The sequence below is a fragment of the Chiloscyllium plagiosum genome, unplaced genomic scaffold (genome assembly GCF_037043375.1).
Source record: "Chiloscyllium plagiosum isolate Xiang-an unplaced genomic scaffold, Cpla_swu_hap1 HiC_scaffold_15, whole genome shotgun sequence".
NCBI lineage: Eukaryota > Metazoa > Chordata > Chondrichthyes > Orectolobiformes > Hemiscylliidae > Chiloscyllium > Chiloscyllium plagiosum.
In genome coordinates this window covers 41,159,122-41,303,300 of record NW_028270153.1, presented here as the reverse complement: position 1 = coordinate 41,303,300, position 144,179 = coordinate 41,159,122, and the positions used below count along the sequence as shown (strand labels likewise).

The 144,179-nt window shown below is 42.1% G+C and overlaps 1 protein-coding gene across 1 annotated transcript; it reads left to right on the top strand.

The window, feature by feature from the left end:
* Nucleotides 1-77,339: 77,339 nt before the first annotated feature.
* Nucleotides 77,340-135,404, top strand: bpnt2 (3'(2'), 5'-bisphosphate nucleotidase 2). Its single transcript, XM_043710294.2, has 5 exons — nt 77,340-77,719; nt 95,732-95,894; nt 108,145-108,240; nt 122,759-122,920; nt 132,476-135,404. Exons 1-5 carry the CDS (start codon nt 77,387-77,389, stop codon nt 132,751-132,753), a joined length of 1,032 nt encoding a protein of 343 aa, XP_043566229.1. The 5' UTR covers nt 77,340-77,386; the 3' UTR covers nt 132,754-135,404.
* The last annotated feature ends 8,775 nt before the right edge of the window (nt 135,405-144,179 follow it).

Genomic DNA, 144,179 nt, shown 5'->3' with positions numbered 1-144,179 from the left:
AGTCATGGCTGGATTTCAAATTGGTTAATTGTTGGACTGCTGTATCCTATGAATGTCCATAAAGCACCTTTCATGTGTTTGTTTTTATTGTACTATTTGTCTTTATGCATGAATGTCTGCTTGCACAGTAATTATATTTCTTTTAATGTTCCTCATATTCTAAAATTTACCATGGCAACAGAAGCTATCTCCTGCTGATGCTCAAATGTTGAGGATATTGTTGCACAGAGGATGAAGGCATGCCGATGGAAACATTTTGACCTTTAAATTGGAGGAAGCTTGCAGGAGTGTTATTCCTTTTGATAAGTGCATCTAAGTGGTATCACTTTTCCTCACCCGTTCCCAATAGTAATGCCCTGTAAATTTTTAATTATTTTGCAAAATAGATCTTTTGAAAATGTATCCTATGTGAGGTTCACCAAGATCTTCTGCAAAACAAGTAGGATGAAATAGGAGCAAATGACTGTAGATGCTGGAGTCTGTACTGAAAACAAAAAAAAAATCTCGGAATCACAGCAGGTCAGGCAGCATTCATGGAGAGAAAGTAAGCTAACATTTCAAGTCTAGATGACTCTTCATCAGAGCTGAAGTGAATTGTATAGGGAGCAGCATTAGTTGGGGGGAGGAGGTGTGGTAGGACATTGTGGTTGGAGTGCTGTGGGAGAAAGGATGCTGATAATTCAGATTATGTGATGAAAATGTGAGAATAGCAGAACAATGCTGTGTCTAACTGCCAGGCTGGAAAGAACAGACAATCCCACCAGAATGGGGGGAGGGGAGAGGGGACTTGGTCACAGAGAATGTAATAAGCAAGCTAAAAGAAAGGGAAGGAATGTGTTCACAATTCGAAGGTGTTGAATTCAGTATTGATCTCAGAGGGTTGTAAACTGCCTAATTTGAAGATGAGATGATGCTCTCCAGTTTATGCGGTGATTCACTGCAGCATTGCAGCATGATACGTGGATATGCGAGCAGGACCTGTGTAAAATGACCAGCTACAGGAAGGTCGGGGTCATGCTTGTGCACAAACCAGAGGTGTTCTGTTAAGTGATCACCCAATCTACATTTGGTTTCTCCAATGTAGAATAGGCCACATTGGGTACAGTGAATACAATACACAAGATTGGAGGAGGTACAGATGAAATGCTGCTTCACCTGGAAAGACTGTTTAGGCCCTTGGATGGTGGGCAGGGAGGAGGTGAAGGAGCAGGCTTTGCACCTTCTGCAGTTACATGGCAAGATGCTGTGGGGAAGGGGTTTGGTGTTGGTTGTCGAGGAATGGACTAGGGTGTCCCAGATGGAACGATTCCTGTGAAATGCAGACGGGGGATTGAGAGGAAGATGTGTTTGGTGGTATTCTGCTGGAGTTGTCTGAAATGGCAAAGAATGTTCCTTTGAATGTGGTGGCTGGTGGGATGAAAGGTGAGAACAAGGGGGGCCCGATCACACTGTTGTGAGTAATGGAAGGAGCAAGGGCGGAAGCACGATGGATAGGTTGGATGCAGTTGAGGGCCCTGTCAACCACAATGGGTGGGAAGCCACAGATATGGAAGAATCAAACCACATCAGCAGCACTGTTTTAGAAGGTGGCATCATCCAAACTGGTACAGTGTAGATGAAGGAACTGGGAGAAGGGATGGAATCCTTGCAGGACGGGGTTGGGAAGAATTGGAGTGAAGGTAGCTATGGGAGTCAGTGGCTTTGTAGTGGCTGACAGTGGACAGTTTATTCCCTGAAATTGAGACAGAAAAGTAGAGGAAAGAAAGGGAAGTGTTGAAAATGGAAAATGTAAAAGTTATACAGGGGTGGAAATTGGAGGCAAAATGAGCATATTTTTCAAGGGCCAGCACTTGAAGCAGCACTGAAACAGTTACTGATGTAGCTAAAAAAGAGTTGTGGGAGGGGGCCAGTGTAGGACTGGAACAAGGATTGTTCCATATACGTAATAAAGAGACAGGGCATATCTGGGACCCTCGCGGGGCCCCATGCCACTCCTTTGACTTGGCAGATGTAAAATGGATTAAAAGAGAAATTATTCAGTGAGAGAATACGTTTCACCAAGCGAAGGTGATTGGTGGTGTTTGGAAATTGTACAGGGCTCTGGTCAAGAAAGAAGCCCTGACCTTCCCATAGCCAGTCATTTTAACACAGGTCCTGCTGACATGCCCACTTGTCTGTCTTTGACATACTGCAATGTTCCAGCAAATCACAGTGAAAATTGGGAGAGCAACATCTCATCTTCAAACTAGGCAAGCTATAACCCTCTGGGCTCAATATTGAACTCAACACCTTCAGATTGTGAACCCATTCCTTCTCTATCTTTTAGCTTTGCTTATTCCATTTCCTGTCACCATGTCCTCTCTCGCCCCTACTCCAGTGGGACTGTCTGTCCTTTTCAGTCTGACAGTTAGACACACCATTGTTGTGCACTATCTGAGCTATCAACATCCATTTTCCCCCAACCTGCACCCCCCAACCCACAGTTGCATATTGCTACCCTCTCCATTCTTCACTTCAGCTTTGATCAAGAGTCATCTAGAATCGATACATTTGCTTGCTCTCTCTCTATGGATGCTGCCTGACCCGTTGCCTGATCTCCAGCACTTTTTTGTTTTCAAGTAAAATGAGATGCCTGTCTTTTTCCTTATCTCAACTCCAACATGGCATTTCCTTCTTATCTTCGAACAAATTTACTTCTCACAACAACTGTCAAAGTATTAAAAGGATTCCTGTAATTATTTCTCCGTTCTTTGCTTCTGTCTCCATGCGGATAGAATAATGCAATAACCAAGGGCATCCCACGTAATCTAGCTGAAAAAGATCAAATTTCTTATAGTGGAGATGAATGATTCAGATATGGTCTGATTTTCTAGTCAATGGGCAGAAAATCTAGTTCACTATCTTGCTTACCCTATGGATCATGATAGAAAATCACTCCTAACAATATTATTGCATCATTTTTGGTTCACCATACTGCCTAAAAAGCTCTAACTGAAATAATGCAATTTTGTAGCTGTGCAGCTATCGGCATCAAATGGTTATGAAAAATGGTTGAATATTGTAACAAGAAATGTCTTAAGTGTTTTGCATGATAGTTTTAACAGACGCTTGTGAGATACATAAGAATCTATCAAGAACCAGAAGGTACTTAAAAAGAGTATCTCTGAATTTCATTTGTTTGTTTTATAATTTTCGTTTTAGAGCATCCATTTGGACAACTGCTGTTGTGCATTGAAAGTATAATATCTGTTTAAATGGGTTTCTTCAGATCTTGTCCCACAGTGGATTGAGACCAAAATGAATCAGCAGATGTTAATAACAGTGATGAATGACATTATTGTGTAGTACACTACAGTCAATAAAGTAGCTGGTCATGGATCAATACTTCAATATTGTACATTGAGTTCCATGCTGAATCAGGAACATGGCATTTGTGCCTTTGTTCAATTCCCTTCATTAGAAACAAGTTCAATGTGAACTCAATGAGATATGAATTAAAATAATATCATTAAGTTTTCCTTGTTAATTATGTGCTGAGTGGCATAAACATTTCTTGCTTTCTTTACTTACAAACACCACGAAGCTGGGAATTTCGGTGGGTGGCACGGTGGCACAGTGGTTAGCACTGCTGCCTCACAGCGCCAGAGACCTGGGTTCAATTCCCGCCTCAGGTGACTAACTGTGTGGAGTTTGCACGTTCTCCCGTCTTTGTGTGGGTTTCCTCCAGGTGCTCCGGTTTCCTCCCACAGTCCCAAGATGTGCAGGTCAGGTGAATTGGTCATGCTAAATTGTCCGTAGTGTTAGGTAAGGGGTAAACGTAAGGGTAGGGGTGGGTTGCGCTTCGGAGGGGCGGTGTGGAATTGTTGGGCCGAAGGGCCTGTTTCCACACTGTAAGTAATCTAATCTAATCTAATCTCGCAAACAATGAGTGGAATTTACCAACAACACTGGAAAAGGGAAAGATGGCAAGCAGTGTGAGTTAATCAGGCTGGAGCTGAAATGTTGAAATCACAATTGATGTCATCCTCAAAGCCCTGGAACCACAAATGACATAAGGTAAAATCATTGCAGAAATGGGGCAGCACAATCACCACCCAGCCTCCATTTACACTGCTTTATGAAGACTGCATCATGACGGTGGTTTCAGAATGAAAAATTAAGTGCAGTGCACTGTGGCTGTGGTGGGAACCCATGATGCATTCCTATTTGTATTATGTTTGCATGTTACATATCCTCATGACATTAGAACTTCTTGAAAATTAAGTGCTATCTTCAAAATTAAGTCACTCAGATACAGAAACCTTGTCACACACAGTTCACACTCATTCAAAGGTGGTATGCACCAGGTGAATTCATGCATTTGTATCCAAAGTGAGCAGTTGACTTTATTGAACTCTCCAGCATAAGAGAGGGGAGCAAGAGAATAGTAGTTTACATAAAGGAGCAACTTGAAAGGCAGGTCAGAGTGGTGGAGGCTGTGGGTTGGATTGGTGGACCATGTATTTAGTGCAGTGCAATGGAAGAATGGAAGAGGATTCTGAGGGAAGGCAAAGTGAATTTTGTAAATGCACTAATGTCATCTTTGTGTTCTCATAAATTTTGTTTTTGCTGTAGCCCATCATGAAGCAGTCTTCATTAAGCAATGTAAATGGAGGTTGACTGGTGATCGCGATGTCCCATTTCGGCAATGACTTTGGTTCTGGGGCTTTGAGGGCTACATCAAACTGAGGTGCAGGGCCAGCACTACTGCAGGAGGCAATGGGATCAATAAAAGAATAAAAGATGAGAGGTCACTCCACATTGATGAGAGAAAGGCCCCAGGGCAGCAAAACACATTTCTTCTCCATCTGGGTGTGCAATACACCTCTTTAACTGCCAGTGAAAGGAAAACTTTGTTGGGCAAAGTTCTACCTACCAACATCTGGAGACTAATTCCATAGTTAGAGTGATGGAGTGGAGGTCAGAGCACATATTCAACCAGGTTACCCATAGCAGGGGCAATCTCTAGATGAAGCTCACTAGCCTGAGTCAAGGTCGAGGTCATGGTGTGTGGACTCCTTCAAAACTAGACTTATCCTTCTGTCATTTCTTCCATGGGTTACCTGAACCTCTGTTACATTTTGAGCAGATTAGTAAGTTGAATTCAAATGTCACCATTTTCTGTGGTGGGATTCATAATCACTTCCAGAAAGTATCTCCAAAATGTTACCCTAATTCTAAATTTGACCCCATCAAGACCTGGATGTGTGTAGCTGAGCCAGCAGAGGGTGCAGGATAGGACAGGGATCAGTGCAGCCTTTGGGTCACTGGAATCATTGTTCTGAAAAGTGGAGTCTTCAGTCAGCAGTGGCTGAGGACTGGGACCTGGATTATGAGCAGCTCTAAAGGAGAACAAAATGAAAGTTATTAAGGCTCCACAGAAACAATGAGCACAGGATAGGTAATAATGTAATGATAGCTTCACTGAATTAGTAATCCAGAGAAAAAGGTTGATACTTTCTGGAATTGATTATGAATCCCACCACAGCAGACAGTAAAATTTGAATTCAATTTACTGATCTGCAATAGTAATGGTTGATTCTGAACTGCCACCTGAAATGGCCTAACAACCCATTCAGCTGTATCAACTACCAAAATGCCTCGACAAAGGAAGAAAATAGAATGGACCATCTGGCATCGACTAAGGTATTGGAAGTGAGAATGGAAAACTCATCCTGGTTGACCCTGCAAAGTTCTACCTACTGACATCTGGAGACTAATGCCATCGTTGGGAGAACAGTCATTGTACGAGTCAACAGCTTGACATAGTCATTCTGAGAAATTCATACCTTACAAACAATGTCGTGGACAACACCATCACTGTCCCTGGGTATGGCCGGAACCACCAGCATGATGGACAAAGTAGAAGTGATAACACAGTGCATAGACATGAAGGAAATCCTTAACATTGACTCTGGACCCCAAGACGACTAATGGCATTTTATCAAACATAACCTCAATAAACCTCCTCTTGATTACTATGTACTGCCTCACCCCTCAAATGATGAATCAATACTCCTCCATGTTGAACACCACTTGGAGGAAGCACTCAGAGTAACAATGGCGAAGATCATACCTTTCGTGGATGGCTTCAAGCTGTCCAAGTCTTAAAGTAGTTAACTGCTAGACTAGCTCTGCAGTACTTGGTGAGGGAATCAATAAAAGGGAAAAACATATTTGACCTCATCTTCACCAGTTTGGCAGATGCAGAAAGGTGGACAACTTTGACAACAGATACCACACCATCTATCTTTGTCCTTTAATTTTATTTAAGGGTCTGATGGTCTTGCAGGAAAATGTGTAAATTTAGTAGCCTCAGGTGGCATGCAGTGCTAAGGTTGAAGACACCTTCATCCATCTGATCAGCCACCTTCATCATGATGGTGGAACAGGCTAGGAGAATCAAATGGTCTACTGCTGCTCCTATTTTCTATGTTTCTAGCTGTAATCCTGCTCAAATACATAGCCTGAAGCCTACATGACAGACAATCCAAAGCCATTGTGACATTTCCCTGGATGAATCAAAGGAGGTTATTGACCCTTTTCCAGCATTGCACACATAATCTTGGATGGACCCTATAGTTACTAACCTGGTTGGCCAGTAATCTTTGTCCATGCTGTTTTGGTCATGCAGTGTGCCTTCTGTTGTCATCACTTGGGAAGCACACCTCCCTCCATTCCTTAGTGGCCCAGAGAAGAATGTATCGAGAGGCATCACTGAGTTCAGGAGCCAGTCTATATCTTTGCTGTGGCATCCTGAATTACACATGCATGGGGGCTATGATCCCAGAGCAATAGCCTTTAATAGAGTGGGGGTTGTGATTGGGGGGTGGGGGGGGCGGTGGTCAGTTTGAAGGCACTGAGTGTTATGCAAATTGACCAAACTGCAGAACGAATGGAGGTGAATTTGGAACCACAGCATTAATGCAGAGTACTCTATTTGTCCAGGCATGAGCTTGCTGAACTGTCACCTGATATGGTATCTTCCAATGGATAACTCCCCACTGCCAGCTATTTACAGTTGTTTCCCAAGCCTGATGCTGACCCCTTAGGGTTTCATACATATTGTGTGGACAAAACTTGTAACACAAAAGCTGCAGTGTCACCCACTTCATTCATTAAATTCTTAATCTCACAAGGAATTAAAGGATACAGGGAGAGTGCAGGTAGGTGGCGTTGAAATGCCAAACAGACATGTTTGAATGGCAGAGCGGACTCGATGGGCCGAATGGCCATACTTCCACTCCTATGTCTTATGGTCACTTCTGTCTCTGCCATTGAGAACACTGCCCCACTGATTGAGTTAGATTAGATTCCCTACAGTGTGGAAACAGACCCTTTGACCCAACAAGTCCACATTGACCCTTTGAAGAGTAACCCACCCAGACTCATTTTCCTTACATTTTGCAACCTAACACTATGGGCAGTTTAGCATGGCCAATTTACCTAAGCTGCACATCTTTTGGAACGTGGGATACAGGGATAACAATACAAACTCCACACAGACACCCGGGGCAGGAATCGAACCTGGGTCCCTGGTGCTGTGAGGCAGCAGTGCTAACCACTGAGCCACCTTGCCACCCTTATTACTGCTAGCATCTTTAGTATATTAGATTGGGATGCTATTTAAATGTATAGAATTTCTTAGCTTTATTTAGGATGATACCAGTATAACTAACTTTTAATTCAAAAAGTTTATGTAAAGAGGAACGTGAAGCAATTCTGATAGATGCCTCTTTTCCTATTGTACTGTGCAATGATGCAATAAACAGGATTGCTTTGTTCCTGCACAATCTGCTTACAGACAATCAGCAGATTGGAATTTGTTGCCATGATACATGCACTCCATTCAAAAAGGTTAATGCCAACCATGGGTTCAAGATTTAAAATGTCATTGTTCTCCTTGGAAAATTGCACACTCGACTGTAAAGCTTCTGCAAAGAAAAGGAATACATTTTACAAATCAAAAAATGTGTGTGTGTAGTTTTGATCTATACTTTGCATCTTGATATTAACTGTGTATTTACTCAGGGAAAATTATTCTCACCTTTTAAAATTATCCTTGCCTAGCTATGTAACCGCCATTTTTTAAAAGTAATCTGTCAGACACATAAGTGGCTGTCAAATCTGTGTTCTGTAGTTTTAAACAAATTAGATGTCTGGCTGTTTAGTAGGCATTTTCTCTTTCCTTCTTCTTAGATTCACTTAAGGTAATTTTCAGGGACAATTTCTGAAAGAAATAGTTACTTACAGTCAGTATTTTGATGAATCAGAGATGGAGTTTGGAAGGAAATCATCTATTCCAGTACTTAATGGAAAAAATATGTTTGAGGTGAACTTTCTGGTTATCATCATTGAATTTCAGAAACTTGCAGTAAGGAGGAAGGTTAATTGATTCACTGTATCTATACTGGCTCTTTAAGAGAGCAGTCATATTGAATTTAGCCCAGCTTTTGTCTGTAATACTAAGTTCTGCATCCTCACATACCTGTCCAAACGTAACTTTGAAATTATCAATGGAGTCAGCATTCATCACGATTTCTCTTTGAGCATTTCAAATATCGACATCTATCTGAGTGGAAGAAAATTACCCCCAGCTCCCGCCCAATCCTACTTAACAACTTTAAATCCATAGCCACTTCTTACTAACCCACTTTGCAGAGATTTTAAAGTCTCTTGTTTATTGATTCATTTATAAGACATTTTGAGGTGCTGCACCATGTCTGAAAGAATGATGGAGGCACGCCAGAAAATCTAACATCAGCTAGCAACAAACTTTCAAATAAGTTTAGCAAAGAATTGGAGGTGGGAGGCTTCCCCTTGTAGTGCCATTAGATGAGAAGGTGCAGATGGCAGGAAATTATATTTTCCTTAATTTTCTCAGCAACATTGGATGCCATAGGACCTATCATAGTCAATTCCATGATGCAGAAAATGAGTCCCCTCCATCAGGCTCTGGAAATGCAAAAACCTATGTCAGTTCTACACTGTCCCCTTCCATAACATATGTCGGCCTGTCTTGCAAGAGAGTAGGAAATGTATGTGGTTTTGTTGAACTGTTTCTAAATAAGGCTATTAAAGATCATCTCAGGCTGGTTTTCCTTGTTATTGTGCGGTACTGGACCGCAGATGTGAGTTCTGAGTGCCAAAGAATGCTAACGACCAACTGACGGGGTATGGTGTGAATTGAACAGTGATAGAGGCTAGCATTCTGAGGGGTTGAAGATTTCGCAAAAAAACTTTGGAGATTTGCTGACATTGATCAATCATGTAAAGTTTTTAGACTTCTTGTAACACTTGAAGCCAGTTCCTTGTGTCCATCAGATGGATAGGATAGTGAAGAAGGCATTTGGTATGCTTGTCTTTATTTGTCAGAGCATCGAGTATAGGAGTTGAAAGGTCATGTTGCTGCTGTACAGGATATTGGTCAGTCTACATTTGGAATATTGTTTGCAATTCTGGTCTCCTTCCTGTCGGAAGGATGCTGTGAAACTTGAAAGGGTTCAGAAAAGATTTACAAAGATGTTGCCAGGGTTAGAAGATTTGAACAATAGGAAGAGGCTGAATAGGCTGGGCTGTTTTCCTTGGAGTGTCGGAAGCTAAGGGGTAACCTTATAGAGGTCATGAAGGGCACGGATAGAGAAATAGACAAGGTATTTTCCCTGGGTTGGAGGAGTCCAAAACTAGAGGGCATAGGTTTAGGGTGTGAGGGAAAAGTCTTAAAAGGGATGTAAGGGTCAACCTTTTCACGCAGTGGGTGGTGCATTTATGGAATGAGTTGCCAGAGGAAGTCTTGGAGGCTTAAACAGTTACAACATTTAAAAGGCATCTTGATGGGTATATGAATAGAAAGTGTTTAGAGAGATCTGGTCAAGTGCAGGAAAATGGAACTAGATTAGGTTAGGATAGCTGGTCTGTTTCCGTGTTGTACACCTCTATGACAGCATACTCTATTTGAGACTTGACATTACTGGCCATCTGCTCTGAGGGCCTCCTGATCCTCTCCCAGAGGCCACTTGAATGCCTCCAGTGCAATATCCTTTTCTATGGATTCCTCTGGCTGCTCTGATGTTTACTTCAATCATTTACATTGCAGCAAGAACATTGAGTGCAGCTTTTCTTGATAATTCAGCCTACCTTTAAGAAGTGTGAATTTGGCTACATCATGTGGGCTTCCAACAAAGCTGCCAGGTCTTCTAGCTGTGCATTAAGGTCATTGACGGGGTCCAGGAATGGATAGAGTTTTGCTTTAGCTGATGCCACAGTCTTTCAGATGAAATGGATAAACACATTTTACATATTTACCACTCTGATCTGGATAGGCAAGGGCAAGTTGTAAGTCATTATGTCCATGTCCAAATTATGAAGATCCATGTGGCTGGTTCAATTTATATTCAATCAACTGTAGGAGAATTGCCTCTCGTGTTTGACGTGTGTGTGTGTCCACGCACGCAGGACGGGGATGTGTAATCGTGAAATCTGTGAATCTACAATTTGTTTTTATGTTTCAGCTTTAGTGCAATTAATCAATATTAAACATAATCTGGGCCAGGTTGTTGCAGATCAATTGAAATGCTGTCATCTAGAGTGAAATCTTGTCAAGTCTGAGCTTGATCATGATCATCTCAGGCACCTCAGAAATCATAACATGGGCAACAACAATGTTACAACTGTGGTAATGGACAGAGACCTTGTTTGAGCAGCTGAGTTAGGAAACCATCTTTTCAGAATAGCACTGAAAACTCATAAATCAATAGACAAGTGAAGTTGAAGCCATTATTGGTTTTACAGACTGGGCTTCAGGGCTTTGGCATAAAAGAGTGAAAACAGATCCTGAGACCGCCCTTGCTGCCAACAGGACTGGCTTGTCCATTTTACTACAGGCAGATCCATACTTTGCTGCCTATAGGAAGAGAGGCAGGTTGCTGATTCTATCCCGTGTTTCCAATTCCTCCGCCTCTGCCGTATCTGCTCCCAGGAGGACCAGTTCCGCCACAGAACATACCAGATGGCCTCCTTCTTTAAAGATCGCAATTTCCCTTCCCACGTGGTTGAAGATGCCGTCCAACGCATCTCATCCACATCCCGCACCTCCGCCTTCAAACCCCACCCTTCCAACCACAACAAGGACATAAACCCCCTGGTCTTCACCTTCCACCCCACCAACCTTCGCATAAACCGCATAATCTGGAGACATTTCCACTACCTCCAAACAGACCCTACCACCAGGAATGTATTTCCCTCCCCACCTCTTTTCGCTTTCTTCAAAGACCATTCCCTCTGTGACTACCTGGTCAGGTCCACGCCCCCCATCAGCCCACTCTCCCTCCAACCTTCCAGCTCAGCAGCATCCTCATGACCTGTCCTACCTGCCAATCTTCCTTTCCACCTATCCGCTCCGCCCTCCTCTCTGACCTAACACCTTCATCCCCACCCCCATCCACCCATTGTACTCTTTGCTATCTTCTCCCCAGCCCCACCCCCCTCCCATTAATCTCGCCACTCTGGAGGCTCCCTGCCTTCAGTCCTAATGAAGGGCTTTTGCCCGAAACATCAATTTTCCTGCTCCTCGGATGCTGCCTGATCAGCTGTGCTTTTCCAGCACCACTCTGATCTAAACTCTGATTTCCAGCATCTGCAGTCCTCACTTTTGTTAATGTTCCTGATTCTACCAGTCAGCCAGCTCGGAGGCATCAGCAGGGCCTTTGGAAGAGGTGGGCACTGCTGAGGTAGAACAGAGACTTCAGGACACCTTCCTGTCAACAAATCAAAAAGAAGAAATTCAGAGAGACGAGAGTAGGAGATTAAATCCCTCAAGGGGTTGGGGGGTGCGGGGAAGGTTTGGGGAACCATAAGAGCTACAAAGGTTACTTTCCATGCTTGGTGCTCCCTTTAGTTTACCAGCTCCAACCCTCATTTCCATTCCTGCGATTAGTACTTTGGTGTTAAATTAATCCATTTTTTGCTTTAGTCAGTAATCTTTTCCTCTCTGGATGACCATATTGTGCAACAGGCAGCACTCTGCAATGAATTACAGCATTTTGGATAATGTTTATGAGCCTTAGACTTAATGCTTCAAGCATTCTGTAGCATCAATCTGATCCCACAACTCTGGTTTCACCAGAATTGGTCAGGAATAATAGAGTTGTAAATGGATTGTCATCAGCCATGTATGAAGGGGTAAATGATTTTTTCCCCCAAATAACCACCAGCGAACATCCCAGAAGGGGTAGAAATGTTGAGAGATGGCTGACTGTTATAGAATATAGCATTATGCCAGCTGCCTGTGAAACTGGCACAGATCTGCATGATCCTGGTGCAATGATTACAGACCAGCTGGACATTAATGGAGTGAGAATTCTTCCTATTGATAAAAACTAGTGGTTGGTCTTTTGATGCTTGGATTGTTACATGCATGCAGTCTAATATCCTCTGTTATTGAAGGAAGCCAACCATTGCTTCATCATTTGACTTATGGTGTCTACAGAATATTAGTTGGCTCTGACAAATAGGGAAATGGCTCTATGCTTGATAAATTTATGCATCGCATACCTTCTAATTGCACTAGCCTCTTTGCCAAAAAATATTCCAAATCCCATTGGGCATTGTGTGATGTCCCATGTGCTTTTAGGAGGAAAGAAAAGCTATGTTTTATGTGGAGTAAAGGCTGTTTTACATAGAAATATATGAATTAAGAGCATCTGGTATCCAGGAAATGACCACATAATCTGGTTGCCTGGGCAATAAATAATAGAGAAATTAGCAAAAGTTAATTGCAAGATTGAGTAAGGGTGTGATTCTGTTCAAACAATTTCGTTTTGATATTTTAATACAAATCTGTTGTAGAAGAAAAAAACATCACTCTAAGTTCTGTTGAAATTTTGAGCATTGGCTAAAGATATTTAAAACACTTGTTAACTGAAGGAATCCTAACAGTGAGTTAAACTTCTGGCATAGCCAAACTCAGCAGTGCAGAGAGAAAGAGACCGCTTTAGAGATAAAATTTCAGAATTAAGGATATTAGAATCAAGAGTGTTCTCACTCTATGCAAGCACATCTAAGATGTTAGGGGTGTATATGTTAACTGGAGATTTTTGCAAGTGTAGGATGGTTGGAGGAGATTTCAAAGGAAAACCCAATAAATCAAATTCCTTTTAAAAATCTTCAAAATAGCATTCAGACTGATGAGTACCTGATTTAGGTTTTGGGTTTTCAGTCAGATGGGGCTTAGAAGGAAAGTGGAATTAAGATATTCAGTTTAACTTTGTGCACTGCATTTTTTTTAACATTTTCAATTAACTATTTAAATAGAATACAGACTGTAGACAGCTGAAAAGGCTGGGTCTTAAAGTATATTTATGGCTGAGTTACATTGATTCTTAACGAGAAAGGGAATCAAACGTTATGAAGAAAAGGCAAGAAAGTGGAGTTTGGGATTATCAAATCAGCCATCATCTTATCGAATGGCAGAGCAGACTGAATGGCCTATTTCTGTTCCTATATCTTAGTTAATAAAATGTATGTTATTTCAGTTTTGTTTGCAAAGCAATTCAGCCTATAAACTTTGCAGGCTGGTTCAAGACAGAACAGTTATTATCTTCTAACAACCTATATGCTATATTTCCTGATTGTTCAGCCTGTTCCTGCTATTGTTGACATGCCTGATGTTTTCTCCCCATTCCTGTACTCTATCTTAAATATTAACCAATAATTACATTCACAATAAACAATGATCTGAGGAAATAGGAGCAGAAGTAATCATTCAACCCCTCAAGCCTGTTCCGCCATTCAAATAGATAATGGTTGATTTTTTTCTAATCTCAACAACATTTTCCTGAAATCTCCACATGTCCTTTGATATCTTTAAGTTTGTTTCACTCTGTCTTCAATATAAATAATTACACAGTCATTGAAGGTAAAGAAGTCCAAAGACTCACCACCTTCTGAGTGAAAATAAATTCCTCATCTCAGTCCTAAATGACCTCTCTCATACTCTGAGACTGCAACACCACATCCCCTCCCATCCCACTACCCCTGCGCCCTCACCACCACCACCACTACCTCAGGCAGGGGAAATATTTTCCCCACATTTGCCCTGTGTTGTGACAGGGAAGAGTGTACTGTTCATTATGTCCCACAGTTCCACAAGCCATTCCATAATATATAACTGTTTAAATCCCAATCAGACCATCAAAATGACCAACTTGCCTGACTGATTGCAGCTCAGAACAAAAGTAGATACCAGGTTTTATCAGTACAGCAAAGAGGCTCAATTTATTGCAACACAGTTAACTTTAACAAGAACAGTGAAATGAAAGGATTTCTAATACATGCAACTAAAACTATCCTCTTCAAAAATCAGAATATACTCACACACTCAACCACAAATAAGACAGATAAAAGACATATACACTATGGATGGAAAGTGAATGTAGACAACGTAAACAAATTTCTGACAATCTAAAATCTGGATCATAAAGTGGAAAGTTATTTTCTTCCAGGTTTTCATCTTTGCACTGATGACAAACTGTTCTCTGTACAATGATGGTTGATCAGATGGATGCAGATCTTTTGTAACATGAATAATTTCTTTTTCTCACATTGTGGGAATGAGAGTGAGGGAGAGGTGGTTAATTTCTGTTTTCAGGTTCTTAATATTTCTTATCCCTTGCTAATCTTGGCACTTACAGCTTTTACACACTCTGTAAGTCAACCAAAGGACTGTTGTCAAGCGAAGATTCCTTAACTCAAAACATTTTCAATGCTGCTTAGTCTCGAATTCTCCCCTCTCCTGCTTCAAAAAGCAACATTTTATTGCACAGCTCAAGACATGCAATACTTGATTTTGAAGATGTAATGCTTTTAGAGGTTGGTTAGCTCAGTTAACTGGATGTTGATTTGTTATACAGAGTGACGCCAACAATGTTGGCTCAATACCTCCACTGGCTGAGGTTACAATGAAGGACTCACCATCTCAATCTCTCTTCTCACCCAAGACATGGTGGCCCTCAGGTTAAACCACCAATAGTAATATCTATCCCAGTAATGGGAGAGCTGCCCTGTGGTCTGGTAAGGCTTTGATGACTTTTAAAGAAGACCAATTTCCAGTTCACAAAGTTTATTGTCACAGAGCAAAGAAAAGTGGCATCTTACACCTGTAATGTCTTATGAGAATTTTAATTGCTTCAATGCCATCATCTTTCATCTTCTAAACACTAGAGAATATAGGTCCAATTTCCTGTAACTCTCCTCATGGGATACTGCTGCCTTTCCAGGGATCAGTCTGGTGATCATTTGGTGCATTCCCTCTAAGATAAGAATACTCTTCTTTAGATGGAAAGATCAACATTATACACAATATTCCAGGTACAATCTCACCAAGATTGCATGCAATTGCAGAAAGTCTTCTTTACTCCTGTATTCAAATCCATTGAATTTGCCTTGCTATTGCTTTCTTCACCTGTACGTTAGCCTTCAATGACTCATGAACCAGGACACCCTGGTCCAACACATCCAAACTTCTCACCCTTGAAGGATAATGAATGAAAAATAGTAACTATTCAGAATAAGGAAAACAAAATAAAATTGAGTAGAACGAGCAATAGATCAGCTCAAGAATCCTTGGAAATTCAAAAAGAACAAAAGTAGAGCTGATTGACTGCCTGTATTCAAGAGTCCCTTTAAATACTGACCAATATCTCTCCAAATCAAATTTATATTTGTGGTACTTAGCACTTTTAACAATGGACAGGACTTCTGCTGTTTGACGTTCAATATTCATCAGGGTTGCGAATGATCTCAAAAGGCTGAAATTACTTGTATCCTTGGGATGTTCCCCAGAATTGGTTAACACACTGACCATGATGCTGATTGGAAATTCAGTTGGAATAGGGATACTCACAGCCTACGTTTGCTGCATGCTTACCCCATTGCCATCGACAGGATGAGTTAAAATTATATTTTGCAACATTATGTCAGCAAAGTCAAATTAAGTGGAAATGTCTACTAAAGGTAAATTCCCACTTTATAATATGACCTCAAAAATAACTCAAGATATTGTTGAAAATAACAACAAATATGATGCATGGCAAGAAATGTATGTACATTATTGTTTATATGTCTGTTCCTTGTACTTTTAGACCTTCAGCTTACTCCTATTTGCATATTCTGGGTGATTTTCCTTTTTTGAGTCTGTTTTGACAATATAATGAGGGGCAGTAATTGTGTTGTTACAAGATCAGAAGCAACCATGTTGAACACTGTTTAGCTGCATTTATACAGGGTTGAGTTGCTTAAAAAATGGGAACTATAATAATATATTTCATTAGGTAGCAGCACAAAACTGTAGTAACAAAGAGAAATCTTGTCTTTTTTTTTGGTCATTTGTTTCATTGCATGTGGGTAACAGAAATGAATAGATTTGCTTCCACCGTCAAAATCGTTTTCAGGTGTGCTGTGTGGGCTGGTCGGATCATTTTAACAATGTTACATTTTATATTGCCCCTGTGGGTGACTGAATCGAAAGTATTTAATAGTCTTATATTTCTGATCCAAAAGTTATATGAAATCAAGTTTTCGCCTTTGCATTTATGTGTCTTTTATTGCTCAGTATCAGTAGTGGTTAAAATTTATGTCCAATTATTCCCTGCCAGCAGCCAATCTGCAAACTCTTCCTGCTTGTTCCAAGTGGAAAGTCCAACTGTGACAAATAATGAGGCCTGGGAGTTAAAATACCTCTGGCCTGAAACTTAGCTTCAGTAAGTATGTTCCTCATGCTCTAGTCCCACGTCCAAGTAAAAACCACTCAAGGTTAAAATTGACCTCTTTGTTCTAAGTATAGAATACCCTGGTGGACTAGTTAGACATTGATCAGCATTTAATAATATCTAAGCATCTGGCATTCTGCAGAAACAGCAGAGTGGAAGTAATGGATTTTTTTCATCAGGACATAGTACAGAATCTCAGCAGAGTCTTTTCTGAAAACCCAGCATTGGCTTTTCTCAAACCATTGTCAGAATTCTGACTGGAATAAATGCTAAATGTAAAGTCAATGAAATCAAAATAATCTAAAAATTGCAATGAGTAATTTTTCCTCATCTGACAAAGCAGATTGCCCAGCCATGTAGAATCTGCCTGATTTCCATCCTGCTGATTTCAGATAAATGCATTGATACATTGTTACAAGATTGCTTGTATTTTAAGTAGATGCTTCCTCATTTAATAAAATTTGGTGAATGTTGTGTTAAAGTAGCAGCACGAAGTACTATAAAAATTAAATATTAAGCAGTTGTCTATTCAAATTATCAATAGTTATTCTGAAGCAAATAGGAGATATTTGAAAATAACGTTGACAAACAGATTTGTTGCTTTATCTAAAATATGACAGCTGCATTGTAGCTGAGAACATTTTTATTCCTGAAACATGAAACCCTTGTATTCTTTGTAATGGTGATTACGCTGCCCTGTGAATAGTAAGATGTTAATGTTGTCCTGGTAACGTTGCTATAATAAACTTCAATGACTAATTAACTAAACAGAAATATTTTTAGTTGAATTTTTCTACATTATTGGTCACTTCAAAAGATTATTAACAAATGTCTATTGATTTAAAAGCAACATTCAGGAACAGATCATGCAGCTAAGGATGACTGTCTGCCTACCAGGTTACAACCTGAGGGGAAATAATTTTCAGTTGAATGTCATAAAGTTCAAATACGATAAAAATAGATTTCCAGTTGATGATGTCAGTCAGTCACACTTATTCTCAGGTTTCATTGTTTAAAATAGTTTATCTACCCCTCTTGAGAAGATGAAACTTCTCTTTTACACAGAAGTCTATTACCAAACTAGCTCTCAAATGGAGTTGGAATACCATGTTATACTAAATGCTGAATTGAGAAAATATTTTAGAATTCTTGACAAAACTGATAAAAATTGAGATAATGTTCACCCCATCACAAAAATATTCTAATGCGAAATAGGCCACATCAGGTCTCTAAAATATGAACACAAATACAAACATACAAATGAGGAGGAGCAGGCCATTCAGCCTTCCCGATTTCTCTGTCATTCAGTGGGTTTCTGTCTGGGCAAATGGTGATCTCAGATCTGCTTCCTGCTTACTCCTGATCACTTTTGTTCCCTTGCTTAACAACAATCCATCTACCTTTCTCTTAAATGTATTTAAAAATGATACCTCCACTACTTTTTCAAGAAAGGAGTTCCAAAGATTCATGACCGTCAGAGGAAAAAAAAACTAACCTTTGATTTAAATGGGCAACCCCCCTTTTTAAATAAACTCCTGTTCTAAATTCTCACACTAAAGAAAACATCCTATCAAGACCCTTCAGGATTTTAATACGTTTTAAACAAGACACTTACGTTTCCAAACACCAGCCCAAATAAATCTAGCGTCCAATGTTTCCTCAAAAGACAACTCTCTCATTCCAGCTATTTGTCTCTCTCTGAACCCTCTCTGAACTGCCTTGAACACATTTACCTTCTTCTTTAAATAATACTCTGCGCAATATTCCAGTTGTGGCCTCACAAGTACCTTGTATGGGTGAAGTATAACCTCCCTACCTTGATGTTCAATTCCCGTTATGAAAATGATAACTTTTTTTTTAGATTACTTACAGTGTGGAAACAGGACCTTCGGCCCAACAAGTCCACACCGCCACGCCGAAGCGCAAGCCACCCATACCCCTACATTTACCCCTTACCTAACAGTACGGGCAATTTAGCATGGCCAATTCACCTGACCTGCACATCTTTGGACTGTGGGAGGAAACCGGAGCACCCGGAGGAAACCCACGCAGACACGGGGAGAATGTGCAAACTCCACACAGTCAGTCGCCTGAGGCGGGAATTGAACCTGGGTCTCTGGCGCTGTGAGGCAGCAGTGCTAACCACTGTGCCACCGTGCCGCCCACACCACTGTGCCACCGTGCCGCACACACCACTGTGCCACTGTGCCGCCCACTATTGGTTTATCTAAATACTTGCTGTACCTGCAGACAAATGTTTGCAAATCATGCAAAAGTTTACCATCTACACCTCATAGTTCTGCAATATTTCACCATCTAAATAATATGCTTCTTTTTAATGTTTCTTTCCAAATGTGAAAGTTCACATTTCCTCACATTATACTGCATTTGCCACATCTCTGCAAACTCACTCACCATATCCATATCTTTTTGTAGCTTCTTTATGTCCTCTCACAACTTAATTTCCTACCCATGTTTGTGTTGTCAATACATCTGACAATCATGTCTTTCATCCCTGCATCTAAGTCATTTATATAAATTGTAAACAGTTGAGGTCAAAGCACTGATCTCCGTGGCACACCACTTAATGCATCTTGCCAATCTGGAAATACCTATTTACTGCTATTCTCTGCTTCCAATTAGCCAGCCATTCTCCTATCCATGTCAATGTGTTACTTTCTCACTATTTGCTTTTACTTTTCAACATAATCTTTAAAAGTGGCACCCAATCAAATAGCTTCTTGAAATCTCAGTGCATACATTCATTAAATAGAAATGTAAAGAACCGCAGATGTTGGAAATCAGAAACACAAATGGAAATTGCTGGCAAAACTCAGCAAGTCAGGCAGCATGTGTGGAGAGAAATTGGAGTTAACACTTCGGGTCCAGTGACCCTTCTTCAGTACATTCACTAGTATTCCTTCATTTACAACTCTTGTGCCCTCCACAAGAACTTCAAATATGATTTTCCTTTCACAAAGTACATTGACACTTAATGGTAAGGTCCTAGGGAGTGTTGCTGAACAAAGAGACCTTGGAGTGCACGTTTATAGCTCCTTGAAAGTGGAGTCGCAGGTAGATAGGATAGTGAAGAAGGTGTTTGGTATGCTTTCCTTTATTGGTCAGAGTACTGAGTATAGGAGTTGGGAGGTCATGTTGCGGCTGTACAGGACATTGGTTAGGCCACTGTTGGAATATTGAGTGCAACTCTGGTCTCCTTCCAATCGGAAAGATGTTGTGAAACTTGAAAGGGTTCAGAAAAGATTTACAATGATGTTGCCAGGGTTGGAGGATTTGAGCTGGAGGGAGAGGTTGAACAGGCTAGGGCTTTTTTCCCTGGAGTGTTGGAGGCTGAAGGTGACCTTATAGAGGTTTATAAAATCATGAGGAGTATGGATAGATAAATAAAGAAAGTCTTTTCCCTGGGGTGGGGGTGTCCAGAACTAGAGGGCATAGATTTAGGGTGAGAGGGGCAACTTTTTCATGCAGAGGGTCATATGTTTATGGAAAAGGAGCTGCCAGAGGAAGTGGTGGAGACAAGTACAATTGCAACATTTAAAAGGCACCTGGATGGGTATATGAATAGGAAGGGTTTGGAGGGATATGGGCCGGATTGGATGCTGGCAGAGGGGACTAGATTGGGTTGGGATATCAGGTTGGCGTGAACAAGTTGGACCGAAGGATCTGTTTCCATGCTGTACATTTCGATGACTCTATAACTCTGCTTTGAACTTATGGAAGTGCACTACTATTGCTACTTTAAAAATAGTTTCTAACTTTTTTTGCTATGATTTATGTAAAACTATCAGGCCTATAGTTTTCTGCTTTCTGTCCTCCCTCCTTTTTGAATTAATTCCAATCTAGTCACACCATTCTAAATAATGGGAGTTTTATAAAATTAAGAATTGCATCTCAATTTCAACCTGTGGACACTGCAGCCTCTAAAACTCAGCATTGAGTTCAATAACTTCACAGTCTGATTCCATCCTTCCATGATTTTTAACCAACTCACTCCCAATCCTGTTATGACTTGGGTTGCTTTTAGCACAGTCACCATCCTCACTATTCGTTGGTCCACTATCACATTAAATGGGTTGCTTTCAGTACAGCTCACCCATTTTCTCGAACGCTTTGTTCTTATTATCATTTATGCAGCTTTTCTTCTATCCTTGCTTGCCATCTATCATCTTCTTGTTTACCTACCCCTTGCATATCTGTTTCTGTCTGGGCTCATCTCCATGCATCCACTTACCTCTCCCTCTTCTCTCCCCAATTTCAGCTTCAGCATAAATACCACTTTTTCCTCATGCTTATAATTCTGATGAAGAGTCACCAGACTCAAAATGTTAACTCTGCTTTCCCCCCACAGATGCTGCCAGACCTGCTGAGATTCTCCAGCAACTTCTGTTTTTGTTCCATTATTACTCAGCCAGTTTCATTTTCTGCAGGGTCAGCATTCATTTTGCTAATTTATTTCTTCTTTAAATAGTTACAGAAGCTCTTACTATTTATTTTTATACTGGCTAGCTCTTTCTCATGTTCTAATTTTTTCCTCCTTAGTAATTTTTGGTCATTCTTAGCTGGCTTTTTTGCATTCTGTCAGTCTTCTGACCTGTCACTGGTCTTTGTACAATTTTGTGCATTTTCTTTAAACCTGACGCTATCCGATAAACACGGATATTAGGTCAATCTCTTACAACTGTTCTTGAAAATATCTCCTCAAATGTCTGCCAAGCATCTCCATTGACCTATCCTTTAACCTAATTTTCCAGAAGACTATAAGACATAAGTGCAGAAGTAGCCCATTCAGTCCATCCATCTGCTATGCCATTCAATGAGTTCATGGCTGATCTGATAATCCTGAACTCCACTTTCCTGCCTTTTCCCCATAACCTTGATTCTCTGGTTTTATCATAACCTTGGATTTACTTAATGACCAACCCTCAACAGTCCTTTATGGTAAAGAATTCCATAGACACATTACACTCAAAGATAAAACTACTCCTCATCTCCATTTAAATATGCAACACCTTGTTTTGAGATTATGCCCTCTGGCCCTGGATTTTCTCTCAATACCTGGTATCAAACCATGCAAACTCCTCTGGACTGCTTCCAGTGCCAGTACACCTTTCCTTAGATAAGGGGACCAAAACTGTTCACAGCATTCCAGCTCTGGTCTGACTAGTGCTTGTATAGTTTTAGCAAAACCTCCCAACTTTTATATTCCATTCCCTTTGATATAAAAATCAACCTTCCTTTTGCCTTCCCTAATATCCATTGAATTTGGATGCTACCTTTTTGGGACTCATGGACAGGGACTCTGTTCTGTTACTTCATGCATTTTTTTCCCTCCATTTAAAAAATATTCAGATTCTCTATGCTTCCTGCCAAAGTGCATAATCTCATATTTCCCCACACTATATTCCATCTGTCATGATTTTGCCTATTCATTTCACCTGTCAGCATTATCTTTGTGTCATCCTGATTATTTGCCTTCTCACCTATTTCTGTGTCATCTACAAGCCGAGCTACAGTATATTCACTTTCCTGATCTGAAATTTAAAAATGTTTTAAATAATGATGCCCCAGCACTGATTCCTGTGATAGTCCACTTGTTACAGTTTACCATTCAGAAAATGTCCCCCTTATCCTAACACTCAGTCTTTTATCAGTTAAGCAATTCTCTAGCCATTAAATATACTAACTTCACCACCATTGGTGTTTAAGCAGCCTATTGAGTGGCACCTCATCAAACGCCTTCTGAAAATCTAAAAACATTACAACCACTGCTTTATTTTGTCTGTCCTGCTTGCTACATTCTTAAAAGAATTCAAGTGAATGTGTCAGGCATAACTTCCCCTTCATGAAGATATGCTTAATTTACTCGATCATTTTATACATTTCTAAATGCTCTGCTATTACATCCTTTCTAATAGATTTATTTTTCCAATAACAGACATTACGTTGATTGGCCCATAACTGTCTATGTTTTGTCTCATTCCTTTTCTTAAAAGAAATATAATTTCGTCACTGCAGTTCAGCCTCTCAATCCACAACTTTTATCCTCTCCCACTCATATCATGATCTGGAAAGTTTACTTCTTGATGTAAATCCTAATTAAAGTACCACTGCCCCATTTTGGGCTTAATTTCCACTTTGAATCAAATTTCCAATAGTAGTCAGTCAATATTCACTCAGACTTTGTTTCACTCTGCTGAGGTCCCACACTACAGCAGTGCCACACTAACCATGCTCCTTACATTTCATTTGAGCCAACTCTGCTTTTGTCTTATTTAAATTTTATAAAAGTTTTAGACCCTCTCCTCTCTCCCTCAAACTGAATATAAAATTCAATCACATTATGATCATTGCTATCGAGGGACACCTTCACTATGAGATCTTTAATTAATCCTGTTTCATTGCACAGTACAGGTCTAGTATAACCTGCTCACTGGTTAACTCAAGAGCATGTTATTCTCAGAAACGATTGCAACAATATTCTATGAACATTTTAGCTGAACCAACTTAATGGATTTGACTTTTTCAGTCTATACATAGATTAAAATCTCCCTTGATTACTGGCACACATTTTTGATAAACTTCCATTATGTCTTCCTCTATGTACCATCTTATCATGTGGTAACTGTTAGTGAACTTGTGCACCACTTCCACAAGCAATTATTTTATTTTATAATGTCTCTCTTCCCAAACTGTTTCTACATCTTGGCTCCATGAATTTGGTTCATCCCTAGCTATTGTGCCAATATGATCATTAACTAATCGTGACCTCTTCACCTTTTCTAGTTTCTTGACATTGTTAAATGTCCTGTATCCTTCAAGTTTGAAGTCCTGATGCATATCATCATGAAGGCAAAAGTGAGGACTGCAGATGCTGGAAATCAGAGTCTAGATTAGTGTTGCTGGAAAAGCACAGCCGGTCAGGCAGCATCCGAGGAGCAGGAAAATCGACATTTCAGGCAAAAGCCTTCATTTTTCTGCTCGTCGGATGCTGCCTGACCGGCTGTGCTTTTCCAGCACCACTCTAATCTAGCATGTCATCATGAAGCTATGTCTCAAAGATGGCTACCAGATTGCATTTACTCATTTCTATTGGCACTCTCAAATCATTTACCTTGTTTTGAATGCTACATGAACATTCAGATTTATTCTTTTACTCTCATGTAAATTTTGGTATCATCTATTGGTTGATTCTCAGACTTATTCTATCCCTTCCACCTATGGTATTTTTATCATTTTCCATAATAAGTATTTTCTCTTTGACCTTGACTTTACACTTTGATTCAACACAGCTAGGAATGAGTGCATTCAGTTGTTGGATACAAAATTCTACATTTTTATTTTGTACAAACCTAATTAGTTTTTAGTTGGCATTAAATTTAAAACTACAGTTTAAATTCTGTAGTTGGCAGCTTAAACAGGGTTTTAATAAGACTCCTGATGCAGGAGAAGCTTAATTCCGAAATTTAATTGTAATATGGCACCATGCTATGAAATGGAAAATCAATGCTAGCTGCATGTTTCAGAAATAGTTACTCAAGATCATAGAATCATAGAAGGTTATAGCATAGAAGGAGTCCATTCGATCTAACTTGATCATGCCAGCTCCTTGCAAGAGCAACTCAATCTCAGTCCTGTATATTTTTCCCAGGAATTAAGCAAACTTTATCTTTCCAGGTACTTATCAAAGCTGTGCTTCATGGCACCAATGCATGCACTCTATGTGCTGCTTTACATCTCACATGCAGATTCTGGGGAGCATGCAGCTGGAGTAGGGGAAAGAGATCAGGATGGTGATGGGGGAGGAGAATGAAATTGAATGGGTGAAGGGATAAGAGATCAGGAGACCTCTTGAAGAGAATTAGGGTAAGTGTAGAGGGAGACAAGAGGGGAAGAGGGACTCTCTGGTCCTGGGCTATCCTTGTCACATCCTAACCCTCTTGGCTTCTCAGCCTTCTTCCCTCCTCACTCTGGGGGATTCCCCTCACCCCCATGTCCAGTATCCTCTCTCTCTTCACCACTGGAGCCCAGGTCAAAATTGCATATGCTTCCCAGCACATTTTAGTCCACTGTTTTAAAAATTGTCTGTCCTTAATCTTTTCCACAATGTATCATGTCAAACATCTCTGCGTTAAATTTCATCCACCAGCTGCCCACCAATTCTATCTGCCTGTTTATATACCATTGAAATTCATCACTATTCTCCTCACGGTTAAATATACTTTCAAGTTTTGTATCAACTTCTAATTCTTAAATCGTCCCCTACCTAGTCTACCTAGGTGTACTATTTCTGACCTCCCCATCCGAACTGTACTATATATATCTATTCCGCTAATCGACAAAACAACCTTTCACCACTCTGATTTCCTGTTACTAAAGCCAACTCCAGATCAATGCTGTCATTGTCCCATTTGTCTGATGGACTTCAGTTTTGTTGTCAAGGCCATTATGTGGCACTTAATCAAATGCCTCTCAGAAGTCCACATCAAATGCATTATCTCATGGAGCGAAAGCCCACATCAAGTTGTCCAACGTGGGACTAGGATATCATAGCAATTACAGAAATGTGGCTCAGGGATAGACAAGACTGGCAGCTTAAACTTCCAAAGTACAAATGCTATAGGAAGGATAGAAAAAGAAGCAAGAGAGGAGGAGGAGTGGCATTTTTGATAAGGGATAGCATTACATCTGTACTGAGGGAGGATAATCCTGGAAGTACATCAAGGGAGGTTATTTGGGTGAAACTGAGAAATAAGAAAAGGAAGATCACCTTATTGGGATTGTGTTATAGACTCCCTAATAGTCAGCAGGAAATTGAGAAACAAATTTGTAATGAGATCTCAATTATCCACAAAAATAATAGGGTGGTTATGGTAGTGGATTTTAACTATACAAACATAGACTGGGAATGCTATACTGTGAAGGTTTAGATGGAGAGGAATATGTTAAGTGTGTACAAGAAAATTTTCTGATTCAGTATGTGGATGTACTTATTGGAGAAGGTGCAAATCTTGACCTACCCTTGGGAAATAAGGCAGAGGGCAGGTGACTGAAGTGACAATGGGGGAGCACTTTGGGGCCAGCAACCACAATTCTATTAGTTTTAAAGTTGCGACGGAAAAGGATAGACCAGATCTAAAAGTTGTAGGTCAAAATTGGAGAAAGGCCAATTTTGACGGTATTAGTCAAGAACTTTCAAAAGCTGATTGGGGGCAGATGTTCGCACATAAAGGGATAGCTGGAAAAGGGGAAGCCTTCAGAAATGAAATAGCGAGAGTCCAGAGAAAGTATATTCCTGTTCGGGTGAAATTAAAAGCTGGTAGGCATAGGGGATGCTGGATGACGAAAGAAATTGAGGGTTTGGTTAAGAAAAAGAAGGAAGAATTTGTCCAGTATACACAGGATAGATTGGGTGAATCCTGAGAAGAGTATAAAGGTGGTAGGAGTATACTTAAGAGGGAAATCAGGATGGAAAAAAGGGGATTCGATTATTTACAGTGTGAAAACAGGCCCTTCGGCCCAACAAGTCCACACCGACCCTCCAAAGAGCAACCCACCCAGACCCATTCCCCTGCGTTTACCCCATTCACCTAACACCACGGGCAACTTAGCATGGCCAATTCACCTAACCTGCACATATTTCTTTTTGGATTGTGGGAGGAAACTGGAGCACCTGGAGGAAACCCACGCAGACAATGTGCAAACTCCACACAGACGGTTGCCTGCGGCGGGAATTGAACCCAGGTCTCTGGCGCTGTGAGGCAGCAGTGCTAACTACTGTGCCACCATGCCACCACACATGTGAGATAGCTTTGACAAATAGAGTTAAGGAGAATCCAAAGAGTTTTTACAAATACGTTAAGGACAGAAGGGTAACTAGGGAGAGAATAAGGCCTCTCAAAGAACAGCAATGCTGCCTTTGTGTGGAGCCACAGGACATGGGGGAGATACTAAACAAAAATTTTGCATCAGCGTTTACTTTGGAAAAGGACATGGAAGATATAGAAAGTAGGGAAATAGATGGTGACATCTTGAAAAATGTCCATATTACAGAGGAGGAAGTGCTGGATGTCTTGATACACATAAAAGTGGATAAATCCCCAAGACCTGATCTGGTGTACCTTAGAACTCTTTGGGAAGCTTGAGAAGTGATTCTTAGGCCTCTTACTGAGATATTTATATCATTGATAGTCACATGTGAGGTGCCGGAAGACTGGAGATTGGCTAACGTGGTGCCACTATTTAAGGAGGGTGGTAAGGACAAGCCAGGGAACTATTGACCAGTGAGCCTGACGTTGGAGGCGGGCAAGTTGTTGAAGGGAATCCTGAGGGACAGGATGTACATTTATTTGGAAAAGCAAGGATTGATTAAGGTTAGTCAACATGGGTTTGTGCATGGGAAATCATGTCTCACAAACCTGATTGAGTTTTTTGAAGAAGTAATAAAGAGGGTTGATGAGGGCAGAGTGGTAGACATGATCTATATAGACTTCAGTATGGCGTTCGATAATGTTCCTCATGGGAGACTGGTTAGCAAGGATAGATCTCATGGAATACAGGAAGAATTAACCATTTGGATACAGAACTGGCTCAAAGTAGAAGACAGAGGGTAGTGATGGAGGTTTGTTTTTCAGACTGGAGTCTTGTTACCAGTGGAGTGCCACAAGGATCAGTGCTGGGTCCACTACTTTTTGTCTTTTATTTAATTATTTGTATGTGAGTATAGGAGGTATAGTTAATAGATTTGCAGGTGACACCAAAATTGGAGGTGCAGTGAACATCAGAGAAGATTACAACGGGATCTCGATCAGATGGGCCAATTGACTGAGGAGTGGCAGATGGAAGTTTAATTTAGATAAATGCGAGGTGCTGCATTTAGGGAAAGCAAATCTCAGCAGGACGTATACACTTAATGGTAAGGTCCTAGGGAGAGCTGTTGAACGAAGAGACCGTGGAGTGCAGGTTTAAAGCTCCTTGAAAGTAGAGATGCAGGTGAATTGGATATTGAAGAAAGTGTTTGGTATGCTTTCCTTTATTGGTCAGCGTATTGAGTACTGGAATTGGGAGGTCATGTTACGGCTGTATAGGACATTGGTTAGGCCACTTTTAGAATATTGTGTTCAATTCTGGTCTCCTTCCTATTGGAAGGATGTTGTGAAACTTGAAAGGTTTCAGAAAAGATTGACAAGGATGTTTCCAGGGTTGGAGGTTTTGAGCTATAAGGAGTGATTGAATAGGCTGGGGCTGTTTTTCCTGGAGTGTCAGAGGCTGAGGGGTGACCTAATAGAGGTTTATAAAATCATGAGGGGCATGGATAGCATAAATAGACAAGGCCTTTTCCCTGTGGTGGGGGAATCCAGAATTAGAGGGCATAAATTTAGGGTGAGGGGGGAAAGATATAAACGGTACCTAACTGGCAACTTTTTCATGCAGTGAGTGATACATGTATGGAATGAGATGCCAGAGGAAGTGGTGGAGGTTAGTATAATTGTAACAGATAAAAGGCATCTGGATAGGTATATGATTAGGAAGAATTTGGAGGGAATATGGACTAGGTGCTGGCAGGTGGGACTAAATTGGGTTGGGATATCTGGTCGTCATGGACGAGTTGGACTGAAGGGTCTGTTTCTGTGCTGTACATCTCTATGACTCTATGACTCTAACTATTAATAAAAAACACAGTTCGCTTTCCACATCTAACCCAAAGTTAACAGTTGATATGAATTTTGTTCCAGTGTTTTATTTTTAAATGCTTCTCCACTACCACAGTTAAACTGTTTTGACTTGTGATTGCTGGCTTTATCATTTTGCCCTTTATTGAACAAGGCACAATCATGCAATTCTCCAGTCACCTGGCATAACCCATAACTAAGCGGAGTTTAAAGATTAGGACCAATATGTCCACAATTTCCATTCTTACTTCTCTCAGTATCCTTGGATGAATGTCACCTGGTCCTGGAGACATATCACATTGAATTGCAGCTAGCTTTTGGAGTAACTTTTCTTTATCAATATTAAGCACATCCAGTATCTTAGTTCCTCCTTCTTCACTATGATTTTGATAGCATCTTCTTCTTTTGAGATTGATATTAAGTACTCAGTAGTGCCAGAGCCTTGCCTTCTGCCTCTGCATAAATCTATCTTTTGGTTTCTAATCATCCTTATCTGTCCTGTTATCATATTTTTATATTTAGATGCTTCTAGAAGATTTTTCAGTTCCCTTATATTTTAGTTACTTGCCTTTTCTCATACATTTTCTTTGCTTCCCTGATATCTATTCTCACATCCCACCCAAAACACCCCATTTTCAACCTGGCTCTCACTAGCATTACTAAGCATTGTTTCTTTGTTTATGAGAGGAGGCAATTGCTGACAAAGTCAAAATTTATTGCCCAGTCTTAATTGTTCTCGAACAGGTAATGGTAAGATAGCTTTTTGGACTGTTGCAGTATACCAACAGTGCTTCTGGGCGGGAAGTTCCAGAATTTTGATCCAGTGACAGTGAAAAACTCACAATATAATTTCAATCTGGATAATGTTGAGACTTACAAGCAAAACTGGTAGGTGGTGGCATTACAATGTGTCTGCTGCCTTTGTTCTTATGGTGGTTAGAGGCTGAGGATTGGGAAGATGCTGTCAAAGGAGTCATGGCACATTGTTATATTTTATCTTGTAGATGGTATAATTTTTTGTCATCGTGCATTGATTTTGGTTGGATTGAAAGTTTGAGATGGTGGATGGGAGGCCAATCAACAAACAGAAACTAGATTATGGCAATGCCTGACATGAAATTCAAAGCAGGTACCTGGTGGTACCGCCTCACAGCTAACTTCTCCAAGGCCCCACCTTGTTATCTCAGGGCACATCCCATTGGTGACAACTGCCTCCAACTCATCCAGGGAGATTGGCATCGGACATGCAACAACCTCCCACATCATCATCTGACTTATTTAGAATACAGTGCATTGGATGCTAATATCTCAGAATCCTTTGCTTATTTTCTTAGTGATTACTTGGATGTTAACAGTATCTCTGCTTTGCCTTGTTTTCCCTTTTTTATATTTTGCTTCCAAATTCAGATATTGCGCAGGCTCTCAATATTTCTACTTTGTGTTGCACAGATCCAAAGCTAAACAGTTTTTCATAACTTTCAGTAGTTTTCAGGAAAGAGAATGGACATCAAGATAACAGCAACAGTAATTTTTTAATGCAACTCGCTGCATCCAAGGAACCACTGGTGATCTCCGTGGGTTCTCTCAATCCTTGACCCACACACATAATAAGGCGGTTGGTGATACAAGTTATGACAGATCACACTGCTTCATCTCCTTCTCCCCAGGACCAGGCCAGCGCTGTAGTCCAGACTATAGTTTCTATAAGGTCACCCCTCAGCCTCCAAAGCGCCAGGGAAAACAGCCCCAGCCTATTCAGCCTCTCCCTATAGCTCAAATTCTCCTGGGTGCAGGGTGCTATAGACCATATACATGTTGCTTTGAGTATATCACATCATATCGTGGATGACTTCATCAACAGGAAAAGTATTTCTTTCCATCAATCTTAGTAGGATTTATGCACTTAATGGTAAGGTCCTAGGGAGTGTTGCTGAACAAAGAGACCTTGGAGTGCAGATTCATAGCTCTTTGAAAATGGAGTCGCAGGTAGATAGGATAATGAAGAAGGCGTTTGGTATGTTTTCCTTTATTGGTCAGAGCATTGAGTATGGGAGTTGGGAGGTCATGTTGCAGCTGTACAGGACATTAGTTAGGCCACTATTGGAATATTGCGTGCAATTCTGGTCTCCTTCCTATTGCAAAGATGTTGTGAAACTTGAAAGGGTTCAGAAAAGATTTATAAGGATGTTGCCAGAGTTGGAGAATTTGAGCTATACGGAGAGGCTGAATAGGCTGGGGCTGTTTTCCCTGGCGCGTTGGAGGCTGAGGGGTGACCTTATAGAGACTTACAAAATTATGAGGGGCATGGATAGGATAAATAGACAAAGTCTTTTCCCTGGCGTCGGGGAGTCCAGAAACAGAGGGCATAGGTTTAGGGTGAGAGGGGAAAGATATAAAAGAGACCTAAAGGGCAACCTTTTCACACAGAGGGTGGTACATGTATGGAATGAGCTACCAGAGGAAGTGATGGAGGCTGGTACAATTGCAACAATTAAAAGGCATTTGGATGGGTATACAAATAGGAAGGGTTTGGAGGGATATGGGCCGGGTGCTGGCAGGTGGGACTAGATTGGGTTAGGATATCTGGTCGGCATGGATGGGTTGGACTGAAGGGTCTGTTTACACACTGTACATTTCTGTGACTCTGTGACAGTGCACAGGTATTTTTTATGACCATAACTGCCACATATTAGAAATCTGTCGCAGTGACCCTGAAGTTTGCCATAATGACTATATTTGACAACCCCAAATGCCAAAGATCTATCTCAGTCTTGAATATATTCAATTGTGGAACATTCATCGCCCTCTGAAATAGAGAATTCCAAAGATTCAAACCCTGTTTGCAAAGAATTTTCTTATCATCTCAATCCTGAATAATCAGTCGTTTATCCTGAGTCAGTGCTCACTCTTCCTGCATTCCATACATTGCGTTGATATTCAGAGGCTGTTTTCCCTAGCAAGTCCCTTCAGAAGGTTAGATATTTCATTAAGGTTACTTCTTAATATTGTAAATGCTACTTTGTGTTCATAAACATATAACTGTAAACCTAAACAAATACCTTTAGATGTTTTGTAACCTTTCTTAGGGTGACAGTTATCTATCTCTTCCAATCCTTTTATCACCTTGTTTCTCATTTTTAATGCAACATCCTACTTCCCCTCTCCTTATCAAGCTAATTTAAAACCTCTGTCACATTGTTAGTGAACTGTCCTATAACCATACTGACTCTCTATCAGTATGTGATCAGACCTGTATAGATCCCACCTCTCCCAGAAACAAACAGCTCCACTGTTTCAGCTGTTGTATTTTCCAGGTGTCACCATTGACAACATGTGGTTTTCTCCTTTCGATTGTTCATTGTCACCAGTCCTTATGCTGAGTATTGGGCTGTTTTTATTAAAGGATAGAACATTGCTGAATCTAAACAGAAGAGACACTTGTCTTACATAACAAGGTGGTCAATTGTATATTAGCAACAGGTACAGATTACATCAACTTGTGAGCCAAAATTACTAAAGAATCTTGGAAACTTTACAGAATGCGGTGGAACTCAAACATCTTCATCCAAAGTTGGTGTGATATCATCAGATTGACTAGTGCTCAATGTAACATGAATCATAACCTCTCCAGAACCATTACAATGTCAAGAATCTAAAGCCTGACTTGGTACCTTTTCTGACTTCAACCCACTTGCATATTCCATTGGTGGAAATTAGACCTCATTTTGCCTCTTCAAACCCAAGGGTTCTCTCAGGCTCATTTACAACAGATCTGCCAATCTCCCTGAGATTTTCTAGCTAATTATTGGATGAAGATTGACGATGGGACCATCCCATCACTGTGGCTCTAAAGTGCATTGGCTAAACCACTGTCCACATCATGAATAATTTTATGAGGCAGAATCTTCACAGCTCCTAAATACTGTGGGCTATAGCAAAAACATTGGGAAAAGCACATGAGATGACCCAACTAGGAGCTTCTCAATATCAACAACAGAAAGTCCCAGATTTCCAAACACCTGATGAATGGCAAGAGGAAATTCTCACAAGCGAGTGGTGAGATACTAATTTGCATGCAGTTTCATCTTATTGGTAGTTCAGCTTGCCTCAGTAATATGCAATTTTCTATTCTCCCACTTGCTAGATGGAAATTGGATGGTGACAACTCCCAAAATGGAAGTCAGGGTGGTTACTTGGTGACTTTAACACACTGCTTGTTCCTCTGAGCCATCATCTTGGACACCTGACACCACCATCTCAGGGCATGCTTTTTTTAGGTATCAGTCCCATGCACCCCTCATCCATGGATGCTGGCATCTGACACATACAAGCCTCATCACATCATGATGACATTTCTCCTCCAATCCATAACACGATGAATATGATGACTGGGCACCACTGGGTCATGGTGTACATTAATGAGGTAAATTTAGGATGATAGCTCAAACCAACCCACTAAGTCTTGCAGAGAGAACCTCTCCATGAGACCCACCAAAAATGACACAATAAGATTCAACCCATTGATTTGTAATCATTGTCAGCGTGGCAAAGATTTCTACATTTCAACACTTCTGCAATAGTTTTTGCACTGGGGTTGTGAAAGTAGCAGTTTTTTAACTTGGATTTTATTGTAACGAACACAATAAACACATTCAGCTTATTTTGGGACTTACTGATGTTTTCCAATATTTTCTATATAGAAAATGATCCTTCTCAAGTGCATTCTGTAGGATTAATTAGTTGATTGGATACAATGCTAAAATTCAAAGCACGTTACCTTGAGGATTAATTGTATGTTATATGAAGGATAATCATTACCATATGATTCACTGTCTGAAGGAACTTACAATCTGTAAAGCACTGCTTGATATTGATTCACTCAAAAGAACAGAAAAATAATTTTTGGACCTTTGTTACTTAAACATGCCGATTTGTGGAGGCATGTGTTCAAAATCCAGTGCCCTCAGGATGAGACTATACCAAATTTCAGATTTTCTTGAATTTTTAATATGAACCTGGCATGTTATTCAAATTAAACAAATTTTATTATCATATAATAGGTTCAGTCATGGAGAGTTCAGTATGACAGATTTACATCCAATTCTCATGTAATATCTTCAATTAGCTGTTTAATACTACCCAACATTTTACATTCTGAAGGCAAGTTGCCAATCACAGTCAGATAACGCATGTAAATAAATGATAAGCTCTTCATGTTTGACACAAGAACCAATCTGGAGAGGAGCCCAACCTTTACAGTGCCTTCCCAGTATGCCTTTTCAAACATGTCTGGTTATTCACATTGATTTATTGTTTTCATTGTGGACAGTCATGGTTGAATACACCATCCAGATAACTGAATGTATGACAGTATGTCGATTATCAACCTATTAGCATGACTGCTCATGTTCAAGTCTGGGCAAGAATTTTTCAAGCAGACAAAAATCAGTACACAATGGCTCAAACATTAATATCCTCTACGAGGAAAATGTCCAATGTTTGCACAGTTCTGGTTTTTGGACAACCAGAATTTGGTAATTTACACATATGAATATGTAACATACCAGCAATGTTAGAACAGTGGATCATTGTGAGGAAGATACAATGATTCTCAGATTGTGTGCAGTTCATTCTTCTGATTTATGATATCATAGAAACCACTTGATTGCATTACTACTGTTGAATTCACTTGTCCTGACCCAGCTCTTCACATATTTCTATTTACAAATTCTCATGATATGAAATTTATTCTCACGTCAAAATAAAGAGATTACTTCTGCAGATCTTTCAGCCTTGCAATCACTAAAACCAAAAGGACAAAAGCAGCAAAGTCACACTCACATTCTGCTCCAAATCATACATTATCCTGACTCGGACATATATCATTGTTTCTTCAATGTCAATGCAGCAAAAGTTTGGAATTCTCTATATTACACAATTGTGAGAGAACTATCAGCGTATGGACTTCTGTTCAAGGCAAAGGTTTTGCATTAACTTCTCAAGGTAACTAGAAATTGACATTAAATATAGTTTTATCTGGGTTGCCCAATTGTGGGAGAGAGCTAAAATACAATGCAGTAGAAGCTAAAATGTTGTCATTTTTTCAAATTCCATCTCAAAATTGAATAATTAAATGATATTGAAAGTGTCACTTAACATTTTAGTTTTAATAACTTTACTCGACAAATTTAATTTCATATATACAATATTTCCACCACTTTATATTTATATAATTACAATTAATCAACTTGGAAATGTTACAAAACATGTCTGGATCTCTGGTTCATTGGAAGGATCACTACCTTTGTGCCACATGATCATCTTTAATAGCTGAAAATCAAAATTAAGTCAACTGTTTAGAGGCAGCTATACTCATCATTATGCCTTCATTATTAAAGTTATTTTTAGCAACCTGTTTGGACATGTTAAGACAAATATTGTGGCCATCACATTCTGATGTAGGATTTGAACATTGGCCTTCTAATGTAGAGGTATGAACACTGTCATTTCACTATAAAACCCTCTGTTATATTTATATTGTACATTAACAACAATTTTCTACCATGTAATGATCTATTTGGGGTATTTTCATCATTTATTCCCTCTAGTTTGAAGTAGTGGTTTCTAACAATAATATATTTTTAAACATGAAATGAAGCACATATAAATGTATAGATTTTGTTTTGGCATAAAGTTAAAGTTGCAAGTATTGGTTCAGTCACTGACAATATTAGTTTATTTTGTCTCCAGGCTAAAGAACGACAGGGATTTGTCAAATTGACTAATTTTGGATTCTGCAGTATAATAAAGGTCACATATGCCCTCTAGTGGCTCAGCACTAAAGGATACGTAAAAAAAAATTAAGTTGGTTCTTCATTTGTCAAAAAAAATGGCTGCCATTTATTTTGCACATTTTACAAACTCAGGATATTTCAAAACGCTTTGCAATCAATTTAATATTTTTCAATGCAGCATCATATTTGTAATGTAGAATATGTGGCAGTTAATCTGTGCCTTGCAAACTCATAAAAACACTGTGATAATGACCAGCAAATTTGTTTTTGTAATGTTGAATTAGGGATTGACATAGATCAGGACATGAGAATAACTTCTCTTCTTTGAAGCATCATAAGAATATAAGATATAGGAGCAGAAATTAGGCCATTCAGCCTATCGAGTCTGCTCCGCCATTCAATCATGGCTGATAAGTTTCTCAACCCTATTGTCCTACTTTCTCCCCGTAACCTTTAATCCCCCTGATACTCAAGAACCTTTCTATCTCAGTATTAAATATACTCAATGACCTGGGCTCCACAGCCTTCTGTGACAATGAATTCCATAGATTCACCATTCTTCGGATGAAGAAGTTTCTCCTTATTTCTGTTCTAAAAGGCTTTCCCATTACTCTAAGACTATGCTCTGGGGTCCTAGTCTCTCCTACCAACGGTAACATCTTCCCAACATCCACTCTGTCCAGGCCATTCAGTATTCTGTAAGTTTCAAATAGATCCCCCCTCATCCTTCTAAACTCCATTGAGTATAGACCCAGATACCTCAAACATTCCTCATATGTTAAACTTTTTATTCTTTGGACCATTCTTGTGAACCTCCTTTGAACATGTTTCAGGGCCAGTGCATCCTTCCTGAGACATGGGACCCAAAACTGCATGCAATACTCCAAATGTGGTCCGACCAGGGCCTTATAAAGCCTGCTTTTATATTCAAGTCCTCTCAAAATAAATGTCATCTTTGCATTTGCCTTCCTAACCACTGACTCAGTCTGCAAGTTTACTTTGAGAGAATCCTGGACAACAACTCCCAAGTTTCTTTGCATTTCAGACTTCTGAATTTTCTCCCCATTTAGAAAATAGTCTATGCCTCCATTCTTCCTACCAAAGTGCATGACCCTCACATTTTTTCACATTATACTCCATCTGCCACATCTCTACCCACTCTCCAAACCTGTCCAAATTCTTCTGCAGCCTCCCTACCTCCTCAATGCTACCTGTCCCTCTACCTATCTTTGTATCATCAGCAAACACAGACAAAATGCCCTCAGTTCCTTCATCTAGTTAATGCAAAAAGTGAAAAGTTGTGGTCCCAGCACTGGTCACCGGTTACCATCCTGAGAAGGTTAACATTCACACAACACCAATAGTTATAGTGCCAATAGGCACTAGTTTTTGAAGCGCTGCTTTTTCATCAAGATCCAAAAGCTAGTGTCTCCAAATAAACCTGTTGGTCTATAACCTGGTGTTGTGTGGTTTTTAACTTTGACCATCCCAGTTCAACACCAGCTCCACCAAATCATCCTGAGAAGGACCCTTTTTACCCCACTCTCTGCTTTCTGTCAGACAGCCAAGCTTCTATCCATGCTAGCACCTCGCCTCTGACACCATGGCCCTGTATCTTACAGAGTAGCCTCCTGTGCAATACCTCATCAAAGGCTTTCTTTAAGTCCAGGTAGGTAACATCCATAGGCTCTCCTTGGTCTAACCTGCTCATTACTTCCTCAAAGAATTCTAGCAGATTTGACACGCATGACCTCCCCTTGATAAAACTATGGTGACTTTGTCCTATTTTACCATACACTTCCAGGTATTCAAAACTCTTATCCTTCACATTGGATTCCAAGATCGTACCCCCGACCGAGGTTAAACTAATGAATTTGTAATTTACCATCTTTTGCTTTACACCCTTTTTAAACAGGCGTGTCACATTAATGATTTTCCAATTCTCTAGGACCCTTCCTGAATCTAGCATTTCCTGAAAGATCACTGCTAACACCTCCACTATCTCTTCAGCTGTCTCCCTTAGAACTTTTGGGTGTAATCCATCTCATTCAGGTGATTTATCCACTATCAGGTCATTCTATGTTTCTAGCATCTCCTTGGAAATGGTCACCATACTCAGCTCTGCCCCCTCACTCTCTTGAATTTTTGGGATATTACTCATGTCTTCCAACGTGAAGACAGACGTGAAGAAATTATTCAGTTCCTCAGCCATTTCCTTGTTCCCCACTACCATCTCTCCAGCATCATTTTCCAGCAGCCCAATGTCCACTTCTGCCTCTCTTTTGCTGTTTATTTTAGAAATAAACTCTTCCAGTCTTCCTTTATATTACTGGCTAGTTTACCCTTATATTTAATCTTCTTACCTCTTTTTTTGTTGATCTCTGTTGGTCTTTGTAAACTTCCCAATCCTCTGGTTTCCCACTGCCCTTCACCACTTTATATATTCTCTGTTTTGCTTTTATGCTATCCCTGGCTTCCCTGGTCAGCTATGGTTGCCTCATCCTCCCTGTACCATGCTTCTTTTTCCTTGGGATGAATCTCTGCTGTGTCTCCTGAATTACTCCAGAAACTCCTGCCGTTGCTGTTCCACTATCTTTCCTGCTTGTCACCTCTCCCCCAGCTCCTCCCTCGTGCCTCTGTTATTGCCTTTATTCAGCTGTAATACCGTTACCCTTGATTCTATTTTCTCCCTCTCAAATTGCAGAGTAAATTCAATCATATTATGATCACTGCCTCCTAAGGGTTCCTTCATCTTAAGCTCCCTTATCAAGTCTGCTTCATTGCTCAACACTAAATATAGTACTGCCTGTTCCCTCGTGGCTCCACCATAAGTTGCTCCAAAAAGCCATCTTGTAGAAATTCCACAAATTCCTTTTCTTGAAATCCACCACCAACCTGATTTTCCCAGTCCACTTCATATTGAAATCCCCCATAATCTCTGTAACTTTGCCTTTCCTACATATCTTTTCTATCTCCTGGTGTATTTTCCACCCCAGCTCCTGACTGCTTGGAGGCCTGTATATAACTCCAACTATGGCTTTTTTACCTTTGTGATTCCTCAGTTCTATGCACACTGATTCCACCCCATTTGATCCGAATGCGTTTTTTACTGTTAATTTAATTTCATTTCTTACAAATAAGGCAACCCCACCCCGTCTGCCCACCTGCCTATCTTTTTGGTGGGATGTATATTCTTGAATATTCAGCTCCCAATCCTGATCCCCTTGCAGCCACGTCTCCGTGGTGCCCTCCACATCATACCTGCCAATTTTGATCTGCGCCACAAGCTCATTTACTTTATTCCTTATACTGTGTGCATTCAGATATAATACCTACAGTCCTGTATTAACCGTTCCACTTCTCATTGTCATTTGTTTGTCCAGTGTGCTTGAAGTTTGACTGCTAACCCTTTCCATACACCCTGTCCTATTTGTGTTTATGTTGGAGATTTTAAGAAACTCTCCTGAGTTCTGCATTCCTACCTCTTCTTTTAATTTGGGTTTTCTAATGTCCCATATAACTGAACCCCCCCCCCCCCCCAAACCCCCAGCTATTTAGTTTAAAGCCTTGTCTACAGCCCTGGTTATGCGATTCGCTATCACTCTAGTCTCAGCATGGCTCGGATGAAGCTTGTCCCATGAGAACAGGTCCCCTCTTCCCCAGTACTGGTGCCAATGTCCCATGAATTCAAACCCATTTCTTCCACACTAGCACTGTGAGATCTGCAGAAAGCAAAGATTTTTTGAAGGCCAGCATTTCCAGTAGTGTGGCATGACCATAGTACTCCACTGGAGTGTCAGCCTAGATTTTTATACTCAGTTCTCTGGAGTAGAACTTGAACCTACAACTTCATGATTGACAGGTGACATTATTATCAACTGAGCCACACTGGGTGTGTCTAACGAGGATGGAATAGTGGAACAGAAAAATGTCACCGATGGTCAAATAACTTTAGTGACATGATTGTGACCTGATCACGCATATCTTCTGACCTGATAAAATGTATGTTAACTGAGTAAATTAAATTCATTCAGTGCTCTATTATATATACGGCAAGCAGATTAGAAACAGAAAACTACTTAGCCTAAAAATGAGCCCAGCTAAAAGAGAGATCAGCAAATTCTGTACTCTCTCAGTTTACCAATTGTTGCAGACGCTGCAATGCCAGACTTAGGCTCCTGAGCTCTTTGTCAAAGAGTTGACCACCACAGCAACATCTCATGAGAAAATGATACTAAGACAAGGCGATTGGGCAAAGTTACAATTTCCAGTTGTTTTATGGTTAAACCAAAATGAAACTCAGAAACATAATATTGTCTATAGTAAATCTATATTTTCTGTAAGTAGTTATGCAATGAATATAGTGGACGCATATTTATATGTATTTGTATAATTTCTATTTATTTTAATTTTAATGTTGGACACATTTTATTTGACAAAGGAAGAAAAGATTCTGTCCATTCTTAAAACCAAAAAGGCAGCATTGGCACCAAATGTTTTCCAACTCTCCATGCCTCTGGGTTCCATGAGTGGTAGTGACTTCTAGAACATTTCTGGTACTGACATCAACCGTGGATGTTTGGAATGCAGCCATGAAGTTTAGAGGGAACACTGCCAAAAGACTAACAACATCCAAGCTAAGAACTAAGAGCAATATTGTGAGAGATCTGGCAAAAAACCTGGACGTACTGGAGAAATTTCTGAGTTTTTCTAACACGTTTCTGTTATGAGAGTTTATGTTGGTTTTTTTTTAGTTAACTTTCAGTTCACTTAAAACAGAAATATCATGTTGTGGTAGAGTTATATGACAATGATAGCAGAAGGAACCATGGGTCCATCAGTGGAAATGTTTTTGTTTCAATAATTTGCCTTACAAGATCATTGATATATATTATTCTGATGAAAATCTGGCACTAAAAGATTTTGAAAACATCTCTGAGTGATATTTGAATGACTTAAGACTTAGATTTGAATTCCAGAAGGAAAACAAATTAGGCTTGAAGGTGACTTATATGGTTTCTTATGTTTGCTTATGTTTGCCCTATTCGTCTTCTTGTTGTGTACAAATTAGCTCTGAACCCAATCGACTCTCAGGGATATTTAATGGTTAGGACGAGTATCTGAGGCTCTTTACCAGTATTCAGTAATTGTAAATGTCAACTTATTAACTGCATAAACCTTTGTTAAATTTTAAATATTAAGAAAATATGTCTGTTTGCACTTTACTCATTTCACTGTATCATTTATTGTACTGTACTATATTGTATCAACAAGAAGCTATATATAACCAAAAGGATAAAATATGAGCAAACCATTTATAGAACTGAAAATTCTGACTCTAGCATTTCTGTACAATGCATGCCTCGTGATTAATAGATACCACATGGAACAGCTGGATATACATTTTCAAACTGCCTGGAGACATGCAAGGTTAAATCTTTTCCTTCTCCACAATTACAAGGTATACCAGCAACTACTAGAGCTGTGACGGAATTGCAAGCATTTTAAATATATAAACTGTGCTTGTTTAATGTTAATCATCGGTTTGATTTCTACCACAAAAAAGGCAGGTTTACAAGGTAGAATGGATCATGGGACTAAACTTTCTGAGAGAGGGATTGATCCCTGTCCTACAGTATAAATATTGAAAAAGGGCCTAACTGTGTTCGCCCACGCCCATTTCATTTAATCTGAGTCTTGCTGGCCATTCAAATGGCTGATAGCTCTCTTACCTAAGCAAGGTCACTGAGAGTGGTGGCCACATCTGGGTTTACAATCAGTCTCCTGGAAATAAGAAGCTAGATGCTCAAAACAAGGAGGGTCAAGGGTCTCACCAGAGTCGGGTGAGTGGAACTCAAGACAGGGGAAAGATGGAGTGGGCAAGGCAGGGGTAGAGTGGAAGAATGAGGAGTGGGGGGCTGGTTTCTCTGATGCATTTAGGCTAACCAGTCAGGACATAATGCTCCAACCCGGCCACCAAATCACGAGGAGCGTTAATACTTGGAGTGGGCTTCTCCTGCTGCGTGAACTATCCCAATAGTGGTGTGAAAAGTGGTGTGATAGGAGACCACCCTTGCAGACAGTCAGAGGCACAGGTTGTTAAAATTAATCCATTTGTTGAGGTGAGCAAATGTTCTGTCCAAAATGGTTCCAGCTGTACTGGGACTGTGCAGTCAACTGATCAGAGTTGAATATTAATTCTTAGAACGAATTGGTTTTTACATTTACATCAGAGAGTTAAAATGGAATTTCTCTTGAAGATTTTATCTCTGGCTATTTATGTACTTTAAACATTAAGTAAGTTGAATCAAGTTATGAACCTGCAAATTGTGTCCAGTTCATAGTTATTTAGAGTCATAGAGTCATAGAGATGTACAGCATGGAAACAGACCCTTCAGTCCAATCATTCTAGTCCCACCTGCCAGCACCTGCCCAAATCCCTCCAAATCCTTCTTATTCATATACCCATCCAAATGCCTTTTAAATATTGCAATTGTACCAGCTTCCACCACTTCCTCTGGCAGCTCAGTCCATACAAGTACCACCCTCTGCATGAAAAAGCTGCCCCTTGGGTCTCTTTTATATCTTTTCCTCTCACACTAAACCTATGCCTCTCGATTTGGACACCCTGGCCCCAGGGAAAATACTTCATCTATTAATAATATCCATGCCCCTATTAATTTTGTAAACCTCTGTAAGGTCTCCCGTCAGCCTCCGACGCTCCAGAGAAAAAAGCCCCAGCCTGTTCAGCTTCTCCCTATAGCTCAAATCCTCCAACCCTGGCAACATCCTTGTACATCTTTTCTGAACCCTTTCAAGTTTCACAACATCTTTGCGATAGGAAGGAGACCAGAATTGAACACAATATTCCAATAGTGGCCTAACCAATGTCCTGTACAATCGCAACATAACCTCCCAACTCCTGTACGCAATACTCTGACCAATAAAGAAAATCATACCAAACACCTTCTTCACTATCCTATCTACCTGCGACTCCACTTTCAAGGAGCTATGAACCAGCTCCAAGGTCTCTTTCTTCAGCAACACTCTCTAGGATCTAACAATTAAGTGTATAAGTCCTGCTAAGATTTGCTTTCCCAAAATGCAGCACCTCGCATTTATCTGAATTAAACTCCATCTGCCACCTCTCAGCCCATTGGCCCATCTGATCAAGACCCAGTTGTAAGCTGAGGTAACCTTCTTCGCTGTCCAGAGTTATTTGTATCTGCTTTTGCTCCTGAAGAGGAATCTGACAAAATATCAGTCCAGAAGAAGATAGAGGAAGAAATAGATACCACGTAAATTGAAAGGGAGAAAATACCGGAAAGGGTAGATAAAGGGATATAGTTTGTTTCCAGACAACTCATGGAATCCGTAGCTAGGTATGGAATTCATTATCATTGGAAATCATTTTACAACCCACAACTCAATGGTGACATTGAACAATTCAACAGGCTGATGAAGTGACAGTTTGAGAGCTGGCATAGCAAAGGGGAAATTGTTTGAACAATGCATTCATATCATACTTCAATCCATCCCACATCCCAAATCTGTCAAGAAATCATTGTTCAAGCTTATGACTAGTTATATCTTTTTATGGTATTGACTATTCTTCAGTCATCACTGCTGTCTGGAGAGATTATCAAAAGGAAAGCAGAAGAGATTGTAAAGATATGAAGTAAAGCAAAAAGGTGCTTCATTAAGCCAGTACACATTAGGAAACCATGATTTGAAGTTAGTGACTGGGTTCGCATCAATTAGCTAAATTGCAACCACAATTTCACAGAATCTGTTTCTGGATCAAAGCAGATAAGTGGTAGTTCGGTACCAATGCTTATCTACTGGTGACAACACAAAGTGGAACACAAGACACTTGATCAAGAGCAGACCAGGATATTTTGAGGAAACATTTAATTTTCTGTTGAATAACGCTATGTAAGTTAACTCAAAATTACTCAGTAAGGTGGTCACGCAGAACTGTAACCACTTGTCAATAAATCTCAGTGCTGTCATCAATGTTGTTCATATCTCTAAGACTGCTTTGGTACTTGGAGAAAATAGACAGGCTGGACTCTGAGAAAAAAGTTGATGCTCATAGTTTGTTATCTAGGATGGTTTAACTGAATATTAATTCTCAGTTTTAGAAGGGAGATAAGGATATTGTATTGAATTGATCAGTTATTTGATGTTTCATTGTATGTGTTTTCTGATTGTTTTCTGTGCTATTAATCAAGTCTGTGACTGTGGATACAGAGAGATAGAAATAGATGAATTAAACTGGAACCATCTGGCTGAAGACATTTTTAAAAGCTTGTCATAGTAAAGTCCTGTTCACATACTGAGCATGGACAGAGACGTCACTGTACATCTCTGAGGCATAAAACACAATAGTCACTGCGCTTTAGAAAAAAAATGTAAAAAATTCGGAATAAGATATAGAGATGTATTATCAGAATGGTAAATAAGGCTTAGTAAGGTAAACAAAGAAAAAACTTTCACCATTAGCAGATGGGACTAGTCACCACAGACTTAAAGTTTTCTCCAAGAGATAGGGAGAGGAATACTAGATAGAACATTTCTTATGCAGAAAGTGGGAATGACCTGGTATTCATGGCCAGAAGAGCGGTGGAAAGGAAAACAATCAATGATTCCAAAGGAAATTGGTGAATACTTGAAGAAAATAAACTTGCAGAACTGCTTGGATTGAGTGGAGAGAGAATTGCTGTACAGCAAACTGGCATGGACTCAATGAGTTAGATGGTCTTCTTCTGTGCTATTATGCATCTGTGACAACTGATCTACAATGTTGTTTATTTAACATTGATTACATTCAATTAATTATATATGAAGAATTTGGATTCCATCAATATTTTATGTCATTTGTTGTAAAACATTTCAATGTTAACATGCAGTCTAGCTGTACAATGACTGGACCAACCCATCAGTAATATTATTATGGGCTTAGATCCAGGAAGCACAGTTATTACAGCTTCCACAATCACTAAAGAATGGACTAAAAATAATTCAGCTCATACTATCTCATGTAGAATTAGATTTGTATCAAAAGGCATTGCCTATTTTATGCTTGCCCTGAAGAAAATGAAGTCTCACACAATTTTATTTATTGCCCTAACATTTGTAAGGCACAAAAAAAAAGAAGACTGAAATAATGATTAGGCTGCTATTTTGAACTAATTGCTAAATGACATACAGAGGTGCCTCAAGAGTAAATCTCTCACAGTTTCTTGTAGTGTACAGCCTGACCATTTTGGGCTGATGCACATCAAATAGCCTGAGGTGAAATGATCAGTAGTGCATGGAAATTAAACCAGCATTCCACAGCTCTGGATAATTATAGCTTAAACTACTTTTTGTCTCACATCTGGAAGGTCATAAAGCTTATCTACTGTCAAAATGTTTGAGTGTCCAGTGAAAATTAAAATTCATCAAATTTGGTGAGCAATAGCTAAGTTGATTTGGTTGTTGCAAGTGTTCAGAATGTCATTCATCCTACTTTAAAAGAAATTCCAAAGAGCATGTGATATTGGTCGGTGTTGTAATTCACATTTATTGTTCTAAAAAATAGTGGAGTTATTACTTTCTTAGTGAAGTTTAAGGACAAGGTTGTAACTTGCCATTTAAAGTCCAAACAACAGAACTATTGGCATATATACAAAAATTGTTTGATTTATTTTATTGGAACAGAACATTTTCAAAGGATAATCTTTAAAGCAAAACTTCAAAATTAATTTTACAAATAACCTGACACATGAAGTGAACTGAAACTATTTGGAACTGAAAACACCAAAATATACAATAGATTACCAACCACAAATGCACAGATGTTTTCTGCAAAACTTTGACAGCTATATAATACTTGGAAATATTCAATAGATGTTTCCATTTCTGTGAAGTGATTTGCATAATGACTATCATTACAGTTAGATTGATTGTTTCCAAGTTGATTTGAAGATTACTTTACTTTCAGCAAAACAAAACTAGCTGAATTGTTCGAAAGAAAGTATTGTTAAATCAGTATCACTAGTCTCTATAATAGTCAAAGCATTGCAGAGTCATACAGCATAGAAACAGGTGTTTTGGTCCAACATGCCTGCACCTAGCCAGTAGCCTACTAGGCCCTGACATTTTAAGTGCTTGTCCAGATGTTCCTTAAACGTTTCCTGTCTCCACCACCCTCTCCGGCAGCACATTCTATATTTCCACCCCCTCTGGTTGAAAAGGTTTTCCTCAGATCTCCTCTAAACCAGGTACTCCTCATTTTAAATTGATGCCCTTTGGTCTTAAGCATGTTTGCCAGGGGAGAAAGTTTGTCATTATCTACCCTATCTATGTTAAAAATTACACAACACCAGGTTATAGTCCAACAGGTTTAATTGGAAGCACACTAGCTTTCGGAGCAACGTTCCTTCATCAGGTGATAGTGGAGGGCTCGATCATAACACAGAATTTATAGCAAAAATTTACAGTGTGATGTAACTGAAATTATACATTGAAAAACTGATTGTCTATTAAGCCTTTCATCTGTTAGAATACAGTGATAGTTTCACTTCTTTCATGTGTAAATCACAAAACTTTTTTTTAAAAAGTTGCATTCTTGGGTTAGCTGTTAACAATGGTGATAGCTAGACAATATGTTGAAGGTGTTGGCCCCCTGTGTTCTCTGTCTATGCCATGATGTTTAGATTGATTCTAATCTAAAAAGTGAGATAACAGAGTTTTACATAAATTCATGCAGTTTTTGAGCTCAGAGTTCTACATGAATGCATGCAGTTTTTGAGCAAAGTACAATGTAACTCTGCAAGTACAAATTCATCCCACAAAATATATGTGTGCATGTGGGTCTTTGTCTGTCTGTGTCTGTCTGTCTGTCTGGGGTGGGGGTTGTGAGTGTGAGAAAGTGTGTGTGTGTGTGTGTAGTGAGTGCAGAGTGTCTTAATTCTGTGAGGGGGTGCATGTGTGTGTGTGGGAGTGTGTGTGTGTCTATAAGGGTGTGTCTGGGTGTCTGTGTGTGCGTCTGTGTGTACCTGTGTCCGTGTGAATGTGAGAGTGTGTGTGTGTGTGTGTAGGAATATCTGTGTATGTGTGTAGTGCAATGGTGATCACCTGTAATGTGACATGAACCCAGCTTCTGTCGCGACACTACGGATTTCTTACAGAAACTCAGCACCCACGGACCAGTCGAAACGGGAACATTCCTCGTCACAATGGATGTTTCCTCACTCTACACCAACATCCCCCACAATGATGGCATCGCGGCAACAGCCTCAGTACTCAGCACCAACAACTGCCAGTCTCCAAACACCATCCTACAACTCTTCCGCTTTATCCTCGATCACAACGTCTTTGACAACTAGTTCTTCATCCAGACACACGGAACAGCCATGGGGACCAAATTTGCACCGCAATATGCCAACATTTTTATGCACATGTGCGAACAAGAATTCTTCTCTATGCAGGATCTCCAACCAACATTGTACACCAGGTACATTGACAACATTTTCTTCCTCTGGACCCATGGCGAGGAGTCACTGATAAAACTACACAGTGACATCAACAAGTTTCATCCCACCATCAAACTCACCATGGACTACTCGCGACTATCTGTCTCATTCTTGGACACTTGCGTCTCCATCAAGGATGGACACCTCAGCACCACATTCTACCGCAAACCCACAGACAACCTTACAATGCTACACTTCTCCAGCTTCCACCCAAAACATGTTAAAACAGCCATTCCCTATGGACAAGCCCTACACATACACCAGATCTGCTCAGATGAGGAGAAACGTGACGGACACCTGGAAGTACTCAAGGATGCCCTCACAAGAACGGGGTACGATGCTCAACTCATCGACCGCCTGTTCCGACGTGCCACAGCAAGGAACCGTAATGACCTCCTCAGGAGACAGACACGTGCTGCAACTGAGAGGGTACCCTTCGTTGTTCAGTACTTCCCAGGAGCTGAAAAATTACGCCATGTTCTTCGTGACCTGCAACACATTATCAATGAGGATGAGCACCTCATCAAGACCTTCCCCACACCTCCACTACTTGCCTTTAAACAACCACAAAACCTCAAACAGATCTTTGTTCGTAGAAAACTGCCCAGCTCTCCGGACAACGCCATACAACCCTGTCACGGTGGACGCTTCAAGACGTGTCAGATTGTGGACATAGATACCACTATTACGCATGGGAACACCTCCCACATGGCAGGTACTCATGTGACTCAGCCAACGTTGTCTATCTTATACGTTGCAGGCAAGGATGTCCGGAGGCATGGCACATTGGGGAAACCGAGCAAAGGCTACGACAACGGATGAATGGGCACCGCACAACAATCAACAGACAGGAGGGTTCCCTCCCAGTTGGGGAACACTTCAGTGGTCCAGGACATTCAGCCTCGGACATTCGGGTGACCATCCTCCAAGGTGGACTTCGGGACAGGCAGCAGAGGAAAGTGGCTGAGCAGAGGCTGATATTTGTGTATGTGCTTTCCTTACTACACCTCCCAAGCACATTACAAATTATTTGGATGCGAGCATAAGAGGTACAGTTAGTAAGTTTGCAGATGACACCAAAATTGGAGGTGTAGTGGACAGCGAAAAAAGTTACCTCAGATTAAAACAGGATCTTGATCAGATGGGCCAATGGGCTGAGAGATGGCAGATGGAGTTTAATTCAGATAAGTGCGAGGTGCTGCATTTTGGGAAAGCAAATCTTTGCAGGATTATACATTTAATGGTATAGGGAGTGTTGCTGAACAAAGAGACCTTGAAGTGCAGGTTCATAGCTCCTTGAAAGTGGAGTCGCAGGTAGATGATAGTGAAGAAGGCGTTTGGTATGCTTTCCTTTATTCGTCAGAGTATTGAATACAGGAGTTGGGAGGTCATGTTGTGGCTGTACAGGACATCAGTTAGGCCAGTGTTGGAATATTGCATGCAATTCTTGGCTCCTTCCTATCGCAAAGATGTTGTGAAACATGAAAGGGTTCAGAAAAGATTTACAAGAATATTGCCAGGGTTGGAGGATTTGAGCTATAGGAATAGGCTGAATAGGCTGGGGCTGTTTTCCCTGGAGTGTCGGAGGCTGACGGGTGACCTTATAGAGGTTTACAAAATTATGAGGGGCATGGATAGGATAAATAGACAAAGTCTTTTCCCTGGGGTGGAGGTGTCCAGAACTAGAGGGCATCGGTTTAGGGTGAGATAGATAAGATATAAAAGAGACCTAAGGGGCAAATTTTTAACAGAGGGTAGTACGTGGAATGAGCTGCTAGAGGAAGTGGTGGAGGATAGTACAATGACAACATTTAAAAGACATTTGGATGGGTATATGAATAGGAAGGGTTTGGGGGGATATGGGCCGGGTGCTGGCCGATGGGACTAGATTGGGTTGGGATATCTGGTCGGCATGGACAGGTTGGACCAAGGGGTCTGTTTCCATGCTGTACATCTCTATGACTCTATGACTCTACCTTGCACTTATCAAGATTAAATTCCACCTGTCATTGCTCTGCCTACTTTACCAGCTGTTCAGTATCAGATGTAGCTTAAGACCATCCTCCTCACTATGTACAATACCACCATTTTCATGCCATCTGCAAACTTATTAATTATACCTTCTACATTCAAATTTAAGTAGTTACTATACATACCAAACAGCAAGGGTCCCAGAACTGATCCCTGTGGTACACTATTGGTCATAAACTCATCAGGAAAGCACGATTCTAGTGGTATTACTATAGTGTTAATCCAGAGACACAAGTAATGTTCTGGGGGGTGGATGCTGGGGGTGGGGGAGGGGAACACTTGGGATTGAAGCCTGCCATGGAAAATCATGGAATTTGAATTCAATAAAAATCATGGAATTAAGAGTCTGATAATGACCATGAACCCATTACTGATTGTTGGAAATACCCAATTGGTTCACGAATGTCCATTGGCAAAGGAAACTCTCAGACCTACATGTGACTCCAGACTCACATGTAGCAATGTGATTAACTCTTAACTGCCCTTGGAATGGACAATATATGCCAGCATTGCCAGCGATGCCCTCATCCCTTGAATAATAAAAAGCTTCCATTTACAAAAACAACCCTCCACTATCACCCTTTGCCTCCTGTCTATAAGCTAATTTTGGATCCAGTTTTCCAACTTGCCTGGGATCCCATGGGCTCTTACCTTTTGGATCAACCTTCCATGAGGAATCTTGTCAAAACCTTTACTGAAGTCCATGTAAACCATATCAACTGCACTAATCTCATTAAAATGTTTGGTCACCTTTTCAAAAAATACAATTAAATTAGTCCGACAGGATCTCCCTCCAACAAATCCATGCAGACTATTTCTGATCATTGCCTGCCTTTACAAGTATTGATTAATTCTATCCCCTGGATTTTTTTTCAATAGTTTTCCACATCACTGATGTCAGACGAACTAGTCTGCAATTAGTCTGCAACTAGTCTGGCCTATCCTTGCTACCTTTCCTGAACAAAGGAACCACATTCCTTTGGGTGGCACAGTGACTCAGTGGTTAGCACTGCTGCCTCACAGCTCCAGGGACCCAGGTTCGATTCTTCGGACAACTGTCTGTGTGGAGTTCGCACATTCTCCCGTGTCTGTGTGGGTTTCCTCCGGGTGCCTCCCCCCAGTCCAAAGATGTGCAGGTTAGTAGAACTGGCCATGCGAAATGGCCCATAGTGTTCAGGGATATGTAGGTTAGGTGCATCAGTCAGGGGCAAATGTAGAGCAATAGAGTAGGGGAATGGGTCTGGGGGGTTACTTTTCAGAGGGTTGGTGTGGACCTTTAGGGCCAAATGGTCTGTTTCCACACTGTAGGGAATCTATAATTAGCTATCTAGTCATCAGACATTTCACCTGTGGCCAGTGAAGTATTAAATAACTCTGCTAGGGACTCACCAATCTCCTCCCTTGCCTCGCACACTAACCTGGGATACATCTCATCAGACCCTGGGGATTTATGCAACATTCCGGCTGCAAAAACATCTAATACCTCCTCCTTATTATTCTTAACATGTTCTGTAAACTCACCATCCAAACTGAAATTTCCAGCTACAATGTCTTTCTCATTTGTGAATACAGAAAATATTTGTTCATTTAAGACCTCATTCACATGTTTGGGCTGAAAATACAAATCATCCCTTTGGTCTGTAATAGGCCACATTCTTTTTCTGGTAATCCTCTTGCTCTAATATACTTATAGAAAGGCTTGGGGTTTTCCTTAATTCTACCTGCCAAAGATAATTCATGGCCCCTCATTGCCAACCTAATTTCTTTTTGAAGCACTCCCCTATACTCTCCATACTTCTGAAGAGCGTTCCATGTTTTTAATGTTCTGTACCTAACATATGGCTCCTTCTTCTTCTTTATCAAACTCTTGATATCCCTTGGAGAAAGTGAGGACTGCTAGAGTGTTAGAGTGAAAAGTGTGGTGCTGGAAAAGCACAGTGGGTCAGGCAGCATCCAAGGAGCAGGAGAAGTATTACATTCCTAATGAAGGACTTATGCCCGAAATGTCGAAACTCGTGCTCCTTGAATACTGCCTGACCTGCTGTGCTTTTTCCTTTACATCCACAGTTCCCTGGACTTGTTGCCCCTTGCTTTTGCTCTTAGAGGAAGATGCTGGCCCTGAACTTTTACTGTATTACTTTTAAAAGATATCCACTTTCCAAATATAGACTTACTTACAAGTAGCTGCTCCCTGCTTAATGATGATATTCAAAATGTTAATCTCATATTATGAAGCTAATATTAATCATTAGTTGCAAAGGAAGTTAGTTGTAGGAATTTCAGGGGAATGAAGATGAAATGCAATCAGAAAATATGTTGGATATCCAAGTCATTCTTTTCTGAAGGTTCTTATGACCTGCAAACCCAGGGTATGATTTACACATTACTGTGATCTACAATGTGATCAATATTGCTTCACTAGTCTAAGAGCTGTAGCTTTACACTGTATAATGATGCAATTTAAAAAATTGTAATTGCATGAGTGAAAGTGAATAAGAGTCCTGTGTGATTGAGTGTGCGATGGAGTGTATGATGGCAATATGCACTCAAACTCTTGCAGTGCAGAAGGTCTGAAGTCAAAGCATGAATAAATTCTAAAGGAATGAATGAATGACCATTTTATTTTAAAGTACTTCCCAATCAGTCTATACCCATTATAACTAGATGAACTGTTTCAGACTGAAATATGTATTTCAATCAGTTTAAGTAATCAATCCCAACTGCAGTACTATTGTTTTGGTGTCCTGTTTGACTCCATGCTGAGCTTCAAACCCCCATATCCAATCCATATCAAAACTATTTATACCTACCCTTTGTCTGCTTCTATTCTCCCATGTTGATTGATTTATTGATTTGATTTATTGTCATGTGTACCCAAGTACAGTGAAAAGCTTTATTTGTGAGCAGTACAGGTAGATCATAGTAAGCAAAGACATATAGATCATAGGGTGAAAGAAAACTCAAAGTAAGGCATACACTTTACATTGACAGAATGTGAGCTAGGCAAGATCAACATTAACAAGATGCAATGTATTTGAAGTTACGTGCATGTCTATATTTGATCATTTACAGGCATATGTCAGGTTCTTCAACACTTTCCCCACAAGCCTAATCAGCTTTACTGTTTACACTTCCAACAAATCCATTCCTGATGAAGGGGTTCTGCCTGAAACATCGACTCTCCTACTTCTCAGATGCTGCCTGACCCGTTGTGTTTTTTCCAGTGCCACACTTTTTGACTCTGACTCTCCAGCATCCACAGTCCTGACTTTCTCCCAGAAATCTGGTAGACATACTCTATTCCTGATAGATTGCCAGTCTCTTATCTTACTTGTTCATTTCTGATTCATTGATTTCAAGATCCTCAAAAGTCCTTACATGGCCCTAATTACTTCTACAACCCTGCCCTCCCTTGATCACAGCCTCAGTTAATTCTCAGGATTAAGCCTCAATACTATTTTGCAGGAAGCTCCAGCCAGTCATCGTTTTGCTTCCGCAAATCCTTCTTCTCTGCCTTTCTTCCTCACTTTGGATGAAATTTAATTTTTCTTTAAAGTAGTTGCTGTAAATAACTGAATGTACAGTTGCATCAGTAATTTGGGATTTACTGTAATTTTGTGTTCATGTGCCAGGTAAAAGATAGAAATAAACTGAGTGATTAAAACATTGTTATGTTAAATCGACTGTCTGTCTTATGGCTGCTTCCAGCACCATCTAATTACTTCTGGATGTTATCTAGCAACAGTAAATGGTTTCAGCTGCCTTTAGCACAGTGCATTATAGTACTGTTAACCTCCTCCACTGTATCACATCTATCATCCTGAAGGGAACCAAATTGTTCTTAAAACAGAACATGAAATATTAAATGAAGTCTGTGAAATTCAAAACGTCTGCAATTTGTTTTGTTCAATTGATTAACCAAGCTGGAGCAAAATTAGGAAAAGTAATTAAAACATTAGTGCAATAATCTAATTTAGCATTTTGCACAATTGGTTGCTTTCAAGTCTACCAACAGCTGTGTGCATCAAAATTGAGTCAAGCAAACATTAAGAGCATGTGTCATGATATTGTTTTTTTGCTACACAGATCTCCATTGCCAGGATATGCATTTAGACTTGAACAATATTCCTATAGCAACTATTTCAAAAGAAATTCATATTTATGTTCAACAGAAACTTGTTAATTAACAGACAAGCAAGACCATAAATTGAAAGGAATTATGGTTCAATTATAGTTATACTAACATGTTGCTGAATAGAGGAGTATTGCAGGAACAATACTGTAAATCATTTGGGTTATTTTTAGTTTTATATAAAATCCTTGTGTTTTATCGATGAGCATTTATCTGACCTTTTGGGCTGGGCTGGACTGGGTCAGCACTGGTAAACACAGAAAAAATATTAACATGGTGCATCACTCTGTTTGTTGATTATAGCATCTGTAGCAGTAACTGTAGCAGTGCTGTACCAGCACCAATGCTGCACTGAGAAAGGGAGTGATTGGAAAGGCTGACTATTGTGACTGCAATGAGTTCAGCCAAGTGGACCTCATAGAATATGAGTTCCCTGATTGGGGCTGTTAACCTGGTCCAATCAGGGAGCCCTGCTGACATATCTAAACCAGTGTGTCAGAGGTTCTGCTCATGCTGAGTGCTGGCTCTGAGGAAGCTGGACCAGCGTTGAGCATTATGCACATATAAATAAAGGGTGTCTTGATGACAGGATGCCAGGCTCTGTGGAGTTATTTCAGTGGTGGTCCTGAGGAAATTCATTTGCAACAATCATCTTTGAGTTGGGGTAAGCATTTCTGGCATCATTTGTAAAGCTGGACACATTTGATCTTGCCATTGAAACTGGGCCCAGTATATGGAAAGAAGATTTTTTTTTTCTCTGGGCAAAAGACATTAGGGCAGACGAAAAGCAACAAGCAATTCTCCTGACAGACTGTGGACCCACAGCTTTGTCGGTAATTAGGATCTCCATGTTTCCTGAGGCACCAGATACTAAAACATTTCAATATCAGACTGTGGACAAAAAAAGATCTGACCTGGCAATGCTAAAACACAAATCAGCCATCACAACCAGAATTGAAACCTTTCAGGAACTGGCAAGACCAGATCACTGCAGAGGATGGCATTTTATTGTGAGGAGGAAGAGTGATTGTCCCAAGCAAAGGTCACTGCCAGATACTGATTGAAATCCACCAGGGTCATCCAGAGGTATCCAAAATGAAGATGTTAATGACACGTTATATCGAGTGGCCAGGATTGGATGAGAACATAGCTGCATTGTTGGGGCAGTGTCCAGAGGACTAACAGGGATGAAAATTGCTGCCAGAAGCACAAAGTTTACCCAGCCATTTTGGGGAATGTTACAAGTTGACTATGTTGCCCGTTCATGGGCTCAATGTTCTTAGTTACTGTGAATACCCACTTAAAGTGGTTAGACATGCATAGAGTTCATTCAACAAACACAGGAATGATGATAGAAAAGCTTTGAGCACCTTTTGCAATGCATGGGCTCACAGAAGTATTGATCACAGACAATAAGCCATCATTTACCAGCAGGGAATTTGAGTATTTTCCAAAGTGAAATGGCATTCGGTATACAAGGAAAGCTCCATGCCATTCGTCATTCAATGGTCTGGTGGAAAGGGCAGCCCAAACCTTGAAGGCAGGCTTAAATAAATAGCTTACCACTTCACTTGATATCCAATGTTCCAGTTCCTATTTGATTATCAGATCATCCTTCATCCATCTACAAGGTTAGCTCCAGCAGAGATGCTAATCCAGAGAGGACTCCACATCAGGTTCAATCTAATCTTCCCGGAACCTAGGGGGGGTATGGTGAAATAACATCAGGGAAGCCAATGCCAGAAACAAGACTCCTCTAAACGAGACAATTTTCTTCAGGGAGCAATGTTCAATGTCGAAACCATGGAAATGGCCCTGCATCAGTCTGAGGCGAGGTCGATGCGAGGTTGGGTCCTGTGATGTACAAAGTTCAGGAAGCTGAGGCAGCCCTAAACAAGCTCGTGGACCTTATGCAAGCTGTGGCCTTGCAAACAGGGCATGTGCAAAACATACCCAGACCTCAGAATGGCTGGAAAGGATGTCATAACCCCTGTGTTGTTCCCTTCAATCTAGCTTTGCAGGATCTTCAGAGTCTGAGATGAATGCAGTGGATATGCAGTCTCGACACCTTTACTGCCTGAAGAAAAGGATGACTTTCTTATGAGATGCTCTGGGTCCAAGAGGTGAGCTACAATCCAGTACATGTCATCCATATCCGAGTCTGAGTTGGAAGAACCAGACCCAGTGCAAAAATGCCCCAATAAAATGAACAGGTCTGTGTCCTAGGGCATAGAGCAGAAGAGAGGTAGTGACATTGCCATTGTCAGCCAGGTGTCAGACCTTATAGAATATGAGTTGCCTGATTGGGGTGTAAATCTGGTCCAATCAGGGAGTCCAGGCTGACAGATAGAAACAGGAGTCTCAGTGGTTCTGTTTACTTTGAGAGCTGGCTGTAAGGAAGCTGAACCAGTATCAAGAACTATGCGTGGGTAACAGGATACAAGGCTCTGTGGAGTTATTTCACTGATTGTATTTGAAGTTGAAAATTTTCTCCAGCATCTAAGGATACTGAGTGAAAGATGGGAACTGCAGAGGTATTAGCCATTACTTAACCATAATTACTAGAGTAATCTTCCAGACTTGCTGAGAGACACTAGTGGTGCCCAAGGACTAAAGAACTGTTGAACCTATTCAAAAAGGGTGTGAGGATAAAGCCAGCAATTAAAGGCCAATCAGTTTGATCTCTGACATGGGGAAAGCTTTTCGAAATGATAATCTGGGACAAGTCATTTAGATAAATGTGGATTAATAAAGGAGAGTCAGCAAGAGTTTCTTAAAAAGAAATCGTGTTTAACTCATTGAATGCTTGGATGAGATAACAAAAAGAACAGATGAGGATAATGCGGCTGATGAGGTTTATATGGACCTCAATAAAGAGCCATTTAATATACTTGCTACCAAAGCTTAACGCCACTAAATAAAAGGGTCGTTACAATATGAATGCAAAGGTGACTGAGTGACAACAAATGTAGAATACTGATGAATGGTTGCTTTTCAAACTAGAGGGATAGAGCGGTTTGATACTAGATCGCCACTTTTCCTAATTTATTTTTTGTTGTGTTAGACTTGTGTGACACGTTTTGTGTACAGATTCAAAATTCTTACTTCACTAAAACCTTGAAAAATTGTGATCTCTGAGGATACTTGTGATGTCAAGGAACAGACGTAAAGTAGCTAGTAGAATGGGTGGACATGTGGTAAAAGATATTTAGTGAATAGAAGTTGCAGTGTTGCATTTTATGTGAAGAATGAGGAGAGAAAATGTAAAATCAAGACTTAAATTACAAAGGGCTGCAGGTCAGAGAGATCTGGGGATAGGTGTATGCAATCATTGAAGATAGGAAGGCAAATTGAGAAATTAGTTTAAAAGGCAAAAGGGATCCTGAACTTTATGAATGGAGGCATAGAGAATACAAACAAAATTACAAAAAAATTGTTGAAGGGGTAGGCTCTGCTGATGCAGAAATAATGATTCCTCTTGTTTGGGGGAAGACTAGAATAAGGAGCAAGTCATTTAGGACAGAGGATTTCTTCATTCGGTGTAGTGAATCTTTAAAATTCTTTACCCTGAGTCATGTGGAAGCTCAGTCATTAAGTATGCCCCCCAAAAAAGAGATTGATAAGTTTCAAGATTCTAATACCATCAAAGATTATGGGGATAGTGTACAAAATGGAGTTGAGGTGGATTATCAGCAATAATTTAAAATGACTGAGTAGGCTCAAGAAGCTGAATTAACTACTCCTGTTCCTGTATTTCTATTATTCTAAGCAAAGAAGTAACCATGAACCTTTATAAAATATTGCTTCAGCCTGAGGTATTGGGCAGGATTTTCAAGGAAATAGGTATCAGGAGAAGGGAAAAATCCAGACCCTATAAACCTGTCTCCAAAAGGAGACCCAGTCATCCTATTATAATATTGAGGAGGTGTGGGGTGATGGATTTGGCCCAACACCACCAGAGTCACTCCTGAGGTACCAATTAAGGCATGCAAATGCCAGGTTTATGGGTTAAAAAGTTTGTCTCCATTTGCTGGGACATTAGCCTAGTTATAACAATGAGTATCAGGCCTGATCTGGAACAAAGGGCCTCATTGTGAATACCTGGCTTAGCTCCAAGAATTACCAACCAACTTAGCTCATCAGGTAATGTTTGCACAGCTTGAAAGGGTATTCAAGCTTTGTTTGATTTACATTACTCTGACTTTGTAATAAACAGATCTTTCTTTGTGGTATCTCAATGTATCCACTTGTTTATTTATGAAGGATTATGAGGTCTGAAGTACTTTAAAACTTTTTTGAATTTGCTTGTCTGAACGACTGTGATTGATTAACAACTTTATCAGACGGGTCAATATATTTCAAGTAGCATAGTAAATGGCCTTTTTTTTGTTTTCATTGCTGACTCAAGACGAATATTCCCTGTGATTTATAACTCCCCTCAGAGGCTAAGTGGCTCTGAAGAACAGAATAGGGCCAACTCCATTAAAATTACTGGGAAATTAAAATGTCCACCTTGTAATGGAGCCAGCAAGGGTAGGAAAACTGCAGATGGGCTGGTTATCTGCATCATTATCCTTAACCAGTACAATGACCAGAAATGCAAATGGAGGTCAAAATCCTGGAAATATTGCCTGACCTTTTTAAAGGCCTCCTGACTTGATCTTGCTTAACAAATGTACAGGTCACTTGGCTGGAATTTTATAAGGGAGATAGAGACTGAGAGATGGGAAAAGTTCCAACATTCATTCTGACTGCCCTACCTTTGTTATGACAATGTGGGGATGTGATGAAGTTTTTCCACTACCACCATAGATAGAGTCAAGATTAGAGTAGTGCTGGAAAAGCGCAGCAGGTCAGGCAGCATCCGAGAGCAGGAAAATTGACGTTTTGGGCAGAAGCCTTTCATCAGAAATGAGGCTGGGTGCCTCGGGGGTGGCGAGATAAATGGGAGGGGGTGAGGCTGGGGGAAAGGTAGTTGAGAATGCATAGGTAGGCATGACATGTCAACAAAGGCAGATGGATGACAATGCTGTCAGGCTGGAAGGTTTCTCAATTTCCTAAGAGATCAGTCCAGTTGTAATCATGAACGTCAGGGTCTCAAGTCCTCGCCTATCCACCCACTTCTGTGCACGTCATGTCATCTCTATGCCATATCTCCCATCCATCCTCATATCAGTTCCTTTCATGCTCCACATGAATCCTGTACACCCACTCTTCCTCTGTCTGCTATTTACAGAACCAATGAGGTGTTGGTAAGTCTGAGATGTCAATTAAATGGACAGAAATTTGTGTTGCTACTGAGAAAGCATGCAAGATTTTGATATACTGCTCTTACCGACAACGGGCATGAAGGCAATGGGCTTAATGGTCTCCTTTTGTGCTTTAAATGTATTATGATTCATGTTGTTCCATTATTTTTATATACTAGAACTGTCTCTGACAATGAACTTAGTTTTTGTTGGGGCAATGGCCGAATGTATTATCACTAGGCTAGTCATCTGGAGACCCAGGTAATATTCTGGGGACCTGGGTTTGAATCCCATCACAGCAGATGGTAGAATTTGAATACAATAAAAAACTGGAATTAAAAGTCTGCTGATGACCATGAAACCATTGTCGATTGTTGGGAAAAACCCATCATTCATTTATGTGTCCTTTAGGGAAGGAAACTGCCATCCTTACCTCATCTGGTCTACATGTGACACCAGATCCACAGCAATATGGTTGACTTTCAGCTGCCATTTGAGCAATTAGGAATGGGTAATGAATGCTGGCCTGACCAGTGATGCCCAGATCCTGTGAATGAATTTTAAGAAAAACTTTCCATCAACTTGAATATTTTGGGAAACAGAGCACTGAGAAATGGATGGAAAATTCCTGGTGTCACCATCTAAATAAATAATTCCTTTTGCTAGATAAATTGTTTAACTACTTCAAGTGAAAAATTGTGTTTGTCTAAAAGGTATTTTGCATGGTCCTTATTAGAATGGCAGCTATTGGGGCAAAGAGTAATCACATAAGAAATGTTATAGAAAAAGGTAACAATTATTTTTCCCATCGAGTCTCCAGGATTTGAGATGAATTTAACAACAGCTTTATTAACTGAAAATATTACAAAATGCTAAATAACTGCTTCAAAAAATTAACAACTTAAACACCACCCTGAATAAAAGCTTATGACGTGAAAAAATGAAATTACACTTGCTTTGCAACTTAGGTTTTGGGCGTCTCAAACATCTAGCCTGTGGCCTATGATTTGTCTTGAAATTTTTGAAGTTACTGATTTGCTAAATCCAATTCTGTCCACCTTTTTTATGTCGTACTCCCATTAAATCAATTTCACTTTCACACCCTAGTCTATTCCTTGGTATACCCCCTTCCCACTTGCGTTCCCTCAAGTCTAAGGATTGAGCATCTTTGGTGGAAAATTGGTTTGATTATCCATTGTCAGGTCGGACTTGATCATAGAAAGCATTATCTAACTTTGTTTTTCACTGTTAATGCCACCCATTGTTCAAAGATCTTTTATCAACACAGCTTCTCGGCTCTGAGGATGGCTTGATACCACCTGGGTCCAATGGGTTCTGACAACTGCCATACATGATTTGTAGATTCTGTTACATGAATGGCAGGTGGTGATTGTAGAGTCAGGTAGGTGCATTATTTGGAGATTTGTGTACTGTATGTGACATGTCAACTTCCCCTCTTATGTTCACAGAATCACAGAATTGTTACAGCCACAGAAAAGGCAGCATAGAGAGTTGATGAAAGCAATGTAGCTAATGCGGTGTACATGTATAGGTAGCTTTTAGCTCAAGGAATAAAAGATGGTAGCAAGCTGAACATTGAATGGGCTGATAGAGAGAAGGAGGCTCTTTGGTCCATTGTGTCTATATTGGCTTTCCAAATAAGCAATTCATGTAATCTCATGCTCCCCACAGCCCACAGAACCCTCTTTTTTCTGATAACACCCTTTCAAGGGCTTCAGCTAAACCTGCCTCCATCACTACAAACTAATCATTTATTTCATGGAAAGGTTTCTTCTTGTGTTGCTTTTGCTTCTTTAATCAATTATTTTAAATCTGTAACTTTTAGTTGTCCATCCCTTCATATCAGAACAGTTTTGCTCTATCTATTCCATAAAGACCCCTCATGATTTTAATTACCTCCATTAAATCTCCTCTAAACTTTCCTTTCTGCAGGTAGAGTCCTATATTCTCCTTTCCACCTTCATAACTGGTGTTTCTCAGCCCTGGAAACATCACTTTCTCTCTCCAGTGCCTTCATGTCTCTCCTGAAGTGGTGCCCAGAACTGAACAAAATATTCTGGTTGAGGCGCAGCCCGTATTTCATAGAGGTTCAACATAACTTCCTTGCTCTTGTACGCTATGCCCTATTAATAAAGCCAAAGATGCCGTATGCTTAGTTAACTGCTCTCGTTGCATATCCTGTCACTTTTCATGATTTTGCACATTAACACCAAGTTCCCTCCACTGTATTGCTTGAGTGTTTCGTACTGTTTCTCCCCATGTTCTTCCTGCCAAATAAATCACTTCACATTTCTCTGCAGTGAACTTCAATTGCCACACATCTGTCCATTGTCTCTGTCCATTTGATGTTCTAGACTACCTTCCTCATAGTTCACAATGCTCTGTGTCTTCCACAAACTTTAAAACTGGGGTCTGTGCAGTAAGGTTGAGATTACTAATATGTATCAGGAAAAACAAGGGACCCAACACTGATCCCTGAGGAAACCTGCTGCACATTTTCTTCCAGTCATAAGTGCATCTATTAACCACTACTCTAAGCTTTCTCTCGATCAGGCGAAAGTGAGGTCTGCAGATGCTGGAAATCAGAGTCACAAAGTGTGGCACTGGAAAAGCACAGCAGGTCAGGCAGCATCCGAGGAGCAGGAGAGTTGATGTTTCGGGCATAAGCTCTTCATCAGGAATGTCTGATGAAGGACTTATTTCCTGAAACGTCAATTCCACTTTTAGCTTGCTACCACCTTTTATTCCCTGAGCTAAAAGCTGCCTACACATGTACACCACATTAGCTGCATTGCTTTCATCAACTCTTTATGTTGCCTCTTCAAACAACTTCATATTAATTAAACTCAATTTTCCCTGAATAAATCCACACTAATTCTCTTTAATTAACCTGAATTTGTGCATGCAACTATTAATGTTTTTCTTACAGAGAAATAAATTCTAATTAGAGATAAACAACTACAAACCATCACCACACATATCTACTCATTAAAACTCTAAGCTCCTTTTCAAACTCCCTTAACACACACCCACAATGCAGATAGACACAAAGTAAAATTGGTGGATGTATGAAGGGAAAATAAAATTGGGAAGACAGTTCAATGACCCCTGCCCTCAAGATTCACAGAGGTGATTCTTTTGCTTACCAGAACTTGCTGTTTTTTTTTATATTTCTTTTCCATGTTCTTTTTACTTCCCTGTAGGAGACACATAGCAACTGGTTCATAAATTATGAAGTATCTGGCTTATTGATTAAAAGCAACGGCTTACAGCAATGATGAGGGAAGATAAACCGACTTTCTTCAGGCTTCATTTATCTTCTGTTGCAGAGAGACATTTATCTTCCATCGCCCATTCCAGAAGTCCAAAGGTTTTTGGCAATATTGTTTATACCCACAAGCCATTCAACTACCCAAGAGCCAACCACATAGTTGCTAACAGGCAAGTGATATTTGTCATCCACAGCTGGTCACATCTCCACAAACCAAACAGCAACTTGTCGCCAGCTAATCTCACTTCGTCCACACTACCCGCCCCTCTCCCAACCCGCCCACAATACTACCAGCCAATCAGCTTCCCCTACTGGTTGAACAAAGCAGTGATGTAAACATCACTTAAAAAGAGGTTTGTAACTTTCATTTTAAAAGGCAGTAATCCCTTGCACAATCCTTTGTTTAAAAACAGTCCTAATGCCATTTGAAAATACAGAAAAACAAAATATATGGTCTTAATGACATTTCCACAATACAGTCTAAGTTTATAACTTGCCAATCTATTCATCATACTCCATGAATTCATATACATGGACAGTATCACTAACTTTAGACTTTATAACTTTCTCCCTTACTTTGATTTCACCTATTAAACTATTATTCCTTATTCTGGTTTTATCAATCTCTTCTAATATCTGTGCATCTTGGTGTTTCTCTTTGATATTATTTCCTTTTCCAACATAATGCCAAGATACTTTAAACCCTCCCCATTAGTTCTCTTCTATTGCATCACTTCTGTTCCCCAAATGCATTAGAGTAAATTTTGTCCCATCTCAGGCTGTTTGACCCTCTGCTCCAATCCACCTTTCTTCTACATATTCTTCAAATGTATCATTTGTGCAAATCCTTCTCAGAACCTTATGCTTGACTTCCTCCAATCAGGTCTCTTGTTATGAAATGGCTCTTCACCAAAGTCCAATGGATGTTGGATCACTGCGACAAAGCTTAACCATCCTTCCTCATCCTCCTTCTCCTTTTCTGTGGTCTTTGATACGGCTAACTATAACTCTTTTTACAAAATCTTTCATCATCATCCAGCTGGATAGGACTGCACTTGCCTGGTTCCATTGTTAATGATCCAAACATAGTCAGAATCACCCCCCCTGAATGGTTTCTCTTCCTGATGAAGTTCTCCTCAGGACCTATCTTGGCCCTTCCTATTTCTTACCTACATGCTATCCCTTTGTAATATCATTCAGAAGCAGAGTATCAGTTCACAAATATATGCTGACAACACCCAGCAATATCACATCAGCACTTCTCTCAACCCTTCAGTTGTCTCTACTACTTGTTTGACATCCAGTATTCAATAAGCAACAATTCCTCCAACCAAAATCAGGTAGACAGAAGTCACTGTTTTTGGTTTCTATCACAAACTTTGTTGCTTTGTCACTGACTCCAATGATCCTTCTCACTGACAATGCTCTCAGGTTGAACCAGAATGGTTCCTAACCTGGTGTTATATTTGACCCTAAGATGGTATCTGATCACAAATCCATCACTATTTCTAGGACTAGCTATTTCTGACTCCTTGCCTTATCTACAATTGAACCCTGCAGCCTATTTGTCATCTGCAGACCTGGCTGTTTCAATACACTTGTGACTGGATTCTCTTATTCTTACCTCTGCAAATTTTACACCATGCAAAGTACTGCTTCTCATATCCTAAATTATATCAATAGCCCTCAAGCATCTCCCCTGCACTCGCTGATACACATTGGCTCTCAGTGAAGCAATAATTCTTTTTAAAACTTTGATATTTGTTTCCAAAATATCCTAATCTCTTGCTCTGTTAAGAATTTTCACTCTTAACAGAGCAGGGCCATTAAATTAATTTGTGCTTCAGATTGCTTTGCCAATTTTCCAGAATTATCCTAGCTCCCTGGACAATTTTCCCTGAGGCAGGGTGAAGGGTGGGCATACAAGTCAGGCAAATTAATGGCCAATTAAGACCAATTAGCCAAGATGACTTGTTATTTCCAGTTGACGTGCAGGTCCCTGTGACTTCAGGAGCAAACCAGCAGCTTGCAGACTGGGGCATCAGTGCTTCAGGCAGGATTTTCAGCTGACCCCATCTCATCACAATTGCAGCCACAGCCTGTTTTCTTTTAGATTTCAATGTTTTAAAAATTGCTGAGAAAGTGGCGTAAAATTTGAGTCATCTTCTATCTTTGTTGAAACAACAGGTGCACCGCCTTTTGTATTGGGCTCCCTCTTATAAGCCCGACAGCTATGCCAACTGGCTGATCCTATCTGTTGCCCAAAACCCTGTTTCCTGACTCAATGGTCTCCTTCAGCCTTGTACAGCCTACCCCTCTCACACCTTGAGATCTTTGCAGGTTGCCAGTTCTAGCCTTGTGATTAAAATCAAAAAGTATCACTTTTCCAGAATTCACACCAAAACTCCGCCCACCCCCTCTGCTTCCTTTTCTCCTTTTAAAATACTTCTTAAAACTGATTTGCTGATCAGGATTTTTATCATGTGGCCCTAAAATATCCTTCTGTGGTTCAGTGTCAAATTTTGTATGATCATGGTCATAAAGCATCTTGGGACTTCTCTAAAAGGTACTGTATCAATGCAAGTTGTTGTTGTAGATGTATGGCCAACTATGTTGAAGATAAAATAAATACTGTAAGTAGAGGAACGATTAACGTGGGTGGGAGAAACTGTTGAAAGCACAATATTGGTCATGATTTTCTTGGAGGGTCTGTGGAATCTTTTGAAATTTAACTTTTAGGTGATGGATTCTGTTGTGCTTCACAATTGTCTGATACTAATCTAAAAGAAAGGTAAAAGAAAAATGCATTTGAATTTGAAAAAAAATTGTCCAGACCATTGCTAAACCAAAATTTTCCTTTACACAAGAACATTGCACTCCATCACCACAAAATCACAGGGATAATTCTCAATTGCAGCCAAATCAGTTTTCTCCTCAAATTATCAAGGCACTCTCAACCTCTTCCACACATTTTCCTTACTCATGGAATCCAGTTCAAACTAATACCTGTCTTCCAACTCATTCAACTTATTAATTGTATTGCTCCCAGCCCTGTCCACCTTCATCTCCCACATCAAATCAACGAATTACTCTTTGGACCTTCCAGCTCCTTCTCTATTGACCTCACCTCCCTATCACCCCCAGATAATACTGTATCCCTTTGCTTCCTCCTGTTCCCAAATTCAGGCTGAAATTTTACACTACACCCTTCTTTCTTAATTCCAAAACGCTGGTCTCAGCCTCTCTTGTCTTCACGCTCCCATTTGTTGCTATCATTTGTCTCTTCCCTTTTATCTTGACTGTCATGGTTTCTTCCCCCTTCCCTCTGGCATTCATCTCCCACCATTGCCTAGGAAGAGCTTGTAAATGCCTTGACAGCTTGATGGTTACTATTGACAGTTTCTTTAGACAGCTCTCTGACAGTTTCAATAAGCTTATATGCTTTTTATAGACATTTAAGTCTACTTTTAACCATTTCAGCAGTTACATGATGCCTCCACAGCTTTCTGTGGCAATGAATTCCAAATAGTCACTACTCTCTGGCTGAAGATGTTTGTTCTTATCTCTGTTCTAAAAGGACTTCCCTTTCCTCTAAGGCTATGCCCTCAAGTCCTAGTCTCTCTTATTAATGCAAACATCTTCACAGCATCTACTGTGTCTAGGACATTCAGTATTCTGTATGTTTCAATTGGATCCCCCCTGGCCTTCTCAACTCCATTGAGTATAGACCCAGAATCCTCAAACATTCCACATATGTCAAGCTTTTCATTCCTAGGACCATTCTCGTCAACTTCCTCTGAACACGCTCGAGGGCTAGAACATCCTTCCTGATATATGAGACCCAACACTGCACACAATACTCCAAACATGGTCTAGCCAGGTCATTATAGAGCCTAAGAAGTACATCCTTGCTTTTATATTCAAGTCCTCTCAAAATAAATGCCGATTTTGCATTTGCCTTTTGAATTACTGACTCAAGCTGCATGTTTATCTTAAGGGAATCCTGGACTATAACTCTCAAGTCTCTTTGGACTTCAGACTTGTGAATTTTCTCCCCATTTAGGACATAGTCCATGTCTCTATTCTTCCTACCAAAGTGCATGACCTCACACTTTCCCACGTTGTACTCCATCTGCCACTTCTTTGTTCACTCTCCTAATCTTTCCAAATTCTTCTGCACATTATCTTACTTATTAGATTCCTGTGCAGCACCTTGTCAAATGACTTCTTGAAGTCCAGATAGATAACATCCATTGGCTCTCCTTCGTCCAACTTGCTCGTTACTTAGAGTCATAGAGATATACAGCGTGGAAACAGACCATTCAGTCCAACCTGTCCATGCCAACAAGATATCCCAACCCAATCTAGTCCCACCTGCCAGCACCTGGCCCATAACCGTCCAAACTCTTCCTATTCACATACCCATCCAAATGCCTTTTCAATGTTGCAATTGTATTAGCCTCCATCACTTCCTGCTGTAGCTCATTCCACACACGCACCACCCTCTGTGTGAAAAAGTTTCCCCTTAAGTCTCTTTTATATCTTTCCCCTCTCACTTTAAACCTATGCCCTCCAGTTCTGAACTCACCCACCCCAGGGAAAAGACCTTGTCTATTTACCCTATCCATGCCCCTCATAATTTTATAAACCTCTATAAGGTCACCCCTCAGCCTCTGATGCTCCAGGGAAAACAGCCCTAACCTATTCAACCTCTCCCTATAGCTCAAGTTCTCCAACCCTGGCAACATCCTTGTAAAGCTTTTCTTTCAAGTTTCATAAAATCCTTCCGACCGGAAGAATTGCATGCAATATTTCAACAGTGGCCTAACCAATGTCCTGAACAGCTGCAACATGACCTCCCAACTCCTGTAGTCAATACTCTGACCAATAAAGAAAAGCATACCAAACACTTTCTTCAATATCCTATTCACCTGCATCTCTACTTTCAAGTAGCTTTAAACCTGCACTCCACGGTCTCTTCGTTCAACAACTCTCCCTAGGACCTTACCATTAAGTGTATAAGTCCTGCTAAGATTTGCTTTCCCAAAATGCAGCACCTCGCATTTATCTGAATTAAACTCCATCTGCCACTTCTCAGCCCATTGGCCCATCTAATCAAGATCCAGTTGTAATCCGACATAATCTTCTTTGCTGTCCACTACACCTCCAATTTTGGTGTCATTTGCAAACTTACTAACTACAAACTTACTCACCACATTATGTGCCTTCTCTTTTGCTTTTATGTTACCCCTGACTTCCTTCATCAGCCATGGTTGCCTCATCCTCCCTGTATCATGCTTCCTTTTTCTTGGGATGAATCTCTGCTGTGTCTCCTGAATTACTCCCAGAAACTCCTGCCATAGTTGTTTCACTGTCTTTGCTGCTTGGCTCCTCTCCCAGTCAATTCTACCCAGCTCATGCCTCTGTAGTTGCCTTTATTCCAGCTGTAATACCACTATCTCTGATTCTATCTTATCCTTCTCAAGCTGCCGAGTAAATTCTATTATGAGTACTGTTTCCGAAGGGTTCCTTCACCTTAAGCACCTTAAGTCTGCCTCATTGCACAACACTAAACCCAGTATTGCCTGTACCCTAGTGGGCTCCACCACAAGCTGCTCCAAAAGCCATCTAGTAGAAATTCCACAAATTCCTTTTCTTACATTCCACTGCCAACCTGATTTTTCCAGTCCACCTGCATATTGAAATCCCCCATAATCACTAACTTTGCCTTTCCTACACATCTTTTTTGTCTCCTGTGTATCTTGCGCCCCAGCTCCTGACTATTGTTTGGAGGCCTGTATATAACTCCAACTATGGCTTTTTTACCTTTGCGGTTCCTCAATTCTACCCACACAGATTCTACACCATCTGACCCTACTGCATTTCTTACTGTTGATTTAATTTCATTTCTTACTACCCCCTCTGCCCACCTGACTATCTTTTCAATAGGATGTATATTCTTGAATATTCAGCTCCCAATCCTGATTCCCTTGCAGCCACGTCTCCGTGGTGCCCACCACATCATACCTGCCAATTTTGATGTGTGCCACAAGCTCATTTACCTTTTCCTTATAGTCATGCATTCAGACATAACATCTTCAGTCCTGTATGAATGATGCATTCTGTCCTACTTGTGTCTGTTTGGAGAGTTTAATTACCTCTCCTGACTTCTACAGTGTTACCTCCTCCTTTAATTCAGGTGTTCTAATTTCCCCTATAACTGAGCACCACTCCCACCCCACACCCCAACAGTAACTGAATCCCCCATCCCCTCCATTTCGTTTAAGGCTATGTCTACAGCCCTAGTTATGTGATTCACTAAGACTCTGGTCCCAGCACGTTTCCAATGAAGACCATCCCATTGGAACAGGAACCTTCTTCCCCAGTACTGGTGTCAATGTCCCATGAATTTAAACCCATTTCTCTCACACCCATTTTTAAGCCACGCATTTATCTGTGTCAATTAGCCTGTGACTCAGGTAGTAATCCAGAAATTATTACTTTTTTGATTCTGCTTTGAAATTTAGCTCCTAGTTGTTTTTACTCCCTTAGTAGAACTTTTGCCCTAGTTTTATCTATGTTGTTGGTACCTAGGTGGACCATGACCACTGGATCCTTTCCCTCCCATTCCAAGTTCCTCTGCAGCCCAGATAAGATATCCTGAATCTGAGCACCAGGCGGGTAGCAGAACTTCGGGACTCTCATTCCTGGTCAAAGAGAACAGTATCTATACCTCTATACTATCCCCACAACAAATTACAACAGCATTTCTCTTCTCTCCCCACAATGGAATGGCACCCTGCAGCACAGTGTACAAACAATATTTAGCTTAGAGCTGTCCAAAATAACTATTTCTTCTTGGTTTAGACTTTTACCCCCACATCATAAACCATGCCTAACCCCACCTCTACCCATATCAGGATGCTGGCCCACTGACAGCATTGATGAACATGTCAGTTTCATAAGGAACATTGGAAATTGGCATCTAGTACAGGCTAGATTAGAGTGGTGCTGGAAAAGCACAGCAGGCCAGGCAGCATCCGAGGAGCAGGAAAATTGACATTTCGGGCAAAAGCCCTTCAGCTGGAATGAAGGTAGGGAGCCTCCAGGGTAGAAGGATAAATGGGAGAAGAGTGGGGCTGGGGAGGAGGTAGCAAAGAGTACAACAGTTGGATGGGGGTGGGGATGAAGGTGGTAGGTCAGAGAGGAGGGTGGAGTGGATAAATGGGAAGGAAGATTGGCAGGTGGGACAGGTCATGAGGATGGTGCTGAGCTGGAAGGTTGGATTTGGGGTAAGGTGGGGGGAGGGGAAATGAAGAAACTGGTGAAGTCCACATTGATGCCCTGGGGTTGAAGTGTTCTGAGGCGGAAGATGAGGCGTTCTTCCTCCAGGTGTCGGCTGGTGTGGGAGTGGCAGTGGAGGAGGCCCAGGACCTGCATGCCCTCGGCAGAGTGGGAGGTGGAATTGAAATGTTGGGCCATGGGGCGGTGGAGTTGATTGGTGCGGGTGCCCCAGAGATGTTCCCTAAAGCGCTCTGCGAGAAAGCGTCCAGTCTCCCCAGTGTAGTGGAGACCAAACTTCTATATTAGGAAGTGAGTGAACCTTGAGATGCAACACTGCCTAACTAATGGTGTGTCATTAGAATATTTTAAAATGGGTTTACGTGGCAGAGAAGAAATAAAGCAACATGTAGTAGATGCTTGATATCCCAGGTACCTTACACAGGTGACTGCTTCAATGTACATGACAGATAAAAACTGATCAAACATTTTTCTGTGAACTGATAGCATAGTAAATGTTTTATAGCTGTGAGAGCCAGCTGTAACCTAGCAACATCCTCCTCGTCACTGCCCAGAAGCACTGAGAAACACAATTCACACAAAAGAACTACTCCATGATGTTATATAACCACTTTTTTTTTAAAAAAAAGGAGCCAACACAAACTGAACTGAGGCCTAGATGGAAAATAATCAAACAATTACCTCCATTCTGTGCAATTTCTAAGACAGCATTTTAGTAGGTAGTACATATATGTACAAACCTTTGCTCTTTGCCTCCTTTTCAAAGGCCAGTGACTTATAATTCTTCCTGTGACTTGGTCCTTTCACATTTCTGAGTTTTATTGTTCAGAAATAGCAAACTAAACTGGACCAAAGAAAAAATCATAAGTATTTCTTTTTGATTGTCCACTGAAATATAATGAAATTATTCATACAAAACACTGCCTGGATATTATTGAAAACTCTTGTTTATTAAACTTGCAGGGGAAAATGGAATATTGCAGTTGAACACCTGCCATGGAATAAACAAGTCTTCTACAATTACACATACTTTCACACTGTATCATGGGTCTCCACATTGTGATTTGGATCCAATCCACTTTGTTAGTTCATCCAGTCTGTGATGGTCGTAAAAATGTTGTACATTGCCCCTCATTCCAAACAAATGGTGATACACTGGCATTGCTTCACTGCCAACTTTCTTTTTCAGGCTGCTTTTGCATGCTGTCTAATGAGCTGGCAGTTCGAGTCAGGTTAGCATTATGAAACCGTGTTTTCAAGCTGCTGCTGCATCCTCCTGGGAATACAAGGAGGTTAGCCAGAATCTGATTTGTTGTATGTTGGAATCAAACAGGCTGGATTATTTCAGAAACTCCACTGCTAAAAGTTCTTAGGGACTTGCATCTAAATAACAGTGCTACAGTGGTAACTGCACATACATTATTCAGCTTTAAAATCATGTGAGTGCATGAAGTCTCTCAGAAAACTTCAGCCTCAGGTTTAATGTTTCTGCTTAAAGCTATGACTTGATTAGCTGAGTGTAGACTCTGCAATCTGAGAGCAAACAGTATGCACAACTTCACAGGATGCAGCAATACTGCTTTACCAGATTGAATGGCAAAATTGTTCTCTGCAGAGTCTAACAGTAACCACTTGGTTATTCAATCCAAAATTATTTAAAGAAAAACAAGAGATCAAATTTCAAATGTCATTCAGGAAAGTTTTGTATTCAATAGTTATTTTAATTTCTCATAGCATCCTATAAGATTCTAACAGGACCAGACACAGTGAACCAAGGATCAAAGTCTGATGATATTGCAATATCGGAAAGGGCATCAGACACCAGCAGACACTCTCTTTTGATGTAATGTTACACAGCCAATGAGACACTTTCATTAAATTGGTGCACACACTGAGGCTGAAGCTGAGTGACTGTTGGAGACACGGTAGTGGTGTGCATTTCTCATTGCGTGGAGGAGTGTGTGCAGCCCTCATCTGCATGAAATATGACCATTGATTGTTCTCAGAGTAAAGAACTTGTTTCACTGCCTGTGTTTCCAACATAGACCATTGTGGGCAAGAGTCTTGTGCCCAGCCAATGGTTGGATGTTGGTCATGGTGCCTGCTTTCATTAAAAGGCCAAGGCAGGAGGACCATGCTGATGTCGAGCTCAGGCACAGCAGTAGGCCACTGCAGAGGCTGAGGAGTACCCAGTTCAGTGAGAGGCCACAGCTACAGGGTTCTTCAGGATGTGTCAGGTCCAAGGAAGGACCAGAATCTTTCCCCTTCACCTTCATTTTCTGCAGAGGTGCCGTGCAAGTCCAGGCCTATTCACTGTGATAGAACTATTCTGGGTGCTAGAGTGGAATCTGAGAGGTGTGGGAGTGGGAGGCCATCCTCTCTTGGTAGTTTTGGTGGTGACAGTTGCATTGAACCTTTTAGGGAGTGATGGGTGATCTATGTCAGATTTCTTAGTCACGCATCCACTAAAACATCAGGATAGTGACTGATACCATGTGAATAAGATCACATTGGTTCATTTCAATCTCCCATAACAAGATCGGTGCTATAGCCCAGACAGTAGGATTTGGACCATCGCTGGCATTTCATAGGTGCAGGGTACCATTTCCTCTACTCATGTGGCATTGTGAGCGTCATATCACAATGCTGGAGAATTCATCAGTAGGAAGGGATTTCATTGCATTGTTATCAGAGTTACCATTTCCTGGAAGTGTGTGCCTGCTACCCTGGTAAGTGCCAGAACTCCTTTATCTTGAAGCACTCATGTACATGTTGTGTTTGACCGTCCAGGTGCCTTACAAGGCTGGTTAAGGGAGGTCAGGCGCTATCTATTGCAACCATGGCACATAAAATTATTTCACACAGTCCCAAACCAATATGGAGCACAGATTCAATGCTGGCCATGCTTCAATTAGGGCCATGGTGGGGCAGAGGAAAGGGACCCTGGCTTGGACTATTCTGGGAAATCTCTCTGGACAGACTTTGCAGCATCATCCTGGCAAGCTGTGGCTCTGCAAAATTGTAGCAGGTGACAAAGCAATGTGATAAATGCTGAGGAACTGGGGGGAATGGCAGCTGTCTTCCAAGGAGGATGAAGATGAGGATATGAGGGAGGAGGAAACTCTTTTTCTGTGCTAGTGTTTAGCTGTGTCAAGTGCTGAAAACCAGACAGGATCTGATTAATATCCAGCTTCAATAGGTAACAGCCCAGTGCAGCAGACAGTCATGTATTGGGAACATAGGAATGTGGAACAGGAGCAGGCCATTCAGCTTCTCAAGCCTGTTCTGCCATTCAATGAGATCATGGGTGATCTGTGGCCTAACTCCAATTATCTGCCTTTGGCCCATATTGCTTAACACCTTTGCTTAACAAAATGTATCTATCTTAGATTTAAAACTAGCAACTAATTTAGCATCCATTGCCATTTGTGGAACAAAGTTTCAAACATCTACACCCCATTGTGTATAGAAATGCTTTTTAAAATCTCTCCTGATCTAACCCTAATTTTTAGATTATGGCCACTAGTTCTTGAGTCCCAGCCAGTGGTAATAGTCTATCATTATTTATCCTGCCTTTTCCTGTAAATATCTTGAAGACTTCAAGCACATCACCTACTAACCTTCTTAATTCTAGAGAAAACAGGCCTAATTCATATAATAACTCCTCATAACTTAACCCCTGAAGTCCAGGTATCATTTTTGTATGTCTATGTTGTACTCTCTCCAAGACCAATATATCCACCCTAGGATGTGGTGCCCTGATCTCCTCACAGTACTCCAAGTTGGGTCTGACCAGGGTAATTCTGTGAACTTATACTTCTGTAAACTAGATATTAATTAGTTGTTGGTCAACTTGCCAGCATTTGGTTTGTATTGACAGGACAAACTTCAGCCACATTCATTTTGTTTGTGTCTGCAATAGTTGAAAGCAAATAAAAACTCATGTTTGTATTTGTCTGATCACTTGCCTGGCTGTGATTTTGTCCTGCACAATGACAAGATGCTGGCCTACAGTGAACTTGGAGGCAAAGTCGCAGTGACTTAGAAAGGCTGTTTAGCTGGGATGTAGTGAAGGACGGCTAAACAGTGTATCCTGTCTGTAAACTGCGACCAGGCTGAGAAAATGAGAGTTACACTATGTGTGCAAGGGAGTGTTAGCTGGATCATTTATGAGTCATGGACAGTGTAGCTTTGCACCTGTTGCTGATATTGCTAATGAGGGGCAAGGCAGATTGCCAAAGCTTTTGCGAGTTCATGGCAACATTTTAACGATGGCATGGGCACCAAGGATGCTGGTCTTTTGGCAGATATCTGCCAAGCAGCAAATGTTCCAGGAATGACAAGATGTAGAATTGGGTGACAGGGTCATCGAAGGGGTAGGTAGTTAATGAGGTGAGCTTTGTAGACCTAGTGAGTGATTTTGCTGCACCTCATGGAGAGAAACTCCTTCTAAAACCCGACGAAACTGACACTTGATTAGAATAAAAATAAAATTTGGCCTATCGACTGAGGTTCTTTTGCTACAAGTTTCTCACAATCAGCACTAATACCATCTTCATTTCAGTCACTGTCTCAAATTGAACTACAGCACATAATCTCAGCATGCTGGTAGATCTGATGAGCTTCCAACCCCAATTCTTTCTCTCATTACAAATATCACCTGCTTCTATGTATGATTAGTGATCGCCTCCACTCTTCACCTCAGCCTGTCACCAACCGAAATGTCATAAATTTAAACAGACTTGACGGATGATGAAGAACAGAATGAAATATTAAAAAGGAGGGAAAAGGTACACTGAAATCTGAGAGCAACAAATATAATTAAGGTAAAAGATAATTCAGAATCAGTGGAGTAAGACAAGGGCCAAATGTGAGTCAATCTTGCTGACTTCGGAATGCTTGCAATGCAGTAAATGCATGCAGTGTGATATATATGGGTGGTAAGCTTCAGGTACAAATCACTGCATGGAAATATTGTGTCAGGGCAATAGAAGGATCTGTTTTAAAGAAGAGGATTAGGAATTTCATATTGGTGCTATATTTATTCAAGAAATTTCGTGAAGGAAAAACTTTGCAGGGTAGTTAGCAGTAATGACAAAAGAAACAATTATAGCACTTGGAGAGGGGTGTTGTCATTGGGGAATTGAAGACAAAATCTGTTTGGTTTGAATGAACAAACAGCTGAGGAGCTGTTATGTTACTAGGTGCATCCTATAGGGCAATGGGAGAAGGAGTTCATAAAACATATTTGCAGACAAAGTACAAAAAAATGTCAGAATGACAGGACAGTGATAACAGGATTGTAACAATACTAATATAGGCTGAAGAGGACTGAAAAATGTGTTGCTGGAAAAGCGCAGCAGGTCAGGCAGCATCCAAGGAGCAGGAGAATCAACGTTTCGGGCATAAGCCCTTCTTCAGGACTGTAACAATACTAATATAGGCTTAACTTTGAAAGTGAAAAGAGGCAAAGATACCAAAAAATTTCCCTGTTCTGCCTAATGAGGAAGGAAGCAGTATTGATCATAGCTCTGGGGAAAAAAGTTGGACAAATATGTTTCAGTTGAGGAAGAATGACAATGATATTTTCAAGTTTAGAACATTTATGGAAAAGACATCGAATCTTCAAGCATGAAAATAGTTAACTGAAGAAAGGCTAACTTTAAGTAGGGATCTGATTTAAGTGGATTGGAGTTAACATTTGAAAGACAAAACCACCAATGGACAATGCAAGACCTTCAAAAAGAAGATGGTTTAGGCAGAACATAGACACGTTCCCATGAAAGGGTAAAGGAAGGGCATCCAAGGCTGGAGGTTCCTGGATGGCTAAAATTATAAAGTTTAAAATTATAACGGGGTGGCACAGTGGCTCAGCGGTTAGTACTGCTGCCTCACAGCACTAGGGACACAGGTTCAAATCCTGTCTCAGGTAACTGCCTGTGTAGAGTTTGCACATTCTCCCCGTGTCTGTGTGGGTTTCCTCTGGGTGCTCCGGTTTCCTCCCTCAGTCCAAAGATGTGCAGGTTAAGTGAATTGGCCATTCTAAATTTCCCATTAGGTGCATTAGTCAGGGGTTAATACAGGGTAGGGGAATGGATGTGGGTGGATTACTCTTTGGAGGGTCAGTGGGGACTTGTTGGACTGAAGGGCCTGTTTACATACTGTAGGGAGTCTAATGTGTAGGAAATTGGAGTCTTATAACACATGTAAGGTTTTTAAAACAGTAAAGAAGCAAGTCATGTATTGCAAGTTCAAAGGAATAAGAGGAACATGGATAATGTGGATTGATCAGCAATTAACATAAAAGAGAACCCAAGTGTCTGTTATAAATATATAAATGCTAAAATGATAACCAAAGAGTGAGACTTACTAGGGACTGGTAATGAGATCTTGTTTTGAATCAGAGAGCTTGGTACTGAATGAGTAGTTTGGATGTATTTCCACTAGGGAAGTTGGTGCTGCCAATAGCAGTAATAGAGAAGGCAGTAGCAATATTTGATATGATAAAATACATAAAGATGACACACTTAAAAGGGTGGCACTCTTAAATGTAGACAAGTCATCAAGTCCGGATAGGAGGCAAGTAAGTGCGAAGATTGTGGAGCGTGTGTCTACATTTCACTAATCACTATTGGAAATGTGATTGAAGGGATAGGACTGAAGGATTGTAAATGTTGCATACCGTTTTACAATGAGGGAGAATGGTACATGCAACGACAGACCAATCAACCGAATGTTGACAGGGGGGAGACTTTTAGAGGCAGTCATTAGGATAAAATTATTAGCAAATAGAAAAATGTGGATTAATAACTGAAGATCAGAACAGAATTGTTAAAAGTAAGTTGTGTCTGACTAACTTGATTGAATTCTTTGGTGAAGCAAGAGAGAAGGCTAATGAGATTAGTGTGGTTGATGTTTGTGCAAACTTTTGAAAGCAATTTGATAAAGTGTCACAAAGTAATTTTGCTAACAAATCAAATACTCATTGGATTAAAGCAATAGTGTCAGCATAGACAAAAAAATGGGTGTGAGATTGAACACAGAGAATGAAAATCCCTTGCTTCTTAGATCCTTGCAAGTTTCACACATTGGAGAAAGTTGGAGAGAGTTGTTCTGAGCTAGACTCAGAGACTTCAGGCAGCTCTATGGTTCAACCCTGCTTCTAAAACTTGAACATTTAACTTTACCTACCTCTACAAACTCCTTCACTACCATTAGACTGCTCAAACTACCATTTTCTTTGGTCCTGCTATCTTGCAGAATCCCATTCTCTGTCAGTCCTACCATTGGTGGTTATATGGGTCAGATCCTGCACCGCAGTCACTCAGACAGGCTTTTGTGACAGCACCTGCCAAACCCACAACCACTACCATCTAGTAGGACAAAGGCAACAGATACTTGGAAACACTTCCAAGTTCCCTCCAAGCCACATATCATCCTGGCATGTAATAATGTCATTGTTTCTTCTATATGTATCTATGCCCCAACTATTAGAGCTGTTCAAGAAAACAGCTCTCAACCATTCTCTGGGCAAATTAAAGATGGGCAACAAATGCTGGCCCAACCCATGAATGAATAATAAAACAAAATCCTCTCGACTTCTTGTCTCAGACCTATCTGCCCATCATCTCCTGAATGGTCCACACTGCAGCTATTCATTCCCCAAAGACTGCCTTTTACCCATTCCCTTGTCTGTACAATTATTGTTCCACTTTCTGTGGGCTTCTTCTCCACATATAAGTGACTCCTGCTCCCTCCCCACCTTCAGCATATATATATACCAACCTTTTCCTTGCTTCCATCAGTTCTGAAGAAGGGTCACCGGACCCGAAACGTTAACTCTGCTTTCTCTTCACAGATGTTGCCAAACCTGTTGTGATTTACCCCCACCCCTCAGCAATTTTTCTGTGTCGGATTTACGGCATGTGCAATTCTTTGGGGTTATTTCAGATGTAATTGCTCCAGCACATTTGCCAATCCCCTTTATCATCTTAATATACCTCAATTCGATCTCCTTGCATTTTTTTTAGTAAACTCTAGCCAGTATGGACCTCAACTTCTCAATCTCTCTGTGTGAGGCAAACCCTCCCATCTCTGGAATCAGTGTAAGTGAACGTCCGAAAAACAGTAATACGTAGCTAGCAACGTGTTGGTCGCACTGGAGCGCCGTTGTGTAGTACTCAATACAAGTCCAACCAGGGTGCAATTTTCACAAGTTTTACCGGGTTTTTCTTTTGATTTATTGTCCTCTTGACTTTAGTTGGACTCAGGGAAGCCAGAGGGCAACTTCTGTACATTTAAAATGCGACATTAATATACCACATCGAGTGTAGGAAGGGGATAAACATCAATGATGCATCTGGTTAGGGCAGAGGGTGCTTTTACTGAGGGATGGATCTCTCCGATGCACAGACACTCTGCAGGGCTTGTTTCCTGCTTTACTTCCGCATACGTTTTCTAAGGAAACTCGTTCGATTCGCTGTCGGCTGGGGAAGGGGAGTGAGCCTGTTGGGGTGTGTTGAAGCGGCTTGTTGTGAGGGGCAGGGAGGCAGTGCTGGGGGGAGGTTTGATGGCTCCAATGGGGGTGAGTGTGTCCCGGGGCCGGCTGCTGCTCTGCATCCTGCTGTGCACCGGTATGATCTATTACCTGTACTCCAGGTTCGGCAGCACGGCGCTGGAGAGCGCCCAGGGGAGGGTGGATCTCCGCCAGCTCCTGTCCGTGGCCATCCGGGCGGCGGAGGAAGGAGGCAGAGCCGTGCGGGAAGTCAAGGAGTCGGACTCCCTCCACCAGAGGTCCAAAGGGAAAACCAAAGAGGGCGCGGATGAGATGGTGACCAGCGGCGATTTGCTCTCGCACCGCAGGATGACCAGTTTGTTCAGGAACACATTCCCAGACATCAAGGTGAGCAAATAGGCGCTTGGACTCAGAGTGTGCTGCGCACTGTCCTGGTTCAGTACCGGGGGAGCTGTGCACTGTCCTGGGTCAGTACCGGGGCAGCTGTGCACTGTCCTGGGTCAGTACCGGGGGAGCTGTGCACTGTCCTGGGTCAGTACCGGGGCAGCTGCGCACTGTCCTGGGTCAGTACCGGGGCAGCTGTGCACTGTCCTGGTTCAGTACCGGGGCAGCTGTGCACTGTCCTGGTTCAGTACCGGGGGAGCTGCGCACTGTCCTGGGTCAGTACCGGGGGAGCTGTGCACTGTCCTGGGTCAGTACCGGGGCAGCTGTGCACTGTCCTGGGTCAGTACCGGGGCAGCTGCGCACTGTCCTGGTTCAGTACCGGGGGAGCTGTGCACTGTCCTGGGTCAGTACCGGGGCAGCTGTGCACTGTCCTGGTTCAGTACCGGGGGAGCTGTGCACTGTCCTGGGTCAGTACCGGGGCAGCTGTGCACTGTCCTGGGTCAGTACCGGGGGAGCTGTGCACTGTCCTGGGTCAGTACCGGGGCAGCTGTGCACTGTCCTGGGTCAGTACCGGGGGAGCTGTGCACTGTCCTGGGTCAGTACCGGGGGAGCAGCGCACTGTCCTGGGTCAGTACTGGGGGAGCTGCGCACTGTCCTGGGTCAGTACCGGGGGAGCTGTGCACTGTCCTGGGTCAGTACCGGGGCAACTACGCACTGTCCTGGGTCAGTACCGGGGGAGCTGCGCACTGTCCTGGGTCAGTACCGGGGGAGATGCGCACTGTCCTGGGTCAGTACCGGGGGAGCTGCGCACTGTCCTGGGTCAGTACCGGGGGAGCTGTGCACTGTCCTGGGTCAGTACCGGGGGAGCTGTGCACTGTCCTGGGTCAGTACCGGGGCAGCTGTGCACTGTCCTGGGTCAGTACCGGGGCAGCTGCGCACTGTCCTGGGTCTGTACCGGGGGAGCTGCGCACTGTCCTGGGTCAGTACCGGGGGAGCTGCGCACTGTCCTGGGTCAGTACCGGGGGAGCTGCGCACTGTCCTGGGTCAGTACCGGGGGAGCTGCGCACTGTCCTGGGTCAGTACCGGGGCAGCTGCGCACTGTCCTGGGTCAGTACCGGGGGAGCTGCGCACTGTCCTGGGTCAGTACCGGGGCAGCTGTGCACTGTCCTGGGTCAGTACCGGGGGAGCTGTGCACTGTCCTGGGTCAGTACCGGGGGAGCAGCGCACTGTCCTGGGTCAGTACCGGGGGAGCTGTGCACTGTCCTGGGTCAGTACCGGGGCAACTACGCACTGTCCTGGGTCAGTACCGGGGGAGCTGCGCACTGTCCTGGGTCAGTACCGGGGGAGCTGCGCACTGTCCTGGGTCAGTACCGGGGGAGCTGCGCACTGTCCTGGGTCAGTACCGGGGGAGCTGCGCACTGTCCTGGGTCAGTACCGGGGGAGCTGCGCACTGTCCTGGGTCAGTACCGGGGGAGCTGCGCACTGTCCTGGGTCAGTACCGGGGGGGCTGCGCACTGTCCTGGGTCAGTACCGGGGCAACTACGCAGTGTCCTGGGTCAGTACCGGGGGAGCTGCGCACTGTCCTGGGTCAGTACCGGGGGAGCTGTGCACTGTCCTGGGTCAGTACCGGGGCAACTACGCACTGTCCTGGGTCAGTACCGGGGCAACTACGCACTGTCCTGGGTCAGTACCGGGGCAACTACGCACTGTCCTGGGTCAGTACCGGGGCAGCTGCGCACTGTCCTGGGTCAGTACCGGGGCAGCTGTGCACTGTCCTGGGTCAGTACCGGGGGAGCTGCGCACTGTCCTGGGTCAGTACCGGGGCAGCTGTGCACTGTCCTGGTTCAGTACCGGGGGAGCTGTGCACTGTCCTGGGTCAGTACCGGGGCAACTACGCACTGTCCTGGGTCAGTACCGGGGGAGCTGCGCACTGTCCTGGTTCAGTACCGGGGGAGCTGTGCACTGTCCTGGGTCAGTACCGGGGCAGCTGTGCACTGTCCTGGGTCAGTACCGGGGGAGCTGTGCACTGTCCTGGGTCAGTACCGGGGCAGCTGCGCACTGTCCTGGGTCAGTACCGGGGGAGCTGCGCACTGTCCTGGGTCAGTACCGGGGCAACTACGCACTGTCCTGGGTCAGTACCGGGGCAGCTGCGCACTGTCCTGGTTCAGTACCGGGGCAGCTGCGCACTGTCCTGGGTCAGTACCGGGGGAGCTGCGCACTGTCCTGGGTCAGTACCGGGGGAGCTGCGCACTGTCCTGGGTCAGTACCGGGGGAGCTGCGCACTGTCCTGGGTCAGTACCGGGGCAACTACGCACTGTCCTGGGTCAGTACCGGGGGAGCTGTGCACTGTCCTGGGTCAGTACCGGGGCAGCTGTGCATTGTCCTGGGTCAGTACCGGGGCAGCTGCGCACTGTCCTGGGTCAGTACCGGGGGAGCTGTGCACTGTCCTGGGTCAGTACCGGGGCAACTACGCACTGTCCTGGGTCAGTACCGGGGCAGCTGCGCACTGTCCTGGGTCAGTACCGGGGCAGCTGTCACTGTCCTGGGTCAGTACCGGGGCAACTACGCACTGTCCTGGGTCAGTACCGGGGCAACTACGCACTGTCCTGGGTCAGTACCGGGGGAGCTGTGCACTGTCCTGGGTCAGTACCGGGGCAGCTGTGCACTGTCCTGGGTCAGTACCGGGGGAGCTGCGCACTGTCCTGGGTCAGTACCGGGGGAGCTGCGCACTGTTCTGGGTCAGTACCGGGGGAGCTGCACACTGTCCTGGGTCAGTACCGGGGGAGCTGTGCACTGTCCTGGGTCAGTACCGGGGGAGCTGTGCACTGTCCTGGGTCAGTACCGGGGCAACTACGCACTGTCCTGGGTCAGTACCGGGGCAACTACGCACTGTCCTGGGTCAGTACCGGGGCAACTACGCACTGTCCTGGGTCAGTACCGGGGGAGCTGCGCACTGTCCTGGGTCAGTACCGGGGCAGCTGCGCACTGTCCTGGGTCAGTACCGGGGCAGCTGCGCACTGTCCTGGGTCAGTACCGGGGCAGCTGCGCACTGTCCTGGGTCAGTACCGGGGCAGCTGCGCACTGTCCTGGGTCAGTACCGGGGCAGCTGCGCACTGTCCTGGGTCAGTACCGGGGCAGCTGCGCACTGTCCTGGGTCAGTACCGGGGCAGCTGCGCACTGTCCTGGTTCAGTACCGGGGCAGCTGCGCACTGTCCTGGTTCAGTACCGGGGCAGCTGCGCACTGTCTTGGGTCAGTACCCAGGGAGCTGCGCAGTGTCCTGGGACAGCACCCAGGGAGCTGCGCAGTGTCCTGGGACAGCAGCCAGGGAGCTGCGCAGTGTCCTGGGACAGCAGCCAGGGAGCTGCGCAGTGTCCTGGGACAGCAGCCAGGGAGCTGCGCAGTGTCCTGGGACAGCAGCCAGGGAGCTGCGCAGTGTCCTGGGACAGCAGCCAGGGAGCTGCGCAGTGTCCTGGGACAGCAGCCAGGGAGCTGCGCAGTGTCCTGGGACAGCACCCAGGGAGCTGCACAGTGTCCTGGGACAGCACCCAGGGAGCTGCGCAGTGTCCGGGGTCAGCGCTGAGAGAACATTCACAAAACCACCGAACTATAATAGCTCCAAAGAATGCCTCTCCGCCCATCATGCTTGCACCAGCTCTTAAACGAGCATCATTACCTCATGCCAATCTTCTACTTTTTCCCCATATCCTTACACATTATTTTTGTTCAAATAATCATTCACTGCCCTCTTGAATGATTCAATTGAAGCTGCCTGCAATACGCTTCTCAGGCTGTGCATCTCATATTCTCACTGCTCGCTGAGTCAGAAGTTTCTCTTCATTTCACCTGTGCTTCCTTTCAGATCACTTTAAATCTATTCACTCTTGTGCTTGTGTTTTCTGTGAACATGAACAATTTATCACAATCTCCTCTTTCCAACCTGCTCGTGTTTTTGACAAACTATTCAATCTCCTCTTAACTTTCTTCTAACCAGGGAGAACAGTACCAAATTCTCCAATCAGTCCTCATAACTGAAGCTTCTCATTCTTGTAAACTACTTCTGCACTCTCTACAATGTGTTGACATCCTTCCTGTAATGTGGCACCCACAGCTGTACACAATACTCCAGCTGAGGCCTAACAAGTTCAACACCACTTCCTTGCTCTTGTTTTCTATACCCTATTAATAAAGCCAAGGACATTGTACACTTTACTTTCATTCAATGATTTGTGCCTCTGCCCCTATGTCCACTTTAGAGTTTTACCCATATTTTATATAGTTTTCAATGCTCTTTGTACCAAAATGTATCACGTCCCGCTTCTCTGCATTATAAGAACCATAGGACTTAGGAGCCATTAGTCAATCAAATCTGTTCCACCATTCAGTGGAACCATGGCTGATCTGATGATCCTTAGCTCCACTTTCCTGCCTTTTCTCCATAGCCTTGATTCCTTACTGATTAAAACTTTGGCTACTGCAACCTTGAATACAGTTAATGACCCAGCCTCAACTGTCCTCTCTGGTCAATATTTCCACAGATTCACCACCCTCAGAGAGAAAGAAAAACTACTCCTCATCGCTGTTTAAATATGCAACTCCTTATTCTGCGATTATACCGTCTGATCCAAAGCACTCCCACAAGGGAAATCACCCTTTCCATATCTACCTTATCAGGTCCTATAAAAATCTTTTATAATTCAATAAGGTTGCTCCTCATTCTTCTATATTGCACTGAGTACATGTTCATTCTGATCAACCTCTCCTCATAAGACAGTACCTACATACATGATATCAGCCTAATGAATATTCTCTGGACTGCCTCCAATGCCAGTATTTAGAGTCATAGAGGCAGGCCCTTTGGCCCAAACAGGTCCATGCCAACCAAAATGTCCATCCATACTCACCCCATTTCCCTGCAGCTGGGCCATATTCTACTCATTCTTTCCTACCAATGTATTTGTCCAAATGCCTTTTAAATATTGATAATGTACCCACCGCAATCACTTCCACTGGCAGCTCTTTGCGTACCAGCATTTGTGTAAAAACATTGCCCCTCAGACTCGCTTTTATTCTTTTCCCTCTAACCTTAAATGCTGCCCTCTAGTCCTCGAGTCCCCAAACTTGGGAAAAAGACTGAGTGTATTCACCCTATCCATGCCTCTCATTTTCTTATACACCTCTCTAAGATCCCTCCTAAGTCTCCTATGCTCTAAAGAAAAAGGTCCTAGCTTGTCCAACCTCTCCTTATAACTCAGACCATTGAGTCCAGGCAACATCCTTGTAAATTTCTTCTACACTTTCCAGTTTAATAACATCCTTTCTATAGCAAGCTGATTAAAATTGAACACAATACTCCAAGTGCGGCCTGCATAACTGCAACATGACTTCTCAACTTTTATACTCAATGTCCTGGCTGATGAAGGCCAATGTGCCAAAAGCCTTCTTCACTGCCCTATCTACCTGTGACTCCACTTTCAGACAACCGTGCACCTGAGCTCCAAGATCCATCTGTTCCACTACACTCCTTAACGCCCTACCATTCACCATGAAACTCTGACCTTGATTTAACTTTCCAAAATGAAAGACCTCACACTTATCTATATTAAACTCGATTTGCCATTTCTTGGCCCACTTCCCCAGCTGATCAAGGTCCTGCTGCAATTTCTGATAACCTTCCTCATTGTCCACGATACCGCTGTTAGCTGCAAACTTGTGAATCATGCCTTATTCATTCCCGTCTAAATCATTGATATAGATAACAACAGCAGTGGGCCCGACTCCTGAGGCACTCCACTAGTCACAGCGTTTACTTAGTTCAGGTCACAGAGCTGTTCACATTATTTCAGCTGTGGTCTGACTAGTGCCTTGTATAATTTTACCAAAACCTCCCTACTTTTATTCTGTATTCCCCTTGATGAAATGATCAGCAATCTATTTGCATTCCCTATTTTCCATTGAATTTGAATGCCAGCTTTCTGTGATTCCTGGACGAAGACTCAGAAATCTCTCTGTTCTGCAATATTTTTCCAATTAACTAAAATTCATTCTTTCTGCCAAAGTGCAAACCTCACATTCCCTACATTATATTACATTGAGCGAGGTTTTGCTGATTCGCCTAACCTGCCTCTATTGCTCTGCAGACTCTTTGAGCTATGCCCCTCATAATTTTGTAACCTCTATAAGGTCACCCCTCAGCCTCCGACGCTCCAGGGAAAACAGCCCCAGCCTGTTCAGCCTCTCCCTATAGCTCAAATCCTCCAACCCTGGCAACATCCTTATAAATCTTTTCTGAACCCTTTCAAGTTTCACAACATCTTTCTGATAGGAAGAAGACCAGAATTGCATGCAATATTCCAACAGTGGCCTAACCAATGTCCTATACAACTGCAACATGACCTCCCAACTCCTATACTCAATACTCTGACCAATAAAGGAAAGCATACCAAACGCATTCTTCACTATCCTATCTACCTGCGACTCCACTTTCAAGGAGCTATGAACCTGCACTCCAAGGTCTCTTTGTTCAGCAACACTCCCTAGGACCTTACCATTAAGTGTATAAGTCCTGCTAAGATTTGCTTTCCCAAAATGCAGCACCTCGCATTTATCTGAATTAAACTCCATCTGCCACTTCTCAGCTCATTAGTTCATCTGGTCCAGATTCTGTTGTAATCTGAGGTAACCCTCTTCGCTGTCCACTACACCTCCAATTTTGGTGTCATCTGCAAACTTACTAACTGTAACTCTTATGCTCGCATCCAAATCATTTATGTAAATGACAAAAAGTAAAGGACCCAGCACTGATCCTTGTGGCACTCCACTGGTCACAGGCTCTAGACTGAAAAACAACCCTCCACCACCGCCCTCTGTCTTCTACCTTTGAGCCAGTTCTGTATCCAAATGGCTAGTTCTCCCTTTATTCCATGAGATCTAACCTTGTTAATCAGTCTCCCATGGGGAACCTTGTCGAACACCTTACTGAAGTCCATATGGATTACATCTACTGCTCTGCCCTCATCAATCTTCTTTGTTACTTCTTCAAAAAACTCAATCAAGTTTGTGAGACATGATTTCCCACCGTTTGTCCGGTCATTATCATATCATTGTTTGTGGAAGCTTGATGTCTGAAAATTGGCATCTGTATCATCTACATTTTGCACTTCAAAAGGGATTCAGTTGACAGTAAAGTGCTTTGAAGCATTCTTGAGGTTGTGAAAAGCACTACCTAAATTTCTTTCCTACCTCACTATTATGTTGGCGTCTCCCAAGAGTTGGAGTTAAATCTCCTGAATGTTGCTGCAATCTCTACTTGGCGAAAAGCCTTGCAAGGCATTTTTGTTCTTTTTTTAAACATTCTTGTCTTTGGTTATACAACAATAAAGATGTGGAGGACTGGGAACACTGACTGTGTGAGGCAATTGAATGTTGAACCTCTTGTGATAATTTGCCCTGGCAACCTCATTATTGTGAAAAAAGAAGTTGTCTAACTCAATTTGTTTAAGTGTTTAGTTTTTATTGTTTAGTATAACATGATAGCATGATTGCTGCTGCCCATACTCTTCAAAACAATGCATTTTTAACTTCAGAATTGCAGTTAGGTGCTATGAATATGTACCAGTTCACTCGAGATGTGATTGCTGTAATTAGGCATAAAGGAAACCATTATTAGGGAATAATAATAGAGCATTTGCAAAGTCAAAACACAGCCCATTAGAGCCAGCATGGTTTTATGAAAGGTAAGTCATGTTTGACTAATTTGCTGGAGTTTTTTGAAGATCCAACGAGCAGTATGGATAATGGTGATCTTATTGATGTAGTATATCTGGACTTTCAGAAGACATTTCATAAGGCCATAGGGATGTAAGGCAGGATTTCAGAGAGCTAAGGTGGATGCTGGGAGCTAGAACAAGCAGGGTTATCATCTCTGGTTTGTTACCCGTGTTATGTGACAGCGAGGCAAGGAATCGGGAGAGATATCAGCTGAACACGTGGCTGCAGGGATGGTGCAGGAAGGAGGGTTTCAGGTTTTTGGATAATTGGGGTTCATTCTGGAGAAGGTGAGAACTGTACAAATAGGACGGTCTTCACTTGAACCAGAGAGATACTAATATCCTGGGTGGGAAATTTGCTGGTACTATTCAGGTGGGTTTAAACTAGCTTAGCAGGGGGATGGGAACCTGAGGTGTAGTTGCAGTGCACAGGAGGATGAGAGTAGGGAGGACAGGGACAGGATTTCAGGGTCACAGGAATGTGCTGACAGACAGCAAACTGGTTTGAAGTGTATAAAAAGGGATAAAAAGCTAAAAAAAAATGTTTCGGGCAAAAGCCCTTCATCAGGAATAAAGGCAGAGAGCCTGAAGCGTGGAGAGATAAGCTAGAGGAGGGTGGGGGTGGGGATAGAGTAGCATAGAGTACAATAGGTCAGTGGGGAAGTGATAGGTCAGGGAGGAGAGGGTGGAGTGGATAGGTGGAAAAGGAGCTAGGCAGGTCGGACAAGTCCGGACACGTCAGGGGATCGTGTTGCTGGAGGTTAGAAACTAGGATGAGGTGGGGGAAGGGGAAATGAGGAAGCTGTTGAAGTCCACATTGATGCCCTGGGGTTGGAGTGTTCCGAGGCGGAAGATGAGGCGTTCTTCCTCCAGGCGTCTGGTGGTGAGGGAGCGGCGGTGGAGGAGGCCCAGCACCTCCATGTCCTCGGCAGAGTGGGAGGGGGAGTTGAAATGTTGAGCCACGGGGCGATTTGGTTGATTGGTGCGGGTGTCTCGGAGATGTTCCCTAAAGCGCTCTGCTAGGAGCCTGTCCTCGGATGCTGCCTGAATTGCTGTGCTCTTCCAGCACCACTGATCCAGAATCTTGTTTCCAGCATCTGCAGTCATTGTTTTTACCTGGTTTGAAGTGTGTCTACTTCAACGCCAGAAATATCCAAAATAAGGTAGGTGAGTTTGCAGCATGGATAGCTACCTGCAACTTCGACGTTGTGGTCATTTCGGAGACATGGATAGAGCCGGGTGAGGAATGGATGTTGCAGGTTCCAGGGTTTAGATCTTTAATTAAGGACAGGCAAGGCGGTAAAAGAGGGGGAGGCGTGGCCCTGTTAGTCAAGGATCCTATAACGGTGGCTGAGAGAACTTTTGACGAGGACTCGTCTATTGAGGTAGTGTGGGCTGAGGTTAGAAACAGGAGAGGAGAGGTCACACTGCTTGGAGTTTTTTATAGGCCTCCACAGAGTTCCAGGGAGGTGGAGGAGAGGATTGGCAAAATTATTCTGGGTAGGAGTGAAAGGAACGGGGTGGTCATTATGGGGGACTTTAACCTCCTCAACATTGACTGGGAATGCTATAACTCTAGGACGCCGGATGGATCAGTTTTTGTCCCAATGTGTACAGGAGGGTTTCCTGACACAGTATGTTGAAGGGCCGACAAGAGGGGAAGCCACACTGGATCTGGTGCTTGGTAATGATCCAGACCAGGTATTTGGTTTAGTTGTTTTGAGCACTTTGGAGAGAGTGACCATAATTCAGTTACGTTTAATTGAGTGATGGAAAGGGATGGGAATATGCTACAGATCAAGAGTTATCGATGGGGCAAGGGCAATTATAATGCGATTAGGCAAGAATTAGGATGCTTGCAATGGAATAGCCAAATGCAGGGGATGCAGACAATGGAAATGTGGAGCTGGTTTAAGGAACAGATATTGTGTGTCCTTGATAGGTATGTGCCTGTCAGGCAGGGAGGAAGTGATAAGGTAAGGGAACTGTGGTTTACTACAGAAATTGAATCACTTGTTAAGCAGAAGAAGGAGGCTTATATGTTGATGAGGCAAGATGGTTCAGATGAGGCAATGGAGAGTTACAGATCAGCTTTCTATAGGTATGTGAGGAATAAAAGGATGACGAGGGTAGGAATAGGGCCAGTCAAAGACAGAAGTGGGAAGTTGAGTGTGGACCCTGTGGAGATCAGAGAGGTACTAAACGAACATTTCTCATCGGTGTTCACTCAGGAAAAGGAGGGTATTGTAGAGGAGAAGATTGAGGTACGAGATATTAGAAAGGATCGAGGTTAGTTACGCACAGGTGTTATCAATTCTAGAAGGAGTGAAAGTAGACAAGTCCCCTGGGCTGGATGGGATTTATCCAAGGATTCTCTGGGAAACTAGAGAGGAGATAGCTTTGGCTTTGATACTTGAGTCATCATTGTCTACAGGTTTAGTACCAGAGGACTGGAGGATTGCAAATGCTGTGTCCTTGTTCAAGAAGGGCAGTAGAGATGACCCAGGTAACTATAGACCAGTGAGCCTTCCTTCTATTGTCGGAAAGGTTTTGGAAAGGATTATAAGAGATAAGATTTATAATCATCTTGTAAGCAACAATTTGATTTCAAATAGTCAACATGGTTTCATCAAGGGCAGATTGAGTCTCTCAAACCTCATTGAGTTTTTTGAGGAGGTGACCAAACATGTAGATGAGGGTAGGGCAGTTGACGTGGAATACATGGACTTCAGTAAAGCCTTTGATAAGGTTCCACATGATAGGCTGTTGGAGAAATTGCAGAGGCATGGAATTAAGGGTGATTTAGTAGTTTGGATTAGAAACTGGCTTTCTGAAAGAAGGCAGCGAGTGGTGGTTGATGGAAAATATTCAGCCTGGAGTCCGATTGCAGAATTGGGCTGAGAGTTGGCAAATGGAGTTCACTACAACTAAATGTGAGGTGATGCACTTTGGGAAGAATAACAGGAAGGCAGAGTACTGGAAAGATTTTTGGTAGTGTGGATGTACAGAGGGATCTTGGGTTCCATGCACATAGATCCCTGAAAGTTGCCACCCAGGTGGATAGTGCTGTTAAGAAGGCATATGGTGTGTTAGTTTTCATTCATAGAGGGATTGAGTTCCGGAGCCGCAATATCATGCTGCAACTATACAAAACACTGGTACGGCCACGCTTGGAATATTGTGTACAGTTCTGGTCGCCATATTTCGGGAAGGATGTGGAAGCCTTGGAAAAGGTGCAGAGGAGATTTACTAGGATGTTGTCTGGTCTGGAAGGAAGGTTTTATGAGGAAAGGCTGAGAGACTTGGGTCTGTTCTCATTGGAAAGAAGGAGGCTAAGAGGGGATTTGATAGAGACATAACGAGATGATCAGAGGATTAGATAAGGTAGACAGCGAAAGTCTTTTTCCTAGGATGATGATGTCAGCTTGTACGAGGAGGGCATAACTACAAATTGAGAGGTGATAGATTTAAGACAGATATCAGAGGCAGGTTCTTTACGCAGAGAGTGATAAGGGAGTGGAATGCCCTACCTGCTAATGTAGTCAACTCAGCCACATTAGGGAGATTTAAGCGATCCTTAGATAAGCACATGGATGATGATGCGATAGTGTAGTGGGACAAGCTGAGAATAGTTCACAGGTCGGCACAATATCGAGGGCTGAAGGGCCTGTTCTGCACTGCATTGTTCTATGTTCTATAAGGTGTTGTATAAAAGGTTAATACACAAAGTAAGATCACCTGGGTTTGGGGTAATACATTAGCTTGGATAGAAGATTTGCTAACCAACAGAAAGTCAGGATAAATAGGTCTTTTTCTGGTTAGCAAGATGTAACTAGTGCAATAAGGTTCAGTCCTTGGGCCTTAGCTATTTACAATCCATATCAACGACTTGGATGCTGGGATAGAAAACATAATAGCTGATGACAATAAATAGTTGGCAGAGTAAGTTGGAATGAAGAAATCAGAAATTGACAAACGGATATGTATAGATTAGGTGAGTGAGCCAAAATTTGTAAGATGAATTTTAACATGGATAAGTGTGAGGTTATCCATTTTGGTCAGAGGAATAGAAAAGCAACTTCTTATCTAAATTGAGAGAAATTTCAGAGTGCTTTGATGCAGAGGCATCTGGGTGACCATATGCATGAATCAGCAGAAAGCGAGTATGCAGGTACAGCAGGTAATAAGAAAGAGAAATGGAATTTGAATGCTTATTGCTAAATGAATAGTGTGTAACATTAAGGAAGTGTTGTTGCATCTGTCTATGGCCATTAGTGAGACCCCACCTAGGGTATTGTGTACAATTTTGGTTCCCTTACTTGAGGAGGGATGTAGTTTTATTGAAGGTGGTTCAGACAAGGTTCAGTAGATGGATTCCACAGATGAGGGAATTGTCTTATGATGAGAGATTGGGTAATTTACAGTCTGGAGTTAGAAAAATGAGAGGTAATCTAATTGAAGTGTTTAAGATGCTAAAGGTCGATTTAGAAAAGATATTTCCTTGTTGGGCAATTGAGGTCATAGTTTTAGGATAAGGGGTAGCAGATTTAAAACATAAGACGGAACTATTTCTGTCAAAGGGTCGTGAAACTGGAATTTATTACCCTAGAGTGCAGTGAATGCTGAGATATTGAGTAAATTTAAGGAGGAGCGAAAGAGAATTTTAATTAGTCATGGATTGAAAGGTTATGGAGAGTGGGCAGGAAAGTGAAGCTGAGGCTGAGATGAGATCAGTCATCATTGTATCAAATGGCAGAGCAGGCTCAAGGGACAGAATTGCCCACTGCTGTTCCTTGTTTTATGTTTTAATGGATGTCATGAAATGGTAACATAGACAGTAGGAGCAGGAGTAGGCCATTAAATACAATACCCTTGTACTGTCACATCTCTTCAGATCTAGTTTGTAGAGAAAAGCAGCAAGGAATGTTTTTTTTCAAGGTTATGACTGTAAGCGATGGATTCTCTGTCCCAAAGTTCTTTGGAGTCTCCTGTGATTTGAGAGATTGTAACGTTGTGTTGGCTTAACATTAATGTAGAAAGTGCTCACAAAGTGGCTGTTTTACAGTGTGTTTTCATTTCCAGGAGGTGCTATTTGCTACTGGGAACTAGCAAAACCTTTTTACTTTGCCTAGTTATTGAACATACTGGTTCTGAGGAGAGTGCTTTGAGCATGTTTGATGATGGCTGTCTGCTGGTGACCTTTTTATGTTTCAGAGTTCCAGAGAGACAGGTGGCTTTCTTGAAATGCCATTAAAGAACTCCATTTAGGTTGCTACTGTGGTTAATATGTTTAAAAAAGTAGTTTAATGTTGCAGCGTAAAACAATCAAATGTGTGAAAGCACTCTGAGAAGAGTTTACAACCATTGTTCATATACCAGAGTTAAGATGCCACATTCCCTCAACATTGAAATTAAATGAATATTGAGAGTATTTTGCTAATCAGATGAAGTTTGTTGTGTTCTCTGTCCATTTCTTTGTCTAATTATTTGAGAAGCCTCTTCATAAAGTCTTAGTATTGAATTGGCTTTGGACCAGTGTTACTCTTGTGTGAACAAACCCTCTGAAATATGATGCTAAAACAATTTTTCATTTTAATTTAACCTATCCTTCTATCTTTAAAATCAGTTTTCTCTGGGACACTTCCTAATAATACTGCTGTTTATTTTGTTCTAATAGAGAAAGTGAGGGCTGCAGATGCTAGAGATCAGAGCTGAAAATGTGTTGCTGGAAAAGCACAGCAGGTCAGGCAGCATCCAAGGAACAGGAGAATCGACGTTTCGGGCATAAGCCCTTCTTCAGGATTCCTGAAGAAGGGCTTATGTCCGAAACGTCGATTCTCCTGTTCCTTGGATGCTGCCTGACCTGCTGTGCTTTTCCAGCAACACATTTTCAGCTATTTTGTTCTAATAACCATGTTCGACCATATTCCATTCCCAATTTATTCTCACCCTCTGTGACAGAATAGCTGAATGATATGGGACAAAATTGGAGAATTCAAAGATCTTGGAGTAGTGCATTCAATTCTGAACATATCCACACAGTGCAGATCAACTGCTAATAAGACAAGCTGAAAATACCACCATGTAGCTGTATCAGAAAAGTCAGAATCAAGGACATTATGTTTGAAGTGCAAAATGCAACTTTCACACTACATTTGGATCTATTTGGTTATGAGATATAAAGAAAAGATTGCACTCCAAGAGACAGCTCAGAGAAGAGCTGTAAGGCTGATTCTTAATGTTAACATGAAATTTGGAAGAAAGACTGAAATAATTGACGTTCTAGCATCGAAAAGCAACCAGAAATGGTTTCAGATAGTACATACTGTTTTCGAGGGTGTGATTGGTGGCAGCGGAGTAGGGGGTATAAAGAGGCCCAGGAGTTTTAAGGCCCTCTGTTTGCCTTCTTTCACACTTTTTTGACACTTCCCTCACACTTCCCTGCTCCCTCTAACTGCCCACCATTCCTCCCTCCTGTTTTTCTTGAGGTCAGATGCAGTCCCCCGGTCCCCAACTTCCCCTATCTTCCTGAGTCCCAATCTCTCCCTCTACCCACCTCCCAGTCTCCCCCTCTCCCCCTTCCTGGTTGCCTATCTCCACTCTTCCACTGGTCCCAGTCACCCCCTTTCCCCAGACCGCAACTCCCAACCTGCTTACATACACATGCACAATATAAAGCAGGGCATAATGTATGTGTGCTGCTGTCAGCAAACACAATCTAAAAGATGTACATTCAAGTCACTGCAACTTGTTAAATAATGACTGCAGGACAAGACACAAAGGTTCAACCTCATAGAAGCAATTCTTGTGATTCATAGCAAAAAGTCTTCAAAACAGTTGCTTAATAGATGGAATGTGTTTCTGGGAAGCAAAAGCTTGCAATTAAAAAAGTAAGAAGCCTCTTTTGTTTGTTGTGGGCAAATGAATTAGGATTGGATAAGTGGTCATCTTCATTATCTGCTTTATGATCTAATCCTTCACCCTTCATGATGCACCTGGAGTTGGAGATAATTGTCTTTTCCTCACTGGAAGCTGGGTTACTTAGTCACTGCAAGTCCCAAAAGTGATGGGAATTTCAAAAATTATTTGATTTGAAAATATGTTGTAAACCGCAGTGAAGTCACCTATTTAATTGGCTGCTCAGTGGCAAAGCAAGCTGCTCCTGGCACACTTTAGCAAAAACCTGTCTTGAGTGAAACAAAGGTAATAACAGGAGGCTCATTGACTGAACTTGCTTGCAGCAGCATGTTGTCAGTAGTCAGTTAACATAAAGGCCTCATATTTCATTCACTGGGTGTGCCATCCAATCAGGCACTGTGGGAGCATTCTAAATTTCAAATCTGTTAATTTAGCAGCAATAAACTGCTGCTGGCAATTTTAATCAGCAAGACATTCTCAAGTCATCTTTGCCTCAAGGCAGTTTCTTTATTAGAAGAAAGAAAGTTAATCAAGAGAGGCATAAAATATTGCAAAGTGGGAATGGTTTTGAAATCTGCTTCATAATAATATAAAAAGGATAGGAGTTTATATATCAAATAGGTTTGCAGAAAACCATCCCGACAGGGTAACTATGGATTTTTATTCATTGGACATTAGTTCTGTTTCTCCTACCATTGTTTGCTTTTTTCACGTAGTGTGAATCTTCTCTCTCATTACTAGAGGGGTGGGAACAAATGTTGCGTTTCTGAGTATTTTCTTGGTGCCGCCTGGTGATGCTTTGATCTGCAAATCTGATGTTGTTGCACCACTTTCTAAAAATTATTATTCTTTGGATGTGGGCATCATCAACTGGATCAGAATTTATTGCCCATTTCTGGTTTTCTTTATGAAGATGATGATGAACTGTCTTATTATTAAACCGCTGCATTCCTGGTGGTGTTATGTATACCCACAATGCTATTAGAAAACGAATGAAATGGGTGAATGAAAACCATCGATGATGGTTCGCATGCATGAACACTTTTTGAACTTGAAGAATGTTATAGGTATAGGCATCAATGAGACTTTTGGGAATCATGTCTGGAACAGGTGTTATTGAAATGCTAAAGAGGAGACTAAAGCTGTACTGTGGTTTACATGTGATTGGACCGGTTGTCTTTAAAGGTAGTCATCAGACAAATATGTTTTGAACAGTATACTTACAAGAATGAGGAGTCAGGAGGAATTGGAATTCTGCATTGCAAGCTCCTAGCCTGTTCCCATCCAGTTTGTCCCTCTCTCACCCAACAACCACAACCACTCTCTCATCTGCTGTCTTTTTCCTTCTTGGTAGCAGAGATCACAATGTACTTTGTACATGGCACACAATACACTTGTCAAGGAAGGAGTGTATGTTTAAGATCTTAAGAAGGTTTAAGATCCTGGATAGGGTGCCAGTTAAATGGCATGTATTGTCCTGAATGGCATTAGGCTTTTTGACTGTTGTCACGTCTGTACTACTTGATACTTCTGACTTTTGCTTTGCGGATGGTGGACAGACTTTCAGGAGTCAGGAGCTATGTTACTCACTGCAAGACTAAGTCCTATTATTAGTCCAGTGACATCACCACTATGTCATCACTTCCCCCTCCTCTTGTTGACAAAGATTGATGTGGCTGCTCTGGATAAATTTCTGGTCAATAATAACCTCTGGCATAATGCTAGTGGATAATTAAGTGATCATAAATGCCATTGGACATCAGGGGGAAATGGTTAGCTTCTTTGTGGTTGGAGATGGTCATTGTGTGGTACTGTGAAAGCTGATTCTGAATCTTTATTCTGTTTTGTTTACTGTTGTCGGCTATTGCCAGAAAGGAATTCATCCTACAATAGACTTTGAAAAGATGTTCTCTAAAATACTTAACTTCAGTTCTGTAATTATTTTGTTTCTTAAGCTGATCAGGTTGTAAATTTGCTTGCTGAGCTAGAAGATTAGTTCTCAGACATTTTGTCACCATGTTTCAGTGCGCCTCCGGTGAAGTGCTGGTGTTCTGTCCTACTTGCTATTTATGTCTCTTGATCTGTTGTGGTGGGTGATATCACTTCCGGTTCTTTTTCTGAGAGGTTGGTAAATGGTGTCGAAATTGATGTGTTTGTTGATGGAGTTTCAGTTTGAATGCCAGGCCTCCAGGAATTCCTGTACGTGTCTTTGTTTAGCCTGTCCCAGGATGGATGTATTGTCCCAAACTAGTGTCCCTCTTCATCAAGTGTATGGATGTTAGTGATCGCTGGTCATGTCTTTTGGTGGCTAGTTGATGTTCATGAATCTTGGTGGCTAGTAGTTTCCTGCCTGTCTGTCCAATGTAATGTTTGTTGCAGTCCTTGCAAGGTATTTTGTATGTGACGTTCATTCTGCTGGTTGTCGGTGTGGGGTCCTTTAAATTCATCAGGAGCAATTTCAATGTGATGGTAGGTTTGTGGGCTACCATGATGCCAAGGGGCCGGTGTAGTCTGGTCGTCACTTCCGAGATGTCTTTAATGTATGGCAGGGTGGTGAGAGTTTCTGGGCATGTTTTGTCTTCTTATTTAGGTTTGTGATGTAGGAATCGGAGGACTGCGTTTATCGGGTACCTGTTACTCCTGAATACATTGTACAGGTGTTTTTTCTCGGCTTCTCTTAGTTCCTGGTTGCAGCAGTGTGTTGTGGCTCATTTAAATAATATCCTCATGCAGCTCTGTTGTAGGTTTTGGGATGATTGCTCCTGTAGTTAAGTATCTGGTCAGTGTGAGTAGCTTTCCTGTAGACATTGGTCTGTAGCTCTCCATTGACTTTGCGTTCTGAGAAGGGGAGTCTGTTCTCTTCCTCTTTGGTGAACTTTATACTGGTGAGGATGTTGTTTATGTGTTTGTGGGTTTCTTCTAATTTGTTGTGTTGCGTGATGACAAAGGTGTCATCCAGTTTGACTGGGACAATACATCCATCCTGGCACAGTCTAAACAAAGTCTCACACACAGGAATTCCTAGAGGACTGGCATTCAAACTGAAACTCCATTAACAAACATATCAATTTGGACCCCATTTACCAACCTTTCAGAAAAAGAACCGGAAGTGATATCACCCATCACAACAAACCAAGTCAGATAATTAGCAAGCGGGACAGAACACCAGCACTTCACCAGACGCTCACTGATGATGTTACCGAGCATGGTGACGAAACATCTGAGAACAAATCTACCAGCTCGTAAACAAATGTACAACCTGAGCTATAAGTCTTCTCCAAATTCCTTGAGCTGAGTTTTAATTCCATTTTATTAATTCTGTTTTGTCAGCTGATTTCAGAGGAACATGACAACTCTGAAGTAGATAAAAGTCTTACATGGAATTATGAAATCCCTACTTTAATCCAAGAAAGCATTGGCGATGCTAGAATGGTACCAACAAAAGCAGTAACAATATGGATTGATCCATTGGATGCAACTCAGGAATATACAGGTGAGTATTAGTCATCATTCTTTGGCATATGCAGTGTTCATACATTATTATTATTGGTGTTATTATGTCAACTTGCACATTTGATATGAAGTTATTAATAGCTGTTGGAATTAAACCTGCAAGCTTATTTTAAAATAACTATTAGAAAGAAAATCAGATTTACCCTAATCTCCATACCAGAAAGAAACTGAGCATTTGATCACGTTGTAAAATGCTTAAAACATTAGCAGGCATCAGTGAACATTAAATGGTGTAATTTGGAATGATTCCTGATTGTAGATGATTATGCTCGAGAAGTCAAGCATTCAAAAGTGATCGCAGCTTGTTAAATTTGTGGAAATTCTCAAGAGCATTCAACAGTAATCACAGCATGTTAAATGTGTGTATATAGGCATCAAATGCCCAAATAAGCAACTCTTTTAATGGATATGTAGTGATTGGAATGAGGTCAGCCAGATGGACTTTATAGAAGGTGAGTTCCCTAATTGGGGCTGGTAACCTGGTCCAATCAGGGAGACCTAGCTGATGGATATAAACAGCATTGCCAGGAGTTCTGCTCACTCTAGGTACCAGTTCTGAGCTAGCTGGACCAGTGTTGTGTACAATGCATGTGTGAATAAAGGATGAGTTGTAGATGGAATACCAGCCTTCATGGTGTTATTTCAGCAGGATTGAGAGAATAGCACACCCCGGAAGAAAATCACCTGCAACAGTCATCTTTGAGTTGGGGTAAGCATTTCTGGCACCATGCCACTATTTTGAACACTTTTTTTTAGATTACTTACAGTGTGGAAACAGGCCCTTAGGCCCAACAAGTCCACACCGACCCTCTGAAGAGCAACCCACCCAGAGCCATCTTCCTCTGATTAATGCATCTAACACTACAGGCAATTTAGCATGGCCAATTCACCTAACCTGCACATTTTTGGACTGTGGGAGGAAACTGGAGCACCCGGAGGAAACCCACGCAGACACTGGGAGAATGGACAAACACCACACAGACAGTTGCCTGAGGCGGGAATTGAACCCGGGTCTCTGGCGGTGAGACAACAGTGCTAACCACTGTGCCACCATGCCGCCCACACGATGGCACGTGTGGCAACACTTGACTCATTCAATCCCGCTGTAGGGATCTAGGGCAGCTGGCCATTGTAGTTGCTGCTGGTATGTGGACTTGAGTAGGCAAAAGAGTCCCACTGGACCTAAACTGAGTAAAAGGCGTCATTGGCCGGTAGCCAGGAGAGTGCAGACCCTGGAATGTCACCCTACAACTGGTTTTAACAGTTAAATTGCTTCGCAACATCTAAATCAGAACCAATCAAAATAAACATCTGGTTAAATAGTCACCCAGTTCTAATGGAGGTTAATACTGGTGCGATTGTATCAGTGATTGCAAAACAGTCTTTATCAAAATTCGCTCTGGACTCAAACCTCGAGTTTGTATAAGACCTCGGCTAGATTGGGAGCTTATACTGGGGAACCTTTACAGATTAAGGGTACAACTTCCGGTCTATAAAGAAAAACAGCTGGTTCAGTTCCCACTGATTGTAGTAAAAAGCTCAAGCCCAAGGCTGATGGGGTGAAATTGGTTGAGAAAGATTCAACTTGATTGGCTGAACATTTATCTTTTAGTAAATGGCTGCCTGAGTGAAGTCCTAATTAAATACCAGATGTTTTTCAGGATGGTATAGGGGCTATCAAAGGAGCCAAGGCTACCTTACATGTTGATCAGGAAGCAATTTCATGATTCTACAAGGACCACCCTGTACTAACTTCAGTGTAAGCCAAGATGGCAGTGGAGTAGGACACTCTAGCTGGAGCTTATCAGCTCAGCCCATTCTTCTTCTTTTCTTCTTTTTCTTCCTCTTAGTGCCCTTTTCTTTCTTCTTCACTCCCAGCCTCCAGCAATGACTCTTAGTGTGGTGCAGCGGCCTCCCAGTTTGTCATAGCGACCTCCTCGCCTGGCCTGGCACAACAGTCTCCTCCAGTAGCAGCGTCCTGGTGTGGCGGCCTCCCCACCTATTGTAGCAGCCTCCCGGCCTCTCACTAAGATCGCCTGGCGTGGCATGACGAACTCTTCTTATGGCATGGTGGCCAACCTGTCTAGCGTGCTGGCCTTCCCAGCACAGCATCGTCTCAGTCCGGCATGGCAGTTTGACGTGATCTCTCAGCGTCCTGGTCCTCAGGGTGGAGCCTGGATCAGTGTGGACCCAGGCTGCAGTGCGGTCTAGAAGCTAGGTGCCAGCATGGTCTGTTTTTCTGAAGTTTTATTTCTGTGATGCTGGACATTTTATAGCTCGATTGCCTAAGATCTTGTAACTAGAGAAGCTGTACCTAGTTACTTTTGTCCCGAAGTCAGCGCTATAAGTGGCAATGTATAAACTTTTCACGGTACTCATTGAATATATGTGACAGTGATTCTAATTCTACCATCATCATCAAACCAGTCCGGTCTGCGGAATGGGCAGCACTGGTTATACCGATTGTGAAGCCTAAAAGGTTGGTTATGGGGATTTTGAACAAATGATAAACTGCTTTTCAGAGCTGGATAAAAACACATTCCCTTGCATAGGGGACTTTCACACAAAACTAGCAGGTGGTACTGTTCTTCACAAAACTGGACATGAGCCATTAGTACCTGCAATTGCGATTAGATGAGGACGCTGAGAGGTATGTTACAATTAATACCCACAAAGGTTTGTACCAATATATGAGATTGTCTTTTGGGGTATCATCAGCCTGTGCTATTTTCCAGTGGACAATGGCAAACATTTTACAAGGTCTACCCCAGGCCGCCATTTATCTGGATGACGTGCTAATCACTGGGTAGACCAATACAGAACACAATAAGAATTTGGACACAGTCCTTATACATTCTTCTAAGGCAGGTGCATGTCCTATTAAGGAAACATATGCAGTCGAGACAGCCTGAGTATTCTCCTTGGGCTACAGAATCAGGTTACACCTGTTGCAAGTTAAAGTGAGGACAATCAAAGGTATCCTGGTTCCCATGTCTGTACCTGAGTTTTCAGTCTTTCCTTGGGTTGGTGAATTATTACAGAAAGTTCATACGTAACCTGGCCTCCGTTCTGGCACCCTTACACCTGCTATTGAAAAAGGGTCAGCCTTGGAAATGGTCTCATAGTCAAGATGTAACCTTTAGGAAAGTGAAGAAGCAGCTATCATCGTCGATGGTGATAGCACACTGTAATCCCAAGTGAGATGTGGTACTGATACGCAATGCCTCCCTGTACAGTATTGAGATAGTGTTGGTTCACTGATGGCTGGGTGGAGAGGAACAGCCTATAACATATGCTTCCTGGACTTTGGCTTGCACCAAACGAAAATACAGATACAGAAGGAAAGTTTGGTTGCCATCTTTAGTGTGAGAACGTTTGACTAATACCTTTATGGATACAAATTTGTAATTGTAACAGACCACAAACCTCTGCTAGGGGTACTCAAGGAGGACAGGGCATTGCTGCCTACAGCTTCTGGTCAAATTCGGTGGTGGGCTCTTATTCTGAGTGCATACAATTACAAGTTGGAACATTGTCTAGGAGGCCAAGTGGCAAATATGGGCCCCCTGAGCCACCTCCCATTGGTGGATACACCATCAATGGTGGCACCACGTGAAAAGTCTGTTCTGGTTTTGAACTTTCTCGATACCCTTCAGTCACTGCTGACAATATCAGACAATGGACACACAAATACCCATCCTGGTGAAACTAAAACAGTTGGTGGTGATGGGGGAAACAAAAGGGACATCATAACCAGAATTGAAACCTTTTTGGACCTGGCGAGATCAGATCACCGTGGGGGAATAACATTTTATTATGGAGAGCAAGAGTGATTATCCTGAGCAAAGATTGCCTCCAGGTTTAGGATGAACTCCACCAGGAGTCATCCAGGAGCTTCCAAATAAAGATGTTGGTGGGAAGTTAATTCTGGTGCCCAGGATTGGATGCCAACATAGCTACATTGGTGGGGCAGTGCTCAGAGAGCCAACAAAGACTCCCAGCAGTTCCCCCACATTTGTGGGAATGGCAGGTAAACCCTGGACATGGTTACATGTCGACTTCCATGGGCTCTATGTGCTTAGTTATTGTGGATCACAATTCAAAGTAGTTTGGATGTGCATATCGGATGAACATGGAGATTTGTGGGCGGCACGGTGGCACAGTGGTTAGCACTGCTGCCTCACAGCGCCAGAGACCCGGGTTCAATTCCCGACTCAGGCGACTGACTGTGTGGAGTTTGCACATTCTCCCCGTGTCTGCGTGGGTTTCCTCCGGGTGCTCCGGTTTTCTCCCACAATCCAAAAATGTGCGGGTCAGGTGAATTGGCCATGCTAAATTGCCCGTAGTGTTAGGTTAAAGGGGTAAATGTAGGGGTATGGGTGGGTTGCGCTTCGGCGGGTCAGTGTGGACTTGTTGGGCCGAAGGGCCTGTTTCCACACTGTAAGTAATCTAATCTAATCTAATCTAATTACCATTGAAACGTTCAAGCATCTTTTGCAATACATGGACTTACAGAGGTGTTTGTCACAGATAGCAGGACATCATTTTCCAGAAGGGAATTTGAGTATTTTCTAAAGTCGAATGGCATTCAACGTCCAATGGTCTAGCAGAAAGAACAATCCAAATTTTGCAGGAAGACTTAAAGAAACAGCCTACAGCTTCACTCATTACGAAACTGTTCCAGTTCATATTTGATTATCGGACCATCCTCGTGCAACTGCAGGTATAGCTGTAGCAGAGCAGCTAATGGGGAGAAGTCTGCACCCAATTAAACCTGATGTTTCCAAACCTCAGAGGAGTGGGAAATGGCATCAAGAAAGCCAGTGCTGGACACAAGACTCCTCTGAGCACAAGAGGCAGTTTATTTCAGGGATTGAAGTTTGGTGTTGAAATCACAGGAATGGCCCTACATGGGTAAGAGGCATGGTCACCACGAGGTCAAGTCCCGTGACATACAAAGTTTGGGAAGGTGAGGCAGTCCCAAACAAGCATGTGGATCACATGGAAGCAGAAAATTTGCATACAGGACAAGAGCAAAACATAGCGGTCTCCTTAGAACATCTCGCAAGGCTGTCAAAGGTCCTCCCCCTTCATCTAGTGTCAAGGAAACCTATGAGGACATGATAGACATGGCAGATATTGCAGCCTTGACACTGTTAACCACCTGAAGGAGATGAATTTCTTCCCAGGAGCTCTGGGCACAAATGGCAGGCAATGGTCCGATACATGCCCGCCAGTATCCGAGGCAGGGTCGGAGAAACCGAACCTGGTGCTGAAACACACCAGCAGAAGCTATCGGAAAACAAATGGGTCTACATCCCAGGGCTTAGATGGGGAGGAATGTAGTGATTGGAATGAGGTCAGGCAGATGGACCTTATAGTATATGAGTTCCTTGATTAGACTAGGATAACAGCGCCAATCAGAGACCCCAGGCTGACAGATATAAACAAGAGTGTCAGGGGTTCTGCTCACTCTAGGAGCCGTCTCTGAGCTAGCTAGGTCAGTGTTATGTACTATACGCGTATAAATAATGGGTGATTTGGTGACAGGCTACCAGCCTTTGTGGAGTTATTTCAGAATATTTCAAAATTTGTTCCAACACCTTCTCGTACCCTTTCCATTTTAATTGGCATGCAACCCTGCCTTTTCATCATTCTCTAGCGCCACGGTTTTATTCCACTAGGGTGTCTTCTCATGAGGAAAAGTTTGACACGCTGGAATACATCCACCATGGTTTAGAATAAAAGGGAATGATCTTGTTGGAATGTGGAAGATCCTGAGAGGACTTGACAGGGTGGATGCTGAAAGGGTGTTTCCTGTTGTGAAGATGCAGGACGGGAAGATGACTGGTAGTCATTGCTCTAAAGCCAGGAGAGTACAAGTGCGAAAAAGACAGAAAAAGCAAGCATTGAAAACTGATAGAAATTGAAAGATGCTAATTTCTACTAGGTGCAACTTTTTATTCATTAAACTCACCATAGATGTCAGTTGAATGGAAAATAGGGGATAAGCTGTTTTGATGTTCTTTTCTCAGAGGTGTGGCTCTGCTTTATTCAGATTTCAATTTCTAAATGATATAGGTGAAATGGAATATTGTTGTATTTCTCTCTGTACTATATTTCCAAAAAAGCCCCTTTTGTGTATATGTAAGGCAAACATATTGATAATACTTATAGACTCATATGGCATGGAGTTTAACCCTTCAGTTTAACCTGTCCATGCTGAATATAATCCCAAACTAAATTAGTCCCACCTGCCTGCTCTGGGCCCATAGCCCTCCCAACCTTTTCTATTCGTGTACTTATCCAAATGTCTTTTGAATGTTGTAATTGTGCCCACATACGTCACTTCCTCAGGAAATTTGTTCCACACATGAACCACCCTCTGTGTAAACAAATTGTCTGTCATGTCTTTTTTAAATCTCTCTTCTCTCACCTTAAAAAATTGCCCCCTAGTCTTGAAATCCCCCATTCTGGGGAAAAGACAATTAGTATTAACTCTATTTGTACCCCTCATTATTTTAGAAACTTACATAAGGTTGCCTTTTAATCTCTTCCTCTCTTGTGGAAAAATATCCCAGCCTCTCCACCTTTCTTTATAACTCAAACATTCCATATCTGATAGCATTCTGGTACATCTCTTCTGCACCCTGTCCAGCTTAATAATATCCTTCCTATAACTGGGCAACCAGAACTGGATACAATATTCCAGAAGAGGCCTCACCAATGTCCTGTACAACCTTAACATGACTTCCCAACTCCTATACTCAAAGGACTGAGCAATGAAGGCAAAATACCTTTTCAATCACCCTGTTTATATGTGTCACAAACTTCCAAAAATTATGTACCCAAACCCTAGGTCCCTCTGTTCTAAAACACAGCACAAAGCCCTACCATTAATTGTGTAAGCCCTATCCTTGTTTGTTGTACCTTGCATTTAGCCAGATTGAATTCCATCTGCCATTTTTCAGCGCATTGCCCTATTTGATCAAGTTCCCTTTGTAGTCTTAGAAACCTTCTTCACTGTCTACTATGCCACCAAATTTGGTGTCGTCCGCAAACTTACTAACCATGCCTTCTATATTCTCATCCAAATCATTTATATAAATGACAAACAGAAGAGGACCTAGAACCAATCCCTGTGGAACACCGCTGGTCACAGGCCTCCAATCTGAAAAGCAACCCTCCACCACCACTCTCTGTCTCCTGTTGTTATGCCAATTATGTATCCAATTGGCATGTTCACCTTGAATCCGATATGACCTAACTTTACTAACATGCTTCATCACTTGTAGTTTGTTAGTAATATTTGTTCTTTGAAACCATACGCTGGAGAGAGACCAATGTAAAACAAGCACTCTCATCAGCAGATTAACAGTGCTGTGAATCAGTCAAATAGAGAAATGACTCATTGAAATAATGAAGAGAGTGGCTACACTATTGGGGTTTAATTCAAATGGAACTAGTCAGTATGGAGATTATTTCCTTTAAATATATCTATTATTTGATTGCTGTGTGACCTGATTTTGTAAAGTTCTGATGCTGTGGTTACAGTAAGTACCACCAGGGTGTCCTGAGTCAATTGTAGTCTTTCATAGACAAAGGGCTGTTCATTGTTATGCTTTAAAAACGTAAAAACCCAGTTCCCAACAGAATAGAAAGTTTATGTAGGATGTGATTTGTTTCCATAAACACTCTAGATGTTGTCATGTGGCAGAAACAACATGTGAAATTCACTCAGGTGTATTTAAATGGAGTCTAAAATAAAGCAAAACCCATCAACAAGACTTGAAAGTCTATCTGTCGAAATTAAATTAGAATTATCCAATTTATTACTTTATGCCTTAAAAAAACTCAATGATTTCATTATTGATGGCTATGTATTAAGTTACACTGATCAAAAATAACCCCTTTATTTGAGTGCCTTTGTTTCTTTCTAAATTCATTCTTGGGATGAGTGTGTGATGATTCTGCTCCTTTAATAAGGTTATACTGTCCTTGGTGCTTTTTTCAGGGAGGTCATAAAAACAGTGATTCTGAAAAGTCTGGTTTGGATGGATTTTAGGGCCAGTTTGGTTGTAGCTAACAGATACTGCCTCAGGCAAAACACTTTCAAAGTTAAAAAAAAACACTTGTACAATGAAAGAGGAGTGGCCAATTCTCCCAGTTCAGCTTTTTTCTGGTTAGGTTTTGGCTGTCTGGCTTTTCACTGAAAGCAATCAGTTAGTTTGAGGCTGCTGATCTCAGAAACAGCTGCGTGGAAGAGGGTGTTCCATGCTGCCATATCTCTCTCTCCTGTGACAGCCTGTGTTTGATTTTACCCTTTTGTGCCAAGGTGTGTTTATGGGGATCGTTACAAGTATTTAGAACAGCATCATTAAGTTGGGATAGTCTGTTGGATAGGTTCAATTACTCTGTATTCTGTTCTCTTTTGTTTGTTTCATTCGGTAACCTTGTAAATAAATTCTGTTTTGTTTAAAGCTAAGTGCTTTGACCAGCTGCATCTCTCCTGGGATATCCACTGCACACCTGCTTAAAACAGCTAGCAAAGTTAGAGTCTGGGCTACTTTCTTGAAATATTGTGAGGGGGGTCTGGCCTGATCCATAACAAGTGTCACCTGCATTCATTGCTTAGCTCGAATGACCTTGCATAAGGTCATGGTGGAAGACCTTTGAACTACTGTGGTGTTGCTCCCCTAAAGTTTCACAAACTATCCTTTTGTTATGATGCCAGCTGATGGTAATACTGGACAAATCAAATCCCAGAATGAAACCTGCTAGATAGATATTAAGCTTTTTCTTGTTTGTCATGAGGTCAGCCTCTGAACGTACACTCAAAATACTATTAACCTACTGTTAAGGACAGAACATAAAAGTTGATTATACAAAAGAAAACCACAAACTATATTACACCATACAAGAATTATTGAAATGATCTCATTACAAAAATCAGAAGGAAAGGTCCATCCCTTTTATCTCAGCAGTGTGCTGCAGACACTCAAATTCCATTGAAATGTAACCCCTAATATGTGTGAAAGCTTCTTATTTGTCTAACGGGTGTAAACAGTTTCCTTTAGGCAAGATTCGGTGCATTTACTTGTAGCTGTTTTCTTTGGTTATGTTTCTCCTGAGACCTTGAACACAAGCTGCTAACCCAGCTCACTTATTAATTAACGTGAATTCCCTAATCTCATACCTTCAGCAACTTTATAGGATGTCTCCCTCTCTGACACTTATGTTGCTTTCTGTTTCCACAACTTTCTTATAAATTCATAGAATCTCTACACTGTGGAAGCAGGCCATTCGGCTCATTGAGTCCATACTGATCTTCCAAAGAACTCCTACTCGAGATCCACAAGCCTGACTACCCTGGCCAACCTATCGTCTCAGCCTCCTCCTGCCCCACCGAATTCATCTCCATATACCTTGATATTTTCCTATTCCCCCCCCCCCTCCCAGTCCAGGAACTCCCCATAAGTTTGGGATACCACCCACGCTCTCCACCTCCTCCTAGACTTCAGTTTCCCTGGCCTCCAACACCACATTTTCACCATAGACATCCAGTCCCGCTACACCTCCATATGCCATGACCAGGGCCTCCAAGCCCTCCGTTTCTTCCTCTCCCGACGTCCCCATCAGTACCCTTCCACTGACACTCTCATTTGTTTGGTTGAACTGTCCTCACCCTTAATAATTTTTCTTTCAAATCCTCCCACTTCCTCCAGACGAAAGGAGTAGCCATGGGCTCCCACATGGGCCCCAGCTATGTCTGTATCTTTGTCAGCTACACGGAATAGTTTATCTTCCACAGTTACACCTTTTCCTCCGCTACATTGATGACTGTATCAGTGCCACCTCGTGCTCCCACGAGGAGGTCGAACAGTTCATCAACTTTACCAACACATTCCACCCTGATCTTAAATGCACTTGGACCATCTCTGACACCTCCCTCCCCTCTCCATCTCCATCAACAGTGACCGACTCAACAATGACATTTTCTACAAACCCACCAACTCCCACAGCTACCTGGATTACACCTCCTCCCACCCTACCTCTTGTAAAAATGCTATCCCTTATTCCCAATTCCTTCGCCTCTGCCACATCTGCTACCAGAAGGACCAGTTACACCACAGAACATACCAGATGGCCTCCTTCTTTAAAGACCACAATTTCCCCTCCCACGTGGTTGATGATGCTCTCCAGTGCATCTCATTCACATCCCACACCTCCGCCCCCGAATCCCACCCTTCCAACCGCAACAAGGACAGACCCCCCGTACCCCAGCCCCCCCCCGGTCTTCACCTTCCACCCCACCATCCCCCATGTACATTGCATCATCCTCCACCATTTCTGCCACCTACAAACAGACCCCACCACCAGCGATATATTTCCTTCCTCACCCCTATCCGCTTTCTGTAAAGAACGTTCCCTCCGTTTGTTCCACGTCCCCTAACAATCCACCCTCCCCTCCTGGCACTGTCCCCTGCCACTGCAGGAATTGCAAATCCTGCGTCCACACCTCCATCCAAAGGAGCCTTCCATGTTAATCAAAGTTTTACCTGCACTTCCATACATGTCATTTACTGTATCTGTTGCCCCCAATGCAGTCTCCTCTACACTGGGAGACAGGATGCCTGCTCGCAGAGCGCTCTAGAGAACATTTCCGAGACACCCGCACCAACTAACCTCACCGCCCCATGGCTGAACACTTCTACTCTCCCTCCCACTTTGCTAGGGGCATGCAGGTCTTGGGCCTCCTCCATCGCCAGTCCCTTACCACCCGATGCCTGGAGGAAGAACGCCTTATCTTCCACCTCGGGACCCTCCAACTCCCTGACATCAATGTGGATTTCACCAGTTTTGTTATTTCCCTCCCCCCACCTTATTCCAGTTCCAACCTTCCAGCTCAACACTGCCCTCATGACCTGCCCCACCTGTCCATCTTCCTTCCTACCTCTCCACTCCACCCTCCCCTCTGACCTATCACCTTTACCCCCACCTCCATCCACCTATCGCACTCTCAGATACCTTCCCCCTAACCCCACTCCCCTCCTATTTATCTCTCTGCCTCCCAGCCTCATTCCTGGTGAAGGGCTTTTGCCCAAAATGTTGATTTTCCTGCTCCTTGAATGCTGCCTGATTTGCTGTGCTTTTCCAACACCACACTCTCAGCTCTAGTCTCCAGCATCTGCAGTCCTCACTTTCGCCAAAGAACATCCCACCTAAACCCGCCCAGCCTACTCTGTCCCTGTAACCCTACAATTCTTTGGCTAATCCAACTAACCTGCATATCCGTGGACATTGAGTAATTGAACATGGCCAGTCCACAGATTCTGCACATCTTTGGACTATGGGAGGAAACCAGAGCACCTGGAGGAAACCCAAGCAGACACAAGAAGAACGTGCAAACTTCACACAGATAGTCAACCGAGGCTGGAATCAAACCAGCCTCCTGGCACTGTGAGGCAGCATTGCTAACGATTAAGTCATCATGCTGCCCTTATCAAGACCTCTTCCCCAGCCCCGACTGCCTGGAGGCTGCTAACAACAGCAACTCTGCTTTAATGAACTCTTCTCTCTGCATGAATCTGTTTCTTGCCCCTTCTCTTTTTCTCTGGGTCACAAAACCCAGTTCAGCAAACACCTGAACAATTATCTCCCTATGTAACATACTTTTACTTTAGGTAAAGTCACATAACCTTTTGTGAACATAGTTTTGAACTCACTGTTCAAAATGACTTTCTGTCCTTATTTTTAAAAACAGAACTTAAAAAAATGTGCTCTGAACTGAAAACTAATGCCAATTTCTCCTCCACATATTGTTCCCAAATAACAATATGTTATGAGCCACCACCACAATTATTGAACAAAATGCACAATAAAATAATCCCTGATTGGTGTCCCAGAGATGTTCCGTGATCAATTTGCAAAACATGGTGGAATATTATAAAATCTCCTCCATCTCTTTTTTCTTTGACTAATTGTCTTTTATTTCAGACATGCTCTAATGGGTGTCATTTCAATATATGAAGGAATTAATTTGGCAAGATGCTATGATAAACATGAATAATTGTACTTTTAAATAAATCTGTGATGTACAATTTATTAGCCATCGATAATGTTTTGATACATTAAGATAAAATCACATTGAACAGTGAATGCATTTCTCTTCTTTTTTAAATTACTTTTGATTTTTCAGTTTACAGCTCTGCGTCTTTTGTATTTCACAGAGGATCTGAAAATTTATGTAACCACTATGGTGTGTATAGCTGTACATGGAAAGCCAATCATTGGAGTTATACATAAACCCTTTTCAAAATACACAGGTAAGTTATTGAAATAAAAGAAATTAGTTCATGTGATAGAAAGAAAGTTGCTAAGAAAAATAGCATTTGAATTGTTATGTATTTATTCTGATATATGTAGATGATGCACTTCAGTAGCTTTCCTTGGTTTTCTCCTCAGAACTCAATGAGAAAACCAAGGAAAGCTGAGACTCTCCCCTCCCCTCTCTCCTATGGAGCCTAGAATTTACCATTGCTAAAGTCAAAACAGATGCTAGATTAAAATCAATCTACATTTCACCATAAAACACATTAGGTTAACATTCTCTCCTGAGTCAGGAGCACAGATTTGGGACAATACCCAGCCCTGCAAATCCAAAGACCTAGAACTTCAGATTTTCAGGACTGGGTTTTATGGGAGTCATGGTGGCCCACCTACAAAGAATTCAGTGTTGAGGAGAAAGTGAGGATTGCAGATGCTGGAGAATCAGAGTCAAAAAGGGTGGCGCTAGGAAAGCACAGCAGATCAGGCAGTACCGCAGGTGCGGCACGGTGGCTCAGTGGTTAGCACTGCAGCCTCACAGTGCCAGGGACCCGGGTTTGATTCCAGCATCAGGCAACTGTCTGTGTGGAGTCTGCACATTCTCCCCGTGTCTGTGTGGGTTTCCTCCGGGTGGGGTTGTTTGGTGCGTATGTCCCAGATATATTCCCTGAAATGGTCTGCAAGTTGGAGAAGTTAAGGGTGAGGACCAGTTCCACCAATTGAATGATCATGTCGGTGGAGGGGGACTGGTTAGATCAGCAGGAGAGGTAAAAATGGAGGGCTGGTAGGTCTTCGCCGTGGGGGATGGACGTATGCAGGGACTGGATGTCCATGGTGAAGATGAGATATTGGGGAGCGGCAATCGAAAGTCATGGAGGCGGTGGAAGGCGTGGGTAGTCTCCCGGATGTACGTGGTGCATGTTGAGATGTGAGGAGATGCATTCAGTGGGGCAAGAGCAGGGGGAGACAATAGGACGACAGGGGCAGTTAGGTTTGTGGATTTTGAGTAAGATGTAGAACTGGGTGGTGTGGGGTTGGAGAACTATGAGGTTGAAGCCTGTGGATGCGAGATCCCCTGAGGTGATGAGGTTGTGAATGGTGTGGGAGATGATGGTTTGGTGATGGGAGGTAAGGTTGAGGTCAAGGGGGCGCTGTCAATGAGTTGGCGCTGGCTTCGGTGAGGTAGAGGTCAGTGTGCCATATTCCCACTGTGCACCCCCACCCTTGTCAGGTGATTTGATGATGAGGTTGAGTTTGGAGTGGAGGGACTGGAGGGCTGCGCATTGTGAGGGTGAAAAGTTAGAGTGGGTGAGAGGAGTGGACAGGTTGAGGTGGTCAATGTCACGACAGCAGTTGGAGATAAAGAGGTCGAAGAAGGGTAAGAGGCCAGCATGGAGGGGGTGGTGGGTTCCAAGAGGACGAAGTATGTTGGAGACAGGAGAAGGGATCCTCTGAGGGTGGGTGGGAGTCAGGATTGAAAAAGTAAGCATGGAGCGGAGGCGGCGGGAGCAAAGTTCAGTGTTGCAAGGAGTATGGAATTTGTTAACCCCGGGGGTGTAGTAGGATGAAGAAGAATTCAGTGGTTGCTATTTGCAGAGAAAGACTGGTTGTAAGTCCCACCTCAGTGCCCTGGCATTTTTTCAACGATGTGAAAGAAACAGCAAAACACCTTACACAATTCCTAATCTTCATTCATTCCAACACATGCCATCTTATGCCCTTTTCTCACTCCAATGAGCCTGTGTACTTGCCATGCCAATCTATGCCCATCGCTATAGACATTTCTAAATTTTTTGTCAACTTTGTTCAACTCATGCCAACACATGCCTCCCCATCCGCCATCCTTCACTCACCCAGTCCATACCATGGGCATCCTCATGACCATGCAGCGAAATAAAATACCATTATTGATAATAAACTATTCATTCCATTGACTTCCTCTATTCCCTTATAAAAGCAATTTGAATTCAAAGTCTCACTTCAAAGAGTTTTAAGTTCTTAGAACTGCCAAACAAACTATGAACTGATAGGCAAACCTCTGTGTGATATTGAATGATTGGTTTCACAATCATGTAGCACTGGTCCTACATTGATAGCAGAAGTATTATGTCAATAGTCAGAGTGAAAAAGCAAGCAACTATTCTTTTTTAAAGACTATAATCAGCTCCTTTTTCAAATATTTGAAGAACAGAAGATCTAAATGACTTGATAGATTTCCTGACAATTCTTTTAACAGTACCAATGAATTCATGCACTGTTTGTACACAACTGTGTCCATTTTTAACAATACCAAAGGGCACCTTACCTCTCAGCAGGATCCCATGACTGTGTCAGAAAGAATACCTAATCTGTCTAAAGGAACAGATCTTTCGAACAGACCGCTGTCTCTCTAGGGAACTCTGGTGGCTTTAACCTCCTCCTCCACTTTTATTGTAAAGAGGTTTTGTTAAGACCTTCCCCTAGTGAAAATATATCTGACTGAGACAGCTGTACCTTTAACATATGCAATTACCTCCACCAACCGCAGATCTGAAATTAGAAACCACCTCCCAGTTTCCTCATTGTAAAAATGTTTCAGGGGCGGTGGTGGGGGAGCAGGGCATAATTTTCACTGAAGTGGAGAGTCTCTCTACCTACGCAGTAATTCTTGCCATGAATTTAAGTGATGGTGGAAGTGGGGCCCACCCCTGTCAATTCTAGAATTTGGAATAATTAAAGTTAAAGAGTTGATGTAATTAGAGGGAGTTCTACCATGTTCATTCCTCTACACCCTCCCTGAAAGCAACAATGATTATTACATCAAAAGTATATAAACATATAAGAAAGCATAAAAGTCCTGTTAAAGGAATATCCATTTTATTTTTGCCCAAGTGCCTTAATCTTGACTAGAAATCTACTTTAGGTGTATTCTTAAAGGCTGACCATGAGACTTGTTTTTGTCCAAACACACGCTTCTCTTTCCCTCACGATCCAGGGCTACTGCGCTGTGACTGAAAGCCAATAATTGTAAGGAGTGACTAGTCAGTTGAGGGCCACTGGACTCCCAATAAGCACCAGACTACTTTCTATTGAGCACCATTCTGTCGAAGTGAAGATCAGGATGTATGCAGTGTAATTTTTTATTATTCAATCAGGGATGTGAGCTTTGGTGGCTGGGCCATCGTTTATTGGCCATTCCTAGTTGTCCTTCCGAAGGTGGGGGTGATTCGCTTTCTTGACCCCCCCCCCCTGCTGTCCATTTGCTATAATTACACCCATTGTGCTGTTAAGAAAGGAGTTCCAGGTTTTTTTTCCAGCAACCGTAGATAGAAGGTGATATATTTCTAAGGCGAAATGGTGACTGGCTTCAAAGAGAAATTGCAGGTGGTGATATTCCTATGATTATGCTGCTTTTGTCCTTCTCGTGGTAGAGGTTGTGGTTTTGGAAGGTGCTGTCGAAAGGAGCCTTGGTAAATTTCTGCAGCATATCTTATAGATAAAACATTGCTACTAATGTGTATCATATGGTGAAGGGTATGATTTTTGCTACACCTTCAAACAATCAAGTATTTTCCTTGGTCCTGTATAGCATCAGGTTTTTGTTTTCAGTTTTGTTGGAGTTGTATTCATCCAGGCAAGTGGAGTGTATTCCATCACATACCTGACCTCTACCTTGTAGATGGTGGACAGGCTTTGGGGAGTCAGGAGATGAGTTAATTGTCACAAGATTCCTAGCCTCTGCCCTTCTCTTGTAACCACACTATTTATAAGATAAGTCTAGTTCAATTTCTGGTCAGAGGTAAATTCCAGGATGGTGATAGTAGGAGATTTAGCAACATTGAATGTCAAGGGGTGATGGTAGATTTTCTTTTGTAGGAGGTGAACATAGCTTAGCACTTAGGGGGAGAATGTTATTAAAATGTTGCTTAAATTAGAGAAGTTATTCTTTTCATCATTGTATCTAATTCAACATTGAACACTCCTATCTGAGGGATCTTCAAAATCATTGAATACAAAAACTGATTTGCTTAACACAAAGAATGATTTTAGCATCAACGTTTATCTCTGAAATTAATTTTATCTTAATTGACAAAATGGTCTCTTTTATCATCAGGTGTTTTCAGTCTTGGGTGGAGAAATTCATTTTAGAGCTTAAATGAATGCTTTCTATTGAACTGTTTCCTTCGGCTTTCCATTTGCTTTTAGCATTACTTATCCTGAGTGAAGGACTGACAGAACCACACTTTTCTCTGAGGTGGGAACAAAGAGGACATTCATTACAGCACTGAATCAATGCCAGCCTTGTGTAGTCTAACAGTCTATGCTAAGTTCATACTTTATGAAGAGATTTTTCTGTTTACCAAATGCATAGTATTTTGCTTGTTCTCATTGAAGAGTTAAGAGTTGAGACAAACAAAATGGAAATGCAAAACGTCTGAAGATTTTTGAGATTTTGTGGGAGAGAAGTAGGGCTAAAAGAATTTGCAGAGATAAGGAAAGGTGAGGTTTTAAAATGATCAGGGCGGCACGGTGGCACAGCAGTTAGCACTGCTGTTTCACAACACCAGAGACCCCGGTTCAATTCCCGGCTCAGGCAACTGTCTGTGTGGAGTTTGCACATTCTCCCCGTGTCTGCGTGAGTCCCCTCCGGGTACTCCTGTTTCCTTTCACTGTCCAAAAAATGTACAGATTACGTGAATTGGCCATGCTAAATCGCCCGTAGTGTTAAGTGTAGGGGAATGGGTCTGGGTGGGTTACTCTTTGGAGGGTCGGTGTTTCCACACTGTAAGTAATCTAATCTAAATTAAACACATTAAAAAAGAATTTTGAGTTGACATTGTTGTGGGACCAGGAAGGAGGAGATGATTGTTATGATCCAGACTAATTTTAAGACTGGACAGTCAGATCCTGGAGTGAAATCTGGTTTGATAGTTTGTTTTTATTTGGATTTAATGAGATAGCTTCTCATGTTTAAATGAACAGTCCACCAAAGAGACTCAAAATATACTTGTGATAATTTAAAGGTATTCAACAAGTGCTTAAAAAAAAATTAAACATCTAAATCATCTTTCACAAAACCAACTGGATTCTGTTTCATGACAGTCTGTGTGCATTTCCAGAGCTCTGTAAGGTGAAAGAGATCAATTTTCAACCAGTTGTCTAAGCCTGATTCTGCCGTAATGGATTAGGTTTCCAGCACTTTTAACTTCTTACTAATGAGGATTGAGAGATTTCTATTAAGGATGCCTGATTCAACAACTCTGCCATTTAAAATTGTTGAGCAATTTTAAAGAAGTTCTGGTATGCACCATACTGCCTGTATATCAAAATATTGGGAAACAGCAAACCAAGAAGATTGTGTTACCGTTTCTTTCATCCCAACATGGAACTTACATTTGAAGAGGCTGTGAAAAAGGCAAATGGTATGTAGGTCTTCATAGCCAGAGGATTCAAGTAAAGGAGCAAGGATAACTTGCTGCAATTGTACGGGATGATAGTGAGAGCACACCTGGATTATTGTGTGCAGTTCTGGTCTCCTTATCTGAGGAAAGTTTTTTTTGAACGTGGAAGGAGTGTATTGAAGGGTTAACAAGCATGATTCCAGGGACGGCAGGTCTGACATATGAAGAGAGACTGGATTAGTTAGGATTATATTCACTAGATAAAAATGCCAGAGGTTAAAGAATCCATGTTGGGTGAGTCTGAGCTGTGACTGTAGAAGTACGTTTTGCCAAATACCTTGTCAAACACTGGGAACTGCAACAAAAGTAATGATGGTTAACAAGAAAACAGATTAGACCGGAAATCATGTCATAGAGAGGAGCAGGACTTCTTCAAGGTGGGAGTACCTGGAAAAGATGTGACAGAGTTAAACAAAAAGCACAAAGAACTATGGATGCCGAGAGATCAGAAACAAAAGCAGAAATTGCTGGAGAAACTCAGGTCTGATGGCATCTTGGAGAGAAAGCAATGTTATCATTTCTGGTTCAGTGATCCTTCTTCAAACTGAACAGAGTCCTCACTTTGAACAATTTCTCCTTTAACTCTTCCCACATTCTTTAGATCAAGGTTGGGACTATGGGCCCCAGTTATTCATGCCTCTTTGTAGGATAAGTGAAATATTCTTTGTTCCAGTCTTATTTGAGTACCTCCCCACAACTCTTTCTCTGGTACATTCATGATATCATCAGTGCTGCTTTCCTCTTTCAAATGTAATTGGAAATATTTATCAGTTTTGCTTCCAATTTCCATCCTGCTCTCACCTTCACCTGGTCCATTTCTGATTACTACTTTCCCTGCCTTGACATCTGTGTTTCCATTTCTGGGAATAAGCTAATCACCAATATCCACTACAAATCTCCCAACTCTCACAGTTACCTTGGCTATGTGTCCTCACACCCTGCTTCCTGTAAAGACTCTATTCCATTCTCCCAGTACCTCCATCTCCCGGTATGATGCCACATTTGACAAGGGAGCCTCAGAAATGTCCACTTTCTTCCTCAACTGAGGATTCACACCGCCATGGTTGACAGGGCCCTAAGCTGTCTTCTCTCGCAATCCTTTGTCTTCACTCCCACAACACTGATAGGGTCCCCCTTTGTCCTCATTTCGCACTCTGTCAGCCTCCACATCCAAAGGATTGTCAGCCGCCATTTCTGCCACCTCTGGGATGCTGCCACCAAACCCATATTCCCCTCCCATCCATCATCAGCCTTCTTCAGGGACTGTTCCCTCCAGCATATAACGGTTTATTCCTCCTTCACTCCCAATGCCTTCCCACACCACCCCATCCACCCAACAGCACTTTCCCATGCAATCGCAGAAGGTGAAACACTTTCCTCTTCACCATCCAACACCCCAGACACACCTTCCAGGTGAAGCATCAATTTGCCTGCATTTCAGTTGATCTAATCTCCTGTATTCGCTGCTCACAATGTGGTCCCCGCTACATCGCGGGGAGATGAAGCGTGGACTGGGTGACTGCTTTACAGAACACCCGCGTTCTGTCTACAAAAATGACCCTGAGCTTCTGGTTGCCCGCCACTGAAACACACCACCCTTTTCCCTGGCCAACATCGCTGTCTCAGGCTTGCTAAGTGCTGCAGCAAGCTCAGGGCAAGCTGGAAGAATGGCACCTCATTTCCACACGGGAACCCTTCAGCCTCCAGGACTCAATACAGAGTTCAATAATTTTAGTCTCTAAACACCGATTGATTCTCCCAGGCTAATCTTTACCCATCCCTTTCTCTGTCCAATTGTTCTGTCTCTCCGGGCTCCACCTCCGCCTATCATTTACTCCTTCCCCCACCCCCTCCTCACCTTCAGCATATATGCCAACCTTTTCCAAGCTACAATCAGTTCTGAAAAAGGATCACTGGACTGGAAACTTTAACTCTGTTTGCCCTGCCAGACCTGCTGACTTTGTCTCGCAATTTCTGTTTTTGTAACATTTACTGGCGTTTCAAAGAATGAGGGGTAGTACCCGATCAAATTGTAACAGAATTGGACAAGGATAATGCAGGAATGACTGAGGAGCACAGGACCAAGGGTCACAGCAAAGGATACATGGGCCATTTAGGACTGAGAATGAGAGAAGTTTCTTGACCCAGAGAGTGGTGAGCCTGTGGACATCTTTGCCACAGAAAGTGGTTGAAGTCAGAACATTGAATGTGTTCCGGAAGGAAGTTAAACATAGTTCTTAGGGCTAAAGGGATCAAAGGTTTTGGGGAGAAAGAGGAAACAGTTTACTGAGTTCAATGATCAGCTGTGATAGAATGGAGAGGCCAGATGGCTTACTCCTAGTCTTATTTTCTATGTTTCTATGTCATCCCCTGCTCCCATGAACCATTCTGTCAGAATCGTAAGTCTCACTCTCTGCCCTTTAGTTTTTCCATCCTTTCTGACATGAAATGAACTCAGTGATTGCATTTGAAAGATGTGTTAATGCATCATGATTTGGAGAAAGAAATACAGGCTCTTAAATATTCAGTTTTCAAGTCAAGTTAAAGGAAAAAGACAATTTTATAAAAATAACAGAAAAGCTACAGACCCTCTCTCTTATTAATGAGGGGATCAGATAACAAGTTCTCCTGAATGTAAATGTGTAATTTAAAATTAGTGTCCAAGGTGCTTTGCCTCCCCATAATCCTCTGAAAAACAGCATTCAAAGGTCACCCTCCAAATGTCTTGAGTGCTGTGAGACTTCTGTACTGACATCATAGATGGAGACTAAACTCATTGCAGAAGGTTAGGGCTGATCAATTGCTGTGCAAGTATCATTTTAACAGCATGATCAGTGTTAATCCCAGCCATATAACCTATCTGTCACTGAAACTCAATATTTAGAAATGCAGTCACTCCTTCCTTCATCTCAATTATTATTGAATTGTTAATTTTAAGAAACCTTTTTTAAACATTTTTATATTATCATTTTTACTTGCTGTGATCCCAGTCATTTTTTTCCCTCTCATTATTTCACTTCTTGTACAGATTTGATATTGAATTCACAATTCTAACGGACACTTCCTGGTTTAGACGCTGTGATGCTCATAATTACTCTTCAAGACAATGGACAAGCACAAGCTCTCTCAATGACTTGTGCATTTGCTGCCCACTGCAGGCTCTGACCAATTATTAATAAGTTATCTTCATTTTCAACAATGTTTACTCATCAACACCGTTGTTATTAATATGCTACTTCTCAAGTTTGTTAAGCTAAAACATCCTTTGGAAATAAATAAATACCATAAGTGTCAAAGCAACAAATGCACATTGATATTTGTGTAAATAATGTTGCAGAAAACCATGAATGGTGAGGACCGAACCTACCTGATAGATAGGGAAAAAAGGAACATCTCTAAATACTCCTGACAGGCACAGCATGCAGGATATTTGTGTGCCAAAGTAGGCTGTAAAACAGCTAACTGAACTATCTGATGGATGTTGGAAACCCTTTTTTGCTGGATAATTGCAGACAAGATTGTTATGATCCTTGAAGTAATGGTGAGAGACTGGAAGTAGTCTCCATGGCAACAAATGCAGTTGTTGAATTGCCATCCCCCTAGTGTTCAAATGAACACAGATGGAAATGGTGAGCTGAACTTTGAACCTCACATTTCTTTCAAAGGTTATCCAAAAATAAACCACAGTCTTATTGAACCACTATGTTTTTTACACACACACACACACAGTGAAATTACCATTCCCCCCTTTGTATGGGTTTAAAGCTGTCAATTCTGTTTGTAAATAAATTCCATTAAGGTGCATGGTTTTATATGCATCACTCTTCCTGGCCTCAGGTTGTCATTGAAGAAATCTACTTTTAATTGAGGTTACACGGCTGTCAATTTGCACACAGCTCGCTTCCACAAACAGCAATATGGTCATGATCAGATAACTTTTTTTAATGAAATTGGTTAAGTGAAAATCATTGGTCAAGATCATTAGAGAAAACTAGCCTGCTGTTAAAGTAGGGACCAGGAGATCTATATAAGGTCATCCTGTAGTTTTCTGACAGAAAGGCCAGCAAATTGCATCATTGTTGTGACAGTGGTTGAGACCATTGTGCAAATAAACTGGACTGGAAGTAGTAATAAAATATGTTACAAGCAAAGTCTATCCTTAAAGATCTAAAGATGATCTGCACTTTCGCCTTTCCCTCATATTTTGACTCCAATCTTGAAACATGTTTTTTCGGAGTGACCATTTCATGCGGATTGCCACTCTGGTGCTTTTTCATGAAAAGAGGGAACTCTTCATTTCTGAGAGGAGATTCTGCTCAAAATTCCCTCCAAAATCAAAGAGTGTATTGCTGGGAAAGCACAGCCAGTCAGGCAGCATCCAAGGACCAGGAGAATTGATGTTTCAAGCATAAGAAAATCATCAGGAATGACGGGGTGGCCCAAGGGAGCTAAGAGATAAATGGGAGGGTGATAAGGCTGGGGGGAAGATAGTTCAGAATGTGATAGGTAGATGAAGTTGGGCGTGAAGGTGATAGGTTGGAGAGGAGGGTGGAGCAGATAGGTGAGAAGGAAGATGGACAGGTAGGACAGGTCAAAAGGGCAGTGCTGAGTTGGAAGGTTGGATCTGGGATATAGTGGGGGAGGGGAAATGCCCCACATCACAGTCTTCGACTCTGATCTCCAGCATCTGCAATGCTCATTTTCTCCCATTCCCTCTGAAATGCGGAGTCATGCTTCCATTCTGACAGTTCCTTCAAAGCGCAGAACTGTAAGAGGAAGGCAAACCATGCCCCCTTTTCACTGCAGTTAGCTACTGTTTTCTCAAATTGAAAGGTTCTGCCTGCTACTTTAACAGCTGCTGTTAAAGGATTAAGCACATCCGAGAAGTGTGATATTAGGATGCTGAGAGAGGGAGTGTGTCAGATGGGTAAGGTGTCTGGTAAGTAGGGTACCAACTGGGTAGGTTGATTAGATTAGATTAGATTACATTACAATGTGGAAACAGGCCCTTCAGCCCAACAAGTCCACACCGACCCGCCGAAGCGAAACCCACCCATACATTTACCCCATACCTAACACTACGGACAATTTAGCATGGCCAATTCACCTGACCTGCACATCTTTGGACTGTGGGAGGAAACCGGAGCACCCGGAGGAAACCCACGCAGACACGGGGAGAATATGCAAACTCCACACAGTCAGTCGCCTGAGGCGGGAATTGAACCCAGGTCTCTGGCGCTGTGAGGCAGCAGTGCTAACCACTGTGCCACCGTGCCACCCGTTGCCAGCAGTGGGAAAGGAATAGCATGGCAAGATGCAACGTGGCAAGGGGAGCAGATAAATGATGTGTTGTTTAGGGTAGGTTGGAAGAAATCTGATCCTTTGAGGAGTGGGATGACGAGTTTAGGTGTTTGGGAGGTTTGGATCCAGTGGTAGGTCACAGAGGGAGTGTGTTTGGCCTCAGTCCCAATGAGCAGAGGGGAATGGGAAGGTGGATTGGGGCAGGAGTGTTGAATTAGGTGCAGCAAGGCTGTGTGTAAGGGTGGTCTAATTCAGTTAGGTCAGGTGGGTACAGAGAGCCTTATGGTGTTAGGATTCAGTGAGGGACAGGGGAAAACTGGTTGGATCAGTTCGAGCTCGGCAAGGATGGGGATTGGACAGCTGCAGAGTAGGGACGGTGAGGGGGTCTAGTTGGGTCTGGTGGGGAGAGAGGCATCAGGGTTTGGATCAGGTCGTATCTAACGGGGGAGGAGTGGGAGAGTGTCAGGTCATTTGGGGGATCAAGTCCAACTGCGGAGGTGAATAGTTGGGTTGGATCTGGTGGGAGTGAAAGAAAGGGGTGAGGGTATCAGGGAGTCTTGGTCAGGTTCTAAATGTGTGTAAGGGCTCTAGGAGATGTGCAGTTGGTGCTGTGTGAGATAAGTATGGGCTCTGTTTGATAGTTACACAGGAGTTATGCTATGGATTTAACTGTCCCTTAGTGACTATTTTACTTAATTTCATCAAAACCATCTAAAGTCTCCAATTTAAATGGAAACGTTCAGAGAGATTGCAACATAAAGGAATTGCTCAGTGGACAGTTCAATTTCCTGGACAGTTCTTTCGAAAAGTGCTATGGTAGGGATTCCACAGGGGCCCCATGTGCAAATTCAATCTGCAATGACATATCCCTGACTGCTGCAAAATCTGACCCCATTGTGAATCTATATGGAAGGCCTGTTTTAAAGATCTGGTAATGTAATAAAATTTGTTTAATTTTTGCTCAAATTTAGAAATGGCCTGGAACTAATAGCTCTCCAGCCTACTTCACTTCAAGATGTTTTCCCTCAATCATCGATTGTGAAAATAACAATGTGTGACAAATTGCTGTCATTATTTCATTCATTTGATCTCTCCACCTGTAAAGATGGAATCGTATTTTTTCAATGTCACAGACAAGGATGGTTTGAACTAAATGAAATCCAGGAAATAGTTTGTTGGTTAAGTGAAAAGGTCAGGATCTCATTGAAAAAAAATATAAATTGTATGGATATTAAAGTTTAGGAGTGAATCAGTAAGAGCAGAAATAACCTTGCCCCTTTGTAATTTCTGATATAAATTGTAAGGAGTAATAAATTGATGTCAGATATTTTATTGAAGTAATTACAATAGGCTCGATAGCTGAGTCAGGGATCCAGAATTATTAGATACTTCAGTGGTGTTTTGCAGTTGGAGTTGAACAAAGAGTCTAAGTTAGGAGAGCTTTGTCGCAACTTGGTTTAGCAGTTATTTTTTGCACGTATTAGTATTTGGTTCAAAAAAATTCAAAGCATTGCATAGTAGGAAGCATTTCGGAGTTTCTTCCTTTTAAGAAATGCCTCGTACTTGATCTATAGGAATCTATTTGAAATTTAGTAACTGAACTTTTTCTCTTGTACTAAACCTAAGTCCTTAAATATGATAAACTCCCATGTTTATCAAAGACTTATAATGGTTAACTACAAAGTAATGAAATTCAAATACAGGTTTTCAGATCTTGGAGAATTATGAGAGGAGAGTATATTTTCAATTTTATTTAATTTTCAATCACTGCAAAACAAATGAATAAATGAAATAACCTTTTTAGTAACCATTTATTTTAGGTAGTGCCTTAATCTCTTATTCATAACTATGGAAAAGCATGACTGAACCCAAATAATTGCACACAGTTAATAAAAAGATGACCACGTTAAAGTTCCTCTTATGAGGAATTATAAACTATTACTGTTAAAGTACGAGCCCTAAATGAAATTACCAGGCATTGTCTATGAAACAACAAAAAGGACAATGACCTTTGTGCTACTTCCGATTTTGATCTATGTTCACTGCAGCCTATTTTCAAATTAGAAATGCAGAACATTTTGGAAAAAGTAATAGCGTGAATGATACAACATTTGCAGAATCTGTCAACAATCTCTGTATGGGAGTTTTAATGGTTAACAGCCAAACCACATACTCAGAGTATTCAAAAAATGTAAGGTTCAAGATACTGATTTGACCTCCAATGGTTTGGTCAACCATTATGGATACTAACATTGTATTCTATTCCAGAAAGCCAACTGGCGAATTATAGATCTAGAGTCAATCATTGCACACTTGTGCGTTTGTTTAGCGTTACATATTATATACACATACCTCTTAACTCATCTTAGGGTCAGAAGGTCTTGGTCCAAGTCCTAGCTTCTCAAGAGCTGTGCCATAACATGTCCATACAAATTAATTAAAAATAATTTATACATTCTTGTGGTGCTATGGTAGTGTCCCTGCCTCTTGGCCACAAGGGCTTGGTCCCAAGTCCCGACCAGATAAATTAATCAACAAACATAGTTTTAGCTTCTGAGCATTCATTAGATATTTTATATCATCCTGTTCAGAGATAACAGATTATGTCATAACCCTGGAACAGGTGGGACTTGAACCCAGGCTTCCTTGTCCAGAGGAAGCGACACCACAAGAGCCCCCTTTAAGTGTCCTCATTCTTACTTTCTAATGAGCCTATTCAGAGAAACTTTTGCACACCTCTGGATAAGTCTTAAACCTTACTTCTTCGTCCAGAGTTAGGGGTACTACCACTGTGCCTTGTGTGTATTCTTTTTTTTAATGGCAATTGTTCTGTGGTCACCATGTGGCTAGCTCTTTATTGAAGTCTTTATTGAATTCAAATTTCACCACCTGTCACGGTGGGATTTGAACCCATATCCTCAGAACATTAACCAGGGTTCTAGATAACTAATTCAGTTCATCCCTGCCTGTATTCATGTTTTTGGCTGGGGACACTGCATCACAAGAGGGCCCAGCAGTCATGGTTTTTTTTTTGTTTGGCTGTATTTTCCCTCAAATCAGCCATGTTTTGTTTTGTTACAATGAGAAAGAAAAATGAAAGCATGTGTGAATCAACTTTATGTATATATTTCCCCACCAGCAGGAAAACACCCACATAGCCAATTGAATATTTACAAGCAAAGCCTGTTAAGTACTAGCAACAAGAAGTGAGGGCATGGGAGAGGGTGCTTAGACAGGCATATGTGTATTCATTCTTTCCCTCCAAATCATTCATGGTTACAAAGTTATTAAAAAAAAATTAGACAAAGAAAAGACATCATTGTGAATAGAACTAATTATGTATGTTTTTTCTACCACCAGGAAAACACCCATATGGCTAATTGTGTATTGACAAGCAAAGCCTATGAAGGGCAATGCTAGCAAAAAAACAATGAGGGGGCATGGGTTGAGGGAGAGGGGGAGTGCATTCATTAGGATGCAAATTAATGGCCACCAGCTGTATGCAATTTAACACAATTAATCAACAATTAATAACTGGCAGTTAATGTTGAAAGTGAACAGACATGTGTTACATAATAAAAACACTTTTCGGGGCACTTGTAGTGCAATGGTCTATCACTGGACCAGGAGGCACAAATTCAAGTTCCACTTTAATATTTCTGAAAAAGTTGATTAGAAAATATATAAAAACAGGGTATAGTTAAGAGCTGCTGTGTTTTAGTATTCCTTGCCTGGCATCCAAAATGATGCATTTTTTTTACCTTCGGTCTTGTAGCTTGGGCTATGGTTGATGGTGCATCAAACGTTCATCCACGGAAAATGTACAATGAGAAGACACCTACAGTGATTGTCTCCAGATCCCATGCAGGAGCAGTGCAGTCTTTCAGCAAAGGAGCTTTTGGAAGTAACACCACTGTTATCCCTGCTGGTGGAGCAGGTGAGTAATCCCATTTAGCAAGTCTAGCTTGATACATTTTCTATCCTCGCCTTCATGGATCAGTTCAGTGATCTTACTGACAATATTAATATCATTCATGTAGGTGAAACCAAGAACTGACCCTCTTTTAAAAAACAAAATTAATCCAGATAGCAAGGCAAACAATTGCATTGCAGTTGGGTGTCCAAAATATACCCACATATGGGTAAGGTAGAACATCTATCACTGTGATCCCAGGCCACTTTACCATTGGGTCCTGTTGGGAGCTCTTTGTCCAAAATGAAACCTACTGCAGAGGAGCTGCAAAGCAATCACTACAGCAAAGGGAATGGACAGAAACATCACAGAGACTGCAATACCACTTTAACTGTAGACTTTTGGCTTGATGGATGCATTCAGGAGCTAAGTGGTCCCAATAAAGAAGGGAGGAGGGACCTTCATTAATAGGCTACATTCCTCCATCATCTGAGGCACTACTTGCCATCCTTCTAGGGAAGACGGAGAAAGCAATGAGCAATTTGGTATATCGACAGAGTCTGTTTCACCAGTGTCATTTACATGTATTGAGTGGCAAAGAGAAAGATAATGATGGCTAGGAGGAAATGAGTCCAGATAGAAATGTCAGCACCTGATTTTCCGTCGCTATACTTTTAAGTTTGGTTGGTGTTTGTAAAAGAAAGTCCAGCTGTTCTTCTCTGGTGATAGCCAGGCTTGGAAGCCTGTCAATATAACACTAAAACTTGATGCTGTCTTTGTGAAATGTTGAACAGTGGTGTCGCTGTAGCCACTGAATGCTCATAATATCATAACTGCACAATATGTGATAAGCATAAAAACATATCCATTTCTAGCCACATGGGGGCAATATTTGCATCTTCTGTCAAGGAGTAGACTAAATACCTTTTAGCTGTGTGCTTTCCAATCTGTAAATGACACAGTGTCAAAGAGCATTTTAAGAATGTACTACTTTGTTTGTCAAATTGGCAGGCATGTAAGATGGTAAGTCAACCAGAAGACATTTGTAACAATAACCTTTTAATACTTCCTGAGCATGTATTTATCACTGAATTGCTGCAAATAATAAAGAATTAGCAATCTGGTTTTTTTTAGTAAAGTCGTTGAATGATGACATTTATTTCCTTTCTAAAAACAAGAGTTTTAACAAGTGTTTTTTGAAAGTAATGAGAATGAGGATGCAATGTGATTTGGACAGGCTGAGTGAGTGGACAAATGTGTAGAAGATGTAGTATAAAGTGGATAAATGTGAGGTTATCCACTTTGGTAGCAAAATTGGGAAGGCAGATTATTACTTGAATGGTTGTAAATTGAGAGAGGTAATGTTCAGCGAAACCTGGGTGTCCTCGTGAACCAGGAGAAAGTGAGGACTGCAGATGCTGAAGATCAGAGTCGAGAGTGTGGTGCTGGAAAAGCACAGCAGGTCAGGCAGCATCCGAGGAGCAGGAGAATAGACATTTTGGGCATAAGCCCTTCATCAGGAATCAGATTTCTGCTGCCTGACCTGCTGTGCTTTTCCAGCACCACACTCGACTCTGTCCTCATGAATCAGTCACTGAAAGTAAGTGCACAGGTGCATTAGGCAGTAATTAATATTGGCCTTCATAGCGAGAGGATTTGAGTACAGGGGCAAGAATGCCTTGCTGTAATGATATAGGGGATTGGTAAGGCCACATCTGGAATATTCTGTGCAGATTAACTCTCTCTTTATCTGAGGATGGATGTTTTTGCTACAAAGGGAGTACTGTGAATGTTTATCAAATTGACTGTCAAGATTGACATATGAGGAGAGATTGACTCAATTAGGATTGTATTCACTGGAGTTTAGAAGAATGAAGGGGCAGATCTCATAGAATCTCAAAATTCCAATGGAACAAGATAGTTAGATGCAGGAAGGATGGCTCCAATGCTGGGGAATCCAGAACTATGGCTCATAGTTTAAAAATAGGGGTAAATCTTTTAGGACTGGCATGAGGAGAAATATCTTCAACCAGAGAGTGGCAAGCCTATGGAATTCACTACCACAGAAAATGGATGAGGCCAAAGCTTTGTGTTTTCAAGAAGGAGGTAGATATAGCTCTTGTACGTAAAGGGATATGGGGGGTGGGGTGTGGAGATTAGGGTATTGAGCTCGATGATCAGCCATGATCTTATTGAATGGTGGAGCAGGCTTGAAGAGTTGAAAATGGCCTCCATATCCTGCTCCTAACTTCTATATTTTTATATAACTCAAAAAGAATATAGTTGACTATTTAGTTTGCCACATGAAATAGTTTTTACATTTGGCAGTTTCTTTTTGTTTTCATGACTCAAAAGTGATAAACATTTGATATTTATCAGCAATACTCAAGTAGATAACTTGAGTATTGCTGATTAAAAAAACATGTTTTGTTGAAGCGTTTCATCTTACACACATCAGGACCTTTCACAAAAATCCAAATTCAAGGGTAAGGCCACCATTTACTGTATGCTGCATGAGAGAAGAGTGCTGATTGGGTGGTACTAACAAAATATTGCTGTCAAGCCAAAACAACATTCTGCGTATCTGACAGATGAGTAATATGGTAGAATTGCAGTGCCAGTGTCGTGTCAGGAATATAGGCCATTTTCCCAAAGACCAGCAGGTTGTATCAAACAGTATATCCCTTCAGCTATTTGCAACAGCAACCTACTGACCATACCCAGTTGGCCCACGCTCACAAGACTTGTGACACAATGTCTAGCGTTGAATGAAATTCTGCAATTGGACAACATTTGCTGGATAATTCTGAATGTGCAAAGAAATATGTAGACAACTAATTTATGATTGTCATTTTGACCCCTTGTTTGCCACATTTGCCTGTACTAGAAAGTACATGTATTCATACAAAGGGTTAATTGCAGATGAAAATAATATATACAAGCAGAATATGCCTGGTTCAACTCAACAAAACAGGTGACAGCCATCCACTCATTTCATGGCTCATTTCACGGCTCATTTCACAGGGCAATTCTCTGTCCAAACTTGGTTTATATTGTGAACAATGTCTGACTTTTAACAGTCAATCAGCATTAGTCGGTGCACTCTCTATGACAATGCGCCCAGCAAACAGAATCCACTTACCAGTCAATCAGCACTTTCTTCTCACGTAGTGTCATTGCTGGTTTTCCTCTTGAATTTATATTGTTGAGAAATGTCTTGATGTGCCCTTTGACAAAATTTAACTTTCTTAGCAATACTCAAAATTAGTTGTCTACAAGTAAAGAACGTATGAGTCTATGCAATAAATATGCAAGTAAAACAATCATCTGCATGGACTGGATTTATAATATTTAATATCTCCCTGTCAGTGCGTTTGCAGGCAGAGGGGCCTGTAAAATGCAGTGTGCAGCCAGACTGCAGTCTTCCATTCAGCATCAACCTGTCTCCTCCTTACAGGAGATAGTGGAAATGTCAGGCTAGTTAATGACCACCTAAGTATCTCATCCTACGAACTGTTGTTATTTTACCTGCTGCAAGGATTGATCCACACAAACAGATGCACAGTGTGCTGTTGGGCAAAGGGAATTCTCCTTTGGAGGTCCCTGTCCCTATTGGACTCTGACCTGCCTTAATATTTCCCACCCCACTTGTCCAGCCTCTTCCACTCCTTCATTTCATTCAGCCAATCAGGATCTGCTGACACCCCCCGATGGCTACCTGAGGATGGACCTCCATAGCCTCCTCTTCCTTGGGACTGCCTCTCGTCCCAGCAGTGGCCACCAGTTGAACCTGGCACTGCTGTGACAGCAGGTGGGTCTTACTCCATAAACATGCAGGTGAGGGGAGATCATGGCATAAAGATGATGGGCAGGCATTCTGTAGATGCAGGCTAGTGCTTTGGGGAATATAGTTTCAAATGCCACCGTGGCAGATGTTGAAATTTGCAAACAATAGTAGGAATGTACCTCCCGACGGGGATAAAGACTCAGGAGGCAGACAGGATTCAGGCACATGGCAGACTTTTATTGAAACTACAATGACTTAATGCAGGGAGAGGGCCAAAGATCTTCCCTGAATCTGGCCTCGACATGAGAACCCAGTTGTTCTACAGCTCAGATCGGAAGAGAGATCAATGACATACTCTGATTTTTACAGTAAAGTACAGCATTTTTATACCTTCTGTGTTACAATAATCATATACAACGTGGTCCCAGTGTCCTTTCCCTTATTCCATACACCCAATCTGTGAAGCATCTCATAAATGATGGGCATTCCTATGGACAGCCCCAGGTTCCCATGATATCATGGTTCCCATGGTGTTTTAACAGACATTGTAATCACCAGGCTTTGAGATCTTTCTATGCATCCTCTTAATTCATATTCCAAAAGTTACTGGTTATAATCCTTCAGCCCTGTCCCAGACTTACTTATCTCTAAGGACTCCTTAAATTCTGTTATTCATTGTGTTCCATATGCTATCACTATCAAATTCTGTTATTCTTGTTATATTTTCTTCTGTTCCATCAATGAATAGAAAACAGTGATGCTATCACTAATTTGTTGCAAAACTCATCTGATTCGCGAATATCTCTGCCATCCTTATTTGGCCAGAGTTACATGTGACTCCACACTAATGGGGTTGACACTTATCTCCCCTCTGAAATGGCCAAGCAAGCCACTCAGTTCAAGGGCAAATAGAGAGGGACAACACATTCTGGCCTTGCCAGCAGTACCTACATTCTATGAAAGTATAAAGAAAAAGACATATTGACCTGAGGAAATTAATGCCCCTGTGAGCATGAGTGGCTGCTTTGTGCATCCTTAAATATCCACTGCACAATGCAATATCTGTTCAATGAAATGGAACAGATGGAATGAAATGGACACCATCTTTAATAAGGAGAAAGTGAGGACTGCAGACACTGGAGATCAGAGCTTAAAAATGTGATGCTGGAAAAGCGCAGCAGGTCAGGCAGCATCAAAGGAGCAGGAGACGTTTCGGGCATAAGCCCTTCTTCAGGAATCCTTTACTCCTTTGTTGCTGCCTGACCTGCTGCGCTTTTCCAGCAACACATTTTAAGCACCATCTTTAATAATCCATTTATCATCTAAAATCAATTAGCAGAACAGTTCACTTGCTACTGAGTTTGTCAGCAGCAAACACAAGAGAGAATCAGCCTCTGATTGGAAGATCAGTGAGATAGTGAGTGCTGGCAGTGAGGGACCACCACAGGGTGGGTGCAACCTGAGGGAGGGGTAGGGTGGGGAATGTCTGGGAAAGGTGAGAACCATTTCAAACCCATCAAAGGAATAGTCAACTATGTAAGTAACCAAAAAACTTAAAAGCCACTGTGATAAGAAATTTCTTGCAAATGTCTGTGGAATCAGTAACTTAAGACTGCAGAAGAAGCTAGTGGAAAATGCAGTGGTTACTGTTCGAATGAACACTATGGCATTAATTAAATTTCAGTCTAAGATTGAAATCTAAGGTGCAGTAACAGCATTATTAAAATCTTCCCCTTTGTGCTTATGGAACAGGAAAAGGATTAGCTATGAGCTCACCCAGGTGTAGAATATGTAATTGGCCTGATGGCTAATTATACGTAAGTATGTATCAATTATTTTGGGGAAAAACGATCTTTGTTGCTAACTTACCTGTATTGTGAGAATTACCATGGTGTCTAGGAAGTTAATGCTTTGCTTGTGTGTGTGTGTGCCTTTAAGTTTAATGGCGATGTGATGTTTACTGAGGATATTGTTGAATTCTCTTAAATCTGACTGTGCCAGTCCAAGTACTCATTTATCAAAATAAATACAGAAGGTATTGTTACTACGCAATTGCATTATCTAATAAATGAGTTAGTAAAAATGGTGAAGAAACTACTTAAAGTATAATCTTTGAGAATATCTCAAGAGCCCTGGAGGGAATGAAAAATAAATATATTTTGACCTCTGCTTCCCAATGTTACAACCCTGATTCTGATGCTCACCCCAGCGTGTCAGATTGTAAATGGCTCAAGTGAAATTACAGGTAATGACCACTCTGCTAAAAGGCTCCAACCTCCAATTTTCTTTTTCTATGTGTTATTTTGAGAAGCAGCAGCACAACACTAGGCTCTGCAAAAATACCCATGACCTCCTACAAGACAGTGCTTGAGAGACTGCTTAAAGAACCCTACAGTGTAAAAGTCAAGGGTAATCGTGATTTACTTGCGATGTGATGGTAGACTTTCCCTGTAGAATGTTTTCAGTTCAATGTCATAGGTTAGCCACTTCTTCCCTGAGTCTGAGCATCCTCAATCATTGGTCTCTTGAATGGAACAGAATAATCTTTATTGTCATGTGCACTCAAATGAGTGCAGTGAAAAATTAATAATGTCGCTGCTTTGATGCCATCTTAGGTACTGGGTACCTAGGTACAGATACTTCAAGGGTTTATTACAGAATTGAAAGAGTAAAAAAGCAAGTTTAGCAGAGGAATACAGAGTTTCGATAAAGTACTTACTCAAAGCCCAAAATAAGAAAAAAGTATCTTTAAAAAGTACTCAAATTATAGTCCTTTTCAGATAGTCCATGCCTGCTGGGTCTCAGTACACAAAGACTCGCTATCCCCTTCCCTGGTCAGCGTTCAGGACTCACCTCCGGGAATCGACTCACAGGCCAGACCGGGCTTGGACTGCCTCCCACTCCGGGCTTTGGCCCACAAAACACCTCCTGCGCAGCATGGTTGCTAACTCGTCTCGTGTGCTGGGCTGCACGCAGAGTCGCTTTAATTCTCCACTCCCTCTGGGCAAGTTTATGAAGTTAAAAGTTTGGGGAGGAGCAAGTGTGGAGTTAGAAAGAAGAACTGCAGAAAAGAGAAGGAAAAGGAACTGATGGTAAAGCAGAGGAGCTGTGGCTGGAGTGACCTATTATATGCCAACTTGAGCACATTGTTCCCAGCACCTGAATTAGTTTATTTACCTTGATTAGTAACTCAGTTGTAATTGTGTCCTTGATAATTCCAGATAGTCTTTCCCCCTGCTGTTGGATTCTATCAATTAACGTTTCATCAAAAATCTTGGTGAGAATTCGTCTGCAGTATATACTTGCCTGATCCAGTTCAATTATCGTTTTTTGATTATGAGCTGCCTGCTGCATAGTTATTAATAAAGTGTAGTACTTGGCATAAGAAATTATTTCTTTACTGTTGCTTATTAACAGGTCAACTACTAATGCTTGGCTAGTTCCTTGCAAATAGTTGAAAATCAACTGAAGTATAATCCACTGGACAATGGAAATTATTGTTATATATTATTATGGTATTAGGTTGCACCAAAATCATAAATAGAACAGCAGTTGCAGATAAACAAATGCAACTACATGGAAATTAAAATATTCTCATGATGCTAGATTTTCCAGCATTGCTCTTTGTCAACAGAAAGATCTAATAGATTGTCCTTTTCCAAGATTCTCCCAAAGGGATTCTGGACATCATTGGTGGGAACTGTGCATGTCAGGCTGGTTGTCATTCCAATTTGACACATTCCCTGTGGGAAATTGCTACATTTGGCCTGTGCTTTCCATCGCCCATATAGGATTGAGCACTCCTCTGTGTAATTACAACCCCACACCTGTGTCATACCTGCTCACTGCACTGTGTCACCACTTATGTCAGCTGTATTTATAATAATGTTTTGTTTTTGATTCTATTTAACCACAACAACTGCAATACCTAGAAACAGAGAATCCCTACAGTGCAGAAAGCGACCATTCAGTCCGAGATTGCACTGACCCTCTGAAGAGCATCCCACAGCTAACCCACCTAATCTGCACATCTTTGAATTGTGGGAAACTGGAACAGCCAGAGAAAGCCCACATAGACGTGGGGAGAACGTGCAAACTTCACAAAGACAGTCACCCAATGGAATCGAGCCCAGGTCCTTGGTGTTATGAGGCAGCAATGTTAACTGCTGAGCCACTGGACTGTCTGGCTGTGGCTGACCATGTCAATTTAGCATCAACGTGCACAACTGAAACTTGCCAAGACTTCTCTGAAATTACCTTCCATACCCATGATCTCTCTCACCTAGAAGAGTTACTGCAAAGGGGCTACCTAAAACCTCTCCTGCAAGTCTCTCACAACCCTGAACTCCTTCACTGCTGCTGGGTCAAAATCCTGGAACTTCATTTTTAAGATCTATGAGGCTGTATTGATGTCAAGCATACTGTGGTAATTACAGAGAACAATTCAGCATCGTCTTCTTAAACACACTTAGGAATAGTGAATTAATGTGGAATGCCCACATCCTTTAACTCCAGCTAAATGATGTATCATGGTTTTGCAGTTAATAAGATTAAAATAAAAATACTCACCCAGACTGACACTTCCTCCTCTCTCTTATATCTGTCAGACAACCTTTTCTGCGGATTTCTTTTTAAAGTTCTGTGGTGAAATTATCTATTTGCAGCAACTGAAAGAGAAAGGAAATGAACCCAGGGAGGGACAGAATCTGTCCAGGGCAAGAAGTGATGGTCACTTTGATTTGATTGTTCTGAATTTCTAACTTAATTTCTAATTGAATAGTGATGACTTTTATAACTCTTTTTGCAGAAAGGGAAGATTAAATAGGAAGGGTTTGGAGGGATATGGGCTGAGTGCTGGCAGGTGGGACGAGATTGGGTTGGGATATCTGGTCAGCATGGACAAGTTGGACCAAAGGTTTCTGCTTCTGTGCTGTATGACTCTATGACTACTGTGATTGTTATTATTTATGCATTGAGCAATTTGATTATGACAGGAATTCAAACCCAGTTTTAACCTGCGGGGGTTTATGGCAGAATGGGTGAACTCTCAGTCTAAGATCTAGGCTATTAAAACTCCAAGGCCTTATTTTAATACGGTTTGTCCCCGAAGTTGATTGGAATGAAGTCACGGCCAGCAACTTGGAGTGGTAATTGAGGTGAGAACTGGATACAGCCATGGATATGAAAAAGTTCACCTGTACAACGAATGTGTTGGAAATCGCTTTGACCAGCTGCAAATGAAGGATGCCCTCTTCTGCACCTCCCTGTTACCAGGACTAATTCCAATGTCAGTGTTACCATCTGATGTAATGCTGCATCTGCACCAAAAGAGGCTAAGCTTGTGTTTTAAGTGCTGCCTACCTGGGGTCTGCATTTGTATAGTAACTTGATATTTCACACTCGGCACTATTCCAGTTGGAGCAATGGATGATTCTTGAGCAACAGCAGAAATTAATACATTTATTTACTTCTGTAGTTTCTGGATACATATTAACCTTATATTAGGCTTCATTGAGGCTCTTGAATTCTAATGCTCATGAATTTTAATCTTTTATTTGCTTGCCACATTGATACTAGTTCAAGCATGAGTTTGTTTGGCATTTTGTGATACTGACCAGCAATGTTTTACTGTTTTAAAACTGTTTTATATTTATTCTTCAGGTGAAATATTAAGCCATGATCATATTGAATGGCGAGGCAGGTTTTAAAGGCTGAATGGCTATCTGTATATTTCTGTAACATTGGAAATCTTATTTTAACACTGTATTTTGTTTTGCTCCAATACACAACAGGATACAAAGTTCTTTCACTTTTGGATACTAGAGAAGACATACAACCTGACAGTGCAGATTTGTACATCCACGTCACCTTCATTAAGAAGTGGGACATTTGTGCCGGTAATGCCATCCTGAAAGCTCTAGGGGGGCATATGACAACAATTGAAGGAGACAACATTGATTACAGTGACTCTCCTTCCAATTCTGGTGGACTTGTAGCAACTGTTGGGATAGATCACCATGCTTTGCTTAAACGATTACCTGACCTTAAAAATCTTGCTCCCAAAATGTAGACTTTAGAGAAACTGAGAAAAAAGTCTTCTTGCTGTTTTGCTCATTGTGGTGAAAATCAGCATATTCTGCACAATATTTCACATCTAATGTCAATGGATTTGTTCAGCATTGACTAGGAAGCCTAATCAACTCCAGGGTCTCCTGAAGCCATTCTTATTGTTCAGATGATTACAAATTCTAACTTCAACTCTATTTCCCAAAAACATATCATCTTGTTTAAATGACAGGCCCACACCACTTTGAGCATTCTTTTTACATATGGAATTGTTATTTAAATGAACCTTTCACTGTGATATTTAAAATTGTAAGTCTACATCGTGGGGTAAGCTATTTACAGCTGAATGCTTAACCTGAATAGTTAATGTTCAGTTGACATTTTCTTTAATGTATTGGAACATGAACTCACTGTGACAGAATAATTCTCCATGTAGTGAGCTTATATCATCTGGGTTATCTGGGCAGATGAGACATGGAGACTTGACTGGAAATGGGGTGGAAAGGAATATAATTGGTAGAAAACTGGTCAGAAACTATGTCACGCATATCTTAGAATTTGGTTAAGGAGCAAAATATATCACCTGGTCCAATGTTAGCTGGCAATTGATGTGTAGCATACAGAGTCTTGTAGGGATGAGGTATCTATTCACCAAAGAATGGGAAAGTTCCACGATATTCAACACTGGTAACTGTTGCGAAGATACTTGAAATTTAATTTGCTGCTTTCCAAAAAAAATTGTTGATGCCAGATTAAATTCTGTACCAGCCCTATACATTGGTCTCTGCTGAAGAGCAATACCATGATCATAGACCACGTATCTTGCAGCCAAATTAAATTTAAATACAATTTTCCCATAGCATTCTATTTTGTGAAACCTTTAGAAGAAAGTGAGGACTGCAGATGCTGGAGATCAGAGCTGAAAATGTGTTGCTGGAAAAGCGCAGCAGGTCAGGCAGCATCAAAGGAACAGGAGAATCGACATTTCATGCATGAGCCATTCTTCGGGAATGAGGAGAGTATGCCAAGCAGGCTAAGATAAAAGGTAGGGAGGAGGGACTTGGGGGAGGGGCGTTGGAAATGCGATAGGTGGAAGGAGGTTAAGGTGAGGGTGATAGGCCGGAGTGGGGGCGGAGAGGTCAGGAAGAAGATTGCGGGTTAGGAAGGTGGTGCTGAGTTCGAGGGTTGGGACTGAGACAAGATGGGGGGAGGGGAAATGAGGAAACCGGAGAAATCTGAGTTCATCCCTTGTGGTTGGAGGGTTCCTAGGCGCTCTTCCTCTTCGTGTTGCTATGGTCTGGCGATGGAGGAGTCCAAGGACCTGCATGTCTTTGGTGGAGTGGGAGGGGGAGTTGACGTGTTGAGCCACGGGGTGCTTGGATTGGTTGGTCCGGGTGTCCCAGAGGTATTCTCTGAAATGTTCCGCAAGCAGGCGGCCTGTCTCCCCAATGTGGAGGCGCAGGTGAATTTGTGGCGGATATCCACACACATCATTTACTGCATCCACTGCACCCAATGTGGCCTCCTCTATATTGGGGACACTGCTTTTCCAGCAACACATTTTCAATTCAGTTAAGACTGCCATATGATGAATGGAAGCTTCCTTTAAGCTAAAGCCAATTGTTATTTTCCGTGATAATTTCTCAGCTTGATAACCTCAGAAATGTGGATAGGACAGCTGATGAGATCATTAATATGGTCCTCTAAGTCAAATTTTAGATTTTCAAAAATTAAAATCACCCTTGCTATCTAAAAGAGACCTTGAAAATTGAAATTCTATTTTGAATCAAATTTTCCAACATTTTTTTCTTGAAAGTGAAAGATAGTGGATTTTTTAAGTATGTTGTTAAAAACTGTATAGGGATTAGTTAGTGCTAAAGCAAAATAGAGCAATTAAGGATAACTTCAATACCTTTGTAGATTTACATTTGACTTTTTTTTAAGTTTGAGATCACAGAGGAGTTCTGGATGCTGTGCATGTTTTCCAAAGCAGAGCTGTACTTAAATCTGTTTCTTTCTGAGTAACCTTATGAGTGATTCCATGATCCAGTGTTTCCCAAAGAGCTCATCTTAGAAAATCACCACTATTTAGCAAGTGATTTTCTACTTATTAAAATTAATTGACAATATTACAACCTGGGTCCCTGCTTTTCTCCAAGATGAGCATGTGATGAACACCAAGTTGCAGCACAATTCATAAAGCTCTACAAAAGCCCGTATTAACTCTGAAAGCCCGAAGAATGCCTTATTTTATTATTTGGCCTTGATTCAGTCACATTTCTTTTTTTGTTATTGATTGATTGCATTCCTTTAACTGGGGTTGACAGCTTCGCCCAGTGTATTGCTGTATAAAACTAATGTAAATCTTCAGCTTTGAGAATGCATGCACAGCATAGTACAAATCATCCTTCCACATATTTAATCAAATATTAGAAAGTGTCTACTATTGGAGAATGATGAATTTTAAGAGAATTCCATAATTGAACATTACTGAACTGGATTCCTGATTTTTAAATGATTATAGGAAATACAAGTTCAGCCTGTTACCTTATTTAACTTTGTATGTTTGATTGTTGGAATTGCACTATTAACATTTATTTTAGAGACTGGGTTATTGGTTAATTATGTAAAAATAAATAATGACAAAAAAATGGACCAGTGTTTGATTTTATTTCTTGTGTATGCTGATGCAGAGGAAAAAGAATTGACAGTATTGTAGCAGTAATGTTACTAGTCTAACAGCCCAGATACCCACACTTCAAAGACATCAATCAAAATGCTATCTGGGCATTTAAATTGAAGGAGATGGAGGAATTTACTTTCAATTAGTTAATATGTGGAAAATAAAGTGGTGGTCATGTTAATACTAATCCGAAAATTCTTTGTTGGGAAAGCCTATCTAATTCCCCAATGCCCTTCAGATAAGAACTCTGCCACCTTTACCCAGACCAATAGCAATGTTGTTACCTCTGAGATTACCTAGCAAGACACTCGCTTATATCAAAGGTCTGCAAAAAAATTAAAATAAGAATAAAGTTGGATTGTTCACCAGATATTGATCTAAGTACTAGAAATAGCAAGGGCACACCTCATCCAATGAACCCTAGCCTGGCTTTCCTTACTATCATTCGGGATATTGTGCCAAAGTTTGGAGAGCTGTGCCATGGCTACTCAACAATATCTTGGTTAAGGTCAGGTCCACACCCTCCCACAACCCACCCTCCCATCCTGGCACCTTCCCCTGCCACCGCAGGAACTGCAAAACCTGTGCCCACACCTCCTCCCTCACCTCCATCCAAGGCCCTTAGAGGAGCCTTCCACATCCATCAAAGATTTACCTGCACATCCACTAATATCATTTATTGTATCCGTTGCTCCTGATGCGGTCTCCTCTACACTGGGGAGACTGGACGCCTCCTAGCAGAGCGCTTTAGGGAACATCTCCGGGACATCCGCACCAATCAGCCACACCGCCCTGTGGCCCAACATTTCAACTCCCCTCCCACTCTGCCGAGGACATGGAGGTCCTGGGCCTCCTTCACTGCCGCTCCCTTACCACCAAACGCCTGGAGGAAGAACGTCTCATCTTCTGCCTCGGAACACTTAAACTCCAGGGCATCAATGTGGACTTCAACAGTTTCCTCATTTCCCCTTCCCCCACTTCACCCTAGTTCCAAACTTCCAACTCAGCACTGTCCCCATGATTTGTCCTACCTGCCTATCTTCTTTTCCGCCTATCTTCTTTTCCAACTATCCACTCCACCCTCCCCCCACCCCCAACCTATCACCTTCATCCCCTCCCCCACTTACTTATTGTACTCTATGCTACTTTCTCCCCACCCCCACCCTCCTCTAGCTTATTTCTCCACACTTCAGGCTCTCTGCCTTTATTCCTGATGAAGGGCTTTTGCCCGAAACGTCAATTTTACTGCTCCTTGGATGCTGCCTGAACTGCTGTGCTCTTCCAGCACCACTAATCCAGAATTTGGTTTCCAGCATCTGCAGTCATTGTTTTTACCTAATATCTTGGTTAAGACATTTTTGTTGCATTCCACCTTATAGCCAGTTCCCCATCAGCGTCTCTGGATATCCTGTTCTAATGGCAGGAACATGTCACTCACTCAGGATTGACTTTGACTGTGGACCACATGAAGTCTCATGGCATCAGGTAAAATATGGACAAAGAGGACGCCCGCTGATTGCCATCTACGTTCCTCCCTCAATGTTGTTAGAAGATTTTTATTTTTCATCAAGGTTGTGAATCATTGGAATTCTCTCATCTGCTATCTGTGGCTGTTCTACTGTTGAATACATTGAAGACAAAGATGGTCACATTTCTGGTTTCTCAGGGATTAGAGTGATATGGATTATGGGCATGAAAGGGAAATTGAAGCTGGAGGTTAGCCATGATCATATTAATGGTTGAGCAAGCCAGTGGATTTTATGGTCTGTACTCCAGTTTATAGAAACAAAGAATGACTAGTGCATGGAAAGAGATCATTTTGTCTATCGTACATGCATTGACTCCTTGAAGGAGAAATGTACATAGGGCCACTTCCCTGTAGTCATGTATCTTGTACTTTTTCAGATCATAATCCATTTCCCTCTTCCATTCATTGCATCTGCCTCTACCATACTCTCAGGCAATGCATCCCATTTCTTACATGTGAGAACCAACAAAAGGCAGTCACCTACTTGACTTTGTTCTCACCAGTCTACCTGTTGCAGATGCATCTGTCTGTTAGAGTATTGATTGATGACCCTGTGAATAGTTTTATGGAGGTGAAGTCTCATCTTCACACTGAGGACCTCAATATATTCGGTGGTTCAACCACTATACCACACACTAAAAGGAAGATCATTATTGTTGTTATTGGAAGCCAACCGTCAAAGCTGTATGACATCTCTGCAGATGTTCCTCAAAGTAGTGTTCCAAGTCAAACCATCTTTAGTTTCTTCATCATTGGCCTTCCTTCCATCATAGGTCAGAAGTGGGGATTTCACCGATGATCACAAATTTATTACTATTCTCAGCTCCTTAGATCCCGAAACTGTCTGTGCTTACAAGCAATAAAACTTGGATAATACGCATATTTGAGCTGCTAAGTGGTGATAACATTTAAACCACTCAAGTGCTATCTCCAGTAAGAGAGAACCTAACCATCTCCACGTGACATTGAACCATAACTGCTATCTTTGAATGCCTCAAAATCAACTGCTTGGACATTACCATTATGTGTGACACAGAAATATACCTTTCAACCAACCCATCTAGGCCAGTGTTTATGCTCTATTTAAACCTACTCTTGTCCTTCATCATCCTCAATCCATCAATGTAATCCTCTATTCCCTTTTCCTTCATATATGTTTAGCTTCACCTTAAATGCATGTGTACTATTGACTTCATACATTCCCTGTGGCAGCAAATTCCATACTCTCACCATCCGTTGGGTAAAGAACTTTTTTTCTGAATTCTCAATTAGATTTCAATGTCTTATGTTGATAGCCTCTAATTATTCTTTATTCACAACTGAAGATATTCTCTCTATATGCATTCTATCAATTTAAAGACCTCTAACAGATCATCCTTCATTCTTTTCCAGGGCAAGAGAACCCAGGCTGTAAATCCTCACATGATGGTACAATATATCTATTTCTGGTATCATACTTGTAAATCTTTTCTACTGTGTCCACGCTGTCCTCTAGATCCTTTTTTTTTTAAATATAATATGGTGACCAGAAATGCATGCAATACTTGAAACATGGTCTAACAAAGTTCATATAACATTCTTGATTTTCAGTTGTATACCTCTAAAAATAAAGTTTAGTTCTCAGCTTGTCCTTTTTACTAGTTGTAACCTGCAATGATTAGTGCATTTGTACTCCAGGGTTGCTTAGTTCCCCTACCCAGACTTGCACTCTCTGAGATACAAGTTATCTTCCTCTTCTTTGTACCAAAATGTGCAACCTCATACTTATCTGTGTTGAACTTCACTTGTCAAATCTTTGTCCATTGTGCTAATTTATCAATGCTTTCCTGTAATTCGTTGTAATAATCCTCAACATTGACTGACACCCCACCCCTCCCAACCTCATCACCTTTCCCCAACTAGTGTGGTTTGATGTCATCTGAAAACTTAACCAGAATATCAGTTGGCCCAGCTAAGTAAATATAGTGGCAGTGGCTACAAGTGCAGCTCAGAGACTGGGAATGCAGTAGCAAATATATCACTTCCTGACTTCTGAAGCTTGTCATCCATCTGAAAGGCACAAGAATGAGGAATACTCCCCACTTGTCTAAATGACACAAAGATATTTAATACCATCTAAGTCAATGCAGTTCCATCAGTTTCCCTAAATGGCACCCCACCCACACCTTAACAACCCCTCCATGACCAGTGCACAGTGGAAGCAATGGCACCCCACTCACACCTTAACAACCCCTCCATGACCAATGCACAATGGAAGCAATGGCACCCCACCCACACCTTAACAACCCCTCCATGACCAGTGCACAGTGAAAGCAATGTGTAGCTTCTGCAAGATGCACTATTACTGTTATTGAAATATTATTTGAGAAACAGAACTTTTGTATTGATACACAGGGTTAGAACCCGAACCCAACTCACTACATTCTGAGAACCAAACTGATGCTTTATATGTGCCTCTGTGATCCCTTTGAAAGAGAAAAAAAATATTATTTAGTCAGCACATGAAGTCAGGTAAAATGTAATGCTTTATTTTACAGCAAGTGAACAGAGGTTGAGAGGCTGTGTGACACAGTGGTACTGGGAGAAAGTTAGGACGGCAGATGCTGGAGATCAGAGTCAAGAGTGTGGTGCTGGGAAAGCACAGCAGTTCAGGCAGCAACTGAGGAGCAGGAGAATCAATGTTTCGGGCATAAGCCCTTCATCATTTTCCAGCACCACAAACTGTCCATGCATCTGAGCTCCAATTTCAAGTCCCACTGCAGAATTAGATGACCATAGAAGGAGCATTTATACAATAATCAAATAGATTACTTATTGAAATAACTGTACAGAAGATGACATCCCATCACCAGGTCAACCATTATTACGTGTGCATAGTACATGGATCTGATCAGCAAGCGCAAAGCCAGTCCCTAGACTGAGGAGACCTTCTGAACCTCCCGTTTATTGCTTTTCCCCCAGTACAGCACAATTACAAAGTGGAATGTGACTACACAAAAAATCAGATCTGAGTTTTTCCCAAGAGGAAAGTCCAGCCAGGGAATGGGTCTGATAGGTTATCTCCTGTTTATAGTAGAAAAGCATAGCCAGTCAGGCAGCATCCAAGGAGCAGGAGAATCGATGTTTCAAGCAAAAGGAATGTTGGGCGGTCCTAAGGGGTCTGGCAGATGAATGGGGTGGGGTGGGGGAGTGACTTTGGGGAAGGCAGCTGGGAATGCAATAGGTAGATGAAGCTGGGGGATGAAGGTGATCGGTCAGAACAGAGGGTGAAACGTATAGATGGGAAGGGAGATGGACAAGTAGGACAGTTCAAGAGGGCGGTGCCGAGTTGGAGAGTTGGATCTGGGATAAGGTCGGTAGAGGGGAGTTAGGAAACTGATGAAATCGACATTGATCCCATGCATTTGGAGGGTCCCAAGCCAGAAGATGAGACCTTCTTCCTCCAAGCTTCAGGTGATGAGAATATGTGGTGGAGGAGGCCCAGGACTTGCATGTTCTTGGTGGAATGGGAGGGGGAGTTGAAGTGTTCAGCCACAGGGCAGTGGGATTGTTTAGTGTGTGTGTCCCAGAGATGTTCTCTGAAACATTCCACAAGTTGGCATCCTGTATCCCCAGTGTAGAGGAGACCACATCGAGAGCAATGGAAACAGTAGATGACGTGTGTGGAGGTGCAGGAAATTCTCTGCAGGATGTGGAAGGATCCTTTTGGGCCTTGGATGGAGGTCAGGGGGGAGGTATGAGCGCAGGTTTTACACCTCTTGCTGTGGCAGGGGAAGGTACCGGGAGGGAAAGGTGTGTTGGTGGGGAGTGCGGACCTAAGGAGTCGCGGAGGGAATGGTCTCAGTGGAACGCAGATAGGGATGGGATGGGAAATATATCTCTGGTGGTAGGGTCTATTTATAGGTGGCTGAAATGGTGAAGAATGATGTGTTGTATCTGGAGGTTGTTTGGGTAGAAGGTGAGGACCAGAGAGGTTCTGCCCTTGTTGCAATTAGAGCGATGCGGTTCAAAGACGGAGGTGCGGGAAGTGGAGGAGATACGCTGGAGGGCACCATTAACCACATGGTAAGGGAAATTGCAGTCCTTGAAGAAGGAGGCCATCTCTGATGTTCTATGATGGAATTGGTCCTCCTGGGAGCAGATACAGCTGAGGCAGAAGGATAGCGTTTTTACAGGAGGCAGGGTGGGAGGAAATGTAGTCCAGGTGGCTGTGGGAGTAGGTGGATTTGAAGTAGATGCCCGTGTTGAGTAGGTCGCTGGAATTGGTGATGGAGAGGTCTTGGAAGGGAAGGGAGACGTTTGACATGGTCCAGGTGAACTTGAGGTCAGGGTGAAAGGTGTTTGTGAAATTAATGAACTGTTCAACCTCCTTGTGGGAGGAGGACACCAACTTGTGGAATGTTTCCGAGAACATCTCTGGGACACACCACCACCCTATGGCCAAACACTTCAACTCCCCCTCCCACTCAGCCAAGGACATGCAGGTCCTGGGCCTCCTCCACTGCCAAATTCTAGTCACCTGACACCTGAAGGAAGGTCTTCTGCATTGGGACCCTCCAGCCAAACAGGATCGATGTTGATTTCAACAGTTTCCTCATCTTCCCTTCCCCGATCTTATCCTAGTTCCAACCCTCCAACTCAGCACCACCCTCTTGAACTGTCCTACCTGTAAATCTTCCTTCCCACCTATCTGCTCCACCCTCTGCTCTGACTTATCAGCATCATCCCCCACCTTCATCTACTGTTCGCATTCCCAGCTACCTTCGTCCCCCAGACCCACGCCCCCCATTAATTTGTTGGTCCCCACATTCCTGATGAAGATCTTATGCTGGAAACGTCAACTTTCCTGCTCCTCGGATGCTGCCTGACAGGCTGTGGTTTTCCAGCACCAGACTTTTTGACTCTGATTCCAGCATCTGCAGTCCTCACTTTCTGTTTTTTTCATTCTTACCCATGTTGTATGTGTGCAGGTGTGAGACACAGTGAAAGACAACAGGTGTACAAATCTTTATTCAGTTTCACCACCAGGAAGAAAGGAAACAACAGAGTGGTCAGTGACAAGCAGTGCCCTTCACATCAAAGGGCAATTCTGCGTGATCAAAAAAGTGAAGAAAAGGGCAGGGATTAAATAATATCCTGATTTTTTTTATTTTATTAAGCAATTACAAAACACAGGTTACAAAAAACAGTTAACATTTACAGCTGTATACAACAGCAATTTTACAAGGGAGAGGAGCAGCAAAACCAGGCTCCAAACCCTACCGTTCAACCAGTTTACTGGGAAATGAGGACAAACCTCAAATCCCAGTTTCAAACATGAAAAGACTTCAACAATGACATTTGCACATAAAAAGCCAATCCAGTTACATAAAAACAGTGCATACAATACAGACCCAGCAAGCCCCCGTCCCTCCCACCTTCCGGCCACTCTAAGGCAGCCCGCCCCTATGCACCTTCCGGCTCTCAGTCCACCCAATGCCCCTTCCAGTTCTCAGTCTGCCCTGACACACCTTTTGACCACCTCTAGGACAGCCCGCCCTGGTAGACAGCGCTGAGGACAGCTACTCATCTTCTGGCTCTCGGTCTGCCCCTATGTACCATTGGGCTCTCACCCACCCCGATGCTCCGTCCGGCCAGTGGGCTACCTTGACACACCTTCCGGCCACCTCTAGGACAGCCCGTCTCCTTCACCAGGGACGACAGCGTGCAGGGTAGCCCACAAGCCTTCCAGATCTCAGCCTGCCCCTACACACCTTCCGACCACCTCAAGGACAGCCCGTCCCGATCACCCCTTCTCGGGACAGCAGCGCTCAGAACAACCTACCCACCATCTGGCTCTCAGGGTGAATGGCATCAGGGTGGCCTACCCACCCTCCGGCTTTCGGGACAGCCTACCAACCTTCAGGTTCACAGGATGACCTACCCACCCTCCAGCTCTCAGGGTGACAGCTTTCAGGGTGACCCATGAGCCTCCCAGCTCACAGTAAGGTCTGCCAGACCCAGGGACACACAAGACAGTGCAGGTGATAACCCAACAAGAAACATGGTAGAGTTGATTGTGAACAAACAGAGTCCTTTTTGGCATACACAGAGTCCAAATAGAGTCTTTAAAAAATTTAGAGTCCACTCCAGTCTACGACATGCGACATGAAGTGGAATCCACTCCACTCCAACTGCAGGGTCCAATGCTAAAACAGGGTCCACAACCAAGGGTAGAGTCCAATCCAAAGGCAGCAAATGCACACTCCACAGCACACAGGTGTTCGGTCTCCATGGAGCCCTGGCACATCCTTGGAGAGCCAGGGCCACACACAGGAACACAGTACATTTTAAAGGTCATGATTCAGATGAAGGAGCGTCGCTCCAAAAGCTAGTGTGCTTCCAATTAAACCTGTTGGACTATAACCTGGTGTTGTGTGATTTTTAACATTTTAAAGGTGGCTAACTCACAGGGGTTTTGATCCACTCCTGAAGGAAAGGTCTTCTCCCAAACTCCAGGATACAGCAAGTGCTCACCTCCCAGCACACACACAAGTGTTCAATCTTCAGAGGCCCAGTCCCAGGGCTAGGCCTCCCCACAGGAACAGCTCCTCTGGTAAAATATATGTCTTCCACAACGGCTCAGTCCAAACACCAAAAACAGTGAAGACACATACAAAAAACAAAGGAAACTAGAGTCCAAGGGCTAAGCCCTACCACAAAATTAACATTGTCCTTTCCTCAAAAGTAAAAAGGAGAGAAAAAAGTTACACACAGGCTGTAGCCAGCCATTGAAACAAAAATCCCCTAATAAGAACCAAGTCACACCTGAAACACCTTGTGTGCATCAGGAGTTTAGAAATCAGTCCTCACTAAAGGAATGCCAGTTAACAAACTGGTCAAATAATTCAGCCAGTTCAGGAATCCGGTTTTCCCCTCCAAAAAAAAGGAAAACAAAACTAACAGTGACATACTGACTGTAATGCAAGCCAGCACAGAGTTAGTCCCCTAAACTGAGAAGACCTCTGAATCTCCTGTTTATTTTCTTTTATTTTTCTTCTTTTTTGTCTTTTTCAAATTTTTTTTATTTCCCCCACACTACCACCTTACTGCAGTCGTGCTTATTTTTCCCCAGCACCCATGTTCTGTGTTTGCAGGCGAATCTGCTGTTTATTTTTTTGTCAGGAGGAGAGTCCTTCCGCCACTGGTCCAGCTCTCTCAAGAGCCAGCTTTCAGAGTG

Excerpts from the sequence above, each read along its gene's own strand:
- bpnt2 (XM_043710294.2), top strand. The coding sequence starts at position 77,387 with ATGGCTCCAATGGGGGTGAGTGTGTCCCGGGGCCGGCTGCTGCTCTGC. Across the intron at positions 77,720-95,731 it reads ACACATTCCCAGACATCAAG|CTGATTTCAGAGGAACATGA; the intron begins GTGAGCAAATAG and ends CTGTTTTGTCAG. Across the intron at positions 108,241-122,758 it reads ACCCTTTTCAAAATACACAG|CTTGGGCTATGGTTGATGGT; the intron begins GTAAGTTATTGA and ends TCGGTCTTGTAG.